Genomic DNA, 144,179 nt, shown 5'->3' with positions numbered 1-144,179 from the left:
ATGTTTGCTCAAGGTATGATTCATAAAGATTGATCATGCATAAAGTTTTACAGAAAATAAACCTTCAGACAATGTTTTTTCAGCTGCCTCCTACTTTAAGATACTCTGAAAAGAACAAAACAACAATCTAAATTTCTACCAGAATCTTTGGCAGACTCTTAAGATAGTTTCATATAAGATTTTGAAACATTCTGCCTCAGTTACATATCCATTTTTGAGGAAAATTTTTCTGCCTACACACAGCTCTGAAGTCAGTATTTGGTATGTATGTTATTTGTGCTCTGATGTTCAGAGTGTGTACAAAACTGAGTTATAAACTAGAATACATTTTAATTTGAGAAAATGCCAGTCACAAAGTTGTTGATTTTAAAATCATCAATGAGTTTAATCTGTTAAATGTGACTGAAAAATTCTTTTTCTTTTTGTTGTACAATTCCCAAAAAGCTTTGTATTTTCAAGTTTTAATATTTTTAACATTGATTTTTCATATTTAGAGATTTTTCTCTGAAGAATTCAAAGATCTTTGATTAGCATCTAATTCAACAATTTGTAAGGCAGGGAATTTCAAGAGAAAACATATGGAATAATCTCTAGGTCAGATTATTCTAGACAGAGAAAGACAAATATCATATGATATTGCTTACACGTGGAATCTAAAAAAAAGGGTACAAATGAACTTATCTACAAAACAGAAATAGAGTTACAGATGTAGAAGACAAACTTATGGTTACCAGGGGGTAAAGCGGGGTGGAGGGATAAATTGGGAGATTAGGATTGACATATACACACTACTATATATAAAATAGATAACTAATAAGGACCTACTGTATAGCACAGGGAACTCTACTCAGTACTCCGTAATGGCCTATATGAGAAAAGAATCTAAAAAAGAGTGGATATATATAGCTGATTCACTTTGCTGTACACCTGAAACTAACTCAACATTGTAAATAAACTATACTCCAATAAAAATAAAAATTAAAAAAATACAGGAGGATAAGCCAAGTGAATTCTCCTTTAAGAAAAACGGAATCTTTTTTTTTTAACATCTTTATTGGAGTATAATTGCTCTACAATGGTGTGTTAGTTTCCACTTTATAACAAAGTGAATCAGCTATACATATACGTATATCCCCATATCTCTTCCCTCTTGCATCTGCCTCCCTCCCACCCTCCCTATCCCACTCCTCTAGGTGGTCACAAAGCACCAAGCTGATCTCCCTGTGCTATGCGGCTGCTTCCCACTAGCTATCTATTTGACATTTCGTAGTGTATATATGTCCATGCCACTCTCTCACTTCATCCCAGCTTACCCTTCCCCCCTCCATGTCCTCAAGTCCATTCTCTAGTAAGTCTGCGTCTTTATTCCCGTCCTTCCCCTAGGTTCTTCAGAACCATTTTTTTTTTTTTAGATTCCATATATATGTGTTAGCATACGATATTTGTTAGAAAAATGGAATCTTTTAAAATCAACGCCTTACTCTCACTTTTCTTCTTTCCCAATATTAATAGTGATCATCTCTGTGCTTTCTGGAGATAAAAAAAAGTAGGAAAAGTGTTTTCTTTGATTAATAACTGTTCCACCTTGGGGCTTCCCTGGTGGTGCAGTGGTTGAGGGTCCGCTTGCCAATGCAGGGGACACAGGTTCGATCCCTGGTCTGGGAGGATCCCACATGCCGCAGAGCAACTAAGCCCATGTGCCACAACTATTGAGCCTGTGCTCTAGAGCCCGTGCACCACAACTACTGAGCCAGCAAGCTGCAACTACTGAAGCTCGTGCACCTAGAGCCTGTGCTCCGCAACAAGAGAAGCCACCGCAATGAGAAGTGGGCCCCCCGACCCCGCTCGCGGTAGCTAGAGGGAGCCCGCGCACAGCAACGAAGACCCAACACAACCAAAAATAAATAAATAAAATAAATTTTAAAAAAAGAAAAACTGTTCTACCTTGGCACTAAATTGAGATGGATTCTTTTACTTCCATTCAGTGACTCGGTGAGTACTTCCTGTGCCTTTGAGGGAGGCTAGGAGCATGAGGTGATTGACAGTTTAACTGGTTTGGATAATTTCATGATTCTTTCTATTTCCTTTCTACCTTTTTCACACAACTTTTACAGAACATCAATTACGGAAAAAGGATTAGGTGGTTCTATATCACTGTACCTACTCAGCAATCCTGAGGATGTCAGCACTTTTCTTCTTTATCCTCTTTGTGAAGGACATCAGTTGTATTTGCTTGTACAGAATCTAGCCACTTCCTTTTGGTAACACCTCTCACTTTCATTTGAGGGATCACCTTTCTCCCATCCTTAGTCCGTGTGGTTTAGGTGGGATTAGTTTCTTCACTTGGAGCCAAAGGTGGCTACATGACCCAGATTTGCTCATAAGAACATTCTATTCCTCTGACCACAATGATATCCAAATCAGGTTACCCATACTCAGTCCTGGGACTCCTGTGGGAGGCACTGATTTTTTTAAAAAAGTTCTTTCAGTCAGATTTGCTGAGCTGTTAGGAAGATGCTCTTGCAAAAGGAAAAATTACCAGACAATGAGGGCAACCCACAGGAAAGTAGAGCTACATGTAGAGGGACATTTGCTGATAATATCATTTGAATACTTGTATCCAACTCTGCCTGAAGATAACTAGTGCTGGACTTTTTAGTTGTAAGCAGTTCCCTTCAATCATTTTATTTATCTTAATTCACTTTGAATTGAGCTGCTGTCATTAGGAGCAAAATAATTCTTCTCCGCATTACATTCCAAAAGCACTAGTGTTTAGTGTCATATAAACAAAATACCAATATAATGCTTATCTGTGATGTAGTTCAAAACTTTCTAAAATCTGTAATGTGTGGGTGCTGGAGAGTGTCATCTTCATGATCAATCTTTCCATTTTGTTTTGAATTTAAAATATAGATTATTACAGAATCATAGAATTTTCAAGCTTGGGAAAACTTCAGAGTTGTTTCATCTAACCCTTTCATATTATATGGCAGCCTGCTGCTACTTAGAAAGTATTGGAGTGTAATGAGAGGCTATACAGCAGAACAGGAAGAGTATATATCCAATGCACACCCACTTTGTTACTTGTTAGCAGGGTAGTCTTGAACAAATTACTTAAACTCTTGTAAGTTTCTTTAACTATTGTTCTGAAGATGTCTGGCTCATAATTGATACTAAATGTGATATCATTGGTTTTGTTCCTTTAGAAATGTGAAATTTTAACATTTAATGTTAGTATTTAATGCTTACTATTACCACTACTATTTTAACAATACTACTAATGTTATTATTATTAATGTTTTTGATGAAAATATTACTATTATTGTCCAGGAGCATAGCTAGCTACTAACACCCTTGCTTTGAACACAAGGCATAAAACATGTCAACTTGGGCTTTCTCTATATTCTGCTACTTTAACTAGAAGAGGAGGAACATACATAAATCTGAATCTATTTATTTATTAAATGGCAAGATAAACTAAACCTAAAATAGTCACTATCTATAGATGTGGGAGAAAAGTGTGGAGGGAGAGAAATATAAGCTATACTTTTCTGAATACATCTTTTAAAAAATTTTTTATTTTATATTCGAGTATAGTTGATTTACAATGTTGTGTTAGTTTCAAGTGTACAGCAAAGTGACTTAGTTATACATATATATATATCTATTCTTTTTCAGATTCTTTTCCCATATAGGTTATACAGAATATGGAGTAGAGTTCCCTGTGCTATACAGTAGGTCCTTGTTGATTATCTGTTTTATATATAGTAATGTGTATGTGTTAATCCCAAACTCCTAATTTATCCCCCTGCAACATTTCCCCTTTGATAACCATAAGTTTGTTTTCGAAGTCTGTGAGTCTGTTTCTGTTTTGTAAATAAGTTCATTTCTATCATGTTTTTAGATTCCATATATAAGTGGTATCATATGATATTTGTTTTTCTCTGTCTGACTTACTTCACTTAGTACGATAATCTCTAGGTCCATCCGTGTTGCTGCATATGGCATTATTTCATTTTTTTTTTTTTACGGTTGAGTAATATTCTGTCGTATATATATGCCGCATCTTCTTTATCCATTTATCTGTTGATGGACATTTAGGTTGCTTCCATGTCTTGGCTATTCTAAATAGTGCTGCTATGAACTTTGGGGTGCATCTATCTTTTCTATTTATGTTTTTCTCCTGAATACATCATGTTTCATAGATTTCTTGGAACCATGTAAATATTACATTATTATCAAACAAAATTAAATGAAAATTAATTCTTGAAAATTGAAGGCATAATAAAATTAATGAATTTTACTCTGTATCAAGTTGGGCATAACTGCATAGAGTGGAACTTCTTCATGGGTCTTAAAAGCATATAATTTGATTGTACATATCTAGTATAATGTGAACAAAAAGAATTGCAAAATACTTTTTTCAGTAATCACATTGTGTTATTTGTAGAAATTATGCCTCACCACAAAATGTTTAGTAACAAATACAAACAAAGTAATATTTATTTATCTCACAAGTCTGCAGAGTTGAGCTTCTATGTTCTGGCCTTATGAATATGTAATCACTTTTCGGTTGGATAGATGGTTCTGCTATCCTTGGTGAGCTCAAGGTGAGGATTAGCTGGCTGTTGACTAATCTAGAATGGCTTGGCAGAGGCAGATAACAGAGTCGATGTGGGTCCATTGGCCCCTGGTAGCTCCTGCAGGCTAGCCCAGGCATGTTCTTGAGGCATCACAGAAGTGCAAGGAGGAAAGCAGACACACACAAGAATTTTTTCTAGCCTCTCTTTGTTTCATGGTTGCTGAAACTCTCTTGGCCCCTGAAAATCATTAGGTGGGTCCAGAGTAAGAATGAAAAAAGTTTAAACAGCAAAATGTGTAGATATAAGAGGTTGGTGACGAATTGGGGCTATCAGTGTCAGCCATCTACTGTAGTATTGTTCTGAGATTGTTGTGTATGTGATCTAGAATAAAATAAAGGAGTTATTATGTTGATGTTTATGGAATCTAGGGGTTTTAGCATGTGAGAAAGAAGAAATAGCTATAATAACAAAGAGGTTAATTAAAACTCTATTATCTTTTTTTTTTTTTTTTTTTGCGGTATGCGGGCCTCTCACTGTTGTGGCTTCTCCCGTTGCGGAGCACAGGCTCCGGATGCGCAGGCTCAGCGGCCATGGCTCACGGGCCCAGCTGCTCCGCGGCATGTGGGATCCTCCCGGACTGGGGCACAAACCCGCGTCCCCTGCATCGGCAGGCGTACTCTCAACCACTGCGCCACCAGGGAAGCCCTAAAACTCTATTATCTTGAGTTTGAATTAAAAGTATCACTATAAAGTTGTATTTTAGCTTGAAAACAAATATGAAACCTAGCTCCACCAACTGAAAAAAATCTAGAAAGAATGACCAACTCTGTAGCAATAAGCAATACTATCATCCATACTCTGGTCTCTAAATAACATTTCCCAGTAAAATAAAACAGGATTCCTTGGATAGATGGCTGATTTCCAGGAAATGTATAAGTTAAGCCTGGAGCATCTTGTTATATCAAACAGCAAGAAAGTTATCAAAGACTACTAAGCTCACATCAAAAGGAGACCATTTGAAGATGTGTCCTGGTCAAAGCTGGAAGTATTTGAGGCTGAATAATAATGATTCCAAACATCGAATATGCTTAAATCCATAAGCTCACATTAATATCGAAATATATTTCAGTCTTCAATTTAATATCATGCCAGGAAACCAATTCATTATTTTAAAAACTGGTAAATAAAATGAGGGAACTAACTAGTTAATGAGGAAAAGTTTCCAGAATATTTTGAAGCAATAAATGAAGAAAGGAACATCAAATTACAGTATCAACATTTTGTAACCTCTAATGAAATGATGTCTAGGGAATGAACATCGGTGGCTGCTAACGCAAAGAGTGACAAACAGAAATTATGTGCCACCTGATAGAAGTACAAAACAAAACCCATTAAGTATTCTTGACCCCCCCCCCCACAAATCAAACCTAAATGTGATCAAGAAGAGTCTAGAGAGACTTGAGACTTCCCTGGTGGCCCAGTGGTTAAGACTCCATGCTCCCAATGAAGGGGGCTGGGGTTCAATCCCTGGTGGGGGAACTAGATCCTGCATGCCACAGCTAAAGATCCCGCACGCGGCAGTGAAGATCCTGTGTGCTGCAACTAAGAGCCGGTGCAGCCAAATAAATAAATAAATATTAAAAAAAAAAAAAAGACTCTAGACTTAACTGCCAATTTATAGGAAATAAAAGGACAGAGAAGAATATGAGAAAGCACCACAGGAGTGCAATCAGTAAAATCTACCCTGGAGATACTACAGGACCAAGAAGGTGTTTTCTTCAACAAATACATTAGAAGGAAAACAGAAGCAAGAGAAAGAAAGAACATCTAAGTTAAAGAGATTTAAGAGACATATCCACCAGTTAAACTCTATGGACCTTATTGAGAACCAGATTTGAATAACCTATAAAAAATTATGAGAAAATCAGAAATTTGAACACCTATGAAATACTTGCTGATTTGAAGGGATTATTGTCAATTTTTTAAAGTGGGGTAATTGTATCATGGTTATTTTTTTTTAAGACCTTATGTTTTAGAGATGCATACTGTATAGAATGATATGTCAAAGAATTTCCTTCAAAATAATCCAGCATTGGGGGAATGATACAGGATGTGGTTTGAACATGATTGGCTGTGAGATGACAACTGTTGAATTTGTGCAATGGATATGTAGGGGTTCATTATACTATTTTTTGATTCTTGTTATACATTTAAATTTTTCCTTATGAAAATATTTTTTAAAACCTATTCCAGGGGCTTCCCTGGTGACGCAGTGGTTGAGAGTCCGCCTGCCGATGCAGGGGACACGGGTTCGTGCCCCGGTCCGGGAGGATCCCACATGCCGCGGAGCGGCTGGGCCCGTGAGCCATGGCCGCTGAGCCTGTGCGTCTGGAGCCTGTGCTCCGCAACGCGAGAGGCCGCAACGGGTGAGGCCACAACAGTGAGAGGCCTGCGTACCGCAAAAACAAAACAAAACAAAACAAAACTATTCCATTATAATATCTCCCAAATGTGTAGGAATCTGCAACAGTTAAAAATGGTCTGCTCATGATTGAGAGTTTGAGCTGTGCATCAGACTGCCTAGGCTTGAATTCTGTTTCCTTCACTTACCTGAGAGACCTTGCACAAGTTTTCTAAACTTTCAGTGCCTCAATTTACTTATCTGTAAAATGAGTGTTAGTGTGTACCTAATAGGGTTGTTATAGGAATTATGAATTAAAATATGTAAAATGATTAGCATAGTGTGAGGCACATATTAACCACTCAGCACTTTTTATTTTTAATTCATATATTATCATAAATATGTGCATGTGAATACACTGATAAAGGGCTGAAGGATTTACTCTAAACTTGGAGCACCAGTTACCTCGGAAGGAAGGAGTAGGAGTAGAGAGAGAAGAAAGAGAAGACTTATTCTTTTAATTCTATTTACTTAGTCACAATGATGAAAATTTTGTAGAACTACATGCAGTCATTTTAAGACTGCTAAGTATCCTCATTATAAAAATTTTCCTAAATAATTACAGTTAAACTTTTTAGTTGGGCACCTTGCCTGGTACCCAGAAACTTTTCAAAACTCAGCAATGAATAACACATTGTGCTCACCTTCAAGCCTAAAATTTAATAGAAGAATAAGATAAGTACAAAACATAACTTAAGCGCAGGCTAGAATGTGAAGTATATCCTAAAACAATTTACAAACACAGCAACATCAGGATTTAGAATGTGGTGGGGGACCAAACTCTACTTTAAATAAAAACCAATGCAGTTTATGCAGAAAGCTTATTGTTCTATAACAGTATTAAGGCAGAGAAACAACTGGGGTGTAAGAGAGCATGAGAAATAATAGGAATTCACTTCATGAGTGATAGGGTGGATTGGCATCACCTTATTTTCAATACACAAATCACCACTATCTTAGTATGAATTTATTTGAGTAAAAATTAACGTTGGCTTGTCTTGGATCTCACTAAGGGAAACTAGTACTATATAGGTTCTATGGAGAGGGTGCCCTGGCATGAGCCCCGATACCAATACTGCAGGGGATTTCACTACATTTATACTACTCACCACAGCTTACTGATGGGGAGTGAAGTTTTCTGAACTGACTGCAGTTGTTGGTATTATCACATTTAAATTAAAAACAACAAGGGTCTATTTCCACCAGCACAAATTCCAGCTTGTAGAACTGGGCAAATGTATAAATTTTTGCCTGCTGTATGCCCAGCAGGGAAATGACATAACCCTTGGTTCCTGGTCCTACCCAGTGCCTCTGGGGAGGCTCATTAATCCTTTGGAGACTGATTCAGCATCTTAAAACGTAGTCATAATAATAGTTCCTACCTCGTTGGGACTGATGTGCAGGTTACAGAATAAAATCTGTGTGAAGAGTTAAACCTAGTGGAAAGCATACATAAAGTGTTTAATAATTGTCAGCAATAGTGTTTAATGCCTGACTCTGCTCACTGGAATAGGAGTCCCTTGAGGACAGGGATAGTTTCACATATACTGCCATGTCTACCGTACCCAGCTCCATGAGGATTTGAATTGAGTACTTATTTCCATATACTGTTCTAAAGAGTACCGTTGCCCCAAGAACTCATACACTCACTTACGGAGGAATCTACATGCAGAAACTCCATTTACTCCAGGAAGAACTGGGCCCTGGGAATTATGTTGTTTCCTCTTCCTGCATTAAAACATTGTAGGATTCAGCTGAAAAAAACACATTCCTCTCTTCACTGGAGACTTTGCTGAAAGGGTTTCTGCTGCATTTATCTGGGAGATTGAAAGTAAGGGAAATCTAACATACATCAAGGAACTATTTTCCCGGAAGGGTAATAAGGTAAAGTAAAAGAATCATGTTAAATATATGCTTGTCTTTCTCATAAAAAGCTTTGTCTTGGAGGAATATTCTGAAGGGAACAGACCACTGTGAGCAGGTCAGCCTGGGGTTTATCCATTTCCTAAGCAACTATCTCATTTTAGATAAAAGGCAGGGGTTTTCCTTAGAAACATAAAGTGTCAGGCATTAACAGGGTTTTTATTATTTATTTTCTAAGCTTCATTATGGTTGACGATGTCTCACTTTTTCCATTATAAACCCCTTCTTCTTGAGGGGCTGTAACTCCTCCAATAAAAGGAATGGCTTCAGGCAAACACTGGAAGCATTTGCTCTCAGCTTAGGAGGACCTTTGTTTTTCCAGGTCTTGAATATAAAAATCCATTAAAATTTTTTTAAATTATAGGAGTGTTAAAGTGAAAAAAAGAACCCAGGGATTACTGCTTTCATATGTCTCTTTACTACCTGAGCTCAGAATTTTTGTTTTTTTAAACAGCAATTTTGCAGGCTCCTCTGATTATATTAACAGCCCCTCCTTTATTATCTGAGATAATTCAGTAATGCCCATCTGTTTCCTGTCCACTGGCTTCCTCAGAGATGCTTGCTGGAGACAGTTTGGTGATTAGTTTGTACTGTCATTTCTCTTTCCCTGATAGATGATCCAATGTTTCCCAGAAGAAAGCACTCCATTCAGTATGTGTTCTGCTTCCTTCAGTGAAACATCACAGTGAGCTGCCAACCTGAGGGCACTGAGCTGATAGCAGGCTATGTCCCCCTGAAGATGGCTGCACACTGAAACACCTTTAACATGTCTCTCTGGTGTTGCTTCCAGAAAAGTGCTGGTCTGGAGGTTGTCATGGACTGCTGGATTGTGGGCCAAAGATAAGTGCAGGGTAAAGATGAGGTCCTAGGGACGCATTTCAGAGAGTCACTAGAAACCCAAGGTCTACTCATGGCACAAGTGAGAGACTCTGGTTATGCCCCAGTATGGTGGTCCTAGGTCCTAGCATGTGGCTGGGGGTGACCTCTGTAGCTGAGTTATGCCTAAGGGACCCCAACATCTTTAATACTTTTTCTTCCCCCTTTGCTCTCCAGTCCAGTACTATCTCATCATGAATATTTTTAAAATAAGATTTCAGGTAGTTCATTGCCTCTGAAATATACACACAGGCAGTAATACATTAAATTCCTCTAGCTACTTCTGTTTAAAACGTAGCTGAAAAGAGAGGATATCTCCTTTAGAATGTGCTGCAGTTTTCTGGAAAGATCACTTTTAGGAGTAGATTAGAGGCAGAATATAAGCAGTGTCAATAAATACAGTGTTGTGAAAATTGTTTTTTCATATAGAAAAACAAAGTAGATTCCTATGTCACACCATATAAAGGAAGCTATAGGTAGATTAAAGATCTATTTTTTTTAACTTTTAATTAGAACCAAATACAGGAGAGGATTTCTTATAGAAGATACAAAACTCCCAAACCATAATGTAACAATAGTCAAATTTGACTATACCCAAAAGAACAAATTCTAAACAACCATAGACCTAATAAACCAAGTTATTTTAAATACATATAGCCAGCAAAATATTATTATTTATGATATATAACTACGTCCTACAAATCAACATAAAAAACAACTGAAAAATATGAAAAGGATATAATAGGCAATCTATAAAACAACCAATAAACTTAGAAACTAATGTACTACTACACAAATAATCAGAGAATGTATATAAAAATAAAAGAGAGATACCATTCTACAACTATTAGATTGTCGAAAATTGAAATTCTTATATTACCAAATGTCACTTAGGATGTGGAGAAATGAAAACTTTCATATGCTACTAATTGGCCAAAAACCACTTGGAGAGATTTTAACATATTTAGTAAGCTGAAAATGTGCATATCCTTTAAAATGCACAAATTTCCCTTCTGAACATATGCTCTTGAGAAACTCTTGCACCTGTGTATAGGAAATGTGCACGTGACTGTTTATTGAACAGTGCTTGTAGTGGTGAACAACTGGAATCATCCTAACTGTTCATTATATTTAAAAAATTTATTCAGGTTGATATTTAGTTTATTTCTTGTAACTATTGTAGAGTATTCCACAGTATGCCTATACCTCAGTTAATTAATTCTTTTTCCAGTTAATTTATCCAGTGGAGAAGGAGGAAGGGGAATAGAATCAAGATCCTAGGAACCACCATTGTTTCTTAAAAATAAAATATTTGAGAAAAGTATGCAATAATATTAAGATCTGATAGAACTGGATAATGGGGATGTGGGAGGAAAGACTTCATAAAGGCTTTCCATTCCTAAAATCGTAGTCATCCAGTATTATTCAAAATGTACCTTCTTCTCAGAAGTCTGTCTAACCCATTTAACTATGACTCTGGCTAGACTTTGTATCCCTTAAAACTTTCCATCTATATATCAATTTGCAAGTACTGTATCAATTGGGACTTGGTGATTTGTTTATTTCTAAGTCTTTTATTCAAAGAATAACAGAGCAAGAAAGACCTACTCTTTACTGTTGTTATAATAATGAGGAGACTGAGACCTAGAATATATTTATGCATGTGTGCTTGGTCACCAAACTAGATAACTTTTTTCAAAATAAGGAAATTGCTATTTTTAAATATATTGTAGGTTTACCATGCTTTTCACAAAGTGCTGTGCACATCAAGCAGCAAAGTGGTTGACTAGACAACTAGAGGACCAATTCTGAGAGACAAAGTCTTGGGTGGTGGGAGTGCAGAGTGCAGAAGGCTAGAATAGGAAAAGTCCTAGTCAGGAGCGATGTCATAGGATTGGGAAAGGGGGCTAGACATATGAAGAAAGAAGAGTCATGAAATGGAACTGTGAACTGAGGCTTAAGGTATTTTAGGAGAATCAGATGGGGGAACATGTAAAGGAGACTTTTTTAAACATTAGTCAGGTCTGCATTTTCTGCCATTCATTCAACCCTGGATTAACCATTCAGCAAAGTAAGGAGGTGTAGCAAGGAAAGGTGAGTACTACACGTTTCTCTCCACCCCAGCTATCTTTTCTTTAACTATTTCACTGCCTTCCTTGACTTTAGTCCAATTTTGGGGGGTTATTGCCATGTTTTGCTTTAATCTGTATTATTAAACATTTTCTTTGTCATGATGAGTGACTTAAATTTAAAAGTTTGGTTTGAAGCTGTTGTCAGATATCACAGTTTTTTCCATCTCATAGCTTGAGACTTTCACTTATATCCAATATAAACATAGCTGGTGAGTCTGGCTAGCATTCAACTCACCAGCTGATTTGTGTAAATGATCTTTAAGCTCTTTATTTTGAGCAGTGGAAGGACTGAGAGGGCACCATTGTTGGACTAGGCTGAGGGCATCAGTTGGTCTTAATCCAGCCTTTCATTCATTAATTCATCTCATTTGTCTTGAAAACTACCGTGTACCAGTCAACTGTTCTGGCATCGGAAATGCATGTTGAAAAAGACTCAGTCCTGCTGCCTTTCAAGTTTATAATAGCCTATGGGCCAGGCTGATAAGTAAAGAGGCAATCACAACACAATATATTCAATATTGCTATAGATTGCTTAGTCACTATTCTCAGTCGTAAATCAGACTGTGCGGTAGTGACACTGATCCAAATGTCTTCTTTCTACCAGACAGAGTTGATGTTACAGCAAACCAGAAAGTGAAACTTTTTTTTTTAATTTATTAAATTTATTTATTTTTGGCTGCATTGGGTCTTCGTTGCTATGTGCAGGCTTTCTCTAGTTGCAGCGAGCGGGGACTACTCTTGGTTGCAGTGCACGGGCTTCTTATTGAGGTGGCTTCTCTTGTTGCAGAGCATGGGCTCTAGGTGTGCGGGCTTCAATAGTTGTGGCATGTGGGCTCAGCAGTTGTGGCTCGTGGGCTCTAGAGCGCAGGCTCAGGAGTTGTGGCACATGGGCTTAGCTGCTCCGCGGCATATGGGATCTTCCCGGACAAGGGCTCAAACCCGTGTCCCCTGCATTGGCAGGCAGATTCTGAACCACTGCACCACCAGGGAAACCCCCAGAATGTGAAACTTAAGAAATTTTTTTTTTTTGAGGAAAAACAAAGCCTACAATACACACTAAGCCACAATTATTTACAAACATATACAATTCAACTCTTCTATTTGGAGCAGCAATTCTCAAACCATAATTGTCTAATTCTATCCTCTGTCATGTATGCATCCTCCTTGCAACCAAAGGTAATTATGTCTAAGTACATGAACCTAAAATTTGCATTAGGAATGCCTAAAAGCACTCTGGAAGTGCTGAAACCACAGTACAAGAAGGAATGAGCACAATACCAGTGTGGGTTTTTGGGCATAAACACTAAGATCAGAATAGTAACATGAATCAGTAGCTGTAGCCAAGATCTGTTATAATTTGCTACAGTTGATGGAAGTCCATTAATCCTTATTCAATCTTACTGTTTAAAAGAATAGTTCAGAATTTCCTTCAAAGCTAGGTTTAGGTTATGGGGGAGAAGACAAGGTATATTTTGGGGGTTCCTGGGAAATCAACACCATTTTTATATTTAAATATAAACCCTTCATCCAAATACACAAAGTCTAGGGATGTAATAAAAGGTCAGTCTCACATTTTAAATCATCCCCAAATATTTTTCATTTACTATAAAAAGTCAAGATAGTATGATCCTTACAGAGTGAGGAGTGGGGCTCAGAGATGTTCCATGGCTTGGCCAAGATTACACAGCTGTTTAGTGATAGAGTAAGGAATGAGCCTCACGGTGTTTTTCAGATGTGCCTGAAGAAGACCATGTCAGTTGCCTCCTTAGGTAAGTTTATTCCTAGTTATCTTATTTTATTTTATTTTTTGCAGTGGTAAATGGGCTTGTTTCCTTAATTTCTCTTTCTGATCTTTTGTTGTTAGTGTACAGGAATGCAAGAGATTTCTGTGTATTAATTTTGTATCCTGCAACTTTACTAAATTCATTTATTAGCTTTAGCAGTTTTCTGGTGGCATCTTTAGGATTTTCTATGTATAGTATCATGTCATCTGCAAACAGTGACAGTTTTACTTCTTTTTTGCCTGTTTGGATTCCTTTTATTTCTTTTTCTTCTCTGATTGCCATGGCTAGGACTTGCAAAACTATGTTGAATAATAGTGGCAAGACTGGGCATTCTTGTCTTCTTGATTTTAGAGGAAATGCTTTTGGTTTTTCACCATTGAGAATAATGTTTGCTGTGGGTTTGTCATATATAGCCTTTATTATGTTGAGGTAGGTTCCCTCTATGCCCACTTTCTGGAGAGTTTTTATCATAAATGGGTGTTGGATTTGGTCAGAAGTTTTTTCGGCATTTATTGAGATGATCATATGGTTTTTATTTTTCAGTTTGTTAATATGGTGTATCACATTGTTTGATTTGCATATATTGAAGAATCCTTGCCTCCCTGGGATAAATCCCAGTTGATCGTGGTGTTTGGTCCTTTTAAGGAAGCAAAAGACCTGTACGAAGAAAACTATAAGATACTGATGAAAGACATCAAAGATGACACAGACAGATGGAGAGATATACCATGTCCTTGGATTGGAAGAATCAATATTGTGAAAATGACTGTACTACCCAAAGCAATCTACAGATTCAATGCCAATCAAATTACGAATGGCATTTTCACAGGACTAGAACAAAAAATTTTACAATTTGTATGGAAACACAAAAGACCTCAAATAGCAAAAGCAGTCTTGAGAAAAAAAAAAAAAATGGAGCTGGAGGAATCAGGGTCCCTGACTTGAGACTATACTACAGGGTTACAGTAATTAAGACAGTATGGTACAGGCACAAAAACAGAAATATAGATCAATGGAACAGGATGGAAAGCCTGGAGATAAACCCACGCACGTATGGTCACCTAATCTATGACAAAGGAGGCCAGAATATATAATGGAGCAAAGACAGCCTCTTCAAGTGGTGCTGGGAAAACTGGACAGCTACATATAAAAGAATGAAATTAGAACACTCCCTAACGCCATACAAAAAATAAACTCAAAATGGATTAAAGACATAAATGTAAGGCCAGACACCATAAAACTCTTAGAGGAAAACATAGGCAGAACACTCTTTGATATAAATCACACCAAGATCTTTTTTAACCCACGTCCTAGAGTAATGAGAATAAAAACAAAAATAAACCAATGTGACCTAATGAAACTTAAAAGCTTCTGCACAGCAAAGGAAACCATAAACAAGACAAAAAGACAACCCTCAGAATGGGAGAAAATATTTGCAAACGAAGCAACTGACAAAGGATTAATCTCCAAGATACACAAACAGCACATGCAGCTCAAAATCAAAAAAAGCAAACAATCCAATCCAAAAATGGGCAGAAGAGCTAAATAGACATTTCTCCAAAGAAGATATACAGATGGTCAACAAACACATGAAAGGATGCTCAGCATCACTAATCATTAGAGAAATGCAAATCAAAACTGCAATGAGGTATCACCTGACACCGGTCAGAATGACCGTCATCAAAAAATCGACAAACAATAAATGCTGGAGAGGGTGTGGAGAAAAGGGACCCCTATTGCACTGTTGGTGGGAATGTAAATTGATACAGCCACTATAGAGAACAGTATGGAGGTTCCTTAAAAAGTAAGAACTACCATATGACCCAGCAATTCCACTATGGGCATATACCCAGAGAAAACCATAATTGAAAAAGAGTCATGTACCACAATGATCATTGCAGCACTATTTACAGTAGCCAGGACATGGAAACAACCTAAATGCCCATCGACAGATGAATGGATAAAGAAGATGTGGTATATATATACAATGGAATATTACTCAGCCATAAAAAGGAACAAAATTGGGTCATTTGTAGAGACATGGATGGACCTAGAGACTATCATACAGAGTGAAGTAAGTCAGAAAGAGGAAAACAAATATCATATATTAAAGCATACATGTGGAATCTAAAAATATTGGTATAGAGGATCTTATTTGCAAAGCAGAATTAGGGACACAGACGTAGAGAACAAACATATGGTTACCAATGGGTAAGGGAGTGTGGGATGAATTGGGAGATTGGGGTTGACACATATACACTATTGATACTATGTTTGAAATAGGTAGCTAATGAGAACCTACTGTATAGCACAGGGAACTATACTTAATGCTCTGTGTGATCTAATGGGAAGAAATCCAGAAAAGAGGGGATATATGTATATGTGTAGCTGATTCAGTTTGCTGTACAGTAGAAACTAACACAACATTGTAAAGCAACTATACTCCAATAAAATTAAAAAAAAAAGAAAAAGACCATGTCAGGAAATCTAAGGTCAAGAGGCACATCGTCTCTGGGCTGTTCATACCTTAGTATCAGCCAGAGACCAGTCATGAATATAAGACCAACAGCAAGAAATTTGATGTAGAAAATGTAATACAGAAAATTATCTACAAGCAAGAAGAGCAACTCAGGAAATTTGAGACAACTCCAAGGTAGGCAACTTCAGGAATCCACCATTACTCACAGGGCTGGAGGGGATTTGGAAGGAGAGCTGAGGCCATGTGATAGGAATGAGAACTTCGCAGGAGGGGCCCTTTCATGGGGCCCTGAAAACAGGACTACTGAAGATGCCCTGCGAGACAGAGTTGGGGGAATACCTTGGATTCTCCCTCCAGTAGCCTATAAGATGAGCTCAGTGGGAAGCCAATTTGCAGGAAGGTCTAGGAAACATAATGCGTGTCTATCCCCCTTGGAAAACAGAGCAGTGCATGAAGAGGATGAGGAATGGGTCTGAGGAAAATGATCAGCATGCCTTTTTCAATGGGATATCTATGTTTTTAAAATGTGTGTTTTGCATCTTAGGGATGTTTTATTTGAAGAAGGGATTCTATATTCAAGAAAGTAAGAGTTTAAAATTCACTACCTTTGACCAACTCACTTTTAAGAGAACACTCTACATCTTTAGCATTTCTACATACAAAGTACTTTTGGTTGTGTCCCCTCTTAGAACACTGAAAATTGTTTCTATTTTAACATGAAGAAACTGAAGCTTAGCTTACAGTAATTAAGAGACTTCACCCATAAGTCATGGCCAAAAGTCTCAACAGCTATGACTGGAAATATGAGTCTTGGACTTCAAATTTGGGTGCCATTATTCCCAAATTTTGTGCTAAGGCATTGCAGGGTGCTGTAGAAGATGTGTAGGGACATAACTAAATATTTTAAAATGTCAAGGGAAATACAGTAATCTATTTTGGACCCTACATGAATTAACAGTTTGAACATTAGATTGCTATGTTCCATTGGTTCATGTCATATTTTTGTGAAGCTAGGTTTTATGTGATAAAAAGCAAGGACCATGTAAAAATCATTTCAGAACACAAAATGAAGGTTGCAGTGTCCCACTGATTCTAAGGTTTGAGAAGTTGTGCTGTGCTCAGCAGTCACGGAATTGTTGGGATATAAGTACTTAAAAATTGTTTGGACCTAACTGCTTAATAAATAGAACTATTAATGTTTCTTTTGGTTAGGCTGTGCTGTGAAAAACTTACAGACATTAAGAATAGTGTAAACTGAGAACTGATTTCTGCTCTAGGGACATTATCTCATAAGGACCCAAAAGCAATAACATGAAGATATTGAGATTGTGGTTGGGGGGTTTTGGGGTGAGAAGAACCTTGGGCTGTTATTCTAGAATCCTACACCCTGTGGCCACCACCTTTGTTTGCTTTAATCTAAGGAGTAAACATGGGCTACAGTTGAGTTTAGCGATTTGAAAGCCAAGGTCATCCTTACAAAGAAAACTGCATCTTTAGACTGCTCTTAACCTGCCCCTCAGAGTGTAAAACCTGGAAGATCACTTGCTGGATTATCAAAGTTCCAAAGACCACATGCAAGACCAGCGTGGCACATCATCCCTCACGCCTTCTATCAGTTCCTGCTCTTATCTCAACCTGTCTTTGCCATGTGCTCACTTGGGAAGCTTAATTGTGGCAGTAAGGTTGCCAACTCTTTGTCATTCAGATGTTAGTTTTTTTTCCTCTTCCAAAATGTAATTCTTGAAACAATTTTTATTTCTTGAACACTTCCTCCTTATCTCTGTAAAGACCTCTAAAATGTGCCTTATAATGAAGATTACACCTGACAATAAATTCTCCAAGAAGCGTAGACATCTTAAAAGATCAAAGAAAATGGGGATTGAAATTTGTAAGTGATGTTATTTTAAACAAAAATGAGTGAAACTGACATCTTGTGACATTATAGAGTGCTATGATATTTTGTACTTTGGGAACTAGAGAAACAAAAGATCAAAAGATGGGAGGGAGAAATCAGAAAGAAATAAAGTTCAATATTCTATAAACATACTAAACAGTTCTCTTGCTTATTAAGATGGAACTAGAGTCAGTATAAAGCAACGAAAATACTCACTTTAAATTTTAAAAATGTACATTACAGGTGCTGTGACTTCTTAGTGTGCAAAAGTTCTAAGCCATGGTTATGAATCAAAGTCACATGTGGAACTTTACAAAAAATGCCGATGTCAGGGCTCTGTGTCAGACCTGCTAAATCCTCTGGGCTAGGGCTCTTGAATCCCTGACTGATTGATTGATTCAGTGATTGACAGCAGTTTATTAGTCACCTGTACTCACAGCCCAGAGGAAGACACCACATACCAGGCACTGCCAGTGAGGAGTTGCACTCGGGAACAGTGTACAAGCAGGAGCTGTGGGAGGCAGGCTGTGTCGGATCCAAAGGGTGGAAGGCTCATTTCCCACAGGAGGGTATTACTGGCTTGTTTGAATAATTCTGTGGGCTGGCAGGGAACTGAAGCCTGAGTGAATCCCTGTTTTAAAAAAAAACACAATTGATGTGCAGCCATTTAATTAAGAGATTATTGAATTAGATGCACTCTGGTGTAGAACTACAGACTAGCAGCATCGATATCACCTGGGAACTTATTAGAAGTGCACAGTATTAGGACCCACTCTGGACCTACTACATCAGAATCTAGAGTTCAAGATTCCCAGTGATTTGTAAATATTAAAGTTCCTAAAGCTCTGGTCTATGGGAGACAAATATCAGACTGGGATCAGGGGACTTGTATACCATGGCTCTGTCACATACCAGCTTATATAAATCATTTATCCTCTGTGAGTCTATTTCTCCAGCTAAAGGAACAGATATACCTACCCGACTTACACCAGGACTGTTGTAAGGCTATGAAATGGAATATGGAAAATATGTGGAAGTACTTCAAAAGATTAAAAGTGCACTGTTTATATCAACTGGTGCTCTCATGTGGTCAGTAGAACCACAGATTTATAGAGCTACTTGGCTCTTCAGTTTATTCCACCTCTATATTTTGAGCCACATCCTTGATTACTACATGGTTAAGCCCCACTCACATTTTTTTCAGCCGCCTACTAAAACTGCCCAAGGGTAGCGTTAACTTTTTTCTCTCTTTTTTTTTTTTTTTTTTTTTGCGGTACGCGGGCCTCTCACTGTTGTAGCCTCTCCCGTTGCGGAGCACAGGCTCCGGACGCGCAGGCTCAGCGGCCATGGCTCACGGGCCCAGCCGCTCCGCGGCATGTGGAATCTTCCCAGACCGGGGCACAAACCCGTATCCGCTGCATCGGCAGTCGGACTCCCAACCACTGCGCCACCAGGGAAGCCCTCTCATAATTTTTAAGTCATAGGAAAGTAAGAAATACAAGTAAAAAGCTCAGTAGAATCTGTAGAGTGCCTGGTAATATGCTATATTCATTCATGTAACTTCATATCTGGTGGGACTTTGCAAATTCAGGATCTCAGTAAAGCCACCTTGGCATTATGAATCCTATAGTCTCTCTTGTCATGGATAATTAACGTTTGATTCATGGTTTCTTGATTCATGGGTCATCTTGTGATAAGCTGCTCTGTGCCATTAGGTGAATTTGGTAATGGAGCTCTGTCGTTGCGTCTATGTGAATAAAAACTAGAAGAGTGTGATTTTTAAAACTTGCCTGGGCTCTCTTCTCCAACCTCTTTTATTCCATTTGTGATGCCTGATGCTCCTTGGGGGCCAAACTTTACCCCCAGCTCCTTCTCTACCTGCCAACTGCCTCCTACACCCCAACCTCCTCCTACCCATGCCCCCAACACATACCTGAAAGATGTCCTTCTAGATGAGGCTGAGCGCTACCTAAATACAAGTCAGGATTTATCTCTAACTCCAATCCTCAGTTCTGACTCTCTAGCCAGCTATAACCCCAAGACTTTCTTCTGCCTCAGCTCTGCCTGTGTGTGGATGCGAGTATCTCTCTTCATGTACTTGCTGTGCTGCAGTATATTTCTCAGTAGCTGCTGCGCTGGATGTAAACGCCAATGAAATTCTTTTTGCCTCTTTGCCTACACTCTTGTTGTTTTTTATTTTTTTCATTTTCCCCACCTGAAGTTTTATAGTATGTTCATGGTCCCATGTAACTTCAGCTTATCCAAGTTGCTGTTTCTCCTCACTTTCAGCTCATTCCCTTCTCAGTCTTTTTTCATTCTACTGGGCTCAATTACCATTTTTGCACTTAGATTCACTGTGCTTCCCTTCAGTTTGATGTCTATGCCTAATTTAAGGCTATGTGCTGCCTTCTGGCCTTTGTCGCAAAGGGAAGACCATAGGCTAATAAAGTATTTGACCTCACCATTCATATGTTTCTCACTCTCATTTCTTGGGCGCTGGGAGTCACTATTTAATTTCATCAAGGGACACAGTCATTCTGGCAGTAAACATCCTTCAGTGTAACCAGAAAGTCAGTCCTGGGAGAATAAAACCAATCATGATATTTTCTTTGAAGATTTCTTGTCAAAAAAGAAGTAGGACCAATGAGTCAGTTATCTAAGAGGACTGAGAAACTGCAAAAATGCTTTTTGTTTATACCTCCTTATGGTCTCTATTACATGTAGGGTACACATATGGCATTTCTAGCAGAGGTTTCGTTTATATATGTACAAACTCAGATTGTGGTTTACAAATCTTACTTTTAGTTGTCTAGCCACAGCACTGTCAGCTTACAATTCAAATGGTAACAACTGATTGTTTCTATCATTTGAATTTAATTTCTGTTTTGCAAAATGTCATGAGGTTCCTCTTATACATGCTATTCTGTGTCTTCTTAGTGTTCAGAGGGGGATTAGAGTGTTTAGAGGAATTAAGAAATCCAAGCAGCAATTATGATAAATTTCAATTATTGAAAGATTTAAGAGAAATGAAATTAAGATAAATGAATAAAAGGCAGGTACATGTCCTAGAATTCCACATGGTTTTGGTCACTTGCATTTGGGCTTTATTTAAAGAATGAGTAGTTTTTGTGTAGTATTCCCAGAAACATTTAAATACTAAAATGTGCCAACTAGTCATGATGTGAAATTTTTACTGTTTATGACCTTGCAGTCCAACTTTCATGTGTATGGAAATTCTTTCTTGTGTGTTTTTTTTTATTTCTTTGCTGGACTAGATTGTTGTAGCTCATCTCAATAATCTTTATCTCCTGTATTCACACTCTGGTATAGTCCCTTCCCATGTTAAATAGAGGTAATTTTTGTAAGCTATAGAATATTGTGGAAATGATGGAATGTAACTTCTGAAGCTAAGTGATAAAAGACATCGGGGCTTCCTTTTGCTTTCTTATATGACTTGCTTTGGGGAAAGCCAGCTGCCATGTCATAAGTACGCTCAAGAAGCCCTATGGAAAAACCCATGTGTCAAAAACCTGAGGCTTTCTGCCAGTAACCAGTGAGGAACTGAGACCTCTTGCCAGTAGGCAAAGGAGTGAGCCATCTTGGAACGCTAGCTCCAGCTGAGTGTTCAGGTGACCACAGCCCTGGCTGACTTATTACCTGTAGTCTCACGGGAGAACCTGAGCCAGAATCACTTAGTGAAGCCACCTCTAAATTTCTAACCCACAGAAGTGTAAGAAAATAAGTGTCTGTTGTTTTAAGCAGCCAAGTTTTAAAGTAATTTGATAGATTGCAATATATAACTAGTGTGTAAATATTCTGTCATCAATGGAAAGATCTCAGATCTGAATGATATTAAACAAATACAATGCCCAAATCAACCTGCTAAAGAAATTAGAATTACTCATGTCTAGTTTATTTATATTTTTATGTATCTCAAATAAAATAAATATTCCTTCATTTTATATTTGAAGTTACTGTAAGTTAAAAAATAGAGTGACAATGCTACAACATTGAATAGGGAAGAAATTTTCAAATCATAAATACAGAGACTTATTTGAAAACTTTAACAATAGAAATAGTTATTCTATCTCTAAATAACTAGAAATTAATAATCTCTTAAGGTTGGCAATTTTTGAGATCTATTAAAGAAACTATAGTAACATAATTAAGTGCCACTTGCCAATATTTTCCAGTTGTGTGTAAAGTTAACTGAACATATAAAGCATATTTTCTCCTGCTGTTGACTTTTTATTGTCTTGAGCCTGTAGTAAATGTAAGTCTGCTATGCTTAAGGGTATCATTTTGTGCAGGAAACCACAATAAGGTCTGGGAATAATTGCCACAAAAACTAAGATTAAAAGATAAAGTTAGCAAAAATCTTTTGACATTGCTATCAAAGTCTGTTCTCTAGAAGAAAAATTCTAATTATTTCTTAAATGATAAAATCAATGTTAGAGGAAATGCTATACATTTCATTTTGTTCTACTTCTGTATCTGTTCTTTAGGTAGAAAAAAATTAAAAAGAGTATTAAATCTTTTTTCAGCTAAACTATTTAATTTTAAAACTAAGTAGCCACAAATACCATATGCTAATGCATATATATATGGAATCTAAAAAAACGGTACTGATGAACCTAGTGGCAGGGCAGGAATAAAGACGCAGACGAAGAGAATGGACTTGAGGACACAGCGGGGGAAGAGGAAGCTGGGACGAAGTGAGAGAGTGGCATGGACATATATACACTACCAAATGTAAAATCGATAGCTAGTGGGAAGCAGCTGCATAGCACAGGGAGCTCAGCTTGGTGCTTTGTGACCACCTAGAGGGGTGGGATAGGGAGGGTGGGAGGGAGGCTTAAGAGGGAGGAGATATGGGGATATATGTATACATATAGCTAATTCACTTTGTTATACAGCAGAAACTAACACAACATTGTAAAGCAGTTATACTACAATTAAGATCTAAAAAAACCAAAAACAAACAAAACCCCCCCCAAAAACCAAAATACACACACACACACAAAATGAAGTAGCCATAACTATGACAGAAAACATTTAAAATGTTTGGTTTTCTTAAGTTTTAAATATTTCTACATGTCCTCCATCCCTCTCATGAAATCAGTCTCCCTGAATAACCTTATTTCATTCTTCTTGATGACATTATGGGAAGTAACAAAACTCTGGATCAAATTGTCTGTTGTTATTATGGGAAGATTCTGATAGTTCCTTGGAGTGCCACATAGTGGCTATAAAAGCAGTTTTGGAATGGTTTTCATGATCCTAGACCTCTCTAAATTGAGGTCCATGGGGGTCAAGAGATAGCATATAAAGTCCAAGAGTTTCTATATCCTTTTGCATTTTATTTTGGAGTGCTGAAGTTTTGAGGATTTTTGTAATGTACCTGAAAGGGGCCTGTAGTCATCAATTTTAACTCAGCTGTGCTGTAGATCTTTGAGGAATTATGCCATGCTCTTTGCTCCATCTGTATCTTGAGTCCAGTGTTACCCCCCAGTCAAAGCTGAGAAAGTACTCTTCCCACACTCTTGTGCAGAACTTGCACCACTCATCCTACAAGACCTATCTTGGAATAGTGCGCAAAAAGGTTGTCGACACTTTCATCTGGAGGGCTTACTAGAGAGATCCCAGAGAAGCAAGACCCAAGGACGAGCTTCTGTGGCTAGTTCCTTGTCAGAAAACCTATCCTGAATGTGGCAAAACATGTTAATGTGAGAGAAATAAGAATGAAGAGAGTCTTATTTCACAATAAAAACAAGGCATCATTTTTTCTCCCCAAATATTTATTGGCCATGTTACAGATGTGCAGCTCATGCCACATGCAGGGAAGAAACTTTAAGACTTACTTTAAGGAGATGTTTCAACTCTCTGAGCTAATACAGACAGTAATGGTAAATAAGAATGCAGAATATTAAGGCATTTTTTTGTTTGTTTTTTCCAGAGGAGCCCTCAGCCTTTACTGTGAAATTATTACTAGACAGATATTATGCTGTTCATATGCAAAGTCAATGACAAAGCTCCAAATCATTGGGAGGCTTTGATCCATGTAGTTTTAATTTCAACATATGAGTTCATAGTTATCGGAATAGGATTGAAATTAAATGATGTCTTTATCAACATCTTGAAAATTCACTTTTCTTTTTCTGACTTTGCACAGAACAACGTTAATGTTGAATAGAGAAACAGCAAACAGTAACTTCAGCTGCTTGAAATTCAAAGCTCTGTTTTCCACAGACACATAAAATTAGTTGAGAGTAGCCAACATTCTGGCCTGTACTGCAGTCTGGGTGTGCTCTGTTGGCTTCTGTTACTACATCCCATCTGCAAACCAGGTGCACAAAACATCACAAAGAAGTCTGGTTGCTGGTAGTTAATGGAAGTTATGTGGTGAATAAAATTCAAAGCAGTAGCAATATATTTTGCTAGAGAGGGTTAGAAAAGTTTTCGTGAAGCTAGCAAAATGACAGCAAATGACAGCTTCTAATCTCAGTGAATGAGGATATTCTGATACTAATTAAAATTCAATGTTTAATCATCAACTCTTGCTTAAAGAAGAGGGGAGGGAAAAAAGATTTTTATGTGGTGGATAATATGTTCCCTATAAAGCAAATAAGGCAAAGCTACTTATTTTGATGAACTGTGAAAAATAATGGCTCACTAAATATTGTACTGTGCTTAAGGGCTAAATTTAAGGCTATGTCACATTTCCCCTCTCAAAAATGTGTACCCCCTGGATAAGCTTAACTCATGATTGGTGCTGGAATCTAGACTTTATCTTCTCCCATATTTGACATTATTTTATATGGGTACAGTCATGATTTGAATGATGTTTAATGATGGAGTTGTAACTGCTTACTCGGAAAAAATGGAAAGAAGCATTGGGAGTAATAGATTATAGATAATCTTATGATTTATGCTGAATAACCATGAGTATATCATTTTTTCTTTCATAAAAAGGTAAATATGCTATAAATTAATGAGAATTTTGGAGGATTTATAAAGCATATGTTTATACAGGCTTTCTAAAGCCTTTTTTAATAATAGATGTGTCAAAGAAAATAGAGGGATAGTGATCCCATTGATGCAAGGAAGTTATCCTATTTGCATCCAAAGTCAAATTGCTAAACAGGAAATAAAAGCCAAAGCAAGGCAAAACAAAAGCAATAAGAAAACTTTCTTACCTATTAGAAAACTAATGTGGAGTCAAATTTATAACTGTTTAGAGAAGAATCATTTAATCAGTTAACAAGCTCTTATCAGTAACTACTAGGTCTTCAACACTGAACCAGACTAGGCTACTATACTTTGTAACAGAATCATCCGGGCAGTTTGTAATTGTGGATGGTGGTAGGTCACCATAATCTTGTTGCTAACCCAGTTTGAGGTTCATTGTTCTGGGGGAGTTATCCTAAAGCAGACACCTGAGTCTTTCTGCAGAGGGGAAGGAGATTACTATATAGTATAGGAGACTGGATATTTGTACAAAAAAAAAAAAGAAAAGAAAAACAACAAGTAATTGATGACAACTTGTAGTTTTCCTCTAACTATAAATGTTATCTCCAATTTTTTGCATTGGAGCAGTAAGTGGATGTTTAAATTTAGTCAATCAGTAAGAAATGTTATATCACTTACCTAGACCAGTGATGTTTACTTTTTTCTTGGTGGTAGGCCCCTTTTGAATCTGATGGATATTTAAAACTTTTGCAAAAGTAACATATTTTAACTTATTGTATTATATAATTAAAAAATTAATCAAACTATACACCTTCAAATTATGATACATATAACCAAAATAATAGAAATACCTACTTGTACACATGTCTTCTTAGTGAAAGTGGAGGAATAGTTCTTTGGTTTCATTGATGGATGATAATTGAAACCAGAAATATGGATGAAATCATCATTGGGAAGTATTTAGAACAAGAAGAGGGAGGAAGAAAAGGAACACTGAAAGGCACAATTAGGAGGGAGGAGGAATAGGAGCCCATGAAGGCAAGTAAGAAGCAATAGCCAAAGAGAAAGGAGAGATGCCAGAAGAGTATTATGAGAGTGATGGAAGGGTATATTGTTGAGGACAGAGTGAACAATATTGCTAAGTGCTGTTGAGGTCAGGTAAGATAAAGAAGGCAACCATGTAGTTTAAGAGGAACAGGAGTGAAGTCCTCAGGACTTAAGGTAATGGATCTATGAGACTACAGCTTGTGATTTTATATGGATTTTGAAGTTCTCTGGGATAATAACAGGGCTTAGTCTGGAATAGGTGACTGATCCAGGAGCTCTTTGTCCCATGTGAGTGAGATTCTGAGTGGTGGTAGATTGGTTCTGATATTCAGGTTCAAGGCCTGAGGTGCCACAACCATGGTCTCAGATTTAAGGACACTCATCATTTAAAAAATGCTGCTAAAAGAATATGTTATGGAAAATAAGAAATATTTAGAGTCATGTTATCTGTTATCAGGTGATCTTGAGTAGTGACATCATTTAGAAATGTTTTAAGATCTAAAAATCTAAGGAAGTGGCTGTTAATACTGGCTGCACATACAATCACTTGGGGTAGTAAAAACCAAATTCCTGGCAACAACTCAGCCCAGCTGAACTTTTAAAAGCCTCTTCTGGTTTCAGCCCTGACACATAAATAGTTTGGAATTCATATTCCTGAACTTACAATCAGAAAAAATCTGAATGAACTAAAAGTCAGTGACTTTTGTTGAAAGTATCAGAAGAATGAAGTCACAGAGAAAATCACCTTGCCCAAAGGTGGAGAGAGAGTTAGTCAAACAGAGTGAACTAAACAATATACATGTAGGCATATACTATTCAAAATGCAGAAAACCAAAAGAAAAGAGAACATCTTGAGAGAAGTCAGAGGGAATAAAGCACCTTAAATATAGATTGGCAGGATAAGAATTACAGCAGACTTTTTATCAGAAACCATGCCAGCAAGAAGAAAGTGGGATGAAATAAAGTGTTAAAAGAAAAAAACTCATCAACCTAGAATTCTACAACCAGCAAAATTATCCTTCAAAGAGACCTTCAAGATGGTGGAAGAGTAAGACATGGAGATCATCTTCCTCCCTACAAATACATCAGAAATACATCTACATGTGGAACAACTCCTACAGAACACCTTCTGAATGCTGGCAAAAGACATCGGACTTCCAAAAGGCAAGAAACTCCCCACGTATCTGGGTAGAGCAAAATTAAAAAAAGAAAAAACAGAGACAAAAGAATAGGGATAGGACCTGCACCACTGGGAGGGAGATGTGAAGAAGGAAAGTTTCCACACACTAGGAAGCCCCTTCACGTGGAGACAAGGGGTGGCAGGGGAGAAGCTTTGGAGTGATGGAGGAGAGTGCAGCGACAGGGGTGCAGAGGTCAAAGTGGAGAGATTCCCGCACAGGATCAGTGCCGACCAGCACTCACTAGCCTGAGAGGCTTCTCTGCTCTCCTGTTGGCGCGGGTTGGGGCTGGGAGCTGAGGCTCAGGCTTCGGAGGTCAGATCCCAGGGAGAAGACTGGGGTTGGCTGCGTGAACACAGCCTGAAGGGGGCTAGTGCAACATGGCTAGATGGGAGGCAGTCCAGGAAAAAGTATGGACCTGCCTAAGAGGCAAGAGACTATTGTTTTGGGATGCATGAGGAGAGGGGATTCAGGGCACCGCCTAAACAAGCTCCAGGGATGGGCGTGAGCTGCGGCTGTCAGCGTGGACACCAGAGACGGGCATGAGACGCTAAGGCTGCTGCTGCAGCCACCAAGAAGCCTGTGTGCAAGCACAGGTCACTACACATCCCCTCCCGAGAGCCTGTGCAGCCCGCCACTGCCAGGGTCCCATGAGCCAGGGACAACTTCCCTGGGAGAACACACAGTGTGCTTCAGACTGGTGCAATGTCATGCTGGCCGCTGCCACCATAGGCTTGCCCCGCATTCCGTATCCCTCCTTCCCCTGCCCTGAGTGAGCCAGAGCCCTAATTAGCTCCTCCTTTAACCCCGTCCTGTCTGAGCGAAGAACAGACGCCCTCAGGCGACCTACACACAGAGGCAGGGCCAAATCCAAAACTGAACCCCAGGAGCTGTGTGGACAAAGAAGAGAAAGGGAAATCTCTCCTAGCAGCCTCAGGAGAAGCAGATTAAATCTCCACAATCAACATGATGTACCCTGCATCTGTGGAATACCTGGATAGACAGTGAATCCTCCAAAAATTGAGATGTTGGACTTTGGGAGTAATGATATATATATTTTTTTCCTTTTTCTCTTTTTGTGAGTGTGTATGTGTATGCTTCTTTTTGTGATTTTTTTCTGTACAGGTTTGCTTTTACCATTTGTCCTAGGGTCTGTCTGTCCATTTTTTTGTTTTGTTTTTTTTTAGTATAGTTCTTAGAACTTGTTATCATTGGTGGATTTGTTTTTTGGCTTGGTTGCTCTCTTTCTTTCTTTTTCTTCTTTTCTATTTTTTATTACTTTTTACTTGTTTTTGTATTTTTAATATTTTTTTATTTCAATAACTTTATTTTATTTCATTTTTTTTCTCTTTCTTTCTTTTTTCTCACTTTTCTTCTGAGCCGTGTGGCTTGCAGGGTCTTGGTATGCCAGTCGGGTGTCAGGCCTGTGCCTCTGAGGTGGGAGAGCTGAGTTCAGGACACTGGTCCACCAGAGACCTCCCAGCTCCATGTAATATCAGATGGTGAAAGCTCTCCCAGAGATGTCCATCTCAATGCTAAGACCCAGCTCCATTCAATGACAGCAAGTGACAGTGCTGGACACCCTATGCCAAACAACTAGCAAGACAAGAAAACAACCACATTCATTAGCAGAGAGGCTGCCTAAAATCATAATAAGGTCACAGACACCCCAAAAACACCACCAGACACAGTCCTGCCACCAGAAAGACAAGAGCCAGCCTCATCCATCAGAACACAGGCACCAGTCCCCTCCACCAGGAAGCCTACGCAACCCACTGAACCAACCTTAGCCACTGGGGCAGACACCAAAAACAACGGGAGCTACGAACCTTCAGCCTGTGAAAAGGAGATCCCAAACACAGTAAGTTAAGCAAAATGAGGAGACAGAGAAACACACAGCAGATGAAGGAGCAAGGTGAAAACCCACCAGACCAGATAAATGAAGAAGAAATAAGCAGTATACCTGAAAAAGAATTCAGAGTAATAATAGTAAAGATGATCCAAAATCTTGGAAATAGAATGGAGAAAATACAAGAAGCATTTAACAAGGACCTAGAAGAACGAAAGAGCAAACAAACACTGATAAACAACACAATAAGTGAAATTAAAAATTCTCTAGAAGGAATGAATAGCAGAATAACTAAGGCAGAAGAATGGATAAGTGACCTGGAAGATAAAATAGTGGAAATAACTACTGCAGAGCAGAATAAAAAAAAAGAATGAAAAGAATTGAGGACAGTCTCAAGAGACCTGTGGGACAACATTAAGCACACCAACATTTAAATTATAGGGGTCCCAGAATAAGGAGAGAAAAAGAAAGGGTCTGAGAAAATATTTCAAGAGACTAAAGTTGAAAACTTCCCTAATATGGGAAAGGAAATAGTTACTCAAGTCCAGGAATCACAGAGAGTCCCATACAGGATAAATCCAAGGAGAAACCTGCCAAGACACATATTAATCAAACTATCAAAAATTAAATACAAAGAAAACAATACTAAAAGCAACAAGGGAAAAACAACAAATAACATACAAGGGAACTCCCATAAGGTTAACAGCTAATCTATCAGGAGAAACGCTGCAAGCCAGAAGGGAGAGGCAGGACATATTTAAAGTGATGAAAGGGAAGAAACTACAACCAAGATTACTCTACCCAGCAAGGGTCTCATTCATACTTGACGGAGAAATTAAATCCTATACAGACAAGCAAAAGCTAAGAGAATTCAGCACCACCAAGCCAGCTTTGCAACAAATGCTAAAGGAACTTCTCTAGGCAGGAAACACAAGAGAAGGAAAAGACCTTCAATAACAAACCCCAAACAATTAAGAAAATGGTAATAGGAACATACATATCAATAATTACCTTAAATGTAAATGGATTAAATGCTCCAACCAAAAGACATAGACTGTCTGAATCGATACAAAAGCAAGACCCATATATATGCTGTCTACAGGAGACCCACTTGAGACCTAGGGACACATACAGACTGAAAGGGAGGGGATGGAAAAAGATATTCCATGCAAATGGAAATCAAAGGAAAGCTGGAGTAGCAATTCTCATATCAGACAAAATAGACATTAAAATAAAGACTGTTACAAGAGGCAAAGAAGGACACTACAAAATGATCAAGGGATCAATCTAAGAAGAAGATATAACAATTGTAAATATTTATGCACCCAACATAGGAGCAGATCAATACATAAGGCAAGTGCTGACAGCCATAAAAGCAGAAATCAACAGTAACACAATCATAGTAGTGGACTTTAACACCCCACTTTGACCAATGGACAGATCATCCAAAATGAAAATAAATAAGGAAACACAAGCTTTAAATGATACATTAAACAAGATGGACTTCATTGATATTTATAGGACATTCCATCCAAAAGCAACAGAATACCCATTTTTTTCAAATGGTCATGGAACATTCTCCAGGATAGATCATATCTTGGGTCACAAATCAAGCCTTGGTAAATTTAAGAAAATTGAAATTGTATCAAGTATCTTTTCTGACCACAGTGCTATGAGACTAGATGTCAATTGCAGGAAAAGATCTGTAAAACATATAAGCACATGGAAGCTAAACAATACACTACTAAATAACCAAGAGATCACTGAAGAAATAAAAAAATACCTAGAAACAAATGACAATGAAAACACGACGATTCAAAACCTATGTGGTGCAGCAAAAGCAGTTCTAAGAGGGAAGTTTGTAGCAATACAATCCTACCTCAAGAAACAAGAAACATCTCAAATAAACAAACTGACCTTACACCTGAAGCAGTTAGAGAAAGAACAAAAAAACCCCCAAAGTTAGCAGAAGGAAAGAAATCATAAAGATCAGAACAGAAAGAATGAAATAGAAATAAAGAAATAAAGAAAACAATTGCAAAGATGAAATAAAGAAAACAATTGCAAAGATGAATAAAACTAAAAGCTGGTTCTTTGAGTAGATAAACGATATTGATAAACCATTAGCCAGATTCATGAAGGAAAAGCGGGAGAGGGCTCAAATCAATAAAATTAAAAATGAAAAAGGAGAAGTGACAACTGACAATGCAGAAATACAAAGGATCATGAGAGATAACTACAAGCAACTACATGCCATGAGAGATAACTACAAGCAACTACATGCCAATAACTACAAGCAACTACATGCCAACAAACTGGAGGAAATGGACAAATTCTTAGAAATGCACAAGCTTCCTAGACTGAACCAGGAAGAAATAGAAAATATAAAGACCGATCACAAGCACTGAAATTGAGACTGTGATTAAAAATCTTCCAACAAACAAAAGCCCAAGATCAGATGGATTCACAGGCAAATTCTATCAAACATTTAGAGAAGAGCTAACACCTGTCCTTCTCAAACTCTTCCAAAATATTGCAGAGGGAGGAACACTCTCAAACTCATTCTACGAGGCCACCATCACCCTGATGCCAAAACCAGACAAAGATGTCACAAAGAAAGAAAACTACAAGCCAGTATCACTGATTAACATAGATGCAAAAATCTTCAACAAAATACTAGCAAAGAGAATCTGACAGCACATTAAAAGGATCATACACCATGATCAAGTGGGTTTATCCCGGGAATGCAAGGATTCTTCAGTATACGCAAATCAATCAATGTGATACACCATATTAACAAATTGAAGGATAAAAACCATATGATCATCTCAATAGATGCAGAAAAACTTTCGACAAAGTTCAACACTCATTTATGAAAAAAGCCCTCCAGAAAGTAGGCATAGAGGGAACTTACCTCAACATAATAAAGGCCATATATGACAAACCCACAGCCAACAGCATCCTCAATGGTGAAAAACTGAAACCATGTCCACTAAGATCAGGAACAAGACAAGGTTGTCCACTCTCACCACTATTATTCAACATAGTTTTGGAAGTTTTGGAAGCAATCAGAGAAGAAAAAGAAATAAAAGGAATATAAACTGGAAAAGAAGAAGTAAAGCTGTCACTGTTTGCAGATGACATGAAACTATACCTAGAGAATCCTAAAGACTCTACCAGAAAATTACTAGAGCTAATTAATGAATTTGGTAAAGTAGCAGGATACAAAATTAATGAACAGAAATCTCTTGCATTCCTATGCATTAAAAATGAAAAATCTGAAAGAGAAATTAAGGAAATACTCCCATTTGCCATTGCAACAAAAAGAATAAAATACCTAGGAATAAACCTATCTAAGGAGACAAAAGACCTGTATAAAGAAAATTATAAGACACTGATAAAAGAAATTAAATATGATACAAACAGATGGAGAGATATACCATGTTCTTGGATTGGAAGAATCAACTTTGTGAAAATGACTCTACTACCCAAAGCAATCTACAAATTCAGTGCAATCCCTATCAAACTAGCAATGCAATTTTTCACAGAACCAGAACAAAAAATCTCACAATTTATATGGAAACACAAAAGACCCCGAACAGCCAAAGCAATCTGGAGAAAGAAAAACAGAGCTGGAGGAATCAGGCTCCCAGAATTCAGACTATACTACAAAGCTACACTAACCAAGACAATATGGTACTGTCACAAAAACAGAAGTATAGATCAGTGGAACAGGATAGAAAGCCCAGAGATAAACCCACGCACATATGGTCACCTTATTTTTGATAAAGGAGGCAAAATATACAATGGAGAAAAGACAGCCTCTTCAATAAGTGGTGTTGGGAAAACAGGACATCTACATGTGAAAAAATGAAATTAGAACACTCCCTAACACCGTACACAAAAATAAATTCAAAATGGATTAAAGACCTAAATGTAAGACCAGGCACTATCAAACTCTTAAAGGAAAACATAGGCAGAACACTCTATGACATAAATCACAGCCAGATCCTTTTGACCCACCTCTTAGAGAAATGGAAATAAACCCAAAAATAAACAAATGGGACCTAATGAAACTTAAAAGCTTTTAAACAGCAAAGGAGACCATAAACAAGACGAAAAGACAATCCTCAGAATGGGAGAAAATATTTGCAAATGAAGCAACTGACAAAGGATTAATCTCCAAAATTTACAAGCAGCTCATGCAGCTCAATATCAAAAAAAATCAAATAATCCAAAAATGGACAGAAGACCTAAATAGACATTTCTCCAAAGAAGATATACAGATTTGCAACAAACACATGAAAGAATGCTCAACATCACTAATCATTAGAGAAATGCAAATCAAAACCACAGTGAGGTATCACCTCATATCAGTCAGAATGGCCATCATCAAAAAATCTACAAACAATAAATGCTGGAGAGGGTGTGGTGGAAAGGGAACCCTCTTCCACTGTTGATGGGAATGTAAATTGGTACAGCCACTATGGAGAACAGTATGGAGGTTCTTTAAGAAACTAAAAATAGAACTGTCATATGACCCAGCAGTCCCACTATGGGCATATACCCTGAGAAAACCGTAATTCAAAAAGAGTCATGGGGGCTTTCCTGGTGGCGCAGTGGTTGAGATTCCGCCTGCCGATGCAGGGGACACGGGTTCGTGCCCCGGTCTGGGAAGATACCACATGCCATGGAGCAGGTAGGCCCGTGAGCCATGGCTGCAGAGCCTGCGTATCCGGAGCCTGTGCTCCGCAATGGGAGAGGCCACAACAGTGAGAAGGCCCGCGTACCGCAAAGAGAAAAAAAAAAAAAGAGTCATGTACCACAATGTTCATTGCAGCTCTGTTTACAATAGCCAGGACATGGAAGCATCCTAAGTGTCCATGGACAGATGAATGGATAAAGAAGATGTGGCACATATATACAGTAGAATATTACTCAGCCATAAAAATAAATGAAATTGAGTTATGTGTAGTGAGGTGGATGGACCTAGAGTGTGTCATATAGAGTGAAGTAAGTTAGAAAGAGAAAAATACTGTATGCTAACACATATATATGGAATTTAATAAGAAAACAAAGTGGTTCTGAAGAACCTAGGGGCAGGGCAGGAATAAAGACGCAGATGTAGAGAATGGACTTAAGGACATGGGGAATGGGCAGTGTAAGGTGGGGTGAAGTGAGAGAGTGGCATGGACTTATATGTACTACCAAATGTAAAAGAGATAGCTAGTGGGAAGCAGCCGCATAGCACAGGGAGATCAGCTCGGTGCTTTGTGACCACCTAGGTGGGTGGGATAGGGATGGTGGGAGGGAGACGCAAGAGCGAGGAGATATGGGGATATATGTATATGTATAGCTGATTCACTTTGTTATAAAGCAGAAACTAACACCATTGTAAAGCAATTATACTCCAATAAAGATGTTAAAAAATTTTTTTAATTTTATACTATTGTGTATAAAATAAATAAATAAAATAAGCTACAAGAATGTACTGTAGAACACATGGAATATAACCAATATTTTGTAATAATTATAAATGGAATATAACCTTTACAAATTGTGAATCACTATTTTATACACCTGTAACTTACATAATAGTGTGTATCAAATATACCTCAAAAAAACTAATGTGTGTGTATATTTGTGTGACTATATATTACGTTCTTAAATTAATATGAATATATAATATAAAAAATATTATCCTTCAGTAGTGAGGGAAAAATGAAAGCCCCTTCAGTGTCTCAAATTCACAGCCAAGTTTGAGAACAAGTGGTTTAGGTAAAATTTGCTTAGATGGCAAGAATATATGGAAGGATTCTTATAAAAAGCCTTAGTCAACAATGTTTAACTTAAATTTGTCCACAGTCCTCTTTACTGCTGACAACTAAAGAAGATTCTGGCCTTGTGAACTCAGTTTTTTCCCTTCCCCTCCCTTTTAGGAGCTACCTACATAGCAGAAAGAGAAAGAGAAGGTAGAAAAGAAGGCTGATCAAGACTTAGAGAATTTCTCTTTACTTTTTTCTTTCTCTCACATTTGCTTCCTTCCTTCCTTCCTTCCTTCCTCTTCCCCCCCTCCTTCCCTCTCTACCTCCTTCTTTCTTTCCTCCTTTTGTTCTTTCTTTCTTTCCTTCCTTCCTTCCTTCCTTCCTTCTTTCTTTCTTTCTTTCTTTTTCTTTCTTTCTTTCTTTTTCTTTCTTTCTTTCTTTTTCTTTCTCTCTTTCTCTCTCTCTCTCTCCCTCTCTCCCTCCCTCCCTCCCTCCCACCCTGCCTCCCTCCCTTCCTTCCTTCCTTCCTCCCTCCTTTTCTTCCTTCCTTCCTTCCTTCCTTCCTTCCTTCCTTCCTTCCTTCCTTCCTTCCTTCCTTTCTTTCTTAGAAGCTAGCATGAAAGTAGTAGCTGTATATGAGGAAAACTTATGGGCAAGAACAGGAGTTTTCAAATAAGTGTTGCTGTGAAGTACAGTAAGTCCCCTACATACGAACCTTCAAGTTGCAAACTTTCAAAGGTGTTAACATGTGTTCATGTGTCCAGTCACATAAGTTAGTTCTGTTTTAGGAGGCGCTGTTAGTTTTTGAGGCACAAGACCCGAATATAGAATGGTACACGAAGGTTGGAGCAGCACGTGTTCAGAATGCAATCCAGTGCTACCATGTCATCTACGATGAGAAAAAAAGAGCTACTACCCAGACATCACTGGATCATTTTTTCAAGAGGGTAGATAGAATTGAATACAATAAAGAACCAGAACCTGTGCCATCAACGTCAGGAAGGAGTGAAATTGCAGCTTGCCCTCTGTCTCCTATTGCTGATGATCCTTCAGCTCTACCATCTCCCACCTCCTCTCCCTCCTCCAGTCAGTAACTCTTCTTGCCTGTTCACTCGATGCCACCCCCTGTATGCCAGCTGTTGTACTGTACTACCGTACTTTTCACAGTAGTGTACTGTAAGATTAAAAACATTTTCTTTATTTTTGTGTTTGTTTTTTATGTATTATTTGTGTGAAAAGTATTATAAACCTATTACAGTGCAGTACTATATAGGTGATTGTGTTTGTTGGGTACGTAGGCTAACTTTGTTGGGCTTACGAACAAATTGGACTTATGAACATGCTCTTGGAATGGAACTCATTTATATGAAGGGGACTTACTGTGTATCCACTTAATGGTGTTCAAATGATTTAAGACATAAATTGAGTTACCTTTTACTTATTGCTCTGTGTTCTATCTCTGCTGTAACACTGGACCAGTGGGTTATGGCTCAGTAATTTTATAGTAAAGATATATCTCACAGTAATTCTCACGAGATTTTTCCTAGTTTGTTGAAACCACCACATGCTCATGAAGATTGCCATAATCATGCAGTTGATATGGATGAAAGTTTTGAGTGTGAATTGTGATAGATTCAGGGCTGTCTCTCCTTGGTTTGGCAAGGCCATGGCAAAAACATCTCTTGGAAGGGGCTGCTTCACACCACTTAACATATCATCTGCATCATATTTATTGCCATAATAATTTGACCACAGGAATGTCAATAGATTGCTCAAAGTACTTCTAGAAAATTGAACAGTTTTGAAAAAATATTTATCTCATAAGATGGATTATATTGTCATTTTATCTGCATCCAGTTGTTGTACAAGTTTATCTAAAAGCTAAAAATGTGCCTTGAACTTCAAAGGGTCAAAAATAGAAGAATTTCAGCAACTAGTCAAGCATTGTTTCTTTTCTTTCCCTCATTTGTTTGTTTTGATTTTACTTATTTAATGGATAACTTGTAGTATTGTGGAATGCATTGGCCTTGTTTACCCTCAGAGTTTTAAACTTATGTGGTTTTCTCTTTGCTTCTCTTTTGTGGGAGGGGTTGGAAAGACAAAAAGACTGAGCTCATTCCTGGTGATTAAGCTTCTTTTTTGACTTTTTCATTGCTTTAACCATAGAAACAGAAGCCCTAAACAGGAAGCCAAAGCTTTAAGCTAGAGCAGGCTGAGGAGTTGGGTCTCTTAGCAGGAGTGGTATACAGTGCTGGAGTGAATCATATTGTCGTCATTGAGCCCTTAATCCAGATGGAAATCCTTTTTCTCATCACTCAGTGTAAGGGGTTGGAGGAATCTGGGAAATTTGGTCATTTGCTCATTTCCTCTGCATAGGATTAAATCATGTTATTGAGATAACAAGTAAACCTTCTAAAAGTGCATAGACACACATACATACATAACCTTATTTAATCTTTAAAATTATATATTTGATATAAACCAAAGAATATATATGTTAAGTAGGTTAATTATGTAGCATAATAAAAAGTACTCAGGTATGAAATCAAAATCAATGAAGGCTCATGTATTCCTCTCCTATCACAATCCCTTACTCTTCCTACAACCACTATCCTGAATATTATCACTACCTTGCTATAAAAAGTAGTTTTTCTACCCTGGATGAATCCCTAAGCCAGTTGAGTTTTATAAAAAACAGTGTTATATATTGTCTTCTAGGGCTTGTTTATTCTATCAATATTGTATTTCTACAATTTATTTGTGGCTTTGTGTGTAGCTATAAAGTCATTCTATATTCTACCGAGTGAGTATAGCATAATTTATTCATTTACCTGTGGATGCTGAAGGGCATTTCAGTTTCTGTTGTTTTGCAATTATAAATAATATTGCTTCCCTGAAGATTCCTGTACATATTTTCTGGAATATATATATGTATTCTGGTGCTCATGTGCAAACATTTCTCTGGGAGTGAAATCACTGTTTTAAGACATAAAAAGTTCCACTTTACAAGGTAGTGCCTAATTATTTTCCCAAAATGCCATAACAAATTTGCTTTCCCATGGATAGTATGTATGAGTTCCTATTGATCCATCCTCATTGCACTCTAGTACTGGATGATATTCGACTTCTTAGGTCTCGCCAATGTAGTGGATATAAAATGGTGTCTCATAGTCTTATTTTAAATTTATGTGATTATTACTGAGAATGTACATTTTCTTTTTTTGTATATTTACATTTATATTCACTATTGTGGGGAATGTCTGTTTTATTTTTGATGATTTTCTTATTGGCCATTTTATCTTATCATTTTATAGTCTTTTATATATTATGGCTGTACTGTTTCTTTGTTAGTTTTGTGGTGCAAGTAACATGTCTCAATTTTACCTGTATCTTTTTTTTACTTTATGTCTTTTGACTAACAGAAATTCTTAATTTCAATGTTATCTTATTAATCGACCTACTTTCTTTGTTAGAATTTTTTTCTTTGTATCTAATTTAATGCATTCTTTCCTACTCAAGGTCATGGGTATTCTACTATGGTTTCTTTAAATTTTAAAGTTTTCCTTTCATATTAGTTTTTAACCCATTAGAAATTATTTTTTTTTTTTTTTTTTTTTTTTTTTTTTTTTTTTTTTTTTTTTTTGCTGTATGCGGGCCTCTCACTGCTGTGGCCTCTCCCGCTGCGGAGCACAGGCTCCGGACGCGCAGGCTCAGCGGCCATGGCTCACGGGCTCAGCCGCTCCGCGGCATGTGGGATCTTCCCGGACTGGGGCACGAACCCGTGTTCCCTGCATCGGCAGGCGGACTCTCAACCACTGCGCCACCAGGGAAGCCCAGAAATTAATTTTTATAAATAGCACAAGTAAGAAATAAATTTTGGTTTTCCCATATGGTCTTATCATCAGTGGTCGTAGAACTTATATTTTTAAGGGTTCAACATTTCCTCAGGGAGTTATAATCCATTTCTGTCATTTGTCTCATATTCCCATATCCTTATATTTAGGAGTTTGTTTCTCTCCTCTCTATTTATGCTAGTCAATTTGTCTATCCTATGCCAATACCACACTGACTTAATTATTACAGTTTTGCAATAAACATTGATATTTCATGGGGTACAACATATATTTTTATCCTTCTTTAGCAATGCTTTGATTATTCTTTTTTTGTGCACATAAACTTAGAATCAACTTGTCAAATTCCTTGTAAAGTCCTATTGCAATTTAGACAAACAACTCCAAAGGTCAGTTTAAGAAGTGACATCTTTAAAACATTGAGGATTCTTACCCCAAAAGCTGGTTGTCACATAGCATTTCTGATACAGATGGTATTGGTTTACATGAAATTGTTGACTTCAAATTATGTTTAGTGGAGTGGAATTGATTTAGATATTAAAAGCCTATACCAAGGCTTCCCTGGTGGCACAGTGGTTGAGAGTCCGCCTGCCGATGCAGGGGACATGGGTTTGTACCCCAGTCTGGGAAGATCCCACATGCCCCGGAGCGGCTAGGCCCGTGAGCCATGGCCGCTGAACCTGCGTGTCCGGAACCTGTGCTCCGCAACGGGAAAGGCCACAAAAGTGAGAGGCCCGCATACCGCAAAACAAACAAACAAACAAACAAAAAACCTATACCAAACATTCAAGGAAGAAATAATGTCAATTCTACACAAGCTCTTCCAGAACACAGAAGAGGAGTGTGAACACTTCTTGATTCATTTTTATGAAGTCAGAATTACCTTTTCAACAAAACCAAAGACCCTATAAGAAAAGAAGACCATAGACTGATATTTCTCATGAACATAGATGCAAAAATCCTCAACAACATATCAAATTAAATTCAACAACTTAAAAAAATATTATGACACCAAGATTGAGTGGGATTTATCCTGGGAATGCAAGGTTAGTTCAACATTCAAAATCATTGTTATCAATATATCAGTTTATTAAAGAAGAAAATCCATATAATTGTGTTTATACAGAAGAAGTATTTGACAAAATTTAACATGCATTTGTGTTAAAACCCTTGATAAAATAGGAATAATTTATTGTTTCCAACCCAGTAGAGAATCAACCAAGAAAATAGGGCTAACATAATACTAATTGCGAAGGACTGAATTCTTTCCCTTTAAGATTGGGAAAGAGGAAAGTATGCTTACTCTCACCATCACTCTAAGGTTGAAATTCACATTTTGTTCTCTGTTTCACATGTATAAATCTTGTTTCCATTCATTCTCTTCCCAATAAGACTAATAGTTCCATGAAACTAGAAAATTGTCATATACTTCTTCCATAGCATTAATACTTGCTAGGAACATGTGTAAAAGCAGAACAAAAATGAAAATTAGTAGCTGGGATAACACAGTAGGTTCTAAATTTGCTGTTCTCAGTCCCATCACTCTATCTTTGTGTCACCTGGATAGATCAAGTTCAGGAAATAGAAATGGGTTATTTAGGCATATTCTTAAATAGGAGTGGTTGGAGAAACTCTTAAGAGAGAAATGGTTAAAAATCAGACAAAATTAATTAGTGTCAAGTCCACAGTAGGTGTTCAATTGATAGTTCTCCCACAATAGTGGGTTGTCTTAATTATTGGTCATAGGTGGACTGTATTCACCTCATATCACAATGTGAGAGAGGTTACAAGAAAGATGGCATTTTAAAATTCTGACTAGTGAATGGAATTGATCCAGTGAAATTCCAAAACCTAAAGTGTCCTAATTATTCTACAAGCTACAAGCTATTGAATTTAGCTATATAGCTAAATTCTTTTTTCTCTGGGATCCATAGGTCCAAGTCATGATGGAGTGACTCACAGCTGAGAGATTTTCAAATTCATTTTACAGGCACTCATCTATGGTAAGAATGTTATCCAATACAAAAACAAAACCAAAAACACAAAATTATTTGCTAATCACCAAAGTTACTTGGTAACTTGAAATAATAAAATTCATGAAATTCTTGACAGAATTAAAACACGGAAGCATAATTTTAAAAATCTTAAAAATCCAAGAAATATTTAAAAGTAATTAAGTTACTTCAATGGAAATTATAATATTATATAACACACAGAAGATTAGGTTTTGTTCAACCAATAAGATTTGCTTCCTTATGTGTATATGTGTGTGTAAATTGTGTGTAAATTGCTATAATTTACACATACAAGGAATATCAAATGAAGTAATGAAACACTTTCTATAACAAGATGTATTGATATAATATGTAAAAGTACAAAGAATATTGTTCCTTCTTCAATGACTATCCCTATTTTCAGATATGAAATAAAATCAATAACTAATTCCATATCTAGCTTTAACTGGTAATGTTCAATAACTTTCGTTGAAATAAAAAATATTCAAAATTTTGAAAAAAAAGGCATTTCTTATAGGATGCTAGAATCAGACTAAAAAGATTGCTTCACTAGATTAAATATAATGAAGATATTAAATGGGTTAGTATTTTGAAAAGAGTATATAAGGATAGTCAGTTTGAAGAAACACATCAGCACCTCACATTAAGTACTCAGGGCAAGAGAGAGCTGTATCTTTTGTCTCTGTTTCCTTTCAATGCCCCTTTACTCATGGGATAATACACTGTTTCCAAAATAAGTTATTCACCATGGAAGAAACTCTAGAGGTTAAGGGTGAACCTTGGTGTTCCTGGAACAGGATTGAAACCCTAGTTTTGACTCTTGAATAGAATGGCTAGCGTCTGCAAGGCAACCCCAATAATTACTCGAAGTAACAGGAAACGTCCTCTCCAAGAGTAGGCAGGTGATGAAGTACCAAGAGGTTTCCCATCCCACCTCATGGTCTAGGGGAAGAATTTGAATTTGGGGAGTAGGAGGATGGAAGTGAAACACATTTCTGCCTCCGGTGTACAGAAACGATGCTTCCTTTATGTCTAGAAAAATGTTTAGAGAATAAGGTTGAAATAGTATATACAAACAACACTTTCAAATTGCATATTTCTAACATTAAATTCTATAGATGCAGATGTGTATTAGTGCCTAACTGTATTTTGAGGGGGAAGCAAATGAAAACCAAAACAAATGGCTCACCAAGTAAATTGCTTTGGTTTCATAAGGGCAGTCTTATTTGTATATAAGGAATGATATGGTCATATCTGGATAAGTAAAAATATTTAAACTGGTGCTAGCATTTCTACTGACTCAATTCTTTTATTTTTTTTTCTGGAAATTGCTATTTATTTTCACTACTTTCATTGAAATGGTGAATTAAACACATTTTCTTCTTTATTTAAACCATGTATATTAAATATGGTGAAAAAAACAAATGGGATTTATTCAAATAGTGAATATATATTTATGAAAACAGTCTTCTAGACTATATATATAAAATTTGTAGTGGTAAGAATATAACTGTTGCCAAATGTTAAAGTTGTAAAGAACAAACAAAAGATTCTGATGACTACACCATTAATTTTATTTTAAAATATGTCTTTAATAATAAAAATATCTACTGGCTTCTTGGACCCTGTGGATGTTAAAACATCTGAAGATTATTTTTAAAATATAAATTCAAAATAACAGCATCCTACATAATTTTTATGTGATCGAGGAGTAGTGAGGAAAGGTGATAAACTAGAATATGACTGCATGAAAAAGCGAAGGAAGTGATTGCAAGGATCTACCACAGTGGTTTAATGTCAATATTTTAAAAATATTTTTTTTGTTATGTAGAGTCTAAATGGACCCAGAACCTGAAAGATGGGTTGGGGTGGAGGAATTAATAACAGAAAGTACTGCGTATTTAAAGACCTGGAGGTGACAAAGTTCATGGCACCTTCAGAAACCTGAAATAAGTTCACTATGGCTAGAACCTATGTTGGATTTAACAGAACATCAGGGGTGATTCCATGTGGATATAGAGCGGGATATTATGACTGATCTATATTCATGATTTATAAACATGTTATCTGTAACTACATATTTCTTAAATAATTAGTAAATCTAATCTTACATTGCCTATCAAAGTTTAAGAAATTTAAGGGCAAGGTAATGTTGTCTGGGCATTTCTATAGTTAGAAGCAAATATTCTTATAGAGCCAGTATAAATGATAAGGAAAAATCAGAGTTAAATAAGAAACATACCGTTCTACTTTGTTTCTACTGAATCAGCTACAACCCTAAAAGATACACAGCAACATTCTCCAAACATTAGTTTGGTTTTCAAAATTCTTGGCTCCCTAGGAAAAATAGATCTTGCTATAACACTATTCACGATTTGATAGAATTCACATAACGCTGTTTGATTCTTCATTTATTCACTAATTTAAGAAATAGTTGTTGAGGACAGACCTTATGCCAAGTATGACCTACAGACATATAAAGTGCTCATCTTTATTAATAATCATGGAAATTATTTTCCATGATTATTAATAAATGGTAACAATGAGATACCATGTCACAGGACCAGGTTACTAAAAATATTTTTTAAAGTTCTCAAAGTTCAAAGTGTTGGTGAGAATGTGTTGTGATGGGAACACTGTGGGAGTATAACTATTACCATACTGTGAAAAACCACTTAAATAGTAAATGTTCATACCCCAGCAGTTCTGCTTTTAGGTGTGTGTATACTAGAAGATGTGTTTACAGGAGCAAAAGACAGAAACAAGCAAACAAGCAAAACCAAATCCTTTACTACTGGAATAAATAAATAGTGGTACCTTCATAAAACTATGCAACAATGGATATGAATTAACTGCAGCCAACTTATCAACATAGATGAGTTTCAAACCCCAGTTTGGGAAAAAAAGTAACAAAGTACATACAGTTTGGTTCCTTTCATAGAGAGTTCAAAAGTAAGCTTAACTAAACAATAAGTTGCTTGGGCATACATCCATATGTGGTAAAACTATTGTGAAAAATGAGGCCTTGATTATCCCAACATTCCCTTCCCTTAGTATCTTGCTCCTCCTTCCTTTGATGGCACTATTTATTCATTTTGCCTCTCCTCTTTCTTCTCCTCTAATATTCACCTGTTCAAATCTTACCTGTTTGTAATATTCTTTCACCACGATCCTCTTCCAGAATTTACCCAGTCTTTTCTGTAATATGTCTTTATTAAATTATTTGTCACATGATACCTTTTATAAGTTTATCTTCTTGTCTATGATTTCTTTTTTATATTGCTACCATCTCAAAGACAAAGGTCATAAGGCCTTAATTTTTACAGCCTCACAGCCTTTAGCAAAGAATTGAGAATAAATACAAATTCTCACACATGTTTTACTGAATTATATTTTGACTAAAAGTCACTTTATTATAAAACCCTTAAAGAAAGCCTCATAAAGAACTCTTTGATGTGTGTCTTCAAATTTTAAAATATAAAGAGGAGGATTGTTTTAGAGGCAAAGGTATGAAAATTAAAATAGTGAAAATGGAATTTAGGAAAAGGATTCACAGTGTGTGTGTGTCTATGCACACGGGCACAACTTGTTAGAGTTAAGCACAGAAATTTGAAATTTTATAAGTAATAAATATATATGTTTCAACATAAAATCATGTGACAATAGAAATATCTCCACGCCTCTATTTTCAAATTATTCTTACCACATAAGAAATATATTTACTTAAAAAGCTTTACTTTTCAAGCTCATTGATAAAACCTTACTTTGAAGAGATTTTTTTTTTAATTTTTTCAGAAACTACATGCTAGTTTACCATGTCAGATTGGATTGCACTGTCATTGTTTTTAACCTTGTAAGGAAACTAAAGCTTGTTCCAGAGAAGTGCAAGTTCTATTTTCTAGTTGTTTGTGATTCTATTAGTAAAGTTATCTTTATTCTGAAATTTTTATAGAAATCTTTTAAAACCATTTGTCCATCTTGTTAGAGTTAGTTTAATTAAAACTAGATAATATAACCTGTAAATCTAATTAATTGGCCACATGCAAATTCCACAGTATGCTAATATTTTAAAAGCAAATACATCACTGTCCACCTTCTTTCTCTGTTGCATATTTCATGCTCATTTAAAAAGAAATCTTACAAGATTTCCATGTATTGTGGAAAGATCGACATCTGTCCCCTATTTAATTAGGTCCATCCTGGTTATGTTAAATGTGTTCTAGCTCCCGTTAAGAAAATTCTCTAAACATACATGAAAAAGAACCTTGTTAAAAATGAATTGTCAGCAAGAAACAGGAGAGATTTAAACAAAGAAATTCCAAGGAAAGCTTAACAGAGAAACATCTCAAACCTGAATGCTTAGACTGAATAAAATTATAGCCCTTCCCCTTCACCTCTCATGACTAATCCACACCAAAATGCAAATGTAACTTGAAACCAATTGTTTTGGAGGCTTCAGAAGTTTGGTTAATTTTTCCTTCCTGTTACTTTTCACTTTGAAACACCTTTTGGCTTCTGGGATCTGACTGGAGCCAGGAGGGGAAATGCCAAAATTCTATGGGGAAGGCTTGTTCTTAGGGTAATTTAGACCTAACTTGAGGAAGTCAACTTTTGCTATAAATTTTATGTTAAAAAACTCTGAAATTTCCAGTGGGTTGAACAAATGCAAAAATTGCAGATAATAAAAGAAAATTTAGATAATAATGCAAAAGTAAGGAATTATCAGACACTTCATGGGGGTGAGGGGTGGAGTTTAAGCTTTAGATCTTGAAGCTTGGACTCTCCCCTTTGTTTTACCATTAATTCAGTTATTGTTTTCAAACTTTTCCTCTAAATGTCCCTACCTTAAATATATGCAGCAGTAAGATCCCTTCATGCCCAATCATTAGGGATATACAAGCCTTCTAAGGGTGTGCAAATACTTTTTTTTCATTCACTCAGCAAATATTTGCTTGCCATCTATGTGCCAGGAGCTAGTCTAAGTTCTGGGTATATAACAGTGGAAAAAAAAGAATCTGACCTGTGTACCTTAAATTCCAGTGGGGATTAAACAAATAAATATATGTTAGATTGTATTAAGTGCCATGCAGAAAAATGAATCTATGTACAAAAATATTTTATATACAGTGGTTGGGAAAGGCCTTTCTGAAAAGTGACCTTTAAGCAGAGACCTGATGGAAATGAGTGAGTGAGCCATGTAGATACCCTAGGGGAAGCGTCCCACAAAGTAGGACTAGAAAGTCTGAAAGTCCTATGTGTTTATGGGTTTGAGAAGCTGTGAAAACAATGTGCTGGGGAGGAGTGAACATGGAGGAGAATGGTAAATGACATGTTCAGGATATGAGCAGGAAAGAGATACTCAACTTTGAGTCTAGAGTACATGCTTATACAGAAAAGAAACAGTAACCAGCACAGTCACTGAAATTGATGCTGTTCTCCTGTGACTTAGATGCACAATTGAAAGCGCTCTGCTACTTGAGTTTAGAATTTCAGTCTTCCCTTCACCAAATTTGTCAGGACAATTGGCAGGAATGTAATTTAAAAAGAGGAAACCTAAATATACAAGAAGAGGTAGAAAGCTTGTTTAAACAAGAGGAGGAGACAATTGGAAAAAATTAATTCCCCCCTAATTAAGCTATGAATTTTCAACAATTGAATCAAAATCCCAAAATGATGCTTGCAATCCCTCTTTTTCTTCTCTTCCCTTCCCTAACCTCCCTCCCTTGCCCTTCCTCACTTTCTATTTCCTCCCCTTCCAAAAGGTTACATGCTGTATGATTACATTATATAGCATTCTTGAAATAACAGAATTATAGAAATAAAGAACAGATCAGTGGTTGCCAGTTGTTAAGGATGGGGTGTAAGTGAGAAAAAGTGGGCGTGGCTATAAAAAGGCAAGATGAGGGACGTATATGGCAATAAAAATGTTCTCTCATATTGACTCTTTTAATTCCAGTATCCTGGTTGTGATATTTGTCCTATAGTTTTACAAGATACTACTATTTGGGAAAATTAGGTAAAGGGACACAAGATCTGTGTGTATTATTTTTTTTACAACAGCATGTGAATCTACAAGTATCTGAAAATACAAGTTTACAAATTTAAAATAATGAGCATCGTGATGCTGGAGGACAACCGACACTCTTCCCCTAGCATCTTCTATGGCGTGTTTATCCCTTGGTGCAGTAAAGCAACAGTATCCATAATTTAAATTCACTGGTACTCTCTTAGGCAAGCAAGTTGTGATGTACCCAGCTCAGAGCAGGAAAATCACTCAGAAGAGCCAAAATAGTTTTCAGAGGAGCAAGATAATCTGAAAGTTCATATAGAATAGAAAAGGGCCACAAGGTACCTTGGAACATTTTTGATGAAGAAGAAGTTAAATAGATCTCTCTTTTCCCCTGTTTGCCAAGAGACCAGCAGAACATGAGATTTTTCCATTTCACCAACTCTACTTCGATACTTAGTGCTATCAGAATTTCAAATTTTTCCTGATTTGATGGGTGTGAAGTGGTCTCTTTTTGTTTTATTTTCTAGAAAATTTTAGGAGTTCTTGATATATTCTGCATACTAATCCTTCTCAATATTATGTGCTGCACATGTTTCTCAATCTGAAAAGTTGAGATTATGTGAAATAGTTTCTATACTATAGATTTTATCTTGTTTAAAATTTTGTTAAAACTTGCCTGAAACTATCTGGCATTATAAACCTTTAATTATTACAACTGTGTGTTGCAGCTGTAGGAATAGACAAAAATTTTAACAGAGAAAACTAATCAAGAAATATACCCACACATTGAGTTTGATTTATGATTAAAATGGCTGTATGTCCCAGTTTGCATGGGACTATTCCTGGGACTTATGCCTGTTGTCCAAGCATAATTATTAATAATGCACTTTTCAGTTTCAAACACCTTTTGGTTTAGATGGAAAATATATACAGTCATCCTATATATATGAGAGAGGTGGACCTAGAAGTAAATAGAGATATCATTGGCTATCCATACTGAAGAGAATAAAATTTTATCCCTATTCAACACTAACAAAAATACATTCCATATGAATTGAAAATATAAATATGAAAAATCTTCATAACTTTTAGAAATAATTATAAGAGAAAAGCTTTACAACATTAAGATGGGGAAGAATTTCTTTAAAATGACATGAAATTAAAAACCACATTAAAAAAAATTATCTTTTGGAGAAACTTTGGAGAGCAACTTGACAATGTGTGCAGAAATTCAAAGATGCTCAAACCCATCTCTAGATACACAATGAAGAGACCTTTTGACCTTGTACACCAAGGGATGTGTATGAGACATTTACTGCGTCAGTGGTCATAAAAATTTAGAAACAACATGTATGTGCAACAGTTTGAGGATGGATAAATAAATTGTGGTATTTTCATAAAATGGAATGCCATGTGGCAATTAAAACAAATGTACCAAGTAAAAATTTGCACAGAATTGTATAGGAGGAGTATCTTTTCCTTTCCTCTCCTAATTGATTCGGTCACTTGTTTTCTACATCTGCATCCCAAGGTTGCTGAAGACAAATGTGCACATCTCATCAAAGATTATTTTTGTGAAAGTGAGAAAAGAGGGACCTTGTATACTTTTATATTTTAAGATTTATTAGCAAACTCAGAATTTAAAATAAAGCCTGTGTATAGCATGTTGTATTTTAGCCACCCAATTATATCTTAGATATAACAAAGAACAAGATCTTCAAAAAAATTCAAGGGTGTATATTAGAACTTAAAACACTTCCAAAATTTTTAGCCTATCCTATGTTAAACTCATTAAGTAATATAAAAATATAGTAGTTCGTATAATATTTTAGAGCCTCCATAAAAGAAACATTGCACATATAAGGTGATTTAAATATGTACTAAGTTTTCTTGGATCAAACTGTTAGTTGTACCCCATGACTACGTGTAAGACTTGTTTTAATCTAAGTTTATTTTTACATCAAAAGTCTTGTAATCCCTGTATCTATTTCTGACTTTTGGTTATTGAAATATTTCCTCTAATCCATTAAATGAATAAATCCATTAAAATAATATTTACCCTTGTCTCATGGAGGGTTGAGTGTTTCCACTGGGCTTGAGGAGTGTTTCTATTTTTCACCTTTGGTTTCACTACTGGCCACTGTAACTTTACCTCTGTGTTAAAACTGGCTAAAGGAATCTGTCCTGAAGCAAATCATTTGCTTCCTGAAATTGGCAATTTGTTGTTGAGGAACCAATCCAAGGAACTCCAAGGTCTGGGTCATAAATAGTATCTAAGGTGAAGGGGAATGGTGGTCTTGTTCTTTGTCGGCTCTAATTTTGCTTCTTCATCTCTGAGCAGAAGATCTGTCTCATATGTCCCCTTATTCCTCCTTTTGCCTCTTTTCATGCCTCACAGATGATAGAGTACTTAATGGCAGGGCGTTGGGGCAGGTATGATGGCAATGAGGTTTTTAGTAGAATACTTAAGGACCTCTTCCCTTCTACTTCATATTTCAGTGAGAATTGGGTTATATTGCTGATACTATGAGTGGTCCTATTTGAGACCTATTTGAATAATTTATTTAAACATGTCTTTCATAGAAATACCATACTTTGCATTTTATTCTGTATTTCTTCAGAGGCATTCAGGGTGTGCTCATCAGAATATAAACTGACAAATACCAACATGCTAAATAACAGTGTGGAGTGCCCTTTGACTTGTGAGAAGCGCTGTACCTCATTTCTTTGACTGGCTTTTGCTGTGTGGTAATTGTCAGGGAAACATCTGGTTACTGTCACATATTTTAGTATCCGATCTCATTGCATGACATTTTGTTCTGTGACATTTAGTTCCCACTTGGGACTTGGAACTGGAAACCTAAAATTAAGTTTCATTTCCAACATAATAATAGGGAATTGTCCTGGTTAATGATGTTTGAGGTTCCCAGTAATGGAATTTCAACATAGCACATTGGAAAAAATAATAGTAAATTTTTATCCGTGATTTTCTTTACAAAAATACAAATACTTAGACAGGTCCCAGAAACTGTTTGGAGGGGCTACTCTGGAACTTTTCTTAGTCTTGCGAATATTATCCTTTGCTTTTTATACTCATGATAAATAGAAACAAACTCTCTTAATGTGAAGTTCATATACCTACGTATCTCTCATTTACCCTTTACATGGACATTTTTTATTCCTGTAAGGAAACATTTAGGAATATTCAATTTGAAATGTTTGAGTATACTTTTCTAACTTAGGTTTTCCACAACAGAATTGTGTCTATCAGGCATTCTCTCTGCTGGTTCTTTCATAAAATGGAAAGGAAAGATTTTAGACAAATTTCCATTTTGCCTCTGCTTGATTTTGGCCATTAGCTTAGTGCCCATGTGCCTCTAGTTCATATCCTGGACTAGATGGGAAACCCATTCTTTCCTATGCTGTTGGGTCAAGCTAGTCCTAACAACTGCTGCTTCCCTCATCAATTTTTTCCTAGGAAGTGTTGTGTGTCCTTAGGTTTCTCCGTTGGACTTATTAAACTCACATGTTATTTAAGTTAAAACTGATGCAGCCATCATTCAGAAGAAGGGATAGCTGGTTTGCTACAGTATTGTTGAATAGTCTCCACCTTAAAAACAAACAAGGTGCACTTATAGGATGTTTTAGATCTAGTTCCAGAGGAAACAGACTCTGTGGTGGAGATTTGCATATAGGAAGTTTATTGCAGAGTGCTCTTGGGACATCTTTGAGGGGTGAAGGAAGCAGGGTTAGGCAGAGTAAAAAAAGTTGATCTGGGATGAAGTCTCAACAAATGTTTCAGCTGGTCCCACAGGGCTGACCCCCATTGAATTATTGGTAATTGAGCAAGAGGACAAGGGTTTTATATGTGACAGTGAGCTGTCATTGGATGTGGCTGCCATAGAGGAGGGGCATGCAACTTACTTTCAGCATCTGGGGAATGAGTGTCCAGGTCCTGAGAAGGGTATATGGGCAGTGCACCACCTGATAACTAGGCAGGATTCTAAAAGCTGAATTGTTGTCTTGGAAACAAAGATGATAGGCATATTTCCCCTCATTTTCCAATTTATTTACAAACATATTAAGAATTTAGCAGGAGGTAGGTGGCTGCACAGTGCAGAATACACAAGATATTTTTATCTGATTTTTTTTGTGTGTGTGGGCGCTCCCTGTTCCCTGTGTGTTTAATAGCTATCACTTTCACTTTCTATGAAAATGAGGCTTTGTTGGGGGGAAGAAAGCTGAAATATTGCTAAACCATTGCTATATTAAGACATATATAACTTTTCTAGAAACTATCATGCTTATAGTGCGTACCCTTAGTTTCAAGTGAATATTTTAAAACATCAGTCCCTCTTGGTTCTTAAACCAAACTTCCCACAGACAGTGTCATCTCCATAACTGAAGTAAGAAAGCTATGTCCGTTTGTAAGTTATCTTGGCCTCCTTTGTTCTGATGCCTCAGAAAGCCCATCTCTCCAGGGGAGAAAATTGAGGTTCAAAAATCAAAGTACCTCCTCATGAGCTTGCCTAGGACCCAGTAATCCACAGTGCTGAGAGAAGCATGATTTTAACATACATTGATGGTGTAGTCAATGGTCAGAAAAATGTTTCCTGGGAAGAAAGAAATAATATACAAACTGAGCCTGAAACCTGTGTAATGAAGTAATCTCTTGAGTGAATGTGGAGATTTTCAAAGTGACTCAGACATGAGTTTAACACATTAGGAAATTTTTTATAAATATTTACCATCGACCAGCAAGAGGGCAGAAAACCAACATGTACTGAGTACTTACTGCTTGCCGGTCATTATACAAGACTGTTAGCTAATATAGTAACATTCAATCCTTACTACTGTCCCAAGTGTTATTATCCAAGCTTTTTGTTCATTCATTTTTATCTTAAAAGAGGTAACTTTTCTATGTTTACACTGCTAGAAAGTGCCAGAGCCAGGTTTAAAAAATAGTCTCTCTGATTGAAAAGTACATGCCATTCCTCCCAAAAGAGTATCTTATAAAGAGAAACGTGTCATTTAAAATAAAACACCTTCATTATCCTTAGAATTACATTTCTGAAAAGAATTGAAAAAAAATTGGGTTGTAAATGGTGTGGATCTGATTTTAAAAATTAATGTTTATTTTTTATTTTGGTAGAGTGCCCATATAATAGAGAGAAGAGTAATTTTGGAATCAGGAGATCTGCATTCATTTCCTGGCAGTGAGCTCTGGGAAAGAAAATGAACTTCAACTTTATCACTTACAAAATTAGGGTGTAAAAGTAGGATGTAAAAGTAGAATTTCAACTAATTTACTGCATTTCATACTGGAGACAAATCTGAACAAATCAGAACTATGTTGTGTCCCAGAACCAATCTGTGATATTTTGAATGTCAGGTACTCCTGTGGTTACATGAAACATTGGTTTAGCATTGGGTTATCCCAGAGTGATTTTATCTCTGTAGCAGACATCTATTTTGTTGAAGGCCTGTTAGCTTTTTGCTTGTTTATTGTACAAAAGAAGATGGAAGTTCAGATGGTAAAGAAAGGAGGATAAAACACTGAACACCGTAGAAATCCTGCATATTATTGGCTTCTCCAGTAAATGATCAGAGAAGGAGAAATAAATGAGGAAAGAAGGGTTGGCAAATGTGACTATAGTTACAAAATGTCCTTGTAGTTTTTTGGTACATAACACAAGCATTCCATTGTTTTATACAACATTGGTTCTGGATGGATTTACTAAAATTTTTGGAGAGGGCACCCGTTTTACCCACCCATCTTGTAGTTGCACACAGTAGGATGACAGGAACCTATTCAATCATGTATTTGGATTCAAAAGTTGACTGCGCAGTTCTCCTGGGAAGATTAAGATTTAAAAAATGGAAGCTAGGGTTATAAATTAGTGTGTGTCCAGGTAACTACCTCTGGTGTAAACAGCTATATATGGGATGAAATGGAAAGTCACTTGGATCAAAACATGCTTGGAAGGAGGTAGGATCTGGGTAAGAGAACAGCTGATTTCTAAGGTAAAGAATATTATTAATAAAAATATAGTCTCCTAATGTTCTACTCTGAAGTGAGCAATATTTATTTTTATATATAAATTTTGATATATTAGCCAATTCTATTTAATAGTCATGTCTCCTTTATAGTCTAATTCCAAATATTTTTGAAATAAATATAATTATTTAGATGTTAACTCATAAAATTGTTATAAATGACCAGGAATTAATGGAGGCTACCATAAATAGGTTTATATTTGTATGTACTAGTTTGATTTTGTTTTTTGTTGTTTCTCTAGTTAACAGAGAAGGTCCACATTTAAAATTATAAGAACTCCCAATAGAATATCTATTCATCACTAAATTTTCTGGCCTACATAGAACTCATCTAAATTGCATATTGAGACTTATGTCAGATGTATTTATTTGATTTCTGTCATATTTGGGGTCATTGAGAAAACTATAAATTTTTGTAGAAAAGTATGACATGATTCTGGGTATATTACAAAAATCTATGGGTTTATTAAGTAAAGATTTATTAAGCAAAACTGTATATTGGATTTTGTGGTGACATGGCTTAGGAGTTTGTTGAGATTGATTGATATGAAGGTTAGTGTCAAACAATTCTGTTGTATTGACAAGAAAGCCTTATGCTTCCAGATGTGCCAGAGCACCTCCTAAACTTGAGTTCTAAGGGTCTTAAGTTACAGACTCTGTATTAGTTTTCTCGGGCTACCGTAACAAAGTACCACCATCTGGTTGTATTAAGCAACAGAATTTCATTGTCTCACTGTGCTGAACGCTAGAAGTCTGAAATCAAGATACTGGCAGAGTTGATTCGTTCTGAGCACTATGAGGGAGAATAGCTTCTAGTGACTTGCTGGCAATCATTGGTGTTTCTTGGCTTGTGGACTCATCACCCCAATCTCTGCTTTCATGTTCATATGGTGTTCTCCCTGTGTGCATGACTGTGTTCAAGTTTCCTGTTTTTATTAGGACATTGGTCATATTGGGTTAGATGTTCACCCTAGTCTAGTTGGACCTCATCTCAACTAATCACATCTGCAAGGACCCTATTTCTTAATAAGGCCACATTCTAAGATACTGGGACGTCAAACCTTACTAGGGCCTATGTTTAAATTTTGTTTTAATTTTTTCCCAGTAGTAGGAATGAATAACTTAAATGATTTGGAACCATTAATTTTATCACTAGGGAATATTCGTAAGCATGGAGAAAATATAACTTAAAAAAACCCATAGGATTGTGCAACAATAATTTCAGGTACTCAATATTGTCTCCAACAATCTCTACTAATATTACTGGGGAGTCTATACTCATTTGATACAGCTGAAGTAGGTATTAGTTTAAATAAAGCCTATATTTTTCTTGTGACTCTAATAAGGAAATAGATTTGACATAGCTATTTAATGTCACCTGGAGTCAAAAATTAGAAAGAAAGATAAATTCTTGCAGTTGAAATATGGTGATTTGACTATTTCTTAGGAGATCTTGGAGGATGGAATGCAGAACTTTCCTAGGGTAAGATGAGGAGGAAGGATTGCAGATACTGACTTTAAAATACCAGTATTTTTTTTAAAATTTATTTAGTTTATTTATTATTTTTGGCTGCGTTGGGTCTTCGTTGCTTTCTCTGGTTGCGGCAAGCGAGGGCGACTCCTCGCTGCAGTGCGCGGGCCTCTCATTGCGGTAGCCTCTCTTGCTGCAGAACACGGGCTCCAGGCGCGTGGGCTTCAGTAGTTGTGGCTCACGGGCTCTGGAGCTCAGGCTCAGTAGCTGTGGCACACGGGCCTGGTTGCTCCGCGGCATGTGGGATCTTCCCGGACCAGGGCTCGAACCCATGTCCCCTGCACTGGCAGACGGATTCCTAACCACTGCGCCACCAGGGAAGTCCCCAAAATACTAGTATTTTAAAAAAAAATACTACTTAGTTTCATTTGTTTCCTACATGAGGGTAAGCTTGCATTGTAAAATGAATTTTACATCCAATTTTCAATTTATCAGGAAAACAAGTAAGATGTTGTTTGTATCTTTACTTATTTGCAATACCATGTCAGTGTTTCTCTTTCATTTTTCTCAGTTGGGAAAGCTCCCTAATAAACAGATATTTTCAATATCATTTTTGTAGATATTGGCTTAAATATTATTGTTTAGCATATTGATAGTGTCATGGAAAAAATGGCAATTGAAAAGTCTGGTGTTTAAATACCAGACGTTAAAATATTTTTAATGTTGAATTGATAACCCTTAACCCAAATGCCTCCTGTAACCATAAGAAGGAGTCTTTTTTTGATTTATAATACCTCACGAAACACTGATTTTAATTTACTGCTCCTTGAAAGACCTGAGAATATTTGTATTGTCAGCAGCTTAAATTGACCACAGAAATTATCACTAAATAATTTCAAAAATCATGAGATTATTTAGGCATTTAAGATGTGTATAAAGTAATTAAAACCAAACTTTAGGAGGGTTAAGGCCTTACCATAGTTGGTTATTCTGCAACTGGGGTCACTGCCTAAGTTGTACGAAGGCCTATGCTCAATTTACAGTTGTAATGAGGAACATGGGATGTCTTGATTCTTCATTTGCTGTTCTCATCTTTAGAGGATGCAATTGCCTATATTAAAACATGAACATAGGCTTTTTTGTGGAGGATAATAAAAACATGTAAGGTAATACATGCCACATGCATAGATGGTTGGCATATGGCTTTTCTCTTTGAGTATGGAATTGTTGCCCTTAGCTGCTATCATGGAACGGCCACATGGAAATGTTCATTATTAGTCACTTAGGAATGAGACCAGTTCCTTTGATCTCATTAGTTTGATCATGATTATTCCATTTTAACATGGTGTTTTGTAAAGGTGTTTTCAGTAGATTATTCACTTGCAAGGGTATTTTGTGTTTTATTATTTTCTAATCATCTGAAGAAAAGAGATATTGATGTTATAAAGCTTTTTTTCTCTCATATTGAATATATACAAGACATAGTGAGAGACATAGAGCACATTTTCACTTTTTTATTTTACGATTAAAAAAGAAACAAATGGCATTTGAGTTTCAGATTTTTCTCTCCACGTTGGTATATTTGAAACGACTAGTACATACTCTTGGGATAAATGTAAAGAAATACTTATAATGTCATGTTGTGATATAGACTGATATTTAGTATGAGAACCACCTTTTGATTCAGTGCAAACTTGCATTCATCTCAGTGACCAGTTTGCAGAATTATAGTGAGCGTGCCTATATTCAGGGCCCTATTCTTGGCTTTAATACAAAACAAAATGAATACAATCTCTCCCTTTTAAAAAATGCCTTTAAAAATCTTGATCTCCCTAATCTGAAGAAAAAGATGACGCTTAATTAGAATTAGCAAAAAATGCAAGATTGTCGGTAGTCTCATTTATATAGATGTAGCTAAGAACTGTTGTTGTTTTTACACCTGCCCCGCACCGCCCTTTCCTTGGTACACTGTTATTCACCAGTTCCAGTGGTGTGGGCTGCCAAAATCCCCACGGTGTAGCTCTGGATCATGTAACTGAAGCTTGGCCAACCATAGTGCCCATATGCCTTGTCCTGCTGTTTCCTCTGAAAGTTGGTATCTTATCCAAACTTGGCCAATAAGAGGCATACCTTGGATATTTCCGTTTTGGAATCTTGAGAAAAGGAGGTATGGGGTTTTGGGCTTTGGAGTTGGAAGAAATGAATTGGAGGCAAGCGGTAGCCAAGCAGATAAAGCCAATCAGCGGTAAGAGTACCGGAGAGGAAGAGGATTTTAGTAGCTTCATGTCTCAGTTCTGGTGGAATTCAGAATTGCCCTTTTCCTTCCAAGATCTTTCCAAAATATGCCTCTTTTTTTCTTACAGCTTAATTTAAGTTTAAAAAGTCCTGTCTGGTGAAATAGACAAGAATCCTTAATCAGCAGGATACTTGTTTGCAGGTGAATGTGTTACTTCTAATGCTCTAGATATCTTCTCTTAAATATTTCATGGCTTCCTACAAATATCTTTATTTAAAGAAAGTTTGGAACAGCTAAAACATTCCCTGATAAGGCAAAGGTAATTTTTATTTTTGCTGAATAATCATAAAACCTGAATTAAGAAATATCCAAATTATTAGAACTGTGCATATTAATAATGATCTATTTAAATAGTGTCCACAACCTTGCTTGGACCCTGGACCCAACTTGCATTATTATGTATTTTTTTCTCTCTACTTTTCAAATCAAACTCATTGGCTTACTCTATCCCCTTGAAATCAGATTTTGCAGCCTCCTGGCTTTCCTCCAAAAGTCTTTCATTGTTTCACAAGCCATCCTTGTTTTTAATTCATCCTTCTTTATCCACTGTGCAAACTAGGTGGACCTGAATACTTAGGAAAAATTGAAAGCATTTGGTTGTTATTAGAGTAGGGATAGCTGACTCACACATGTAAAACATTAAAGAAACCTTACAAATGTTTGAGTGATTTTTTTTTCTGTTGTTGTTGTTTGGGCCTGTGGGGCATTTAACCACATCCTGCCAAGCACACAACACATGAGCTTCTCTCTTTATTACCAGGTATAGTTTTAGGTTAATAAAACAAACAAGGCCAATATTTTCATTTTCTTTTCCCAGCATTTTTATTGATTCATTTAAATGTAACATACTATACACTGTTCAGCCTTTTGGGAGGTAGGAGGAGGGAGGGAATCTATATCTTTATGAGGAGTCTCCTCGAAATCAACACTCAGATGGACAAACATTTGTGGCTGACGCACCTTGACATTGTAGCCAGGGGTCACACTTCCTACAGAGACAGAACTCCCAAAATCATGATTTTCTTTTTAAACATATGACATTTAGGACTGGAGCTGCTTTTCCTTCAGTAGCACAATCCAGCTGCAAAGAGGACCAGAATTCTATCCCAATACCAAGCAAAGATGCCATTTTTGAAAGTGGAGAATCTCATTACTCCTTACCAAATGGTTTCTGTCTTTCTCTCTGTCAATGTGTGTGTTTTGGGGGTGAGTCAGGGGAGAGGTGAAGGAAATGTTTTCTATTTTTGGCTTCTGCAAGCTTTGATACATTTTGCTAGAAGCTGTTTTACTGTTGTGAGTACTATAATGATGACTGTTTACACATAGTCTCTTGGTAATCTAAATGGCTATGTGAAATACGAATCCAGTTTGTGCCCTATTTGCTGTTACCATGGTCATCTAATACTGTATTTGTCTCACCAAACATTTAATTTTGGTTGTGGGTGGTCAATGTTCATGTGTCAGGTGCAATTATTATTTTAAAATAAAACATTAAAGATAATCTAGTTCTCATAGGAATGCATTACATTATAGCTCTCAGACTCAGTTACCAATTAAATTTTAACAGATTCCAACCACAAAATTAAACATTTTTAGAATCCCATTTGTCAAAAAGCAAGTTGAAAGCCAAGTACCATAAAATGCAACTTTAGCCATAAGGCAAAACACTCTGCCTCAAATGCATTTCCTTGGAAATCCCAACTTTTTAAGGAATGAGAAAAATATGACCTTTTATGGGATTACTTTATGGGAAAGTTTCTTAATAAAGCTAATTCTTAAATAACAGATTAACTGGAAGTGCTGGTTAAGCATTGACACAATTAAGTTATTAGAGAGGATCACAAAACACCAGCCTTTCTAGAGGTTAAACTTTAGTAAAAAGACACATTTAGTGAGTCTTTCCTTTGTACCAAAATACTGTGTCCAAACAATAAAAATAAACAGACCTTTTCAAAACAAGAAATATGAAGGTAAAACTGCAGCATCAATATAATCTTATAGTTATCACTTAAAGTATTTAGAGCAAATAGTATTTTTCTACACTTTTAAAAATCACTACAGACACTGCAAATAAGGCTTATGTATTTATTTAGTGGAATACTATGTGATGATGACTGGTACGCTCTTATGTACTGTTTTCTATACCTGCTCTAACAAAATGAATTTCAATAAGGTTACGTTATGGAACCTTCCAAAGCTCTTTAAATTTACAGAAAATAAGTTTTATTGGGTTTTGTAAAGACTAGATCATACAGCTTGAACAGCCTGAACAGGTTGCAGTATATGGTTACACATATACCAGAATATATTTGCTCAGTTTAAGCCCCTTGGAGGGTTGCACTTCATACCAAATTCTTTGATAGTTCCTTTGGGGGAGATTCACTATGTGAGACTTATAGAGTGTTCTTATATATGCAGACAGCCTCTTCATCACTTACCACTGTGATATATGGCCCAAAAATCATTAGTAAATAATGAGGCTAGGCTACTAAAATGTATGTAACAATTAATTTTCCTTCTTTTAATATCTTGGAGACACACTGATGTATTGAAATAGAAGAATTTGGCCTTCTGGTCTATTTCTTAGGAAAGGAAGCTTTAGGAGTGATGTATGGTTTTAAATGATGGCAAACATCTCTCACTCGAGCCATGCCATAGCACTGTCATATTTATTGTTGATGGTTCTGATGGCAGAAGTGCAGATTAAGTCAACTGATAGCACGTGGGGCACTCACACTCTTTCCCCGATTTTATCTCCTACTCTTGAAGTGTTTGCCAAGTTTTAAAAACACTTTGTCATGAACACGCATGTGGTGTGCTAAAGAAAAAGAACAGGTAAATCAGAGGGCAGCTGATGAGGATACTCTTTAAAACCCCAAAAGATATTTAACATCCTATTAAATAAATAACTTAGAAAGAAATAGAAAGGGGTGAAGGCAGAATGCACAAGCATACCATACTATTTGTTTTGTTAGAACAGTTTTACACTACTGTGTTTATATTTTTTAATCCTATCCAATTCTTCCATGATGCCACGCCCAAAGCTCCTTTGGTTGTGCATATGATATGACCCAAGTGCTTTCCAGTAAATGCTTGCGTGTCTTACTGCTCATTGAATCATTAGGCTTGAATGAGCAATGAAAGTCTTTGATATGAGTTCGTATTCCATAAATAACTTTCCCGAAGATCATTCAACAGACTGTTCCTTGTCCTTTAAGTTCTATCTCAGAGGTTAAAAACAAAAACATAAACAAAAACTTAACCCCAAAACTCAGCCACAATATTGTTCACTTAGGAATAACTTCCATCCCATCTGAATCTGCTTATATCTCAATTACAAAGCAGGACACAGAACTAATTAAGAGAACATCATATGTCAGCAGAGAGTACAAAAACCTTCAAAGGCTTCCTTTCTTTCAACCAAGCAGATACTTGCAATGTGTCTTTTCCTTTTGAGCTACTATCTTCACGAAGAACACCAACTTTTACCAACTGGTAAAAGAGCCTTTGGTTATCCTGCATCCACAAACATTGCCTTCCTCTATGAGTGTACCACCATTGGAAGAAAATGAGCTGAGGTGTTTTTCCTTCGTGTTTTCTGTCCTCTCCTGGGAGCTCCTTTTCCATTCAATGCCACATACATTTGCCTCCCATTGTGCTGCCAGTTAAAGGATGCATAGGTATTGTATCCGTTTTCCTCAATCCTCTCCTTCAGCTTACAGTCATTGTTAAATTCTTTCTGCAAGGGAAAAACAAAATCTTTTATTCCTACGGTGATGATACTTGATTCAATTTCACACAAACCATCCAGAGAACTCCAGTTCCTGGGTTTTATTCACTGTTGCCATTTGTACATAAGTTGTGCACTTAATACAAAACATCAACAACAGAAGAGTAAAACTCATAGAGACAAAACAGATTCTACATTAGAAGGCATGTGATTTATTTTAATCTATCATCATAACCACATATTGGGCCCCTTTTAAAAAGCTGATGTGCTTTGAACATGACATGTTTAAGTGCCTAGAATGATTGTTAAGAAGCAAGCATTCCAGTAACAATATTCGTGATGAGCCAATGATAAAGAATGTTGTTATAACCCTATTTTTCAGAGTAATAACTGGGGTTCCACGGGAAAAACAGAATTACAGGAAAAAAGTGGGCTTATCAAGTTTGCAAATGTTATCTACCTATAAATCCACAATAAATACACACACAATGATAAGAAAGCAGATTTTAAAGCAAAACCATAATAGTTCTAGATAACCAAGAGGCCCTGGGAGTGAGGGATGTCCCTCTCTTCCAAATACCAGATTTCTCAATTTTGTAAATTATTTACAATTTTCCGTAACTTGGAATTTTGACCAGTTTTACTCTGAGGTTTAGGAATAGTTGAACAGTAGGACATGAGACAACCTTGCTTTGTGAATTTCCATGTCAAAGAAACTATAAATCTGGTGACTAGCACTGCTTATATTGTATAAGCCTGAAGACTTGGGTCCTGGGAAATTCCACTTTACAGACACAGTCCTTTGGCTTTGTTTCAAGTGGCCAAGTTTTTTAAGGGGATCTTTTGTGACAAAGATTGATCACTCATTCATCTTAGAAATCCAGATTCTCACTCTGGCGTTAATAACAAAGAGGAGATACCTCACTAATCTCAAAACTCTGACTTCAGAAATATCCCTTTCCCCTTATACCCAAACTAAAGCAGTTAAAAAGCTAAGGAATTGGGGCTTTTGCTCTTCTGGTTCTTCTCTATGCAAATCAAGGGCATTGTAGGCATCTTTCAGCTGAAACTTCTACTAGGCAGTTCAGTTTTTCTCACCTCTGCACTTTTGGAAATTTTGACTAAATTCCCAATTCCTGAATGTGTGTATATTTAAATATCCAGGTTTCTGCAGGCTAGATCCTAATTTTGAACATTATCACAACTGTAATGAGCAGGTATATTTTATGTTAATGTTACCAGTTTAAGCTTTGTTTTCTGGAATTTATTTATCCTCTGTGCTTCTCTTCTATAAAGAATATTTAAATGTAGTGTTCAAGTAACGACTTATTTGGTTGAAAGTAAGAAGAAAAGGTAAATTATTTAAGGTAATGATTTTAAAATAAAAATTATGCATTAGAGAAGATTTGAATCCTTAATTTGAGTTTTTTTTTTCTATTTATTCATCCTAGTCTGTCTAAAACTATGGTTTTAAAGGAGAGAGTGTTTTTTTACATGAATAATTGTATTTTTTCAATAAAGAAGGCATATTTTAGAGACTACAGAAGGATTGAGGTTATTTTAGCTGATTTTATATTTGAAATGGAGCTATGTATAAAAAAGTAGGAATGGATGCTAAATTATTTTTCCTCCCAAAAATTAATTTATAGAACAATGTCTCTGAAAGTGAATTACACCTGTATCAGACTCCTCATCTCAGGTATTTTGAATACTTAGACCATTGGTCAAATTTTTGTATCAGAATCTCTGGAGGAGACCTAGGAATCTGTTGTTTACAGCATTTAGGTGAATCATAAATATTAAAGTCTAAAAAAAATCTAGACTAGAGCAAGATCTCAAAAGTAGGGTTTTGGTAGTTTAGAAAAAGGTTTTGGATTTCCTCAGAATACCAGGGAAATTTCTTTGGTTTTTAAACCATGCCCTACAAGGGCTTGTCCTCTATACTTCAGTTTTATAATCTATTTACTTAATTCCATCTGTCAGGAGAAAACTCAGTATACAATAGTATACAATAGACACATTGCTCAGAGGGTGAATAATGAAAATCTAAGAGAGATAAGTTTCCCAAAAGGGAATCGAGGAAAATATTCAAGAGACTAGAATATATAGTGTTAGTTTAATCAACCCCTCTGGGTTTTTGCCTAATTGCTATTTTCAAGAAGGCTATGGAATCAATGGAAATTGTCTGAAAAAAAAAAAAAGATAGGAATTACAAGAGTATGTCACCTGATATACAGAATATATAGGATGTGTACTCATGAATTTTTTTGTTTTTGGTATACCCTTTAAATGCAAAGTTCCTAGTCCTATTCTGCCCTGAATAGGGCACTGAATTTGAGTAGATTTTTAATTTAATTTTGAACAAGCCATGCTTCTTTACTCTTCCTGGTGGTAATGCAAAATTACAATAACAGTACACTATGGTTAGAGAATGAGCTTCTTTCTGAGACAGGCTGAAAGTGGAATGCATCGGCTATGATGGGCTGAGCTAATTGGAAAGGTAGTTAGGTTAATGCATTGCGCTATTCCATGCTGAAGAAATCATGTGGGACAAGGCAAACCCTGTCCTCTTGAAGTCCACAATCTACTGGGAGAAGACAGTCAACAACAGACACATTATTGAGAGAAATATCTGATAAATGCCATTGTAGATCATTAAAATGGTATGATGTGATAGAAAGCAAATGAGCATCTACATAAGAAATAGAGAATGAAATAATTCATAGGCCTTAGAGCTCAAGAAGAAGCATAGGCACAGTGTGTGAGCTGTGTTGGGATAGAAGAAAAAAGTGGGGGAATGGAAGGAAAAGTATTAAATATTTTTATGACAGCTCATTTGAGAGCTATCCATTTTTCCTTGATGTCACCTTTTTAAAGAAATATACTTTATCAATTAAAAATTATTTCAATCTTTTATTACAATTAAAACTTTTATATTTTCTCTCTCAATCTAAATTTTTATTAGGTTTTACTTTAAAGCATTGGTTTTGACTATGCATCAGTATCTCTTCAAAGAATATGTGCCTGGACCTCTTACTCAGTAATTCTTATATAAGAATTAGGGAGGGAAGGGACCTCGGCATGTTGATTGAAAAGAAAAACAAAAAATGTCTCCAGAGTGGTTATGCTGTGAACTCCCAAATGGAACCACTTTTTAAAATGGTCCATTACTCTTCTAGGCTCATTAGTAGACCTACCTATAATGGAAAAATTTAACTAAAAATTTTCTGACCCCTTCACCCAAAAAGCATTTATCCTAGTCAAAGAGGCTCACCCAAGGTATGCCTGACTCCCCAGTTATAGGTGGATCTGATATGAATGAAATACAAGGCTATTGTATGTCCAGACCAATGATGGAATCAATTTCCAGTGACTCTCACATTGTGGGTACCATACCAGGAGCATTAGGGAAACCTGGGACCTTGTTAGAAATGCAAAGTCTTACAGATTTAACTGAATCAGAAAATCTGGGAGTGTGTTTTAACAAATCCACTGAGTGATTCTGACACTTACTTAAGTTTGAAAGCTGCTGGCCCGAGGCAGGCACTGCAATCATCCTTATACTAATCAACACAATAAGTTTATTTACACATTTTTAAAGTGATATTCCCTGATACTTGCTATGGAACACAGGGATGTATGTACTCAAAGCGCTGGCTGGGTACCAGCTCCGTAACTGAATTAATCATTATTGTTTAGGTAAATAAAATTCTGGAGTTGATTGAACAGCACAGAAAATGTTGAATTTCCTGATGTGTCTCCCCATTTCAGATTTTAACGGAATACAAAACACCCATGCCCTCGTTTTATCTTCAGCTATAACACATACACACAGAGTATGTGGTTTTCTACTCAATCCAAGATCTTTGTTTTCAATGATTCTTCCCCAGGTTGTCTGCAGTAACCATGACAATCTGACCAGATGCTTCCGTGAGAGTCTGACTGGTTAGCTCAGAGCATTCAGAATATTAGCATTCAGAGCACTGACTGATGAATGCCAGCAACAGTCTGCACGGTAGACTAATGGGTGAACAACAGAGGAGATTACAGAGTTGGAAGAGCTGCCTTGCCAGCCCTTGAAACGCTGGTGACCAGCCCTTTGTGGTTCTATTTACTAGCAATAGAATGATAACAAAACTATTTAATGTCTGGGGGAAACATTGCAAAACTGTGGTAATAATTTACTGAAGTGGATTTTTCAAATAAAAGTAGAATACTTACTGAGCCATAGAGTTTTCCCTTCTTGTTCATGGCTAAATAATAGTTGCTGTTAATGGCTTTGACGGCAACAACTCCAATTTCCACTGAAGTTATCTCCAAGATACCTAAAATATACAATTCAAAAAGGCTAAACTTAAAGAGTCACATAAATTTAGTTGAAAGAAAGAAAAATCAGAAGAAATTATGGTTTATTTTTTGATGCCTCCAAAATCAAAAATTAAAATAATTGGGGGAAAAAAACCCCAACCTTTTCCACTGTGCCTAAAAACATAGCAACAATATGGAAAAAAATAGTAAGTCTTTAAATGAATTCCCTTGCATTTTACTCTGCGCATATAGGGGAAAATATTGTTTTAATTAAAATGCTTCCTTTGCTAACTCTGCATTTTCAACCCCATAAATATTGAAACAGCTCTGCTCATCTTAGCCTAGGTTTCACAAAAACTTATCAGAGCACACATCTGTACTATGGTATTAAATTAAACCTATAGCATATGTCAATAATATGTCAGATTTACTTCAACCTGTAAAAACAGTGGTAAACTGTTTCTTCTTTGTAGGACTTTTAGATAAACTAAATCTCTTGGCTACATTTAACTGATAAATTTATTTTTGGCAAATGTGTTGACATTCTGAAATACTGAGAGACTAATCCCAATATACACATTGTCTTTAAAATAGCAGAATCACTACTCTAGGTTGGGAGAAAATCCATTAGTATTTTTTGAAGTTTTAGTTTCTTGTTTCCTAGAAAGAATGAAAAACTAAGGGAATTAGGAACTGATAGACAAGAGATCTTTTCCCCTAATAGACAAGTTTTGGTTGGTGCATCTGAAGATAATTTTCTCTGAAAAGTTGGTAGGTGAACTATCTACTTAAAATGCCCACCTAGTTTAGGTTAAGGAGACCTCAGGTCCTAAACCTACTTCTTAGTTTTAAACCCTTGGGAAAGCTTTCTCAGGGCAGAGAAGCAGCACTGTGATTAGCAAAGTTCTGAATCCAGACTGAATTTGAATACTGGCTTTGCATTTAGTAGTGAATGAACACAGGAGAAGTCACTGAACTGCTTATGTCTCAATTTTATTTGCAAAATGAGCAGCATATTAGTATCTCCCTTCTAGTTTTGTGATGATTAAATGAGATAGTACATATAAAATAATTAGAAATTGCCTAGAGCTTACTGCCTCCTTAATTATTATGAGAGGAATGTTTTCCTCCAACAGTTATAGAGTTTGAAGCTTCTTCTTCAACAAGCTGTGTAAATCCTGAACAGAACATACAAATTCCCACTGGCTTAGCCTATAAAATCTGAAAGCCAATATATGTTATCATTTATCCTGTACTTACTATCATAAAAAACACCATCCTAAATGTGGTCCACAAATTATGTTTATACTCTTCCTAGAGGGAAAGAGTGTCTTGTTCTTAAGACATAGACACCTTCTTTCCTTTCTTCACAGGTTAACAAGTCGTGTCATGGTCAATAGAAATGCTTTCATGCCCCCAAAGCAAAGCTGACATCACTAGAGAGACTTGTGCCAGAACTACATGCCATAGAACATTCTGTTCTTATATTCTACAGGAAGCCTGTGACCTAACACAGCCTACCTCCTCATTAATAGATTGAAAGAGATTTCATTTAGCAAGCTTAAACAAGGAAAGATTGTGAAGAGTGAGGGAGACAGTAGCTGTATTTTTTTGTTTCATTGGAGTATAGTTGGTTTACAATGTTGTGTTAGTTTCAGGTATACAGCAAAGTGATTCAGTTATGTGTATGTCTGTGTGTCTGTGTCTGTGTATATGTTCTTTTTCAGATTCTTTTCAGTTATAGGTTATTACAAGATATTGAATCAGTATCTGTATTTTAAACATCCCTTTTCCTTATACTGGTAGTTGCCCTCAAGGTACAAACACATACACACATTTATTTGCGCATTTTAAAAAGTACTTTCTTGTACTTTATTTCTTTAATTCTCCTAACAGTCATCTAAGGAGGTATGATTATTCTCAATTACAGATGACAAAATGGATGATACTGAGGTTTTGTAACTCACAAGGTGATAAAGTGACATAGGTCTATAATGAGGGACCCAACACCTAAGCCTCTCACTTTCAGACTATTTTGCTGTCCATCTCTGACTATTTTGCCTCTCCATCAAATCTCCCGCTTCTGTCCCATTTACACAAGGGAATTCTGCTAGAAAACCAACTGACGTAATGACTCATCGAGATAATAGTCTTTAACGAACTAATATGCTTTTCCTCCAAGGATCTGGCAGGCCACAGAGGATGATGCCTGAGTCTCAAAGAAGGAAATCTAATATACTTTATTTATGTCACAAGCAGAAGATATAGAACAAGGCAGTGATAAGAATCTGGGGCAAAATATTTAGACTGCTATTTGCTTTGCCTGCCAAAAAGGCAAGTAAGTACTATCAGTAAATTATAAGGTGTTCCCTATGTATGCTTTTGTAACTGGAAATTGTTAGAATGAAAAAGGTTGATTTCAGCAAAGAATTAAAGATTTTTGAATGTGAACAAGAAGTAGTGGGATTAAGCTATAGTAACAGACTGAGTTGGCAGAAGCAAAAATGTTCTGGTGTAATAAATATTACCGAATCTTTGATTATTTCTGAGAGTGCACTGCACATGGTAGATCATATTTATGCTCAGAAGCCCTTGGGTTTCTTTCTGCTTTGCACAAAATAGGAACACAATATTCAAAGAATTCATCAATCAATTAACCATTTTTCTTACTCTGCAGTCAGTTAAAGCTAGCTTGAAAAGGTTCAGTATGCTTCAAAATAGAAAGAGGAAGACCTGGATGATTTAAGTCCTTTTGAGTCCTGAAGATGAACTTTTGGATACACCATATGTCATTAAGTCATAATTGATAATCTCGTGGGTAATGGACAATGACATGTCTTTATTGTAAATATCTGTGAATGTGTGACTTTCTAAGGAACTCAAGTCTAAAGGACTTGCCTATTTTTTCATGAAGAATCTCTCCCATATTCTCTGTTCCTTGGTGAGGATGATCAAGTTTGCCTATAAAAGCATTTTTGGAAAGTATGTTTGTTGTTGGATTAATAACTTATAGTTCTATGGGTGTATAATTTGATGCAAAATTGAATGCCAACTGAAGGAAAGCCTGCCAGGGGAAAGTGAGGAACAAGGCAGGAAGTTGTTAGAAGGCTGGGGAGTTGTCAGTCTCAAGTTATCAGCCATCTTCTACAGACTCTAAGGATTTTGGCAAATATGAAATATTTTATCTAAAAATATATAACTTTTAAAAGAACATATTAGAAAAAGCCAATTTTTAAAGCAAATTCCTTTAATAATAGCAATATATTAACTTTATTTTGAACTGTATTTGAAATCTTAAATAATAAAGTTTGATAATCAATAAAACAAAAGTGACTGTGACAAAAATCAGCTCCTGTTAATTGGCAAATTCTACCGAATGAGGCAGCATCACCATAGTAATGGGGAGGATTTTGCAAACTGATGAACTCCAAATGGAAATAACGTAGACATCACAATTTTCATGTAAATCAGTTATTCTTTTAACTTTAGGGCAAGAGTTATGTTTTGATGAACCACTGAGTTGTCAGTCTGAGGACGTAGCCATTCAAAAACATTTTTCTCGGTTTATGCCTCTCATCCTTCTTCAGAAGAGAAGCATCTGAACTGTTTTCTCTCCAGCAATTACATTTGACCAAGACTACTCTTTTTGGGCTATGATAATAAACAAGCTATTGGCCTAGATAGTAACTTGCTCCTTAAATACCTTTTCATGGATATAACAGGAGAAAGAAAGTAAAAGTCATTTAAGAAAATGGATATATACAGGGGGGAAGTTAGATGTAAAAAATAAATGCAAAATCCCATTCTGCTCTCCTAGATAAGCAGAACATGAATATATAAATAAATCCTGGAGATTATTTGAGTAAATTAATTCTGCTAGCATGTACCTAGCACCAATGTGCAGGGCTTGTGTTAGCTCTCACGATGGAGGATGAAAAAACAAACGAGACACCATCTTTACCTTCAAGGAGTTTTAAAACTGGGTAGGATAAAGACAGGAATAATTTAAGTAATTACAGCACAGAAAAATATATTAAGTGCTCTATTAGAAATAAAATATGTTGCCATGGTTTTAAGTAGTGAAGAAGTCATCTTGAAGAAGGTGGTTGGTATTTGAGGTGAACCTTTCAGGGGGTAGGATTTTAATAGGTGGGAATTGAAAAGTCGAGGGGAACATTTTAGGTAGAGAAAAGTGAAAGAGTAATGAAAGCCATGGAGGAGGGGAAAGAGCTCAGTGTCTGCCTGAGCCACCGTTGGCTCTCCCCACCGATTGCACTTTGTGGGGGACACTCAGTAAAAGTAAGGGTTCTGCTTCATTGAGTAGCAGTGATGCTCTCCCGGGTGAGGGATGAACTTTTTTTTTTTTTTTAATTTTTTTAATTTTATTTATTTGGCTGCATTGGGTCTTAGTTGCCGTGCACGGGCTTTCTCTAGTTGCGGTGAGCGGGGGCTACTCTTCGTTGCGGTGCGCGGGCTTCTCGTTGCGGTGGCTTCTCTTGTTGCGGAGCGTGGGGTCCAGGCATACGGGCTTCAGTAGTTGTGGCTCGTGGGCTCTAGAGCTCAGGCTCAATAGTTGTGGCGCACGGGCTTAGTTGATCCGTGGCATGTGGGATCTTCCTGGAGCAGGGCTGGAACCCGTGTCCCCTGCATTGGCAGGCAGATCCTTAACCACTGTGCCACGAGGAAAGTCCTGAGGAATATACTTTTCAAAAAATTTATTGTGAAACTTGGAAGCAGCTCAATAAATGTCAGAGCCTTATGAATTCAGAATCAGTCACATCTTACTTTTGTCTAAACATTTTAACTCAAAATAGATATTAATGCTATATATAGTTTGTTAGTTTTAGTCAATGTGCTGAAACATATCATGACTAGTATAAGATGATACACAAATCCTATCCTCTCTAAGTCTCTTTCTTCCCCATGAATTGTTCAGTGGCCCGAATAGTTCTATTATATACTAATATAGAAAGACCTATGGAGTGCCTTGGCTTGTTATATTTACACTGTATACCTCCGAGATTATGTGACCATACCCAATAGTGAGGGGCTAAATGGCTCCAAATACGGTATTCAGTTTAGAATCACTGTGGGTCTATCTCATTAATTGTGTATCTTTCTCAAAGAACTGTAGTAATCATAGTGGTCTTTTTAAGAAAATTATTAGAACAGTGCATAGTTCATAATATGTGCTCAATATGTATTTATTGAATGAACAAATGCATCATAAGTGGTCAGTCCAATGACTGGCTGAGGAAAGAAAAACTGGGTGTTCATTAAATAATTTTTTTTTTCTTTTGACAGTAATCATCTTTGTAAAATCTTGAGATTAATTAGTAATTCCACATCCAAATTAAAGTTAGAGGAAATGCCAAAATGTGTGCTTCAAACGAAAGTTGATGAATTATAAAATATAAATGCTTATTATTCCTTTTAGGTAAATTATAACAAAGGCAATGATAAGGATTGTTTTACCTATTTAAATACTTTTCTCCAAAGTACTATTCTATTCTCAAAGTACTATACTATTCTAGCAAACACTTGATTTTAAGATTTCAAAAGTATTTTAGAGAAGCATACTTTTTAGTCCACACAAAGGGATTCACTTCCATATAGACTAATTTTCTAGGTAGCTAAAGTTTTTCAGCTCTCAGACTTTATTTATTAAAAAAAATAATAACTTGGCTCCTAAATCTTCAAGTTCACTCATTTCCTTGTTCATATATGGAGATTACTAGTTACAAGTTTGTTTTTCTTGATGACATTAGCACTGATGGCTTTCTCTGCTGTGAAAGTACATTGCTCTCATGAGCTTCTACATTAAACTGCCAAATTAATATGTGATCTTGTTAAAATTGAGTGAAAAATATGAGCAAGGTTTGGAGATTTTCTTTTCTGAGTACAGGACATGAGGCTTTATGCAGAAACCTTAGTATTTCTTTTTGATAGGCTCTCAGTTATATTCTGGAGAGTGGATATCTACACAAGTGTAATGTTAAAATTCTGGGGTAAACATAAAATATATAGTTTTAAGTCTAGAACAAACTGCATTTGTTTCATTATAGACATAAAATTAGATATTTTTATGTCTATGATGAAACACATGTAATTTTTCTTATGTAGTAAAAATTATAACAGCAAATTCGCAAATAACTTAATGGGGCATAATTTTGCTTTATAAACACTAGTGTTGAAAGAATTATACAGAAATTATTTCAGCTGGTAGTTCATTTACACCCTTGAATTTGTTGACAACTTGATTCCATTCATGGTTCTTGAGCATAAAATGCTACTTTACACCTAGAAAGTGCGACAGATTCTAGGTCTGCATGATCATGTCCAGAAAAAATACACAGAGGTTTTCAATAGCTAAATAATTGTCATCATATTAACTAGAAATATTTCAAATAATGTTTTCACCTCTCTTTAATGTGAAACAGAGCTAAATTCAGTGAGGCCTCAACACATTATGTGAACTGTTGAACTCCCGCACAGCACAAAGGACTTTCCTGAACACTGTGCTAAGAGACTCAGTCAAACTTTACCCTGACTTCCAGCCTCACTAGGCTGTGTCCCTAAAGGTGACTCTAGCCACCATGCTTAAGAAAACACAACGCTGCCAAACTGAATTGTTCCAGCCCCCCTTGCCAAACTATTTTCAGTAATTCTCCATTCCACTCCCTTCTGTAATGTTCCATTTCCACTAGCCTCTTTTTTGTCCCCCCTTTATCACTTCCCCATAATCCCTTTTTATTCCCTCTCTGTTCTCCCTTAAAAACTTCAGTCACCTTTGTCTTAGTTGGAGTTGAGCTCAATTAATACTCTAGTCTCTCTCCCTTACTGCAGTAGTCTAAATAAAATCTGTCTTGTAACCTTTAACAAGCATCTGGTGCTGGATTTTTTTGTTTGTTGGTTGGTTTGACAGTTACGTGAGATTAAAAAAAATCTCACAAGGATTATAGAGTAGAAAACTGTCACCAAAGTCAGGGGTATCATGTGCAAGCAAAATAGTTCACAACTGGTAAGTGAAGAAAAGTATGGCTTTTTGAAAACTGGGAGAGGAAAGCACCTAGCTGAAAGGTAACAGAACTATGTTAGTATCTCTTAGCTTAAGGGTCCACATGCTTCACACTTGTTTGGGATTGCATATTTGCTTGGAGACCCTAGCTTAACTGTATTGAAAGAATGTCAAAATGTACCTGAGTAATTGCTGTGTATTGAGAGTAACTGGAATAACAGCAACATTTGTGATATTAATTTTAATTTTGTATCAGCTACTTATTTTCCCATCTCATTTCTCTCCATCTACACCCCCTTCTCCCTCTCCATCCTATCCTATCTCTGTCTCTGTCTCTCTTACACACACACACACACACACAAACACGATAGGCAGCTAATAACCACACACACAAACACACACACATTTTTTAAAGGAAGTAGCAAAGTCACATTTCATGTGATGAAATTAATAGAGGAGGCACTTAGGTGTAAATGACAGGGAAATTAGTGGAAGCTCTAAAAAGCAGAAGAACTTGGCTTAATAGCTCTCTTTCTTAACTAGCTGTGTGACCTTGGATAAGTCAAGACTCAGAGTCTTGGTTTGCTCATTTGCAAGTTGGGGCTAACTGCCTACAGCTCATAGGATTGTGTAGAGTCTCAGACAGTGGATATTGAATAGATATTTACTGTCTGCTGAGTCAGAATGGTGTCAAGTTAACCAGTCTTCTACACCAGTGGTTCTAAAACTTGATCATGCACCAGAATCATTTGGAAGGCTTGTTTAAACAGATTGCTTGGATTTTTGATTTGGTAGACCTGGGGTAGGGCCAGAGAATTTAAATTTCTAGCAATTTCCTAGGCAGTGCTGATTCTGCTGGTCCAAGGACCACACAGTGTTTTATACACTACATTCAGAGACAGAGCAGGCCTTTGATATAAAAAAGCATTGACAGAAACATGTGCAGAGAAGCAAAACCACAAACGGGAATAGATGCAAATAATGGTAGCAACTTAACATCAAAGTAAAATTGTTAAAGAAGGTGGAAAGAAGTACTGGGTTTTTCTTTTGCTTGTTTTTGATAGGCGTGGGATTCAACATCTGCATAACTGAGATAATGTGGATTTGGAATTCGTGTACAAGTGTAGTACATTGTTGTCTATAGTCAGTTTTTTGAAGACTTGCAATAAGATTATTATCAGAATCCTTATTTTCTTCTCCTCAGTAAGAGTGCGGACATGCTGGTGGAAACGTTAAGTGCCTTCATCTACCCCTAAAGAAGTATTTTATAGGCATTCTCATAGGGCTAATTGTGTTGACACTCTAAGAATTAAATGACTGTATGGCTCCCTTAAAATTACGCCAATGGCCAAGAAATTGCTACAGATCTATAGGGATTCACTTGATCTCCCACCCTCTAGAATAATCTCACTACCTTTAAAGGGAAGATGCCAGAGTGGGCTAATCATTGATCTACATCTGGTCCACCTTGTACTACTATTATAGACTCTGGCTGCCTTTTCAGCATAATGCAACAGAGCTATTTAGTTTTTCTATCAGCCACAGTTCTTTCAGATATCCTTGTCATTCATTTATAATTGTAGACAGAAACAGGACCTACATTAGCAGATAATCTTTACCATCCCTATATAAGGAGATATATCTTTGCCAATTTGCTACAGTACAGAATGACCTTTTAAATTCTCACCTGGTACTTCAAGTCATAGTATAAGCTCAGTGACTAGCCTGGTCTTATTGATGAATATGGTGGCAAATTCTAAAGCATTTCTCAATTTAAGGCTATATTTTAATTGACCAGTACTGTAATTTAACCATTGTCATTGACCTAACATTAAAAGTGTCAGAAGCAACACAATCTAGAGACTTTATTCCCTAGTTATAAATAAATTTTAAAGTGTGTTAGAGATTCATCTCATTATTGTATTTTTTTTTTTTTTTTTTTGTGGTACGCGGGCCTCTCACTGTTGTGGCCTCTCCCGTTGTGGAGCACAGTCTCCGGACGCGCAGGCTCAGCGGCCATGGCTCACGGGCCCAGCCGCTCCACGGCATGTGGGATCTTCCCGGACAGGGACACGAACCCGTGTCCCCTGCATCGGCAGGCGGACTCTCAACCACTGCACCACCAGGGAAGCCCTCACTATTGTATTTTTATTACAAATGAAATGTGACTCTGAGGTCTTCCACGATGATCATTAGTCAATAAATATTTGCAGATGGCCATCTAAGGTGGCTCTTCATGACACTGTACTAGATCAATAGATTTCGTAAACGTAATATTTTCTAAGTTTTTTTCCTCACTAGCAGAGTTTTTTTGGTTGTTCATTTAACTTTATTGCACTGTGTCAGGACATAGACAATTACTAATATTGTAACAGTGCTGTGTTTTCAGACATTACTTTTGTGTTCTCAGGGTAGATTCACAATGAGACATAAATTACATGTTTCTAAGAATAAGAATTTATTTGAAATTCTTGAGAATCTTCCATAGTAAGTACTGATGTAACTTTAATTTGAAAAATGAGAAAAAATTGTAAGCCTAATTTTGCATGAAATAAAGACCTAGAAAAGCTTGTGTGCCTCTGGAGATAGGAACCCTCGCCCTACTTCCAACTAACAGTAATCCTGGGAAAAGAACACTGGAAATACTTACATGTTTGAATCGTTTGCTGTGACCCAAGATAATTGACATTGGATCCCATTGTACAGTGGAATAAATGGTGGGAACTAGCATAAAACAAAAGGAGAGGCTGAAGATATACTCAGAAATCCCCAGCACAATGCATTTGAATGGTAGGTAATAAGGCCATAATAAGGCAGAAGGTAAATATGGAAAGTATTTCTTCTTGAAAGGTAAAGTTATTTTTGTGTCAGAAAATATATTTATATATAAAGTTATAAAGCTATTTTTCCCCCCATTTCCTTTAGTAAGCAAATTCTTCAAAAAATTCTAAAATGTTAGAATTCCTGATTTCTTGCCTGGGCATCCAGCCACACCCCGCTTCGGCCCTACTCTTATTATGTCTCCAGTATTTAACATTTGGGGAAAAGGCCTGAGGGAATCCTTATGCGGTTTATGTCTCCTCACTGAGCATTGGAGGAAAGGAAATTTTCTTTTTTTCTTTCTTTCTGCTATTCTGTGTAGAAAGGTTGGTCTAAATATCAACCATGTGAAAATAAGGGACAATCACTGCAATCTTATTGCTGCTGGAAAAATCTACAGGCAATGCAAAATAATACTAGAGATGAGTTATGTACTAGAAAAAGCCAAACAACTCTCTAAATTAGATCTATCAAGATAAGGAGGCTTTGGTAAGCATATCAATTGTGATATTCCTGTTCCCCACCCCCCAAAATGAGTCATCATAGATTATTTTGAGAAATATTCTTGGTTCAAACAAAACTTCTGATCAGTCTAATTTAAAGCACAGATTTTAAAGCCTCAAAATCAACTAAAATTGCAAAATAAGAAAACTTCGTGTCATTTATTTTAGTGAGAAAAGTTCAGGTCATTTAAGGCTTAAGAAAAAGCTAGGTCTTACAAATTGTAGAGTCAGAGAAGAGCTTGATGAAATCTAGAGATTGTCTGGTTTATCTCTTTCCCTTCTGTAATAGATGACACCAGGGGACCTAGGGATATCCAGGGACTTATCCAAGCACCTCTAAAAGATTACTTAGAGCCTGAAATAAATAGTTAGTACATGTTCTTTCTACTACAACATGAGCCTCCTATAAACATTTAAAAACTGTTGGCAGCCAGGCAAAAGTTTTCTATCTACTTAATGTTTTATAGCCTAATTTATCTTGCTCATTACACAGAAACAATTCATTCTAGTTGAGCTTGACCACTGTATATTTTATTTATAAAGGAAGAAAAAATTTAAAAGCCAACATAAAGGGTTAGAGGAATTATTTCATGACATATTTTGCTAAATGATCACCAAGTCAATATATTTACTCTAAAGTTATTCTTATAAAATGTCTATCACATTTACTAAAGTTTTAATGAATTTCTTGAATACAACTAAATGTAATATAGAATATCTTTTCTCCTCAGTTTAACAAAAAGCATAAGATGGGTCAGTAGAGCACATCTTTTTTTTTTTTTTTGGAATTTTTGAATTTTATTTTATTTTTTATACAGCAGGTTCTTATTAGTTATCTATTTTATACATATTAGTGTATATATGTCAGTCGTCCCAATCTCCCAATTCATCCCACAGTAGAGCACGTCTTGATGTCGGACTTCTAGTAAGAAAAAGTCTTACTTGATGCATTGAAGTGTTCACAATGTTAGCTAAGCATGAACAGCCCTGAGTAGTTTAAAATACTTAATGTAGAACATATATTAGAGTTCAAACTCAAGGCTCACTTTGAACATGTATTTTGTAAATTTATAAAGCTTTTAGCACAATGTGGAATGGTATACAATTAGTTTCTTTACTCTTTCAAAGATTCTTCCCATAGTTACTTGGGTAGTGGATAATTATAGTACTAAGATATATAAACACGACTATTTAGTAAGTGTATTTTTATTTGATTATGCAAAAAGATAACTTACTTATTTATATATACTTCTCAAATTGAAACATTTATTCATTTGCCATATATAGAATTATATATTGCAGTAAGGAATTCTGACTTCTGCTGAAAAGGGGAAGTTTAATCAAGATACTCAGGGAACGTCATAGCTCTCTGGACGTTGACCAAAAGGATGTCCTTTTTTGGTCAAACACCAAGGTAGAAGTGATTTTGTCTCCAAAGTTCATGAAAATGCCCTGTCATTTGCCACACAACTGGCAAAGAAAACAGATCTCTTAGGTTGGAGATAGAAGACAGCATCACACATTCATTTCTAGTCACTAGTAAAGCACAAAGTCAGTATTTTGCAGAGTACACTGGAGGGAATACTTTCTTAGAAATTAATATAAGGGATTTTCCTGGTACTTAAAAAGAGTATTTTGAGACAGCATAAAATTAAAACTTAGTGTAGGGCTTTCCTGGTGGTGCAGTGGTTGAGAGTCCGCCTGCCGATGCAGGGGACGTGGGTTCGTGACCCGGTCCGGGAAGGTCCCACATGCCGCGGAGTGGCTGGGCTCGTGGGCCATGGCTGCTGAGCCTGCACGTCTGGAGACTGTGCTCCGCGACGGGAGAGGCCACACCAGTGAGAGGCCCGCGTACCGAAAAAAAAAAAAATCAATGCTTAAATTGGTTTAAAATAGTATACTTTTGAGAAAGAACACACACCCTTTAAGAAAAAACACAATCTATTTGACCCAAGTTTGAAAGGGAAAACTGATGGGTCAGAGAACATTATATGTAGGTGCTGGTTCCAAATAATCAACAGGACCATATAGGAGAGCTTTAAAAACTGCCGAGAGGCAAATAAGTAGAGTAATATATAATGTGTGTGTGTATAATATATATGTATTTCAGACAAGTGTTATTTCATACTCATCTTGATGCAAGTCTTAGTAAACTGTTATGAATAAAACATGCTGAACATTCAGCATTTGAGAGTAGAAAATAGATTATAACTACTATGTACTTGAGTTCTTATGCATATAAGACATGCTTTCTGGTATCCAGATTACAGGGGAAAAAACAGAGAGAGGAAACCAAAACCTAAAAGTTAACAGAGAAGAACCACAGAATTAAAATTATTCTACCGACTTGATTTTGTATATCTTGCATTAAAATACATATCCAAACCATGCTAATTGCAAATGGCTCCCTGCATTCAATTAAATTTTATTCAAAATTGTTAAAATCTTAAAAAATTTGGAAAAAGTATTCAAAGAACAGTTATCTTAAACTTCTTTGTAGTATACTTCAGTTCAGCTGGATAAAACTCCATATATTATATTTTGAAGAACTGTTTCCACTTACGTTTATTTGTCAAAATCTGAAAGCATTTCCCCCTAAAAGAAAAACTCTCAATATTATTTAATTCATATACTCAATTGCAAGAAAGTATTTGAATTGATTTGCTCAATTCTGACTTGCTTGTTTTGTCAAATAATTATTAAATTCAACTGAAATAAAATAACTAATTTATAAAATTTATGGTGAGTAAAATTTCAGTGCATGGATATAAGGTAGAGAAAAACAGAAGCCGTAAAGGACAATACAAATTTGAAAATAATTTGTCAAATTGTCATCAGATTGGCAAAACACATTTAAGTAAAGTGGTTGGTTGGTTTTTTAGCAAGTCAGGTTAATAAATTACTGGAAACATCTATAAAGAAGAATGAGCAACATTCAACAGTTTCATACCATTCAATTTCTATTGTAAATGTTTCTTCTCCCACTAATTCTAGTAGGTCAGAAAAAAATTGTGATTGTAATACAATTGGATTTAGTACAAACGTTGAAATATTTCAGTGTATCAGTGTATATTATTCTTGGGTAAAATTCAAAGTAAACCTTTTTTATTTGTTTTCATGTAAGAATCTTTACAAATAGATGTCAAATATAGTGTCATAATTTAAGAAGGGTATATATTTGATGCCTCCATATTTTACCAAAACAGACTCAGAAATTCAAGACCCATGAGACGACATACATTTCATAGTTACTGTTATTAAATAGATAGATGAATAGAAACACGTACATCTATCTTACATAAGCAAACTGGTGAGAAAAACAATTTTTTAAATTTCAAAAAACTAAAATAAAAATAGACATGCTCTTAAAAAGCTTGAAAAGTTTGATTAAGCTATGGCAGAACATGGAAATGGAACTCAGGGTTAGAACTCTCTTAAGAAATTTTTACTTATGGATTAGTTACAGCTGTCATGTAGCTGAACTTATTTCTTTATGCATTTTGATACAAGGACTAGGCATATTTTTATGTCAAGGAGAAGTTCAGTATGCAGATGAGAACTATAGTGAAGAAAGAGGAGAGTGCCTTTGGCTGGAGGTAGGAAGAGCCTTAAGTTGCCATTAGTTTATTGAAAGCATGACTCTTCTATTTCTCCAAATGGGCCACATCTGTGCTGTCAGCACCTAGCCCATAGCAGGAACCAAACATATAATCATGGAACAAATTAGTAATTTATCTGAAGGAACTCATGTGCAAAGTACCAGTTTCAACTTATTTTCCTCTGGAAAGAGGAAAGGAAAGCTCTTCTCCATTGGCAGGTATTTGAGTGTGCCAACTCTACCCAGAGTACTCAGTGGGGTAAAATCAAAAGCCAGTTCATCTTCACCTTCCATGGCAGGAATATAGAGGAACATACCACCCTCTGCACCCCCCATCCTGTCCCAGTTTGTCTTCTAACCTCAGCATGGGCTGTATCCTGAGACTGATTCCTCACATTATTTTATGGATGTACATTCAACTCAGAGTAAAGCACAGGTACCTTAAAGCACTGATTATCAAATGCAACCCTATGAAAATCACATTGACAAATATTTGGTGCTTTCTGTGTATGAAAGCCAGCTACTGAGCATAGAAAGAACCACTGTGACATGTGTGTAATAGGAAGAGAAAGAATAAAATGGAGTCCCAAGCCTAAATTTTTCTGCTCAGTCTTTTCCTACTAAATTCTGCTCGCTTCAACCTCAGCAAAAGCCAAGAACCACTCTGTTCCCTTTCCTTTCATAGGTGTACAATCATGGCAACCTGTTTAATAAAAGGTTAAAAAAAGAAGTCTCCTAGCCACAAGGTCCAGTATCTCAGTCCACAACCTGGATGGTTTTTTGCCTCAGAAACTTAGTCAAGGATGTTAAGGTAATGAGGTCTGCTGCAAATGTCCAAATATAAACAATTGCTTGCTGACTCTAAAACCCTGAGTGTTTTCATTTTGAGTGCTTAACAGCTTTCTGACGTGGTGGGAGATCCTATCTTTATTCTTCTAGCCAACAAAAAGCCTTCTCATCCCTCTTTGCCTTCTCAGTCAACACTTTAAGTCTGGAGAGTTTGACAAAGTCTTTATGTTGAAAGTTAAAAGCTACTGAGGAGAGTACAACCATTTCACGCCCTTCCTCTTTCATCATCATCAGCTCCTCTTTTTATTGTTTCTCTAACATGCCAGTTGACAAAAACAGCCGCTAATAATTATGTTTGCAGTACTAGGCTATGTGATCTAATTGCACAGACTTGTGCCACATGTCTTGTCCAGTTACACAAACTTGATTTCCAGAAAGACAGCTTCAGAGACACTTTCTTAGCTGTCTTCCCACTCACAAACTTCAAGGGATGTGCACACTATACTGTTAAATGGCTGTACTTGAAAACTGTTTTCATGTTTTTTTTTCTTTCACCTTCATTCAACCCCTCCAAAAATACTGACATTTCTGTAGAGTGAGCAGCGTACTACTCTTTGGAATCTGACAGTTTTCTTTTTTAATTGCCCTTGCTAGCTAACTACTTTGTAAGGTAATCACGTGAAAAGTCAGATATTTTTGACCTTTAAATTGAAGCAAAATATCAACACACTGACTTTTTTGGTAGACAAGATTTTCTGGCAAATTTATTACAGGCAGAAAAAATATATAATCAATTACTTGCTTTGCAAGCTACTTTTTCAGATTCTTTACATTTCCCTTATTCCTTACTATAACCTGAAAATCTCACTATGTTAATACATAATTTTAAAAATCTAAGGAAAAAGCCATATAAGGAAAATTATTTCAAGTAGATTTCTACCCAGAATAACTTGGCTTATTTGAAGAACTAATATTATTGATGAAGATTTTGCTCTTACTGTTGGCAAATAAGTGCACCAGATTGATTTCTTATGACTTGGACCAAGTCTAGTTTTCATTGTTTGTTGAAGCAGATCTTTTCCTAATTGGCTGACATATTTTGATCCTAGGCTTTTAGCTTGACATCACTGTCTTCTACTTCGACACCACTGATCTAAGCCAGCACCCATTCCACATGATAATCCAAATGAAAAATATCACAAAATGAGCATGTACCCAATATCAGAAACATTTGCTTTGACATTTATGGCTCAGACCTTCTAAGTAGTTCTGGCATGGTCTAAACTAGACCATCTAGTTTCCAACACAAAACAGCTGGTTTAGGTGGCAAAATCTTGTCAAGTTAAAGCCCAACCCTTAATAATGAATAATTGGCAAGATGTTGTTTCAATTCATCTTTCGTCTCTACTGAATCTGGACAAATGACTGTAAATTTGCGCCAAATTCCTCTTCCTAAAATGGGCAGCCTGGCTTCCCACGGAGACATAGCGTTTCAGAGCATTAGTGTCCCCAGGGTATCTGTCAGTACAAAGCTGGTCTAGGATAAGCCACATTAATAGCAGTTTCCTCTTGTCATTCTTAAGCTGTCTTTTTATATTTATGAGCCCATCCATATGAGTTAAATGTTTCACATTTTTTTTGCTACTTCAATATTTATCTGATACTTTTTCAAAAACTAAGTTTTTTCATCCTTTAGTAAATAGCATTTCAACATTTCCCAAAGTATTGGATTTTCAAAAGAAAGTTGGCTAAAAGAGCATTATAAACAAGGTGCAAGGAGACACTGGTAGTTGATACTTCTCTTTCTCAACATATGGCTTATGTTACAACTGAGCAGGTTCCCAGCTTTTATCTCTGGGAGCTGTGAAGTTGACTGCTTATAAGGTCTCATTGTCTAATTAATCCTTACTTAAAATTCACCTAAGTAAGTCTAACATGGATAGGAAGTTGGTTTCTGTTACTTGTTCCACCTTTCACCTTACCACACATCTGGGAAATATTCAGTTTAAGATCAGGTCCAAGCCTTTTGGCATTAACTACCTCAAAACATTAAGATATCACCAGCAATTTGCCTCTGCATCAGAAAATTAAAAGCATATTTGAGATATAAACATGAGTATGCCACTAATATTACTGGCAATAATTGAGAGCTGTTCTTTTATTATAATGGGAAAAAAGAATGTTCTCAGATAAAATAGGTAAATTAAGTCCAAATGGTAATATTAACCTCCTAAAATAACTGCATATACACTTTTATATGAATGCTAAAAAATAGTTTTTTAAATGCTACTGTTTTTCTTTATTGTTGTTGTACTGTTAATGGTAGAGAAAACACATATTCTATACAAATAGTATATAATTGGTGTATCCCTTAGGAAAATCAAAATTACAATTTAAGTTGTTTAAATTATAGATTATGGATTACTAGCTCAGTTGATCAGACATCATCATTCTTTTGCTAAGATTATTTCCTTTTTAGTTTAAAATGGGAAAATCAAAACCTACTTAGACCTTTTACTTTAGACTCTGCTCCAATCTTAGCAGCTGTGTTTTGCATTTATATTCTTGATAATTAAAGTGAGCTTGTGGGTAACTCATTATAAACAATTTTGATGTAAAATTATGACAGTTGATTAGGACATCATTTATACACTGCAGCTAAAGGTAAGAGGAGAGATGGGTAAATCAGGACTCTGAAAAATTTATTCAGGAGCTAGATTTAAATTTCTTTGTGAAGCTAGAAATTGAGCAAGATTAGATATTCCTTCAGGGAGATCAGCTCCATGCTTTGTGACCACCTAGAGGGGTGGGATAGGGAGGGTAGGAGGGAGATGCCAGAGGGAGGAGATATGGAGATATATGTATAGGTATAGCTGATTCACTTTGTTATAAAGCAGAAATTAACACACCATTGTGAAGCAATTATACTCCAATAAAGATGTTAAAAAAAAAAAAAAGATACTCCTTAAAAATGTATGCTCTTATTGTTGGAGCATTTTTGTTGCCGGGGTCACTCCACCAAAACTTTGCTTCACAATTTTTATCCTGGAACTTTGCTCAAAAACTGGAGCTCTGTCTAAGAAACTGCTTGTATTACATCCATCAACATTCAAATGCTTATGCCTAACTAATTTTATGTGATTTTAGTTTTTATTAAATAATTGCATTGACAAGTTAGAGAAAGAGAAAAGGAAGAGGAAATTGAAAATGTGGCTCTTTGTGCCTTTAATTGGAGATTCAGAAATTCTTCTCATGCGATTTCCGTGTTTGGCTCAATGTTTTCTAAAAATGCATTGATATTTAAAGCATTCTTTAAAAGGTCATTTTGAAGACATGTGAGCAAGTTGTACTGAGGGTGTTGTATGTGCAATTAGGGTTCCTTTTTCTGTAAAGCCTTTCCAGATTCTTAGATGAATAAGGATCCACCAGCTCAGTTTTCATTGCCTTCTGTATCTTTTGGTCTGACATAATGTTGATTCCATTTTGCATGCAAAAAACATACGGGGATTGAGAATTAAAAGCAGTTACCAGCCAAGCTATTATAACAGACATAACTAAAGACCACCAAGAGCAGAAATCATGCTAGCATCATGCTGAAAGGAATATGAAACAGTACCATGAATATTATGATTACTTAATACTTAGTGATTGGTTGATATTTACCTGTGGAGACTTATGGGACTGGAGCTAGAGACATCTATGCTGTGTTTTGTTTGTTTGTTTGATGTGGGCCATTTTTAAAGTTTTTATTGAATATGTTACAATATTGCTTCTGTTTTACGTTTTGACCCTTTTGGCCCTGAGGCATGTGGGAGCCTAGCTCCCCGACCAGGGATCGAACCCACACCCCCTGCATTGGAAGGTGAAATCTTAACCACTGGACTGCCAGGGATGTCCCTATGCTGTGTTCTGACAGTAATACAACTGAGTATAAATAAGTGAAGGAAAAAAAAGACAAACGCCTCCGTTGCTATCTCCTCCCTCTAAGGAAACAGCTAACAATATTAAACCCATCATCTGTGTAAAGCACAAGTATGAACTCCATTTTACCATGAATACTACAGAGATTTGTTTAGCATCTTGTTAAAATCTTTTTACTCTTGGTAGGGAGTCTGTTGGTAGTAGTTCCAGCTTTGGCTTGGCAAACTGTGAGCTGTATGAATTTGAAAGGGGCAGTTAACCTCTCAGAGTCTCCTTCCTCATCTGTAAAATAAGGAGGTTGCCCCAGAGGTGATTATCAAAGCCTTTTCCAGCTTTACAATTCTATGATCTATGAACAAGAGCCAACATTACAATTTAGGATTTGGCACCTGATTTTATACTATGCTAGTGCCATGGAACTGCTTATTTCATGAATCTCACATGTTGAATTTCTCTATGTAACCTGGTTTGACTTTGTTGTTTTTCCTTTAAAGGAACTAAGCGTACTATCCCTTTGGCAACTGTGGGTAGTTATAAGAATTTTTAATCATACTTGGGAAATACATGCAGTGCCTAGTGGCGCACATGTCCTACTGCCCTCTAGTGGGTGAAACCATATCTTCCCTAGATTACCTACAAGACTGGCTAAGACAGAGCTGCTCAAGCTTTATTCAAATCACCTGAGGTGGGGTCCCAGTTTCTGCAACTCCCAAGTAATTTCAGTGCTGCGGGTCCTAGGACTACACTTTGAGTAGCAAGAATTTAAGTGATTAGTGTTCTTTGGCACATACTTGGTTGAAGTAAGGAAGGAAGCATATTCAGCATGGGCTAAGAAGTATGTTTCTAGCTAGTAGAAGAGGAAGGAGGAGGAGAAAAAGGAGGAGGAAAGAGAAGGACAGGAGGAGAAGAAGAAAAGAGGAGGAGGAAATCAATCCACCAGACTGAAAGGGCTCTTGTGGCAAAGCCACGTTCCTCTTGATCACTAGCCATCTCTAGGAAGTTTCTAAGTCTTAACACGACAGTATATGTGTTTGGACTTACATAGTCTCCTTCTAATATTTTATTATATTTTAGTTAATTAACAGATAGGCCTGCAAAAAAATTAGAACTAGTTGAACCTGTCAGGATTTTACAACTCTATAATTATGTAAAAACACACATTAAAGCCAGTCTAGATAGAAAATATTCACCATATTTGTGTAACTTATTACATAAGTAGGCTGTATTGATGGAACAAAGAGTACATATGGCCAGATGCACTGAACTCTTGCATAGTGGGATTTCTTTCCAGAAAGCGGTGGTCTAAGTTAAGCAGCAAAAAACTATCTATTTTCAAAGCACGATCCTAGGTACTCAGGGTATAGAGCTGAACAAGGAGGACAATAGTGGTCATGAGTTCATTTCACAGAACGGAAGAGAGAAAATGAACATATAACTGTGATAAAAGTTAAAACTTGGGCTTCCCTGGTGGCGCAGTGGTTGAGAGTCCGCCTGCCGATGCAGTGGACACGGGTTTGTGCTCCGGTCCGGGAAGATCCCACATGCCGTAGAGCGGCTGGGCCCGTGAGCCATGGCCGCTGAGCCTGCGCGTCCGGAGCCTGTGCTCCGCAACGGGAGAGGCCACAACAGTGAGAGGCCCGCGTACCACACACACACACACACACACACACAAAAAGTTAAAACTTATAGCTCCAGTTTATAGGTATCCCTATGTACTTGACCCTATGCTTAGAACACTGTGGTCATTAACATTGATGGCTGCATTATACGTCCCATTATATACATATGGAAGCTAAAATTGAAAGAGCTCAGCGTTAAGGTCCAAACTCTTATATGACATCAAACGTGCAGGCTCTTAAGCACTAAATGATGTTGCATTTCATTGGTTTTCAAAATGTTAACTAACAAACTCCCTCTGTGTGATTTGATTTCCATATTCTCAACAGCTGCCTCCTTGGTCTGTTAGCAATGCAAGGAGATAATGCTGAGGCTGCCAGTTTGAATAATAAAGGACGTGTGTTGGATCCCACTATCTCTGTGTTTGTATTCTATGTGTTGGGCATGTTATTGTAGGAAGAGGGAGGAGCTGGCAGGAGGAGGGAAGGCAGAGCCTGACACTCTCATCTGTATTTTAGATCTGGTCTCCCACTCCATCAGAGCTTTCCTTCTCTTACACCAAGTCTTCTGGGCCTCGCTTTTTTTTTTTTTCCAGAAACAAATGGTCACCTGGTGCAAAGGTGATTCTCATCTCTCTTGCTCCTACAACTAGGAAGGGCAACACTTCCGTTCAATAATAGTAAATGTTACTTCTAATTTTTCTTACCAGTATTCCGCTTTCAGTAAACCTCAGTTGCTTGAAACTTTGTGATGCCCTAAATCATTTTTCTGAATGAGGATATAAATGCCTTATCACTTTAGTCTTTGCATCTTCTCCCATTTTACCTTATTATCCCTGCATTCTAGAGGGAGAATCTAATTGAAAAATACTACTTCCACTGGCCCTTTCCTCAAGTGTGTTTGGAATATTTCTAGGCCACCTCTACAAAAGTTTCTTGAAACCCAGAAAGAACATAAGTTTTCTCCCAATTCACTAAAAAGAAATGCCTGTCACTGCCTCACCCCAACTACGAAGGGGAATATGGCCACTTCATACAAGAAGAACTGAAGTCAGAAATGGTTTAGAAGCTAATCAATACACATGTTATTAGAGGTCATATTAAAGAATGTCAATAATTTGGATTAGGCAGAATGACAGAATGGTTAAATGAATTACTTGGCTTTATACCACTGGTGGTTAGCCCAGCTGAAATTCCAATGCAAGTTTTTTCAATCCCAGCCAAATGTTCTTTCCCCTAGCTCTAGAAAAAAGGTACTCTGCAAGGTAGTTACCATCTGAGGTGGTAATGCCTGGCAAACAGGAGTGCTGATGCCTGGTATTGCTTAGTTGGTTGGAAAATAAATATACTGGTCATAAACAAACCCAGGGAAAGCTCAGTGGAAATTGATCATAAACGCTGGGGAGTAAATCATAAGTGACCATGAGAAAAATCCCCATAACAAGACCTATTCTTTCTCTCTTCTAATCATTCTCACTTGCACATTCCCCCTGTTAATGCTGTAAGATTTTTAATAATATAATATTGTATTTGGTTTAATTTAATCCCTTCTACATAGTGCCAGACTCAGAATTTAACTTCAACGTAAAGAATGGTGAATAATAGCATGGGGATAAGTTAAAAATCTAAATAGCTTGTATTTTTCTAACCATAAGTTACAAGAACTTATGCCTACAGGTGGGAATATGTAGATCACAACATGACAAGGATATTCATAACAATGGTCACTCACCAGGAGACACTCATGCATCTTAATGATGAGAGGAAATGGCCTACTCCACTTTCTCTTAAGTAAGTGCTATTTGATTGGAAAAGTCTCCAGGTTTCTTTTTTGTATCAAGAAATTTTGATAGTTTTGATAATTGAAAAGCTTCCATTTTGGCTGTATCTCCAATCCTGTTCATATCTAGTGTTCTACTTGGTACCTATCTTAGCATATAATAAAAACTCTCTTTTTATATTAAGGACACTTCATCAAAATAAAAGAAAATTTAAACAAAAGTCTTCTTGGGAATTCTACTGGGAAGAAAAATTTAGATTTTATGATCCCAAAGCTACAGGCCACATACAACTAAATTTATTCAGTGATTTACATCTTGAACATCCTTAATGGAGATCAGTGAAGTTCTATTTAGGTCACTATGTTAATTCATTTTGTTATACAAGCTAATCATAGAAAACAAGTCCTCTATACAAATTCACACAGTAGCTAAGTTATATGCTTAGACTTTTCTTGTATGTTTAGCTTTAATTTACTCTTTTCTTCCCTACTGACTATACATATCAGAAGAGTACAAGTTGTGAAAATGGAAAAAAAAAATTCTGTAAACAAACTCTAGAGAATATTCTATATTACATATGCATACCCATTTTAAGAACTCATATAACTATTCATATTCTTGAATATTAAAAGCATCAGAATATAATTAATAAGTGTTAATAATGATAATGACTTCAACACCAAAGGTGACCCTCAAACATCCTTAGAACCTGTATTCTTCATTACCTGATTCAAACTGAGAAAAGGGTCTACTTTTAATGAGATTAAATACCACCATTACTACCACTACTATTGTAAAACAATTTCTCCAATCCTAAAAATGGCTCTAGGAACCAGTGGTTATACTTGTGAAAGTTATTAAATATTCTAAAACAGGTAAACCCATGCTGTATTAATAATTCCAATTTATTTTCCCAAAAAGCATACCTCTGACACTGAAATATGCTAAAGATAGTACAAAGAAAGCTACCATTGAATCCTAAATTAACTACTAATTAGTTGATTTCAATAGCACAATATAGGAAGATGCCTTTATGATCAAGTGAGATTTATCCAGCAATTCAAATATAGTTTGATATTAGGTAAACTACACCCATTGACAGAACTAGTATTTAACATTAACCAGGAAGTTCAGGTCAATGCAATACAGCAAAATTAGACAAAGATTAGAAGAATATGTATCGAAAAGAGTAAGCAACACTGTTATTACCTTTGAGTGATAGGATTAGCTAACTTAAATGGCAAAATAATCTACTGGAAACCTTAATAGTTCTTTACTTTGGATCATTATAGGATATTTAAAATTAATAGCTTTTTTAAAAAACGCCAACCAGTATTAGAAAAGAAAATGAAAATAATCCCCTTGTAAAATCATGAGAAAAAAAGCAATAAATAATCATAAGAGAAATATGCAGCACTTATAAGAAGAAACATAAAATTTTGAGAGATATAGAAGAAAGATGAGTATAAAGAGAGAAAATATTGTAAACATTTCAGTTTTTCATTTATTATGTGCTTAATACAATTTCAATCACAATTTCAACATTTTAATTTGGCAAAGTGGTCTTATACTTCATTGGGAAAAATAAATAGTTAAAAATAGTCAAATTTTCCTTTAAAATGTGTAATTTTGAGAACATTTTACTCTCAGGTAATAAAATATATTTTATAGATACAATAATTTAATCAATGTGAGAAAAGTACAGTGAGATTGATGGATGGAATAAATGGCTCAGACACTAATTGTCCTATGTATAAAAATTTCCTCCAAAAAGAGGATGAGTGGACTTCCATTCAGAAACTTGACATGACCTTTTGACACTCTTCTATTTGCTCAAGAAGATGTCAGTTCTATCCTAACTCTTCAAATTGTTAATCCTTGTTCTGCCCTCAGCTGGCTGCATTCATTAGTGGCCCCCCTGAGGTTGAATATTCTTGAATTTATGCCTACTCAATATCTTTCAAAAGCTTGTATAAGAGTGTCAGTAATTATGAGGGATATGCAATACATTCTTAGGAATATTTTTAAAACTATACTTGAATTAAATTCATCAGAAAACTAAAGCCATGGGCTGGAAAATAGCAGGTTAATACAATGGAATTTTTAGTGTTGTTCTGTTTGTTATAAAGATATAGTAAAAAATATATTTCACCATAGTACATAGTGTTCTTCTTTATGGTTTCACTGGGCAGAAAATTCGTGATTTTTAAGAGCATTAGTTTTTTATATCTGTGAATTCTGAATCCCATAACACACTAAACTTGCCTTTTCTCCCTAACTTTCTGAAAACCTAAGGGGCACTATTTATGGCCTATTCTTTGCATAGGTATAACATCTGAAGGCAGAAAATTTGTGTTAACTCATTCTTGACTCTATCTACAATTTCAATTATTATTTTTTCTTTGCTTCATTTTACTTATTTTACCTTTGTTTTATCCTTTATACATTTTCTTAAGTAATTTGGAACTAGACACAGTGTAAATAAATGATAAATAATAACAGTATGTCAAATATAGTTTACAATTAACATAGCATAAAAATTAGAAATAGAGTCATTATAGAGTGCTGGATAATTACCTATTTGGGCAAAAAGGGGAGTTATTGGATCCTTTTCTCAAATCAATAATAAACTCCTAGTTAATGAAAACATTACCTATGAAAAACAATACCATAATATGATCAGAAGTAAAAATATAGGGAAGTAGTCTAATCTCAGGGTATGAAAAACATAAAACACATTGACAAACTCTCAAAGTGAAAATTATGGATTTGAATATTTAAAAAGTTAATGATTCTGTACATCAAAATACATAATAAAAAGAAAAGATTTAAAAAAAGAGAATATTCTCTACCACAAATTTGACAAGGGAACTAACCTAAGTCTTTAAGAGCTCACAAAAATTGATAAAAAAAAGATAAACTAAAACTCAAGAGAAAATTGAGCAAATAACATAAATATATAACTCAAAAGAAGAAAAATACAGGTTTTAAGCATATAAAATATTTAGTCCTCTAGTTAGTAAAATAAATCCAGATTAAAACAAGGTAAAATATTTTGCTTATCAAATTAGCTAAGATGAAAAAAATATAACAGCCAGTGTTGGTATTGGTTTGGTGAATTGCCGATAGGCCTGTAAACTGGAACTTTTTTTTTTTTTTTTTTTGCGGTACGCGGGCCTCTCACTGTTGTGGCCTCTCCCGTTGTGGAGCACAGGCTCCGGACACGCAGGCTCAGCGGCCATGGCTCACGGGCCCAGCCGCTCCGCGGCATGTGGGATCTTCCTGGACCGGGGCACGAACCCATGACCGCTGCATCGGCAGGCGGACTCTCAACCACTGCGCCACCAGGGAAGCCCTGGAACATTTTTAAAGCAATTAAGCACTTGCTAGAATAGCCTTCAAACTGTTATGCCCTTAACCAAATAATTTCAGTTTTAGAAATCTATGCCGAAGAAATGGTTACAATTGCCAAAACCAAATTTATGTATTAAATGTACATTGAAATTATTACATAATACTGGCAAACAGAGAACAATCTAAATGTCCAACTAAAAGTGTTAGATAAATCATTCTTCTAACTTATGATTACATATTTTATTTCCACTAGCAATCATAGAAAATGTTAGAAATAACATTATTTAATGATTTGAGGAATTGCTAATAATGTAAGCTTTAAACATGGCACTGTATGATCACAATTCCATAAAAACGACAATTCGACATATATAGTTATATATCAGAAAGGAGGAAGATAATCTAAAATAACAGTGATTATTTCTGAGTGTTGGCTTTATTGGTGATTTTTATTTTTCTTTATAATCTTCTGTATTTTCCTCAACCAGTGTTTAGAACCTTTTTCCCAAGCATAGAATTGACTTTCGGAAAGGATGACTTAACAAAGTTGAGCGATACTAAAAGGAACAGAAATTATGAAGTTCCATGTAGACCTCACAGAGTCCCTGCAGTGACAGGAGCTCCTGTCTGCCATTTAGAGGAGATAAATGCTATATCTCCATAGGAAGATGGGGCACAGATAATTCAGATTGACAAAAGCATCTGTCCAGCATACTTAGCTTCCTAAGGCTTTGATGTGTTTAAAAGATCAGCAAAGCTTTCCCTTTGCCTTCCCTCACTACAGCACAAGTTCAAAGAAACATTTATTATGAAGAGGCTGAATTGTAACAGAAGCTTCTCTCTAGCTTTGAATTACAATGTAAAGTTTATCTATAACTTTATATCAGAAATGCCCCAACAGCTGAGTTAAAGTACTCTATTAATTTTCATTAGTGGTTTCTGATTTATATGTTCTGTTTCAAGTATCAAAGACAAATAATAGAGACATTTTATTGTTCTTCAGTGAGGAATGCAAGAAGATAACATAGAGAATTAATGTAGAAAAGCAAGCTATATTTAGGTTGAGATTGTCTAACCATCTACTTAATAATAAATTTAAAGCATGTTAAGAATGTCAATTAGAATTTGGATAGCTGTTCACATAAAGCCAAATCAATGAATCTAATTTTCTGTTCTTTTAGGGCCAAGTATATTTAATTTTAAAAAGCCCCTTTCTGTTTACTATTTTCTTTTCTAAAAGTGACCAAAGAAAACAATGAATATGATTTAAATATGGTATTTTTGAAAATTCCCCAAATATCTAAAGTCTCAAAACAGAGATTAAAATCCAAGCACAAAGAACATTTAAAAAATCTGATTATTTTTATTTGAAGCCTGTATATCTAAGGTTCTAAATGTCATAAAGTGATGGTCAGAATAGATAAATCATTTTAGAATTCAGTAATCCAAGTAAATGTAGGTTAACCCACCCCTCAAATATGTTACACATAATTTAAGTAGGGTTTAACTTTTAAATGTACAAATGATTCTGCCCTTAAAATATATTAAAGAAATGTGAGGTTGGGGAAAATAGAAAAACAAAACACAGAATAAAAATTTAGTATAAAGCCTTCTATTATGGAAATTATCTTTTTTTTATACAAATGGCTTGTGCTGTGCTCTAGCAAGAGAATTTTCCATGTCGTGTATTTGCAAATTATCTAAAATGCAGTGATAACCTCCTATCAACACTCTATATGTGAAACTGTAACCTATTTGGCCCATGCTGAGAAATTCCACTTATTTCTTCCTTTTTCACTTTTGAAATTCTTTGAAAGGTGTCCTCTTATCTGAAAGGTCTCCTCTGGCCATTTGACCCCTATCTTTAATATCTTGCTTTCTGCTCTTTGTTCTTCAGCGCCTCACTTTCTCACTTTTGACTGCATTCTCCCCCTCTTACAGACTCCTTATTATTTTGAACAAAGGACACCACTTCAGGCCATCTGCCCCCATTCTTTTTACTCTCCTATCAACACCCACATTTTGCCTCTGAAGACTCAGGTCTCCACTCTTACACACCTCTTTAAAATAAGGTACAACCTTGCTCATTTCCCTTAACTTTACAGGTCTTTCTCTACTATTTGGTTAAGAGGACAGAAAATGGTAAGAAACCAGAATTCATGGGAGACTGGGAGTGAGAGATTTTAGAATGCAGTCATATCTTTGCCCCACTCACCAACTGCTGGTCTTGCCAAAGTGACCATGAAATTTTCCACTTCACACACATCTACCACTTTGGACAGTTAAGGAGGAGTGGCAGTAAAGATGAGAAGGATATATTAAAAATGACATGAGCAGTTGAGACCAAAAGAGTAGGTTCAGGGAGAAAGCAGAACTATGCACCAACACAGAACTGGAAGGTGAAATGAGAGTGGCCCAAAGAACAGGAATGACATGCCTTAGATTTGCCTCTTTTCCAATTTCCTCAAGGATTGCCTGAGAGTTATCAACTTGAGTGAGAGTCATTAACCTTTGAAATCTACCCTCTACCCATACAGTTCTCATCTTTTAGGTTTTTGGTAATCCCCTTTAACTCTTTAAAAAACACACCCCACTGACATAATATTAAAATATTATGAAACAGTAAAATATTGAAAGTTTAAGAACATGGCATATACAGGCATTAAGACAAGGATCGTTAACCCCAGGACACAGTTAAATGTTTGTTTCTTTATCATGATGGCTATAGGTATTATCTTTTGTCAAAGAGATAGTTTTTCTTTTCGTTATTCCAACAATAGTAATATATAGGTTGCTAGCCTGTAGTGTTCACTTTATGACTGGAGAGTGTTACCAAACATGAAATTCATTTGGGCTCCAATGGAATAGCTGTCCTATTTCTAGGATTTTGGATCTACCACCTTGAATAAATTCAGAAATACAGAAAAGAAAATAGAAGTAGGATTTTATGTATTCTCCCTTACCCAAAAAGGAAAAAAAAAGACATGGAAGTCAAAGGTAGAATCAGCCCAGGAAGAAGAAAATGCACTTCTCTATATATATCCTAGAAGTTAACATGAGAACCATCCAAATGGGTTTATACGATGATCTGAAATATATCGTCTATGTAATACGAGAAAAATTTATTCTAATCAGTTCTTCCTTTGTTCTTATCTTTCAGCATCTCTGGGGTCTGTCTGATATATAAGGTTCCAGAGTAAAAGTTTGCACATGAGGTCTAGGTGAAATAAATGGCAGTAAATGTTTGTTAATACAATAACTATTATAATATAATGTTTTATAATGGAATTTACTTTTTTCCTATTTATATTATACAGATTCATTGAACATGTGTTCTTGGAAATTTAATATATGTAATAAATACTGGGCTAGATAAAAATTGGTTGGATTTAGCTTTTAAGGAATTTTTAGAAAGAAGAATTAAAAAAATAGAACTACATCACTCAATTCTACTTCATTAGGTTATAGATCTGATTTACTGAATAAGTGAAAGACCAACAACATAGTCCATTATTTTACATATCCAGGTAGGTATATGAGTTATAGATAGATAGTCTCAGCTACTCATCATTAGAAAACAATGACACAACATTTATCAGAGTTTACAAGTAAGTGAGTTATTTTAAAACTCAAGACATTGGACGAAACAATGAAAGTCCTATAATGTCCACATTATAGACCACCCCCACTATAAGGGAGTCATTTTGGAAGGGATTTTACACCATTATTTGAAGACCTAAATCAACTAGGGAACCGTTAGTGTTGCTCAGTACAGTCAGCATCATGGTAGATCGGTTCCAGGAACTGTTGTAGATACTGGAATCTGTGGATGATCAAGTCCCATAGTTGGCCCTGACAGTTGGCTGGAACTGACTGTCCTGCTATTATAGGACCCAAATGTAAGAACAGAAACATATGTGAATATGAGCTGTAGTGACTGGGGTGAAATCATGAGACAGTGGATTGAGCACAGAATTTAAAACCAGATAGACCTGTCTGCCTTCTATTATTATTTTGGGTGATATTAAACAACCCTATTTCATAAGGTTTATATAAGAGAATAAATTTTTTAATGCATGGAAAATGTTCAACAAATAATGGATATTCTCATTTCTATATTCTAACTGATCCAAAAGGCTTTGCAAAAATACCTTTGGTGATGACGAAGGCAGAGCTGGGAAGGCAGCATTGTCTAACATAAGCTTTAAAAACTAGGCATGTTGGGCTTCCCTGATGGCGCAGTGGTTGAGAGTCCGCCTGCCGATGCAGGGGACACGGGTTCGTGCCCCGGTCCGGGAAGATTCCACATGCCGCAGATCGGCTGGGCCCGTGAGCCATGGCCGCTGAGCCTGCGCGTCCGGAGCCTGTGCTCCGCAACGGGAGAGGCCACAACAGTGAGAGGCCCGCGTTCCGAAAAAAAAAAAACAAAAAACTAGGCATGTATTCCTTAATAACCCCATTATACCTTTAATATTTGTGAATTTAATCCCATTTGGAAGTTAGTGAACTTATACTTTCAGTGGATACCACCTCTTGTTAGCTATTCCTTAGTTAACTGTCTCCTCTATAAAGTTATATTATTTTAGTCTTAAATTTGATATTCATAAGCATCACAGACAAATCAATGACCACTTGTGAAGTACCACATATATATTATTTACTACAGGATACAAGGAAGTGGAAGTCACACTCTAGTATCTAGATCTTACTTTTAAGCCACTCAAATTCACTGGACCCTGTATTAGGCACATTCTATCAAGGGGCAAAAGAATGTTTGAAAAGTTAATAAATATTAGATACAGATGTCCATATGTAATATATATGATGCCAAGTAAATTGCATAAAGAAGAACTTCAACAGGAGTTCAAGAGAACAAGGATTTTGGATTAGGAAGGTTATGGAAGGTTTTATGGGAAAAACAGAATCCATTATTCAGAGTATTTACTGACTGCCAGCTTTAGGTCAAGCACTCTAGTAAAACACAGGCAGAAGGAGGGAGGCAAGGGACCCTTACGGTAAAGGAAATGAAAATATGATGAAATTCTTTATAACCTCGCCCATGTTAAAGTTCATCTACATTTTAAACAAATCAATTACATACTTTGAGATATTTCACGAATTTTAGGTTGGGGAATGTTTCTCCTTAGAGGAGTTCAGTGATGTCTGCAGACTGAATGACATCACTTTTTACTCTCCAAGAGTAAAAATGCTGCTGCGTGCAGACAGATCAAGGCAAGGCTATGACCAAGGAATCATAGAGGTGGAAAGATATAAATCCAGACATAGGACCAAGAGGACAAGCTAAGTTGGATGGTCAGAAATCTGGACAGAGAGCAAAGGGACATCTAAAGAGAACAATGAGAGAGGTGAGCATGACAACACAGAACAGGTATCACGTCTGAGGATGAGGCAAGAAGCTTTCTCAGCCTAAGTACTTCAATGCATTCCATTGCCATAGTCCAGTTTTGAGGCGTAACCAAACTTCATCCCTGCATGGTGATAAATTCAGGTAGATAATGACACCATGTCCAATTAAAGACTAACCATTAGCAGAATAGCATTTGGAAAAATTGTACTTCACACTAGGTTTGCTATAAAACCAAAGGATATATGATTTGAAAATTTTTAAAATATTAAATGAATGGTTTTTGTTTCCTAAATTTAAAACACCGTAAAAATGACAGATTTAAGCTGAGTGATATCTTGGGTAAAAGTTCATTTTTTCTTTTTAACAAAATTAGGGTTTTATAGTTTTGTCTTGTTTTTTAAGCAACTCCCTGACTGATTTCTTCCTGGAACAAATATTTTGTATTTTCAATACTTAGGATTGAGAGATTACAAATTTTCTTTTAAGATGACTTTCTTTGAAACATTTGCTAATAATAACAGTAAGTTTCAGCATTGTTCTAATTGTATGGTATGTGCTGGGTCAGTGGTTTTTAGGGGTCAGTAGAGGAAAGGAAGTGTTTGGACTTTCAAAGGATTTCATCTGAAAAGTAACTTTTTGAATTTGGATAAAAGCACTCATATATTCCCAGTAACTTTCCGGATTCAGGCTACAGTAGTATATACAATTATTTGTTGGCTTCTTTTCATATTGTATATAGACCTCCCTCCAATCTGCATGCCTAAAGGATCTCAGTTATTATGATCAATGGTCCCTTTGCTCATTGTCTGTAACCTGAATAAGCATCGTATCTAATGAGTATACACTATTTCTCAATAATTGTGGAAATTTTGTAGTGATACAATTGATTTTAAAGCATTTTGTAGTGATGAAATTTATTTTAAAGCACACCTACTAGCCTTCCATCATTAGGTAGTTATAAGATTTCATATGGGAGTCTAAAAATATATTAACCTTAAACAGAGTCTGCAAATGTTAAAAGGTTGTGAATTACAGTATATTATTTGATTGTAGAAAAATATTAAATGATAGAATGAGAAAATTTGATTTGAGAATACTCTGGGGAAAAATAAGCAAAGTTAAACTGAACTAAGATTATAGTGCCTGAGAATATCAGATTTCAACCAGATTTTTTTTAGTCTTCTGTTTATAAGAATATTAATACATTAAAATTTTGCATTATCAAAAATTTTGCATTATCTTTGAACATCTGTTCATCTTAGCTCAAGCAAATGACCATTACCATCATCAATGTCTGCCCCAGTACAGGGTCATTCTCTACAGTTTGTCTGGGTATTGCTAATCTTCAGACATTCCTTTGACCTCAAGCTTTTCTCCAATTTTTCTCCATTTTTTTCTCCCCTTCTCAGCAAAGCATAAGTTGTCTATATATACCCATTTTTCACTTTTCATTCTCTTTCTCAGCTCAGTGAAACTGGGCTTCATCTTGGCACCCTTTCATCAGGCACCAACAAATTCCAGGCTGCTAAGTTCCGGTGGTCTCTTCTAGTCTTACCCCAACTCCCGTGGCATTTGAGATCACTGTTCTTCCACACTTCTAGAAACAATTTTCACACTTGCCTTCTGAGAATTCGCTCTTTGGATTTTTCTCCCATCTCTTTGGTACTCTTTCTAAGTCATTCTTCTATCTTCTCCCTTTACTCTACTGAATATGGAGATAATTGGGTTGACTTTGGACTCAGACCCAGCCAGGTATTCTATGCTGTCTCCACAAGTATCTCTCAGTTTCATGACTTTAAATTCCGTACATATGATGATGATGCCCAAACATACATCTCCAGCCCTGACTTCTTTCCTAAGCTCATAAACCTCTAACTACTTGCCAGCTGCTCTTAAATTTTAATAGTGATCTTAATATCTCCAAAATTAAACAACTGATTTTTCCTCCCAAAGCTGTTCGTTGCCCCCGCAGATTTCTTCATCTCAGTACAAAGCAGTATCATTCACTCTTTCTCTCATCTCTTCACCTCCCACCCTCATTTACTGTCAAACACAAAGATTTGTTTGTTCTGCCTCCAAATTGTGTCTGGACCCTACAACTTCTCTACAGTGCTGTTGTTAGTGCAATCCAAAGCACTAACATTTTTTTCTACCACCATAATGTTTTCATTTTCCCTCCAACTATCTCTTGTCCACAAATAAAGTGATTATAAAAAAGAACAAAACATAAATCCCATGATGTCATTCATATATATTAATTCATTCATTGGCTTCCTATTAAGTTAGAATAATTGTCAGACTCCCTAGTATGGGCCTCAGGAACCACAATCTACTTTTTAAACTTCACCCACCATTTTCTCCTTCACACACCATTCTCCAGCCCCTCTGGCTTTCTCTCTCTTTCTTGAAAATATTGATTTCATTCTTCAGGACTCTTGCACTTGTGTCCTCTGCCTGAGCTTTATTTCCCCTGATTTTGACATGGCTGACTCTATCCCATCATTCGGGTTTCAGTACAAGTATCATTTCCTCATAGATAAATACGTTTATATAAAGAATCTATCTTAAAGTAGCTCTATCCTGAATTTCTGCAGTGAAAGAAATGTTTGATAATCTGTGTTGTCCAATATGTAATTATTGAGCACTTAACATGGGGCTAGTGATAATCAGAAACTGAATAATTTAATTTTCATTAATTAAATTAATCTAAATTAAAATAGCTACTTGTGGTTAGCAGCCACCATATTGATTAGTGCAGTTCTAACACAGCACTTCATTCTATTTTTAAAAAATATAATTTAAAATCATAGTATTATTTTAAAATTTGTTGATATACTTTTGAAAAAACATTTTTCTTCTCTACAGTATAAGCTTCATAGAACAGGAACATTTTTGTCTGTTTGTTTCTATGTGCTCAGAACCCAGAAGAGGGCCCTGCACATAGTAGGTACTCAATAAATATTTGCAGAAAAAATAGATAAATGAAAGAATGGATGAACCCATCCCCTCTGTTTCTGGCTGAAGTCAGGCCTGTGTTGTAGTATCTTTAGTTCAGACTATTGATAATAGTTTCCTCCCTGGATGACCTCATCCTACTTCTGCCTCACTCAAATCTCTCCTTCATGTCACTAAGTGATGATTTTGAGTTACTTCTGTGATCAAGTGACACACTCCTGCTTAAAACACTTTGGTGTAGGTCACTATCATGAGCATCCCTTAATGATATGGTGACTTCTGCATAGATGGCTCTCCCCACCTCTCATCTTACACTCAAGCAATACTGAGGTACTAGCAGTTTTCACACATCTTAGGCTGGTGGGAACAACCCTTCTTCTTCATGTTTGGCAAATCCTCACGTATCCTTCAAAAACCCAAAGAAATGTTTTGTATGATGATTCACCCACGGCAAATCTTCCTTCTCTTGCTGAGAATAGCCCCTTTGTGTGTATGTGTACATTTAATACCTTATTCATACTTTGATGGCTACATGGATATATTGTACTTGGTTTCAGGGACTTTGGTTTACTTTTATAACCTTAGCACAGAGCAAAATTCTAGCTGTAGCACTTAGTAAGTGCTCCATTGATAGTTGTTAATTAAATTCAGCTCATGTCCTTATAGCAGGGTTCCATTGTACTGATGGATGGGACTCAGTGGGTCTGGCTCAAGGCTTTTATTTTTCCTGCAGAAAAGTAATTATTTTCTTCCATTTTTACTACATAGAACAATTGTTTTTAGTGTCTGAGTAATATGATTTTTATTTATGTTGGGGCCATATTATATTTTTATTGAATTTAGAAGGTAAATATAGGAGTCTTCCATACAACCATTCTACAATATGTCATTTTTCTTAAGACTGTCAGATTTTGGTGTAAAATGTGTATAGATCCTGTCAAAGTGAAAATATTTTACAACTATGAGGATAGTTAGAAGATCTCAAGGATTCTACTTGCCTTCTAGCTGTACCATGGATGAGGTGGTTAGTAAGGCATAGCTAGTCTTGCAACATTTCTTTAAGGAAATGTGTGAACTATTCCAAAGAGTTGTGCATTTAAAGGTGGGCCAGAAGTGAGCTATTAATTTTCTTATATGAAACCACTGATGATAGTAGGATGAAATATTCTATAAGTATTAAACAAAGCTAATGCTAATAAAATGTACTAATGGAATAATCCTACCACAACAGGAGCAGAACTAGAGACAGAAAAAAGGACACTGTTTTATCCTAGCCGGGCAGCTAACAAAACACTACAGACCAGATGGCATATAAACAGCAGAAATTTGTTGCTCACAGTTCTGGAAGCTGGATATCTGAGATCAGGGTGCTAGTGTGGTCGGATGAGGGCCCTCTTTCCAGGTCACAAACTTCTCATGTCCTAACAGCGCACAAGGAGCTAGGGAGTTTCTTAGGATCTCTTCTATAAGAGCACTAATCACGTTTATGAGGGTGCCACCCTCATGACCCAATCACCTCCCAAAGACCCCACCTACTAATACCATCACCTTAGGGGCTTAGGATTTCAACATATGTATTTTGAGGAGATACATTCAGACCATAGCAAGCACTTAACATGGGATCTGTACTTCATAATAATTCTGACACTAACTATGCATATTTGTTTTTGCCCTATCCTCTAAATTGTAAAGAAAATTCAGCACAAATTTCTCTCACTCCTGTCCCAGATAAGGCGGAACCTGTCATCCTTCCTGTTATCTCTGGAGGTTATTAGGAGTAGGTTGCAGATTTAGTAAATAAAAATACAGAATGCTTAATTAAATTTGAATTTCAGATAAACAATGAATGACGTTTTTTAGTGTAAACATATCCCATGCAATATTTAAGACACATTACCTATGGCTCTAAATTCTTGTCTGCACTAAACTCTCAATCTTATGTGCCCACTAAAAGTTCAACCACACTTTCCATGAATCTTCTCTTCTTTATGCTCACACTGCCTGTGTGAGCTGTTTCACACTGTGAAACAGGGCTTCTTTTCTGTAATGTTCCTCTAACTCATTCAAGGCATTTGTGTATATAGTGGGCTTCACCTAACATTTACATTTGAAACTAGGGAGAGGATACAGGTCATAGCGATTTAAATAATTTAAGATTAAATAAAAGATGTGTTTATTTTCTAGCATACTTTAATCACACTCCCTACCCCCTTCCTACTTTTCACTATGACCAGTTGCTCACTACCCACTTGTCTCCACAGTCCTTTGTCTCCTATTTTGTTTCGCCTCCTCTTTAATTTCTTCAACCTTCTCTCCTGTCTTGCTACTCAGCCCAGTAGCGATTTCTAAGTTCACATGCAATGCAATTTTGCCATCTTATCTTCTTCACCATCACTTTATAGATCACGTCTTCATGGCCTTACTTTTTTAACAAATAGCAGTTCTTCCCTAAGAGATATCATACACACACACACACACACACACGCACTCACGCAACTTTGGCAAAAATCACTTTATTTCCCTTGCTGGAATGTAGTCTCTTTAGTTTGAAATCAAATTAGACTTGGCCTAGGTATATATGTCATACCAGTTTGACTCATACTAGGTTTTGAAAATAGTTTAATATTCTAATTTTACTCTGGTTAAACATCTTGAGAAAAAACTGAAAAGCTGTTTGGGAATATGTGTTGGTAACTTTAAAAATTTGAATACTCTTTGACCTAAAAAGTTGGCTTCTACGAAATCATTTGAAGACAGTGAAGCTGTGGCTAAGAGCATCGTGTTTTGAATTATACGGACAATCCTTGTTTTGTCATCTACTAGCTATGGAAAATCTAAGTCATGTTTAGAGAGATTGGGATAACAAGAATATTAAACTAATAAGATTATTTTGAATATTTTAACTATTGACATATATATTTCCTAAATATATATCTAATAAATATATATTATATGTAAATGGGTAAACTATGATATAGATATGTCAGGATCTTATAGGAGTCTTAAACTAATATTTATGAATATTTTTAATAATATGAAAAAGTGTCCAAGAAGAAACAAAGTTATAACCAGGATAAAATATAGTATGTACAGTATGATATCCACTAGGAATAGCTGCATAATATAGAATTATATAATCATAGACACAGAGAAAGGAATGAAAGGAAATTGACCAAAATAAAACAGCAGTCACCTCTGGGTAGTGAAATTATGAGGAATTATTATTTTAATACCTCCTTATCTTATATATTTCTAACAATGGACATGCAATAATAATAGCAATAAGAAAATCATATATGTGTATATATAAACACAAGCATAACACATACATATGTAACATGAGTATATATAATATATATGCTCTTAAATTTTATATAAGAAATATATTCAGTTTAAAATCATCAATAATAATTTTTGAAAGATTATTTTTATTCTATCCATGGTTCATTACTTGAAAAAAAATCAGTATCTATGTTTAGCAAATAGCTTATTAAATAACTATAGTAATTCTTGGTTTTGATTCATGTTTTAGATGGCAGTGCAGTTATATATATTTTTTTTTTAGGAGAATGTTTTTAGTAGCTTACATGTTGAGAAAACTTGTTTATATTTGCATCATTAGGTAGCTTAGAAAATAATGCTAAATGAACACTGTTATATGAATTACATTGCCCCTAAGAATTTCAAAAGTACTCAAGTAAATATTGAAATTAATATTGAAAATTAATCTTCTCAGGTCAGATTGCTTACTCTGGTTGTTAAATTAATAAAAAATAAGCTAATTCAATTTAGCCCATGTTGAAATTTGAATTCTCTTGGATTTTAAGTACTCCTATTCTCTCTATCTTGAGAGAAGATAATCCATGATATGAGTTTCTTATTTACTGACTCCAAATACACTAATCAGCTGCACAAGGCATGCTTTAAAGACATGACAGTGTCTATGAATATCCTTACATAAAAGACTGGCTTAAATTATCATCCAATGATGATAGAGACAGAGACATGGATAACAGATAAAATGAGAGACAGAGAGATGGATCACAGATAAAATGAGTTAGGGATTTGTTCTTATATTTGTAATGCTTAGAGGCTATGCTCAATGAAAGATAGTCTCTGATTTATTCCATTTGATATGATCTAACTTGTTTTTAAAGTTAAGTGGTTTTCCAAATGTTTAAAAACAAAAATCTTTGAAGAATTGAGAACTATAATTAAAATTTGAATTAGAGAATCACAAATACTGTGTGCACTTAATTAAACAGATATACGTGCTACAATGTGTGCTTCCCTTGTGAAAACCAGAAGTATGTAATTTACAGGCCAGCTCATCACTGGAATCTCATCTTCTCGAGGAAAGACGGCTTCCAGGTTACCACTGGCTAAATTTCTATACCATTTCTATTGATATTTTGCTACTACCAATAGTTTGGCATTTTGCAGATACTAGACTGACTCGTGTAAATTTCCATTTTTATACATGAGATTTGGAGGAATGTAGTCAATAATACATGATTCAACCTAACAATCTGTGCCAAAAGATGCACAATGGGTGTATTCCTTCAAATTAAAACACACACACCATTCACACATATACATAATCTAGAGTTAAATATTTATTGATTTATGTCTTTTTTTTCTTTAAGGTGTGAATTTTCCAACAAGTAGGATACTGTGTTTTAATATTAATTCAGTGGTAAAAATTTAGAAGCTAGTGGGTATTTGTAGAATCAATCATTTTATTACTGATTCCATCTTAGGCTAAGGAGGGCCAAAACTTATAGTCCATGTAAGAAGAGCACATTTGGGGTACACTGACATGTGGGACGGTAACTGTCATTCAGCCCTGGCCACAACATTGGGCTTGATGAACAAAAAGAACACCATGCTACTGACCCACTTAGCAGGTGAGGGCTTTGGCTTTTAGGAGCTTTTCTGAAGTTTCTGATGCACAAGTGCAGGATGTGTTGGAATCTACTGTCAGAACTCAAGCGTTCAGTAAAAGAACTACTTGTATATAGTGCAGAACCTGCCACAGAGGAAACTCATGCCTGACACTCCATGCCCCCATGCAGCAACAATGCAGAGGTGGCATGGCCCTTACCTGGGCCAGGGTACAAGCCAGGCTCTTCGGTTTTGGAAACAAAGTATCAACTGTAGGAACTCTACCTGACTCCTACCAAGCTCCTATCAGAACTTTGATTGAGATAACTGAGTTTTGAAATCGGTAGTCTGAAATCCAAGAGTATCTGTCAAGGTATTCTAAGACCCATCCCTGCATTAATTCAGATCACCAGGAGCATATGATTTGGACATTACCCAGGAAAGCTCTAAGTTCTGTAATTATGGGAACCTAGGCCAGTTGATCCCTCTGTGACTACTTTTCCTCATCCGTAAAATAGGGATGTTAATAGTATCTAACACAAGAATTTTTCTCAGGTTCAAATGAGTTAATGTATAGTATGTGCTCAATAAATGCTTGCATAAGTTGTTTCGTTACTATTAAAAATAAATTCTCAGACTTCTTACAAGAATGGATATGAGAAACTTTCTTAGCAAAAATGTTTTGGAGTTAAAAAAAATTTCCCTTAATATGACGTAGTGCCATGTGTAGGTAGAATGAAACCACATAACCTCAGTGTTTTCATTTTTCTCATGGAGATAATACTAACTCACCTCATAGAGATCTTGTGACGATTATAAATTAGATTATGTGGATAAAGTATCTAGAACAGTGTCTGGTCAATAGTCTTTTCTCGGTTAACATTAGTTTCCATATCTGTAATCCATCCTCCCTCTTCAGTATCCACAAAAGAATCCAATGCCAAGAAATATTTTTATTGTCCAGATAACCTCTCTGTTATTGTTGTTGTGGTAGTGGTTGTTTGTTTTTGCTCTGTTCGTTTTACTTTGGCTTTTTGTTGAGAACTATAGGCTTTGTTCTGTGTTTTCTTTTTTCTTTACATTTTAATAAGTTTAGAGCTAAATGTTATGCTCAGTAGCAAGCCCAAACATAGTTTCTATTAAAACTATTGCAACTAAAGCCCTTATTATATATTCTTATTTCCTTATTTTAATGGTTTTGTGTACATTTGTATTTTATTTTAAATTGCCTCAAATCCTTTGGTAATTAGGTAGAAATAATAAAAGAAATCCTGAGGGTACTTTTCAAATATCATAATGAGAGCTTCTCAGATACCTTCTAAATTGGAAGACTCTGTTCGTAAAATTGGATGTATCTGGAAAATTTTTCTTTGGCAGAAGAAGCTGTGGGGTAAGGAATTTGTGGAGGCTCTACAATCTCATCCTATTAGCTTTAGGATTAAGTGAACTGTCTTCTAAGTCATCATTGGGGGAGGAAACTCAGTAATTTATCATGAAGGAAAAGGCTCTTATTTTCCTTGCTAGAATGCAGCTGAGCTTGAAAGGGTGCTTGTAGTTTATCCAGCTAACTCATACGTTGCCATTTCTAAAATGAAATGAAATTGTAACAAATGCACTTATTCCATAAATAATTTGAGGATTTTTCCCTCTATCTTTGACTCTCATACTAGAGCAGTACAGCTAAGTAATAAAATAAAGAATAAAATAAGATGGTGAATAACAAGCTATAACTCTCTGGGATTCTTAGTTTAGGTGGATTAGAGTATGTTAGATCTACATTATTTATTAAATGTTAGAAAGTTCCCTTTTCTTAGGGGAACACAAAAAAAAAGAAAGAAAGAAACAGACTGCTTAACAAAGAACATACAAGATTCTTAAATTGCATCTCTAGCAACATTTAAATCTTTTCAAGTAAAACTCGTAATGGGTGACATGTTAAAATGTCTGTGTTCTCAGTTCTTACATGTTTTTGTCTAGCATGCATATTACCTTAATATTGTAATGAATGGCATTTCTCAGAATGGCTGAGGAAGGTACACTTTTAATTAGAACTGCTTATTAAATATAAATTTAATATAATCTGTACTATATTATATTTAATATATCTTCCTTGACCCCAACTACCTCATGCTAAAGGGCAATTACATTGACTTTTATAAGTCAAATAATTCATTTGCTCTTAAGTCTAATTGTATCTGAAGACCTTAAGAGCCCTCAAATTTTGTTCATTGTCCTTGCAGAGCGGTAAACATCACCTAATGGGTGGATGTATCTAAACTTTTCATTCCTTTCAGAAGGTATCCAAGTAGACCCCAGTCTTCATATAATATTAAAATCTCTAACAGTGGTAGTGTGTTTGGTTATAGCACCAGGTTGTGTATGGGAATCTGTTGCATTAGAAAAGTTATATGCAGCTGGTGTTTTAATACTAAATCTGTGATGGATAAAACCCAGGGCTACTGGTTTGGCTACTGCCTGCCCTGAGTCACACTATCTCCTCTCCAAAACACATGTAACACATTAACAATCTGATAATTAGTGCACATTCCTGCCTGCTCCTTAAAACCTCACTCCCAGATGCAGCTTTGGTCGGATCTTGTTTTTATTAGCTTTCATGATTCACTACTGTTGTAATGCTAGTTCCCTTTTCCATTCATTAGGCTTTCTATCTGGCTAGGCAGTGTTGATGTAAACTCAGGTCTTAAAAAGGCAATGACTTCATCTTCTTTGCACGTACCCAGTCTCCAAATTATGTGTCCATATAGTGTGGAACTATGGTCTCAATGGCATGAAAAGGAAAATAGGACTTACAAGAACATTTATTTCACTTGTATTTAGAGTTGGAAAAATGGTGTAGGGAAGGAGACAGTTGATTCAAGAAGAACAGCCATTGTCTCCTGGACTCTTCAGCATGTGTAAAGCCTCATCCTACCAAAACACTCTCATGTATGTGGCCCCAACCTAATATTACAAATGATCTCCTATGGGGACATTTATAGAAAGTCAAAGTATATTCACTTTCTACATGGGATAATAATGTATTTGTTGTAGACATAATAAAAGATTGAACAGAAAGAGAAAACAACTTACAAGGATCTGACATGAACAGAATCAAGTAGAACAGGAAACTTGCTGAGGACTCAAAAGTGTGGGATATTCTGGTATATATTTACAATCTACATTAAAATGGTACCATTTACTAAGACAGAAAGAACTAACAAGCATCTCAGATTCCTGAGCTCAAAACAAAGAATGACTTATTAGGTATTAGTGCACAAAGGTATCATAAAAACAAGGGGAGTGCAATGGCCCATATGTTTCTGCAATACTTTAGCAACACTAAAATGATAACAGTAAGTACAACATAGCATAGAAGAGAAAACTTCTTATATATGACTCCGTGTGGCTATTTTGAGATTAGGGTGTGTTTATATTTAAGGCATCATGATTCTGTTTTCCTAATCTGAATTTTATAAGTAGGATAAATTGAGATAAATTATCTTAATGGTACTTTGGGCCAAATATGGAAAGCACATCACTGCTTTTCCCAAGAGGCTTGAACCACTAATGCTTTAACAAGGAAATGCTGATCATACAACTCTCAGTGTCAGAAAGGGTGGGAGGTGAAGCTGTTACAATATCCCTGAGGAAATCAATGATTGGAATCTAAGGATTTAATTTCATCTCCATTCCCTAACTTTTACCAACTCCTTTCTGACTCAGAGTCCATAGGTCAGCCAACAGGGACAATAAAGAATATTTTTTGCCAACTTCATTTTAACAAATTTGAGAATCAAAATCAATTAGATAGATGAGCATCAGCAATTCAGTTGAGATTGGCTAATTTCTCCCACTGAAAAGGAGTGCTTCTCATGGGCAACATCTAGGTAAGAGATCTCACCGTCTATTATCAATAAAAAGTTGAGTATGTTTCAGTTTATTGAAAAATCAACTCTCTTTGTCCCCTTTGGGGGAGAGAATTAGACCCAAATTCAACTCAGATTTAAGTCTAAAGTAATTTTATTAGCTGATCTACCAAACACTTTATTACACTATGCATTCAGTGTTGTAAACATGATTTTTGGCAATCTCTTACTTTAGCTCAAGAACTGAGTTGGAAAACACTGGACAACATTTGGATAATGACAATCTCATCTTGTCTTCTTTGGAGAGTAATAATGTAAACAAAATGAGATCTTCACTGGCAGCCAAATGCAGTGGAGCTTGTGTCTGTTCCTTTTCTAATATCAATGTCTCAGGGATATTTTCGGACCATGTTTCTGGAGACAGAAATGTTCCATGTCTTTATTCAGTAAGGGGATCTTATATGGCATTATCAACTGTTTCTCGGTCAGACTCTTCTAGTGAAAAGAATTTCTCAAGAAAATCATTAATATATCTGCTATTTTTAAAAGCAGTTCTAAAGTTCTCTGATACTTTAATGGAGGGAGTGTCCATGAAAAGGTGTCCAGGATGGTTTTAGTTGTTAGGAAGGGCAAGAGAGCCTTATCAAACTGATGCAATATTACTCAACTGCTACTCTGAAGAAGCAAGAATGAGGTGAGAGAGAAAAGAATTACACACTTCAGACTAACCGGGTGACCTTATAACCCTTTCCCTGCAATATACTTTGCTTTCAAAAATCTAATGTTTCACTTCTTCCTGCTCCAACTGCCAAAACTTTTAGAAAAAGGATTGTTACAAAGAAAAAAATGTATGTGCGTGTAGGTGGGGGATGGCATTTAGATCACTAACACTTATCTGTAATTTCCTAAGATTTTATGAAAAAACAAACATTCTGATGCAATTTGGAAACATGATGAGTTATTTTGGCTGGACAACAACAAATCTCTTGAGTTGGAGTAATTGGATGTTAGACCTGAAAGGGGCCATAGACGTAATCTACTTCAACCTCCTCATTTTACAGCTGAGGAAACCTGAACCTCAAAAGACCAAGTAATTGCATAGTCACACAGCTCGCCAGTGCTGGGATAGGGCAAAAACTTCTACATCTTGTCATCTGTGTGTGTTTCTTTTCTCACTAGTTTACAGATGTAAAAATTGATCTATATGTGAATTCTAAAAGTGAACTTGATATCAGAGAAGTGGATGAAATTAAAAATTTCCAGTTACAATTTTGTTTAAAGCGTACCAGGTAACACAGATCAAGTCATTTAACCGTCTAACAGCCCTATGAGAGAGATACTATTAGTATCCTATTTTACTGAAAGATAACATGCACCTGAGGTTCAGTAACGTGCCTGAGGTCACATACCTCATTAAGGTGAAGCCAGGATTCGAACTCAACATCAAATCCAGTGTCCTTGCTCTTAGTCTTATGGTATTTCACCTCTCTTTATACGGTGCTTAAGTAGCTTAATGACAAAGATGCCAATTGGGGGCAAAATTCTCCTGCTTTCTCAACGTCTTGGGGAATATAGGTTTCTGTTTATAGCTAAGTACAGTCTCTTTTTCCTCACAAGCTACCCAATTTTTTTTTTTTTTTCTGCCATGGAGGTTCCTAGGAAGACCTGTAGGAATTATATATTTCCCTCTATTGCCTTCAGAACTTATCATACCCACCAAATTATAAGATAATGAAACAGAAGCCATGTGAGGAAAAGTGGAACTGGTGTACCCCAGAGGCTGAGTGACTTCAAAAACAGGAGGCTTGATGGAAGACAGTTGTATTTCCAGGTCAAATTAGACTATTGGGTCCCCGGGTTTTTTTTGTTTTTTGTTTTTTTGTTTTTTTACCCTTCCTTTGTTTAAGAACTGAAAGAGTGTTACAGATAAGAGGATTGTGACTCATTGAGAATTAGGAGGCTTCTACATGCAGAAATTCCGATAGATAAGGCAGAACATACTCAAGGGAGAAGATCTTTAACTTATGCTTGTTGGCTAACTTCTTTATAAAACTCCTGCAGGTAAGGAAGGCTCTTAGCATTACGCTATGTACTTTCAAGTTTTGGGTCAATACTGGAATTCTTTCCCTGTGGTGCATTGAACTGCTGTCCTGGGGCACATAATCTTAAATTAACAACTGTTCCTTGAGATAGAGAATTTATATTCAAGGTTTTGATCCTCTTGGCTCTTCATTATTTGGCTTAATAAAGCATACATTAAGCAAACAGAAAGGCTACTTGAGTCAGAAGCTCTGAAAAACAAAAGGACATTATAGAACACAGACAGCTAGCTGCTTTCTTGCTCTGCTAATAAAGGACTCCCTCCAGATTGTTTATTTAGTGAGCACAGAGTGTCAACTGATGTGAATTGTCCTGGAAACTTTCAGATGTAATTAACCTCAGTAGCCTCATAATGCAGTTTCACCTATAATCCACAGCCCAGTCTGTACCCCAGAAGAATCTCACAGCTAACTCACCCCAGGATTGCAACATTTCATGAAGAATTTGTGATTAAAGCCAGACATATAGACAGTAAGAAACCATGTGGTGCATATTATCTCCACACATCAATTTTAATGGTACATGCTCTGCCCATGACAACACTAAAAGTTAGTACATTGTATCTTAAATTGATGTATCTATTTTTAAAGCCATGAAAAATGGAAATTATATAATGAATAGATTTAGCTCCCCAAAATAGAAAATTTCAGAATGATATTCTCTAAGAACAACTCTGTTTTTGCATACATTTGTTTTTCGTGTGAGGCAATACACACAACCCCAAACGTCCAAACCTCAGTGCGCACAAAGGCTCAAGCCTTTCACCAGTTGATTATATGCAGTCTTATTAAACCCCAATGAGAGCCTCCTACTAAGATTTGAAATCTTGTAAAGGTCGGGGGTTGGGGGCAGGGTACCATCTTACACTGCTTTTGAACCATCCACAGTACCTTGCAGAGTGCTTATATCTAGTTTATGTGCTAGTAGTCTTGAGATTTTTCTCCCTGCTATTAGGTATGCTCTGAACCTGCCCATTTTTACATAAAGGATCTTGCAAGGAAAAATTATATTGAAATGCATTGGCAAGATAGTATTAAAAATCAGATGCATATTCAATGACATATGATATTCTGGATCTCCTAGGGAAAATAATCCTTCATTATTCTACGTGGCATTGTGCAGCCTTCCAAGGAAATCACAAAACCTTCCACATTACCTGGGAGAGGGGAATTCCATAGTAGATAAGCCTCTTTTGGGGCAGTCCTGCAGACTGAATCAAAGCGAGGGTGTTGTTCATTGGACTTTTCGGTAGAGACCTATCCAACAGCACATGGAATCATTTGCATATGGCAGACACTCTTTAATGGTGGGTTACTTTGCCCCTTGGTTCCCAAGGTAGCTTGTGCTGGCTAAGTAATGGTGGTCTAATTTGACTAGACTGGAAAACCTAACTCCATCTTGAAAATTTGGGATCTATGTTTAAACCTGTGGTTGTTTAGAAAGTGCCACATTCCTGGACTGAACCCCCTTCTTGGGATACCTGTACCCTTTTAGGAACCCTAAGAGTTTCCCCTTTCAAATCATCCCAATCCTCACAGTCCAGAAAACCACAAAAAGGCTTTGCACTGACAAGTGTTCATTTGATGCTTTGGCTCATAGTGACAGGTGAAACTTCACGGGATGATGTTTGTCAACACACATTTGGAGAATTTTGAAGTCCAAATGTTACAATTCATTGTTCCAGTATAAAATGACATTATCTTAATCACATAAGGATCATCTTTAAAACAGATTCCACTTAATTGTTTAAAATACTCCATCAAGAAGTTTTGAAGGGTAAACATTTAGTGTGTTGACTGAACTTTCCTACTTAACCTTACATTTGAGTTTCTCTAATGGCTCTTGATATGCCCGTTTAGCTTTGCCTGCCAATCTCCCACACTCTCTTCCCTGTGGCAACCATTCATTCTCCTACAAGCGTCTGTCCTTGAACCCTGAGCATACTGGCCACATTTCTCATTTAGGCCACGGCCACCACCTTGTGTTCCTTGCCATCTCAGACACTTGCCTAGATTGCATATTTCCTTCAAAGAGCATCTCTCAAGTGTCTGCCTCTATGGCTTCTTCATGCCTGCCTCTCTATTGATTTTATATACTATTCCTTTTGTACTCAGTAATTAGGAATTTTTATAGGTACTTATTACATGACCAACTTCAATCTTATAAACTAGATTGAAGACTCAAGCTTGGGGGCTGGAATATTATGCCTGTTTATGTTATGCCTGCAACCATTATTATCACTGCCATTAAAAGTAGCAAGACACCTCTAGCAACCCTATCACCAATTGACTGATTGTCAAAGAATATTAAGGGTATGACTTTCTCTAGAAAATATACTGTCTTAATGATATTTCAAGATTTGGGTCTTCTAAGGAGGCCTGGTGCTGATGAAAACATAGGTGAATTCCTAATTTTTGCCTAGTTTAAACTTCCAACTTTTTCTGAATAAACGTCCTCCTAGTTATCTCAGTGGCCTAATATAGAACACAAACCCAAGTGCCCCGAAATATCTATATTAAAAGGTATTCTATGGGCTTACAAGCAATAATAAAAATTTTAAATGGAAAGCCTTGCCTTGCAGAGGCAACTCTGTGTCAAGATTATTCTTCAGTGTTGAAATCTTGACTGGAATGATGACAATCAGAGTTTGCTAGTTCAGCTAAAAACAGCTTCTGCTGTCCCACAGAAGCTCTATGGGCCTTCTTAGCTCGTAGTTTATTGCTTTCTGAGTTCAAAATTTTTTTTTAATTTGGAGAAATAACAGCTGAGATTTTTCAGACACTCACAAGAGACTTCTATTTTAATACTGTGGCATTTGAAGGCCACTCAAGGGGTCCACCCAACCCTATCCTCCCCAGAGGCAGTGTCATAGATTTGAGAATCTGACAGTCTCCAAGAACTACTGGGTGCATGGAGATGACCCATAGTGTTAATGAGGAGAGTGAAGCCTGGTGCATCACTCTGAAAACCCAATGAAGAGTAGAGTTCCACTCCAGATGACTGTTCATCAAATAAGAATTTGGAAGGGGTCAAAGCATCTGGAATTATCTCTCCAGATAATAGCTCTGTTTAGGAGCTGAGCCAGGGAGGAGAGAGAAGTCTGTCTTGCACAGTCTGGCAAGACTTAGAAATGTTGGGCTTCTACAGATTCTTTGTGCCTTACAAACTCATTATTATGTAGCACTTAATAAATCTGCATTTGATATTTTCTGTAAGTTTACTTGAAAATTTTCACCGATTTTGGTTTGTCTGCTCAGCAGTTTTGTAATTCCCATTTCCGAAGCACCTAGATACAATTTCTCATTCCCTTTCATCTGCATTTGCAAAAAGTGTCTCAAGTATACCTACACACAAAGCCACCTCCTAGCACTCTCTCAGTTGCTCCCTTTACCAGAAAGGTGATCTGTATTTATTTTGTCCAAACAAATCCTATGCTTTTATACCTTCTGCTTCCATTTCTTTTAGGTCCCTTGAGAACACTATAATCTCTAAAAAATCTTACTAAATCAGATAACACACACAGAAGAAGGACAGTATTCCATAGTGGTTGGGGTCATGCAGATGCGGCTTGACATCGTGGCCCTGCTCCTCACTGTCCTCATCAGCTTTCACAAGTGATCCTTTAATTCTTCTGCAAAATGGGAAAATATCAACTGTTCCATGTGTTTTTGTTTGGTTGGTTGGGTTTTTTTTGCGGTACGCAGGCCTCTCACTGTTGTGGCCTCTCCCGTTGCAGAGCACAGGCTCCAGACGTGCAGGCTCAGTGGCCATGGCTCACGGGCCCAGCCGCTCCGCGGCACGTGGGATCTTCCCGGACCGGGGCACGAACCCGTGTCCCCTGCATCGGCAGGCGGACTCTCAACCACTGCGCCACCAGGGAAGCCCTGTTCCATGTATTTTTGATAGAATTAACCTAGACATATGTAGAGTTCCTGTAACCCAGCATACAGCATAGCAGCTATTCTTATATTTCCTCATATTTGATAACACTAATATTATTCACAGTAACCGATCCTGTAAACGTTTTGTCATATCCTCTGTCCTACATAGAGATATCAGAGTATCAATGGATGCTATGTGCTAGAGGATAAATATTGATAATAAGTAAGGAATTTAAAATTTTCCTAAATATGACGAATTATTTCAATCCTATCTGCCCTTATATGTGCTATTCTCCCTCCATTTACAATGCCTCTAATATCTTGGAGATATTCTATATATGCTTTATCCTTTGCTGAAGAGATTCTCCCTGGAGAAACGTGAATTGACATTACTCATTTCTGAGTGTTCCCGCCCAAAACGCTCTGAGGCAAAGTTAACTCTTCCCTCTTTTTGTGCCTCCACTGCACTGTTCTTTTGCACTAACAGTATTATACGATTATGTGTTTATGTGTCTATTCCTGGTTCTAGACTGAGTTCCATGTGGGAGACAGCAGTGACTAATTTTGCTGTCCCCAAAATATTTCACAGGACTTGGAATTTAATAGGTAGTCAATAAATGTTTGTTGAATGATGAATGTACTCCTGAATAAGTGTGCTCTGTGACTTTTCCAGTTGTTCATGACAATATCAATTTTCCTGGACTTCATTTTGGGGAAAAACAACAGATGAGTGTAATTTACCTAAAAATTACATGTTATAAAAAAACATGTAATTTTGTTTCACTTGCCTCAGATCTCTAAATGCCCATCATTTAATGCACTATTAATACAGTTTTAACTTGCAATACAAAAGATAATGGCTCTTCAAGTGAAAACTTGCATTAAAATAACTGGTGTATCTCAGTTAAACATAATTCTCATTTAATAGCTAATTGTGAATGTCATCAGGACACTTAGATAAGTAGAAGTAATGAAATGGGTATTTAAACTTTCATAAGGATGTAAATTATTACTTACAGTGAACCAGCAAGACTTAGCCGTTAGGCATTTTTTTTTTTTTTTTAAATGTACAAAGTATTTTTATTTCTTTCCCCCAAAAAAGTTTACTTCTGAAGATGGAACACATTCTATACACCAGTAAAAATAATAATTACTTGAAATAAATAAACTTTTTAATTAAAATTATCATCAAAATCCTGAAAATATTTTTTTCCCAAAACGAACTTACACCAGAGTTGAAACCAAATATTTGTAAGAACACATGGAGCATTCATATTACAAATAACTTATATGGCTGACTTGTAAGTTTTAAAGCCTTTTAATAATAGAGCCTTTGACTCTAGCACTATTTAGTTGGGGCTTTATCAAAACATTTAATTACAAAATAAGGTCTATGATGCTCAAATGAAACAATAGACAATATAATCAAATCCTTGGCATGAAGCCATTCAGTGTGTCATTCCAAGGTCTGTTTTCTGGGTCCACTCCAGTTTAAAATAGCTTCTCCAATAACATCACACTGCCCTTTCTCCCCTTTGCGATAGCAAGTTAAAAAATATAGATTGGAAGCTTTTAAAGACATCTCAAATAAAGCTTGACCACTCTAAATTTTCTGTGAGAACGTTGGACCAAGCACATTTCACAGAGCTTGGACTTTCACACCAATGATCTTATACACCCAAGGAGCACCAAAAAAAGATGTTTGTTGAAAAGTGAAAAATGAACATAAAGGGTTTGTGACTTTCCAATGAGGTTATTGACAATATCTTTCCAATGAGGTTATTGACAGTATCTTTCTTCATTGATTAATGAGACCCTCTTTACAATATAAAGGAAGTAATTTTTGGCAACCTGGTATTCGTTCTTTGTAATTAGAAAACTTATTATTAACTTAGAAGGTAGAGTGTCACTGACTACATATTCACTTGAAATCACTCATAATTTATATACACGTGTGGTCTATGGGAAATCTTAATTATTCTTTTTGCTTTCATTAGCTATTTTCTAGGTCACCCTGGATAAATTTTTCCTTCATAGTTTGTCTCTTCAGCTCTTTCATATGCCCCCACTTACACAAGCAAGATAGCCCTGGATCACATAGTAATGAGGCAACAAATTATCAACTGGTAATAAACACAACTTCTTTATATTTCAATTGAGTTGTAGAATTCACTCTACATGTCAGAAACTGATAGCTTCAGAGGGTACTGCAAAAAGGAAAGAACACTTCAGGGCTCAAATCTTGGCTACACACTGAGACCTTGGCTTTGGAGCCTAAGAGACTTCCAAACTCATCTGAGTTACATCTTCTTCTTTTGTAGTTTAAGAAAACAAAAAAAAAAACTTTTAGAAAAAAAAAAATTTACTGTGACTCTTTCTAAAGTACAGATGGAAAGTTAGGATGGGAGGCTAAAAGCTTTAGAAGTATTAAGGGAAGATACTAGATTATATCCTCTGTGAGTGGACAGGCACTCATTATTAAAAGATGACAACGCAACAATCCTATAAATATTAATAGAAAGATACACATCTTATATTGGGGGAATTTCATGATATCTAACAGTAATTGAATACAGTTATTCTCCAAATAGGATCAGATTGTCAGTCTCCTATCCCACGGACTATGACGATGACAATTTCTGGTTGTCACAAGTGGGAAAGGACTATAACTAGCATCCAACGGGAAGAGGTAGTGGATATATTGCTAAACATCCTACAACTCATCGGGCAGCCTTGCACAGCAAAGAATTATCCAACCCAAAATGTCAGAAGTGCTGTGGCTAGGAAACCCTATTCCAGGAGAAATATAATAGTACAGTGGAAAGATTATTAATTAGTAACCAAAGGAAGAGAATTCTAGATTAAGTGCAATATGATTAGTTTTTTCACATATATAATGAAGATATTACCACCTACCCTGCCTAATTCAAAGAGCTATTGTGAAAACCAAATAAGATCATATATATGAAAGAGTCCTGTAAAACAAGTAAAGTATCTGAGTGAATTCAGCCACAATATAACTCCTTTTGATTCAAGGAAATCAAGATAGAAATGTGGCAAAATAATCTTTGTGGATGGTTTTCTATGGATGGTTTTTACATTGAAAATGTAAAGTTGCAGGATACAAGACCAACATACAAAAATAAGTTGCATTTCTATACACTATCAACCAACTATCTGAAAAAGAAATAAAATGATCCCATTAACAATAGTATCAAAAACAATAAAATGCTTAAGAATAAATTTAACCAAGGAGATGATAGACCTGTACACCGACAATGATAAAACATTAATGAAAGAATTGAAGACACAAATAAATGGAAAATGTAAAGATTTTAAGTAGGTCATTATAAAGATATTAAGTAGGTTACTCAGTTATCTCTCATGCTCACTGAGAAACCAAGACATAATGAGCTAAAATTAGAGAATCAGAGCTTTAAGATAAAATTTTAATATACATCCAGATATTATAGCCAAACACTAGAATTGGCTATTAATGAGTGTTGTAGATTCTCCAATTATGATGATTATTGTCAAATACCAGTAGGGGCGTGATATGTCTAAAATGACATAGAGTGGGTTCTGTGGAGGGAGAGTGGAGGTGATGTAAATGGCCTCTGAAAGCTCCTTCCATACCTCCAACCTCCACTCAGACTTTATACCCCAAGATTAGCTGTCAGCAGGCTCGAGAAGATTGTCCTGTAGGATTCCAGACATTGCCACATTAAGGAGCTCTTCAATCAATTGCCTCCTTTTCGCCTCTTCCTGGTGGTCAATCCAGTTCTCAAATAATTGGCCAAAAGAAAAAGCTCTCTTCTCATTATTGTCTTCCTTTCTTCATAAATCATGATTCTGTAATGTTATTTTAAAAATACATTTGGAAGGAAATTCAAAACCTTCTTTTTGCACCTCCCCCTTCTTGCTCCATGAAATTCCCACTCCTCTGAGCCATGACTAACATGTACAGCATGCTTGCAATGAAAATTGTTTTTTCCCCCTAAATGTCCTAACTCCAGATTTTTATTCTTATGACTCTAAGCCTTGATTAAGACATATGTTAAAAGTAAAACTCTGTTTCATCCTAGGAAGTTTTCATCCCATTCCTAGGTTCCTTCCTTTGTCACTAGGTACTTGATAGGAAGGTCTAAACTTACTAAACATTGCAGATAATTTCAGCATGGAGAACCACAAACAGATAATGCTATTAAAGCGGAAAAATACACAAGGTTAGAAGGGGGAAATTAACTACAGATATAATTAGCCAAAAATGTGTGGGTTGTGTGTATCTGGGCAATAAGAGAGAACATTTGACTGTCCCTCCAAAGTACAGAAATAAATGAGAAATGTTAAAAATAATATAGCTTGGGCATAATTGCCCACAGTTGGACAATTTCTGGATGCACAGAATCAATATAAAGTCTTTCCCTCCCTCCTATTACTATTATAGCAATCATCTTTGATTTGATCCTTTTGAAAACTGCTCTTCTATCACTCCGACCATAATATTTCTAGATTTTAGCCAATCTACCGTAAAAGTTCACTCTCACACCTCTGTAACAATTGTTTCCTATTTTGTACTACTTTATTTTTTTCCTCCCTCCCCCTAATGGAAGCCAATTAGGATAATGAGGGCAAAAGGTTATATATACATCTGGTTCCCCCATTTAACATCTTGGTTTATCTTTTATGCTTTGTTGAGAACAATAGAGAGAAGTGGGCAGAAACACCTCCTTGTACATATTTTCAATGCCCCGCCCCAAGAAAAGGATTCTACATTTTGTACATATGTGACATCTGAAATAACTCAGACGTGGCAACATTAAGGAAATCATTGCTTCTTAGTTTCATGTTTAATTGTCAGAGCCAGGAAAGAAGGAGGTGAAGAAAGAAGGCAGGACTTGCATGGGCTGACACTCTTTGAGGGACCGAGCTGGAGCAGGCATGGCTTTCGTTATATTTAAGTGAATTAGTCTGTTTCCTTTAAACAGGAGAGATTAACAAGCCACCAAGGGCCTGCTGTGGGATTTTGACACTTTTAGTGGCTTGTGACATATGATTTGTGAATATCAATTCACCTTCAAAAGCAGAAAGCAAATCTACCATTAGCATGAGGTATGTCAGAAGCTGATTTTTGGTTAGTTTGGTTGAAATTCATTAGGATAAGATGAGAAAATAAATATTTTATTTGATTCAATATTTGGATCGTTTTTAAGTTCTCCTCTGAGCTTAAAAAATGGCTACATGTAGATGTAGGAGTTTAATATGGATGACTTTCTTTGATAAGGAGAATACTTCAAGTCTTGAACTTGGAAACTATTGAGACCTTAAGTAAAAGGGAAAAGATCAGCAATTCCAAGTAAACTTGTCTTAATATTTTGCTTTCTTAGTGAAAGAGTATGTCTTTGGGCAGTTTGGCATCCAGACAACTATTTCCCTAACTGCAAGAAAACAGAATAAATATTTTCTTTTCATATGTGATTAGATTAAAAGTATCATCTTTGATATTAAATGAATGATATAAAGAATTTTAAGCTGAAAGAATTGATAGAAAAATGAACTCATACTATAAAATTTATTTTTGAAACATTTCCAGTTTGTCATTCTTTAAAAAGGCTACTACTGGAAAGGTTCATATATTTTTTGATCTGTTTCTTATTTTAGTCATTGTGAAGACAAAAGTGATCGGGGCCAGATTTTTTCAGCTGCAGGTACAAATCTGTAGATGGCAAGAAGAGATATTCTTTGGTCTTTGTGTAGACAAAGTTGAGTCAAGAAGCATAGAATACTATATAAGGCTCCTCCAGCTATAAAACTTAATTTGCTGATGTACCACAATGCCGTTTGCCTCTGCTTGACTAAAGGATTTCAGATTGGACTAGTTACAGGTTGTGTCTTATTGAAGGGTGCAGTATTATGGTGTTTAAGTATATGTGCACTAGAGCAGCTCTACTATGGTTCAAGTCCTAGTTCCACCACTTATTAAGTACAATACTTCAGTGAAGTTACTCAGTCTCTTAGTGGCTTCAGATTTTCCCATCTGTAAATTGGGATGACACTAGTATCCATACCCTAGGGTTGCTTGAAGATTAAATGAGTACACGTGTGAAGTATTTAAGACTGGCTATTCAGTATCATTAGCTGTTATTATTATTTTATCTCATTCTAAAAACAGCTGAAACAATGTCTAAAACCATGGAACTTGATATCAGTAGTTGAGAATATTCACCCAGTTTGCATCAATCATTCAATGCTGACTAATAAAATCCCTGTTACCTTAAAAACAAAACAAAACAAAAACCCCTGTACCTGTTTATTCAATGGATTCTGCTGATGTCCAAAATGATTTTTTAAAAAAAGCACAATGTCGGATGAAGAACCCATATGTTAATTAAAACTGAACTACCTCACAACATTTTCCATGATCAACATAGAAAAACAAAAAATGTTTATGTAGTCAGTCCAAGAGATTTTAGAATATTACTGAATGCTTCATTTATTTTTAATGTAAAATAAGAATAAAATTAATAATAAACTTATTCCAAGTTCTAATTTTTCTTTCTAGTATCTGGCTCTGCTCCATCAAACAATTTCACTGTTACTAGTTGAAAACATTGTTAGTTCCATTAAAGTGTTAGTCACTGAATAAGGACATGGGACAGTAAGAAGGTCTAGAACAAGGAGCTTTTATTCTATAATCATTGTCACCAGAAAAGAAAATAATATGGCAATTGATGGTGAATAAAATCAGCAGTGTTCAGTTTCAGATTCTTTAATAGTTGAAATAATTTGATGCCTTCTTTGGAGCACAAAACATTAGGGCAAAAACGCCTTGGGCCAATTGCTTCATATAGCACAACAGGATATAACAAATAATTTCAAACCCCAGGAAGTCTTTTTGGATTGTGAAAAGCCCAACCACACTAGTTTAGGTTGCTCAGTACAATAATCATCTCAGACTAATAAATTATGGCCGGTGTCAGTGGTTACACACTGCTAAGCTCAGCTGAACATATGCTGATTAATCTTATTAAATGATTTTGAAGGCTTCAGTACAAAGAAAAAATATATAAAAAGAAAAAAAAATACACAGAGGAAAAAAAAGATGCCTCCAAGGGTGTGCTAAGTGTTTTCAATTTTATTAACATTTCCAGATCCATATTCCCTGTGAGTTAGCAGTAGACATTCCATTTACATTCCATATGGACTGTAAATCTGGTCCAAGGTGTCTTTTGTAAGTATAAAGAAATGTCACTGACACCTGGAGGAAACCTATAGTTTGCATCCTCTGGAACATCCAAAGTGGACATAGTCACAGCTTTTACTGTAGTGCCAGTCTCAGTCATATGAAGAGAAGGTCATACACAGGAACTGAAAGAAAGGTACTTTCCACAGCTGAAAGAAAAAATTCCTCACGATAAGGAGAAATTCCTCCCAAGAACGCATAAGACATTAAGGAGCTGTGTAAGTTTGAAAGATCATTCCCGAGGAAACTATAGAATCTCACCAGTATTCCTTTTTCACTTTTTCAGCTTTGGAAGCTGTACTACAAACTCAAGTGATTACTTTGAAGGCTAGGTTTCTGCCAACACGCTTAGGATTAGAGGCGCTTATGAACAAATTCCTGTGGCTTAAGAAAAAAAACAAGCGAGAAGGATCCCTGAATCTCTAAAAGTTTTTTTACGTAATTGTCATTTGGTGTAGCACCCCCAGCTCTTCCTCATATATAGTAGTGGCAGAGTATACTGACATGGTGAGAACACAGCCAGTGTTAGACAGGTACCGTCTCTTCTTGCCCATCACCCCAGATGTAGCATACACACAACTCATACACCTACTGTAGTGAGCTGAAAACTGACTAATCTCAGATTTATCAGAAAATCTTCCACCAACAAAGGGGTATTTAACTTTAGCATATGTCTTAACTTTAAAAATTACTTTCTCTTTACAGAATATACTGTCGCTTTCTTCTTTCGCAGAATATGTGCAAAAATGGAATCTGTCCATGAAATTCATTCTGCCAAATTTTTCAGATTATCCCAAACTCAAAACACCTTTGGCCTTTCATTCCTCACCACTACACTTAACTTAGTGTCACCCTTAATTTTATTGTTTCTTAGAGGTTCATTGGCATTAAGAATTGCTTGGGGTGTTTAATAAAGTTCAGATTCCTCTTATCCGTCTCCTCTTCCCTTGTGCAGTACTTCTGGAATAGGACTCCTAATGTGCTTTTTTTTTTTTTTTTTTTTTTTTTTTTTGCGGTACGCGGGCCTCTCGCCGCTGTGGCCTCTCCCGTTGCGGAGCACAGGCTCCGGACGCACAGGCTCAGTGGCCGTGGCTCACGGGCCCAGCCGCTCCGTGGCATGTGGGATCTTCCCGAACCGGGGCACGAACCCGTGTCCCTTGCATCGGCAGGCGGACTCTCAACCAGTGCGCCACCAGGGAAGCCCCTAATGTGCATTTTGAGCAAGCACCTGGTTCGTTCTCATCATGTGGTCCATAGGCCCAACTTTGAAAACTACCTAGCATTACCTATTATTATTAGCTGTTTCAAATCTGGCCTCTCCTTTTGCCTCAGATCTCTTTTCTAATGACTTATTAAAATGAATCTTATTTTAATTAAGAGAAATGGGTAGGGGACTTCCCTGGTGGTCCAGTGGTAAAGAATCTGCCTTACAATGCAGGGGCTGTGGGTTCGATCCCTGGTCAGGGAACTAAGATCCCACATGCAGCGGGGCAACTAAGCCCGTGTGCCACACCTACTGAGCCCAAGTGCCTCAACAAGAGAGCCTGCGTGCCGCGAACTACAGAGCCCATGCCCCCTGGAGCCTGCACGCCACAACTAGAGAGGGAAAACCCACACGCCATAACTAGAGAGAAGCCCGTGCGCCACAACGAAACATCCCGCGTGCCGCAGTGAAAGATCCCACGTGCCTCAATGAAGATCCCATGTGCCGCAACTAAGACTCGACGCAGCCAAAAAATTAAATAAATAAATAAATAGATCTTTAAAGAAAAAAAAAAGAAATGGGTAGGGGCTGGATCTCAAACCGTAACTCGCAACTGTCTCTCTGTCCATTCTACTGCTAAGAAAATTTCAGAAGCCTGCTGTAGATCTGTATGTACCTATATTATTTGCCAGGTTTCAGAGACTATAAGTACCACCAGGGGTGGTAGGATTGATCCTCCCCGTTAGCATGCTCACTGTGCTCGAGAAAGTCCTGGATCAGATCTTATACCCAGTTTTCATGTACCAGAGCCCTATTCCTAATTGCACTCACCTTTCCCATTTCACCACCATTACTTCTCTTCTCAAAATTACTATAACCCCAGCACTCAGTTAACAATGAGTGTTAAGGATAAAAAGGAGTACGCTCCGTAACACTCTAAATTAGGAGGTGCCACTGTCAGCCTCAGCTTAGAAAAAGCCCCATTACCCTAAGACATGACAGTAAAACATTTATCTATTGTCTACCACTTCATAGCTTCTATTACTGTGAGAGAAATTAATTTTCTGGAAGAGGAAATGCCAGTTTTAGAATCCTGCTTTTCCAGGCCTTACCTTAAAATTTCAAGATACAGAAACAGTCATGATAATAAACTTTAGGAGGGTTATACTAGTATGGAAACATTTTGAGATGTGAGAGGCTTAAACATGGGAGGTTGCATGAATTCTACCCGTAGTGAAAGAGGATAGGTGATGCAGGGTATTGTTTCAATGAGAGCACAAGTATAGTAACTTCAACATATTTAAACATGAAATATTTCAGAAAGTACCACTTGCTTACATTTTAATTATACTAATTATCCATTTATAAAATAGATCTTTTATCATCCTTAACTGTAAGTTGGAAACGTTCCCATGGTTTAGCATGCATCTTCAGGACAGTGGCTCTTGGACAAGTGAAGAGGAAGAGAACAAATATTCTTTAACCCAGATTGAATTTACAACCCAATGGAAAAACAGACCACCTTTATAGCTAGGTTCTATGTCAAACAATCAGAGCTCTTCCTTTGGTCCTGTAGTGCCCAGCAGTCAAAGTACTAGGTGCAAATAAACTATATTTTTAGAACAATGTTTTACAGATATATAGTCATTTAAACTTGTCATCAATTTAGATTCAACTAAAATATGGGGTTCCATTATGAGCCTAGTACTTTTCTAGATATTTTTAGATAAATTATTTTAATCTTCATTGGTCAGATGAAGAATCAGAAGCTCTGAGACCTATCTCAGTCACACGAGTAGTAAGTGGTGGATAAAGTGTTAGAACTTAAGTCTATTTGATTTAAGAAATCAAGAAAGCACTAAGAAAGCTTAGTGCTTTCTATTATAAGATACTGTTTTTGTCAAATCACCATTAATTTGGGCCACATAAATCTGTCATAGGTTACTGTATTATTTTCCTAGGGCTGCTGTAACAAATTAACACAAAGTTGGTGGCTTAAAACAACAGAAAGGTATCCTCTCACAGTTCTGGGAGCCAGAAATCCATTATCAGTTTCATCGGGCTGAAATCAAGATGTTGGTGGAGTCATATTCCCTCTGAAGGCTCGCTCAGAGAGAAACTCTTCCTTGCCTCTTCAAGGAAGGCACATTTCTTGAGGCACATTTCTTGGCTCATGGCCTTTCCTCTATGTTCACAGGCAACGGTACAGTATCTTCAGATCTCTCTCTGCTTCCATCATCAAATCACCCTCTACCTTCTGTATGTCAAATCTCCCTTTGCTTCTATCTTATGAAGACATTTGTGATGGTATTTAGGGTTCACTTGGATAATCCAGGATAATCTCAATCTCTTCATCTCAAGATTTTTAATCTAATCATATCTGCAAAACTTTACTACATAAGATAACATTCACACATTTCAGTGATTAGGACCTGATATCTTTGTTTTTGTTTGTTTTTAAAATTTTTATTTTATATTAGAGTATAGTTGATTAACAATGTGTTAGTTTCAGGTGTACAACAAAGTGATTCAGTTATACATTTTCATGTATCTATTCTTTTTCAGATTCTTTTTCCAATTAGGTAGTTACACACTACTGAGCAGAGTTCCCTGTGCTATACAGTAGATCCTTGTTGGTTATCCATTTTAAATATAGCAGTGTGTACATGTCAATCCCAAACTCCCTAACTATCCCTCCCCCCCCCACACCCTTCCCCCTGGTAACCATAAATTTGTTCTCTAAGTCTGTGAGTCTGTTTCTGTTTTATAAATAAGTTCATTTGTATCATTTTTTTGTTTTTTAGATTCTGCATATAAGTGATATCATACGATATTTCTCTTTCTCTGTCTGACTTACTTCACTCAATATGACAGTCTCTAGAGGACCTGATATCTTTGAATGGTCATTATTCAGCATACTACAGTCCACCTTCTGGACCGCCAAAATTTATATCCGTTCCATACATAAAGTATGTTCACTCCACCCCAACATCCCCCCAAATTTCCACACATCATAGTATGAATTTCAGTCCAAAATCTCATTTAAATATCATGAGCTCAAAAATCCCAAGTCTCATCACCTAACCTAAATTAAGTATGGGTGAAACTCTAGGTATGCTCCATATTGGGGCAAAAGTCCTCTATATCTCTGGATCTGTAAAACTTGAAAATAAAGTATCTATTCCCAAAATACAACAGTGGGAAAGGCATAGTACTAGTGCTACAGACATTCCCATTACAAAAAAGGGAAAGGGAAAAATGAAGGAAGAAAAGGGTCACCAGTCCCAACTAATTTCAAAAGCCAGCAGGACAAATTCCATTAGGTTTCAAGACTTGGGATTAGTCCTTTGTGGCTGGAGGGTCCTGCTTCTGCATCTGTGGTTCTGCCTTCTCTGCCCAAGGATCTGCCCTCACCATGACCCTTCCTTTACTTGAAAGCTAGTATGTGTTTGCAGCTGAATGGTTTTGTCAGCCTGTTTCCTGCTTGTAGAATTTGGGGAGTCTGACAGTTTTCCTTCATTTTGTCCTATCTCCGTTTCCTTCAGTCCAAGCAGGCAGTGTTTCTGCTGATATAACGTTCTCAAAAACTTTGTGGGTCTCCTGTGTATATCACACGCATTCATATCAGTAGACAAGATGGTGCTCCCCAGATCTTTGATAATTTCTATTTCTTGCTTCTGTTGAGATGGCTGAGGGAACCCGTCAGTCACATGCACTAGCATAAGCTGTTCAGTCACACCATTGGCCTTTTCTTTAGAGCATACTTTCCGAATAATGAATCTTTTAATTTAGCATCTTTTGCAGTCTGGATAAGTTGAGAAGTTCCCAGTCAAGTGTTGGTTCCATTTTACTTAACAGTTCTTTCTTCACTTTATCTCTTTCCTCTCACGTTTTACTGTAAGCAGCAAGAAGAAACCAGACTGCACCTTCAACACTTTCCTTAGAAACTTCCTCATTTAAATTTCCAAGTTCACCACTTACTGCTTTCCACACAATTATAAGACACAGTTCACCTAAGTATCTGCCACTGTATAACATGAATTTCCTTTCCTCCAGTTTCCAATAACGTGCTCCCTATCTCTCACCAGCAGCATTTTTAATATTTCTATTTCTACCAACATTCTCTCTATGAAGATACAGGTATTCTCTAAGATGACACAGGCTTTCTCTACTGTGCTCTTCACTTCCTTCTGAGCCTCACCAAAGGGCCTTTAATATCTATATTTCTCCCAAAAGTACATTTAAGGCAATCTAGGCTTTTTCTATCATGTGCTTCAAAATACTTCCCGCCCATACTCATTACCTAGTTCCAAAGTCATTTCCACAGTTTTAGGTATATGCTATAGCAGCACCCCACTCTGAGGTATCAAAACCTGTGCTGGTTTCCTGTGTCTGCTGTAACAAATTATCACAAATTTGGTGTCTTAAAACAATAGAAATTTATTCCTTCACAGTTCTGGAGGCTGGAAGCCTAATATTAGTTTCACTGGGCCCAATTCAAGGTATCAGTAGGGCCAAGCTCCCTCCATGGGCTCTAGGGAGAAAATCTGGTTTCCTCCTCTGCCAGCTTCTATAGCCACATTCCTTGGCTCTTGGCTCCGTTGTCTTCACAGCCAGAGCTTTGCATCTTTATGTCTCTCTTTGTCTGCTTCCATCATCAAAGTGCCTTCTGCTATCTAATCACCCTGTGGGTCTAATCTCCCTGTCTCTCTTTTATAATATGAACAAGTGATAGCATTTAGGACTGACCTTGATAATGCAGGATGATTTCCTCATCTCAAGATCCTTAACTTTATTACATCTGCAAAAAATTTATCATATAAATGTCACATTCACATACTCTGGGGATTAGGACCTGATATCTTTGGGTGACTGTTTTTCAGCTATAGTTATTATCTCCTAAAATAGGTATGGTCCTAGAAACCAGTCCTTAACCTTGGAAACGATTGAACAAAAATATTTTAATAATTGTATTTGGTTTAATATACTCATTTCATAGATTAAGTTTCTGAGGCCAAGATAAAGTAAATGATGTGCCTGATTGCACAGCAAATGTTTTGACACAACCAAGACATGAACCATATCTCTTTACTCCCACTCTTTTGCAGTATGTTCTTCTCTAAATGAATCACCAAGAATTGCTCATTTCTTAATTGTCACCAAATTACCCCAGAACCCAAATACAACTCTGAAGCTATAAATAACTATCCCACAGTCAGCATCAATTTTAAAAGAGAGTAAATTCATCATGTATCTCTACTGAACAGTCAGTAGTAACCTGAGGCAAATAGGAGAAATATGGGAAACAACCCATTTCAAGGATTACACAAACTTTCATTCGGAAGTTTGTATGAATGCAAGTATTTAGCATTTAGTTAAGTAATGAGGCCTGATTTATCTTCTAAGTTCTCAGAATTGTAGAACTTAGAACTCAATGGAATTTTAAAAGATAATTTACTTCAACTGCATTTTTCAGGTGGGTAATATGTTAATCACACTTTCCAGACCAGGTGACGAGACCAAAGAAAGTCTTAAGTGTCTTGGCTCCAGGACACGTGGTTAAAAAGAGAAATTTATCTAATAAACATATAGAGAGGACCCACTATATTCCAGACAGTATATTAAGGGCTGGCAGGCAAAGGTCGGTGTGATGCATACAGTGTTCACCCTCAACAAGCTTTCTGTGTATGAGGAAACTAGGTGGGTAAATTAATCAAGTGTGAGATTGTGTTAAAATACTAGATACTGAGTGTTGGGTTCGGTGGAGACAGTAGAGTGGTCAGGAAGGTTTCCTAGAGATGACATCTAACTGAGACCTGAAAGAAAGGGGACAAGGGGCAGGAACATCACTCCAGCCAGACCTAGGAGTGTGTGCAAAGGCTGCATGTGAAGGAACGAGGTATGTTCGGGAGCTAAAATCAACTCAGTATGTCTGTGATGGGGAGTATAGTAAGAAAGGAGGTGGGGGTGAGGGCTTTACATGACATGCAAAGAGATGAAGTTATTATTTTGAGGGTACTGGGAAGAAACTGAAGTATTTCATAGAGAACTGGCTTGTGTAGATTTGTGCCTTACACAAATCAGAATGGCTAAGACTAGGGTGATTTTGTAGTGCGGTACTTTAAGAGTGAATAGGCTGCTACTGATAACATGCCAGAACAAGAGGCACATCTGAGACTGCTCCAGGCAAACCGGGATGGAAGGTCACCCTAGCCAAGGCTGTCCTAGGTTTGAATTCTGCCTCATGTATGGTAACTATATAACTTCAGTCTGGCACCATAACTTTTAGACTCAGTCTTCTCATCTAAAGATAGTATGGGGGTAACAGTGACTCTTTTACCCATTTCAGAGAATTTTTCTACAATCCAACTGATGAAAACATTAGAATTCTTTATAAACTATAAAATAAAGTAAGGTGGTATATGATATCACTTTTCTGTTTAATTTTTTATTATCTTATGACTTAGGGGTCTTTTCAGAAAATGGGATTATTAAAAACAACACAGTAGTCACAGCATAAAACAGTAATAAGAGCTAACATTTTTGAACTCTTAAAATGTGACAGGCCCTATATTGAGAAATTTACATTTATAGTCTCATTTGTAAATTTACAAACTCATCCTTCTAACAGTGATCAGGTAGGTGATATTATTATCCTCACTTAACAGTTGCACAGATCAAGTCCCTGGGAGTCCTTTGTCCAAGGCCACACAACTATGCAGTTTTAGAACCCAGATTCTACATCAAGAAGTTTGTCTGCAAAGCTCACGGTCTTAATAGTGGATGCAGTTGCATATATGCTGTCAGCAGCCTGCTCCCTTAAAAGACTTAAGTATACTCTTTCACAAGAAAAAGAGCCGTAGTCGATTTTTTTTTCCCTAATCACCTAAACGAAGTAAATCTGAGACAATTTAGAATGGCAATGACAAGAAAAAATATACAGGTGGAGCAAGTAATATTGATGCCTCAGTAGTTCCCTTTGGGAATCTGCTGTGAAGTTGTAAAACCCCTTCCCAGGGATATGTGTAAGTTAAGAACTTCTGCAGGAGGAGCTATTTTAAAATTTTAAGTAGTGATCATTTAGCAAATCAGGAATGCTAAAGATGAAGCCATTTGGTATAGATCACAGGAACTACTTTTTCATGTCCCTAGTATGAAAGTAGTTCTGGGTTTTTTGTCAGATCAAGCTACAGTTTTAATATTTTTAGGTTATGTCAATTATATTGTAATTTATACCCTTTTCAAATATCTCTCTGCCTTCTCTTTTTTCTTTACTTCAAAAAGTAAAGCAAATATAAAATAGAGAAGGCCGATTTTAAATGCAAACTATATAAGTGTAATATTTTAGCAGAGAACTTAAGTCCTCAAATCTAAGTATATTTACATACTTCCCTCTCACGTGATGACACATTCTAGTGTATTTTGCTTTGTATTTCATAAGATACCCACCAATTTGTAAATTCTGCTCCACCCCAGTGGCCTGCCTGTTGTTTCCTGAAAACTTCATGTAAGGTTCTGTGCCTTCTTTTAGAATATTCTTACTCCTTTCTTCTTATCTAATTCTATCTGGAGTCCCTTATCCTCAGTGTGATACTCCCCTTGTCATTCATCCCTCCCTCAGTTACAGGTTGCTGTTTACTTAAATTCCACCCTGCTTCTTTGGAATTTAGTATAAACTGCCTTATATTACCTTCCAGCCGCCTCAGAAGATCTGTCTCTATCTCTAGATTGCAAACCCTTTGAGGGTATGGGCCAAAAAGCTCACAGTCATGGGATGAGAAACAAGTTTAACTACAGAATATCCTGAAAGCTGAGCATCTGTGATAATCCTGGTTCAAAACCATATCATAACTTGAAATATAAGATTTATTTTGAAATATTTAAAAATTGAGTCACTTTTATTTTTTCCTTTCATGCAGTAATCTTCTTCTAGTCTTCATGGTTACCTGTTTTGTCCTTATTTTGTTGTTGTTTTTCTTTCTTTTGTTCTTTTTTATTGTTCTGTCCTTGAACACATTTGTTACCTTCTATTCTTTATTTTTAGTTCTTCACTCTCTCCTCATCTTCAATTTTCAAATGTCTGCTACTAGTCTCTTAATGAAACTCTATGCTTCCCCCAAACTTCAGAACATTATGGATACTACAATTCCAAACCTTAAATTATTTCAGGTGTTCTAATATTTCTGTTTTTTAAAAAATGCCAAGTGCATTCCTCATTCCTTCTTTTTTCTAATAGTTTTAGTTTCCACTTCATCAAGTAATCTGCTGGTTGCTTTCCTGATACTTTCCCTTGAAATAAGAGAAGCATCACATTTACTTTTCCCTTATATAATACCCATCTGATGAGAGCACCGTTAAGCTACTACAAACACTAACTTCAACTTCTCCAAACTTCTCACCAAACCCCAGGCTCAGTGTGCCTTTTCTGTACTTCTTGGAGGACGTACCAAACTCTCCCCATGCTGTTCCCTTCCTCCTACCTCCCATCTTCAGAAGGCTTCTCTAGCCTAGAATACTTCCCAACTGTTTTCTGTTAGAGTGCCCTGCTTGTTTTCCATACAGTTACCCCAATTTTTCATCACATATCTCTTTATTTGTTTGTTTTTTTTGATATTGTCTGTAGAGTGAAGCTCTGAGAGAGCAAAACCAGCATCTTTGTTCAGCATGTATTTAAGTGTCAGACAGTATCTGACACAAAGCAGGCACTTAGTATATTTCTGTTGAATGAATAAATGATCTCATTTAATCTCTACCATGTAGAAAAGAGAGATAGGTATTGTTAATATCCTTGTTTTACTGATGACAACTTGCCCAAGTGATACACTATTGTCTGGCAGTTTGGAGCCTCAAATGCACCCACTTCTGTGTCTACAAAGCTTACTTTTGATCCAGGCCCATAATTGTAATCACTTTTAATCAAAGCCCACACTTTTAACCCCTCTACCCTTCTGCCTCTTTAGCAGGAACTCAGATTTAGCCTTCCTTGCTCTGATACCGTGGCTGCGATTACTTCTGTGGGATTCCTTTTAGATCACAGGTTCTCATTTCAGTTAATTTAACATCCAGTTGAATGCCAGGGATTGGGTTATATTTCCCTCACACCTTTCTTGTCATGTCAGCCCTTTTGCAGCGCTACTCATTAGCTTGATCTCCTTCCTGAGAGTTCAAAACCCTTGTCTTCATCACTCCAGCAAAGCATCTCCTCCTCCTTTCACAGTCTATGTCTAAATGCTCTATGGCCTTTTCTGCTTTTCCTCTGGCTTCTAACATTCTAATTATATGTTCTTTACCATCTCTCTTGCTTCAGCTTTAAAGCATTTATGTAGTTTCATTCGCCAACTTTTTATACCATAATCTGATTAATATCCCTAGCACTTTTTCTCTTCATCTTTGTGGAATCACATCCTTCTATAGAGGACATTCCAAAAAATGCCCTAGAAATCTGGCTTACTACATTGCTAATTACTGTTATTAATAACATTGTAAATATATCTCACTTCAGATCATAAATAGTATAAAAATTAGTGTCATGTTTCCTCATGTTGCAGAATATTAATTTTTCTTTTAATAATTCTATCAATAAATCAAAGCTATCCCTATAGATAGATGGAAATCCATCTGTCTATATCTGTATCGATCTATCTATATAATTTGAAACAAACTGTAAAAAGAAGCTTGGCTTTTAACTATTATTACAGTAACAAACCAATCTAACATACGTAAATAGTCAGATTCTGCATATAATAAAAATAAATCTAATTCAGCAATCAGTGCCAAAAGGTTCTTTCTTGAGAGAAGTATGTGAATACACATATGCTATGAATTTAACTTTTAACTCCTGTCAGTGTCTCAGTGTTTTCTAATAAAGCTATGTGCATTTCTATATTCGGTCAACCTGAAATACACATGCATGTACGTTTTACATTTTTCCCCTTTGATAACCAGTATTAAAATGAGAACATTCGTTTCATTTTAAAGAGCTACAGTTGGCAGGGGTGTACAGAGAAGCTTTATAATCTAAGTGAGGTTCTGGAAGTTGGAAATATTAAAGACCTCCAAATTAGTGTTCATCTTTTTGAAGTAAACGATGACTTCAAAAAGAAGCAAAATAATTATTTGATTTCCTAAATCATCTTCACTTTCTTTCTCTTATAGGAGTCTAGACAAATGCCAAAAGGTCAGAAAATTGACAAAGTAATTAGTAAGTGTTGCATATACTGAAACAACTTTTAGAAGAAAGGTGAAATGAATGTGTAGGGAGAGTTACTGGGAACAGAATATTTAACCTGAAGGGAAAATGCAGATTGATGGTTTAGTAACTAGACAATCAGCGTCCATTCTCAGAAGGTGCTTATTCGTGGTTTGCCCAGTTCACGAAAGGCAAAGCTTTAAGAAGTTGGCCTGAGTGCTGGGATAATGGGACTTCACTGGAGATTCAAAATGAGAAGAGGCACCTGGTGGAGTATGTTGAATTTGCATTGCTGAAGACTTTTTTGCATAGAATATAAACTACATGTTTTGGTTGTTGATGTGCCCAAGTGATACATCCAAAAACAGCTAGGCTGCTGGTTCTAAATGTAACATGGGATGCTAAGGAATGATAATGGATGAATTTCTCTTGCTTAAGTGGTATGTAAGGGGTTTAGACATGAGGGAAAAGGAAAAAAAAAAAAAAAAGAAAAGAAAAGGAGGAGAAAATAATGAAGTGGTGAAGGGGTGATAAAATATCAGGGATTCACAATGCCTCAGATGGCTGCTATTTCAGACGTATAACTGCCTCAAGATAGAACTATTAGAAAGCAGCTGATGGGTCTTGAATTGTAGATTCTATGAATATGTCAAGTTATCCTCAAACAGGGGCAGTGCCTCAAAAAAGGTTAAGGATGAGCTAACACATATGTTTATCAGTAAAACATGTTAACATAAGGTCCTTGAAAGAAAAGAATAATGATGATAGGAAATAATAATTATTATGGAAAAATGCCTGTTTAAAAGAATTCTTAATTTGCAATTAGGATTAATTAATTAGAATTATTAAAGTTAATAATATTTTTAAAGTTCTTAATTTTGCTCTTTAGAATTAAGTTCCAGTTAACCCCTGCTATTCATAATTAAGTTATCACTGTAGTGAAATTATTAGGTTATATTTAGTTGACAGTTACGTGAAGTTGGGGATATATTGACTTAATATTTTACCTCATCTGTTATGGTTAATTAAATGATTCATTAATATCTTAATGTCATTGCTCATTGTAGGAAGCATGCCAAACATTTGAAACTTCCTCATTAATGATAACACACATACTGACAGATTAGATATAGGTAAAGGTAGACAGGTTTAGGCTGAAGAATTATTAGGTGAAGTATAAAATGAGGCAATACTTTACTGCCAGCACCATGAATCTATCAAATGGTAATTGGATGCACGTGTTAGCAGCAGTAAAAAGTCACTGTCCAGTTGTCCACCTTACATGGGAATCTACTCTGAGTGTCACCTTTGATTTATTGTTCCAATTAGGACATAGCGTTCAAAGAAAGAATACAACTGACCTGATTTAAAAGCAAGGAAATCTTTAAGGTCATTATTTTGTGGGTGACCCAGCTCCCTTTTAGATATCTTGAAATTTTCTATTTGTGCAAAATCTGTACTAAATAAATACTTGGTTTTAAACTAATTCTGTAAAACATTGACACATTTTATTCATTAATTCGGTACCAGAGTGTCACTGGTGGCTTCTCAAGGTGCAGGTATATTTTCTTACACTAATTTTATAAGGCACATTTCTAGGTTATCACTTGTTATACCGACTGACCAGCACAGGTAGAGGTAATAGGCACTGAAAGAACAAGTCCCAATTATGAAAAGTAAATATTTTTAATCTGCAAAGCCAAGTAACAAACACCATTTGTCAAATGGCAAAGGTAAATGATCTTAAAACATTGCAATATATCAATACATGAAAAATTAAGATACTTCTGCATAAAAAGCTTGAGACAACATGAGTTTCATTACTCTGCTAGATTGTAATAAAACTGTATTAAAATTATCATAAATCTTATGCCCAATTTTACTGGAAAATTAAAGGAGAACTTTAATTTCTGGGAGGGAAATGCTAATGTTTTACTTACACTAAGCAACCATCAACTATTAATGCTGACAAATGTTGGAACAGTAATACTAAAAACGTCATCTGAATTACTCTTCATTGCAAAGTTCACAGAATTAATGTTAAGATAGATTAAAATCACTTTGAACTAATACGCATGTATTATTCTTCCTTCTGAAGCATAATAAAGAAATATCATTTGTACTGCAATTTTGGATAAGTGTACAGACATTTAAGGCTTAGGAAAGATGGAGATATTCATAGGCAGCTCATAAATGTGAGGAACATTAGCTCCATTTCAAATGAGCCGTCAACTTTTTTCCAACATTTTGGCTTGTGGAAAGTCAGACGTTTGGATAATAAATGGGGTTTGCCTCTGAACATTAAGGTAATTGTGTAGGAATTTAAAGTGCTCATTCAGGTTCTACCATAAGTTCATTAAAAAATGAAGAAATGAACTGGAGTAAGGCTTTTCGCTCTAAACTGGGTAGTAAAATTGTAGAGGAAAAGTGCATGCAGTGGAGTTTCCTTCATTGTATAAGGCACAATTCTTCTTCTTTTAAGCTCTGTGCTTAAACATCATTTTGAAAACACCTGTTTTTAAAGAATGGTGCATGCCTTTCGGTAATAGATTACTAAAATACTCAAGACCTAGAGATTGGTGTCTCTGAATTCTCATACTCCAGTATTGGCATGTGATTTCTGCCAACTGTTTTCTTGAGTTTCTTGTAGTAGACGGTTATAAATCAGGTTTATAAAGAGGAAACTCTCTGTAATTGTGCATTTTTAATGGATTTATGATAAATCCATCAAAGTGGAGGGTCCATATGGTAGGAATGCAGTAAAGGTAACAGGACAGTGTCATGTAAACATTAAATAGTGACTTCCACCTTCATAAATCCTCGATCCTCATGATTTAATGCTGCCAGTTATAAATTATGCAACCAAACTCTAGAAACAACCACAACTTAAATAAGACACCAGTGGAAGCCATAAGTTTTATATAGGTTTTTCTTCCCAGAAAACTGTTGTATATTTATTAGGAGATAATATTCAAGTCCTTATTTTCCTCAAAAATTATTTTCTTATTTAACTTCCTAAAATAAGCTCTAGTCCTGATTAAAAAGTAATAATGTAAACCTTATTTACAAGACAATAATCAGTCATTTCTATGTGGTGGAATACCTTTTTGATTTGCAGAGTCATTTTAAAGCTTCAGGTCTCTAAGATTTGCTCCTTTTAGAGTCATACATCAGAAGTTTCTTCAGCAGCCCAATTTCACACTTGTACTTACAATCAAATTGTTTTATTACATGTGGGAACAATTAAACATTTGGCCCTCCGCTGTAAACAATTACTATATACAATCATATTCATGGATTTTTCTTAGTCATGTATTCCTAATGCCTTCTGTGAGATGGATGTATGTGTACATTGTGTGTCCATGAGCAGTTATATTCTCAAATGTAATATCAAAAGAGAGATTTCACCCAGAGAATGCACTAACATTGTCTGATAACATGCAGACACCTGCAATAATAACTTTAACATACTCACTCTTTTCCACTGTCATTTTACTGCTCTTCCAATTTCCTTCTGATGAACAGTTGGTGTGCATAGCAAAAAGGCAATTAAGGATCTGGATAATTTGGTTTTTAGAGTTTTGTGGTGTCTACTTCTGATACATCGACAGCAATGTTGTCAGTAGTAGCGAGGTAGAAGAAATAAGTAATGGTAAAACCAAATCGACTTGGGCTTTAATCTGGCAGTCAATTTCTAGTTGAATGACCTTGGGTAATTTACTTTTTTTCAGGGTTAGTTTTCATATTTGAAAAATGTGGATAGTCCTATCTAAATCACAGAACTATTATGAGTGTTAAATGAGATATATATTTAAAGAAATAGGGCTCATACTGCATACTCAGTGCACACTGATTTCTCTAATGTCTCACATACTCCTTTCCTGAAAAGACTCATAAGCACTGTGGCTTTCCATTTTGAGAGTATCTATCCTTGACTCTCTCAAGTTTAGGGATACATTTTCTTTTCACTAGACTCCCCTTTTCTATAAGTGACAATCAGGGGAGTAGCCCACAGCTGTTTTACTCACATCCAGAAATAAGTCCACTGGTTCCAGTTGCACGGGTACCTAACAGCTGTATCCAGCCTTTCTAGTAGGCCAGAACTGGAGACGAGTGGTAATGTTTCAAGGGCAAAGCTCTAGATGTAAAGAATGATATAACAAACCTAAATGAGCCCGAGCATATCTAGTGACAGATACACCACAGCTATTCTAAATTATTCAAGCTTTCTCAGACTTCTAGCAGGAGAAACATAATTCATCACTGCTCCCTTTATTCTACTCTCATATAATGGCAAAGGAGCAAACAAAAAATACCCCACCCCTAAAAATTTATAATAATCACTCAAAATGGAGAAGAGTTTCTCTAGCACATGTAATATTTTTAGAACCATCCAATTTCTGGGAACCAACTTTGGAGGTAGAAGTTAAAAATGATTTTTCAGTGCTCAAGGGTGATTTCCTTACTTCTCTTTTGTTAGCATTTTGCTGGCAAAAAGCCAGTAAAACAGTTGTTTAATTACCCAGGACCATCACAAACATGTAACCTCTTAGATAAGCTGTTACTGTATTTTAGCAGCAGTAATACTAGGGTCAAAAGTAACAAAGAAAATTAAGCTTCAAATAAGCAAACCTTAAAAGAACAGCTTTGTGTATTGAGAATAATTAATAACTTGTTTAGGAAAATGTCACTGAAATGTGGTTTTTGGACAAGGAACTGACACTCTTCAGAGGTTAGATACCCTAATATTTAACAGGCTACCATTTGGTGGGCTGGCTGGCTGGTTACCCTGTAGGCATAGCAAAAGTTTGTTCTCATGTAATTATGCAACATTTAGACAATATCTTAATGATACCATGTAGTTCAGCTGAATCAGTCCAGCTGGAAACTGTAGCAGCATTCTGATTACCCAGCCACATGTGAAATGAAAGCTGTTTCAACCTCTACTATTCACTTGCTATGTCTTGATACAGATGTTCTTGGAAAACCTAAATTATTTATGGTTTGACATTATTTAACATAGCAAGCTCCACCCCCTTTCATTTTCAACCATTGATTAGGATTGCATTACTATATGATATTATAATTTTAACAGGGACTATTAGTTATCATTTATCACATGGAAGACGTATTAGTATATTTTAAACAGGATGAAAATTTTCCACACTTGTTTTTACACGATAAAAATCATATACTTTTCTCTTTGCAGATAATTCTTACTGTAAAAAGATATTTTAATGTGTACACTGGAAACCATTTGCTAAATGGTTAATCACACAGTGATCATTATTTTAGAAAATGGTAATTTAAGTTGCATAAATAAACTACTATAGATTGCTCCTTACATCACATCATAAAGACACTTAAAATACAGCAATAGCAAAGTCAAGTTAGTGTAAAAAAAAATTTGCTCAAGGTTAACACTCTGAAATTTTATTATATTTCCTTGAGTTATTTCCATGAACTAAAAATACAAAGAATTTCAGTCCCTGTGAATTTTTTTTTTTTTTTATCTCCCAGCTCACTCTTCAGTAAGTGTTTGGGCCACTTCTTCCCCATCGTCCTACCTGGATGATATCACAACTCTTGTGTTTTAGAAGTGAATAAAAGTATTAAAATTTTAAATTAATAACCATAACATCTATACATCATATCTAATAAATTCAGGTAACAAGTTACTTTGGAGCAAAAAAAAAAATGACATTACTTCAGCCACTTCTTATGAATAAGAATGGAAAAAATATAGGTAATGGACTATAGGTACATCTCTGGTAGTAAACATCAAATGGAATACTTTAAAACACTTACACAAATCTTTTTTATTACTTGTAAACATATTGTTAATTTTAGTAAATGGAAATAGCAGCTGAGGAGGAACAGAAGTTAATGTTGAAGGTATGTGAGTCCCCAAGTAAGAAATATGTCTTATTTCTTGTAAATCTTTATTTTAAAAAGATAATGCTAAGTTCTTCTTAACTGTCTTTCCCATTAATACCAGATACTTTCTGGGCTAAGGAATCATGAAGTATATGGCTCATGTATTTAAGTTAGCTAGCAAATATATGCTTGGAATTCCCAAACAACTGACACAAAAAAATCCTTTGAAAAGGTGACTTGGAACCACCTTTGAGATAATGCTAAATGGTCATTAAAGATGTTTAAATGTTATTGTCTTCAGTGTGCCATTACATAGCCTCAGGGATCCTTTCAAATTGCAATCAATAGAGGATGAATAAGTCTCACCACTTGAAAGTAAGCAGGAAAGGAAGCCAACAGAGTAATCTGGCTTTGCTGGACTGATTCAGGAAGAGACACAATGTTCACTCCTCCTCTTCTGGTTCTCCCTCCCCCTACCCAACCCACATCCCTGCAAGAAAGAAAGAAGAGAAAGAGCTAAAGAAGGAAAGAGGGAGGGAGAAAGGAAAAAGGCAAGAAATCCAAGGATGGAGCATAATTTGTACTGAGGTGAAAACCTCGTCCTATGGGATAAACCAACACCATGGAAACAGACTTATGACTTTTACTTTGAAAATAAAAGAATGACAATGAAATTTGTGTGAGGTCTGTGTGACTCCAGTCCCAGATGTTTACAGTGCTGTAGTACTATGGCTCTGCAATATGAGAGGTTTGAGAAGAAACGAGTACAACAGGACACCACAAAGCAGCGCATATGCTATTGACAATGCAGACATGAGCATCATGTTACCAAGAGAGAAGGCAGGCAGAAGACAAATAGCAGCGGTGGTGCCTGAAAAGCTAACTTCATGGACTGCAATCACTCAAACCAACATAAGGGACCAAAAAAAAAATCAAAACCAGAAAAATGCTTTTGCTCCTATCTAGAGGGGTGGTAGGGTAAAGGGATGGGGGTGGGGGAGAGTGAAATTGACTTTTCTTTCTTAAATAAAGTTCCCATAAAGTCCCTATAATTGACAGCGGATAATTATTTTCAGCTTGAGGAAACTGTCCTGAAACTCTTAATAAGATTGCCAGCCAAAAGAACAAAATGTGTTTACTTGAGCCATTTCCAGAAGGGAGGGAAAGGAGACCTTGGGGTGAGGTGGGGAAAGGCGATGGAGACAGAGAGGGGCATCTATGCACTGCAACAACTCTTGGGCGCCCTGCGTGGTCCCGCGAGTGACAAGCCAGAGAGACGGGGCGGGCAGGGTGGCAAAGAGCCTGGGTGGGGGGTGGGAGGGAGCGCGCTACGGGGAGGGGGTTAGGCGGCGCAATGTATACACCCGGGGGGGGGTGATTTAGTGTGAAAGTATTCCACTTAATCATTTTACAGGAGTTGGGGACGTAAATATTTAGCTGGCCACATCTGGAACAGATTCCCCCCCCCTCCGTGGGGTGGGGTGGATAATTGGAAGGAGGGGAGCGCGCATTTGTTACTTACTGTACGGGCAGTTCTCCTTCTTGGTACCGCTGACCTTCCCGTTCTCAATCTTGAGAAAGTACTTGGTGAAAGAGAAGAGCTTTCTCCAGCGGACATCTCCTTGGAGGTGATTGTAGCTCCGCACATGCCTCCCCGCACTGGAAGGAGAGGAGAAGGACGAGGAAGAAGAGGAGTTGGTGGCCTCTGGTGACACCATGCCCTGACCAAGGGCTTGGCAGGTGACAGGGACGGAAGACACTAAGAACAGCAACAAGAAGCAGCAGCAGCAGCCGGGCAGGTGGGGAAAGGCTGAGGCACAATGTGTCAGTATCCATTTCCACATTGTACTGAAACTCTCGGCACTGGAAATTGTCTCATCAGAAGGAACATACTGGAACGGTAAGACCTGGTGCGAGGCAAGGAGACAGCTGGAGGTGGCGGCCGCTGGTTAGCTCCCTCTGGGCTCGGATCTGGCCAGAAGTGAAAGCACCAACATCCATAACTCCTCGGAAGGGCCGGCTGCCTCTTCTCGCTCCTTTCTCGGATCCGCTGCCGCGCGCCCCTCGGTCTCCCGGTGAATGTGGACGTGGGTGGCCGCAGTAGCAGGAGCTGGTGGTGGCCGTCGTGGTGTGGGTAACCCTCGATCTTCGCTCCCCCGGGAGTTACTTTGTTCTCTTCTTCACTCCTTTCTTCACCATGTTAGATGCAGAAAAAGGTCTGAAAAACAGATGACAGCACGGTGAACAAAACCCAAAGGGGCTGGGGTGGGAGGCTGGGGGAGGTATCTGCGCCCTTCTGCGGTTGGCACCTTCTGGTCCCTCTCCGCACAGCCCCAGCTTGCTGGCCAGTTCTAAAAGTGAGTCCCTTTGAGTTGTCAGAACTGGAGTCAGCTGCCCGGTCGCCGTTGTTCTCTTCCCCCTCTTGCTTTCTCTTTTTGGTGGTGCCTGTTGATTTGAAGCCTCCAGAAAGTCACTTCTTGTTTGGAGGGGATGGCGGTTGGTGTTTTGTTTGGCCCTATTTCCCTCCCCCCGCCGCCCCCCTTCCTTTGGAAAGTCCGCTTGTAAACAGGTTGAAGCCTGGAGTCTAAATGTCAGTGATTCTAAGCCAGAGGTGGGCTCTGCCTCTGCTGGCCAAACCTCATTTGCAGGGGTGGAGAAGCGGGGGGCGGGCGGGGGGAAAGGGGGTCAAACGGCGGTGGGACATCTGAAACCCTCGGCTGCTGGGAACGCCGAGGAGAGGGAGGGGGAGGGGGCAGGGGGCAGGGAGTGGGGAGAGCAGGGGAGCCAGGAGAAGGGAGCGCGATGCCTCTGCCTGGAGCTCGGGGGCTGCGGGTCCTTTCCTCGCCACCCGGGCCGCCGCAGCCTGCAGCCTCCGCCAGCGCCTCCAGCTTGGGCTAATTGCTGCGAAAGCGTCCTTGTGCTCGCAGCGCTGGTCACCGGAGCGAGCAGTATCCTCACGCTTTCCGAGTTTTGCTGTCTTCCAGTCTGAACCAATCCCCTCTGGGGAGCCCCTTTCTCACTTGTTTTCCAGTATAGGATTTTTTATTTATTTTTTCCTTTTGGCAGTGAAGTACTTGAGAGCCACCTGGAGCCTGGGGTTTGGCTGACTTTTTTTTCCCCCCTCGCTCGCAGAAGCAGGGGAGGGCTGAGGGAGAAAACAGAAGATGCTGAGGATAAACCCTCCAAGGCAGTAGATTATAAACTGGTGGGAGCGAGCAAAGAAAAGGAAGACATAATTAGCTTCCTTTCCTCCTCTTCTGCCAGCTTCCAAGGAGGTCTCTGCTTTAATGAATCACTGATTTCTCGCTTCCTTTGCTGAAGTAAAAAGTTCACACTTTGGCCCTCTCTGACTTTTAAGCTCAGGGAGATTTATCACCACCCCTAAAAGTCGCCTCTCTCGGCGCAAATGAAATCAGGGACCGAAATGACCGATTTCTGATAGCTAACAAGGGTCGTTTACAGAATAACGCGTGCACTTCAAAGCGAACTCACTTTATTGAGATTGTGAAGATTTAACCATACGATTTTGCCGAATATTCTGCTGGTTCCTAGGCAATTTCCTTTGCACTTTGCCATCAAGAGGTATTTTCTTTCTTCTGTCTTCAAATTTTAATGTTTAAAGGGCTCTATTTTATAAAATAACTGTACCACCAGTCTCCCTCTCTTTTTCACATTCACCACCCTGAAACTCCTTCATTGCTAATAAACTTGCTCATGTCTCAGGTACAGACAGAATCAAGTCCCTGGCTAGGCAGCCTTTGCCAAGGATTAAGAGGCACAAAGAAGGAGATACTGTGATAATCCGTTCCCATCTGAGTAAGAATTCCTAGAGAGTCTCTTTAAGAATTACTCTAAACTAGGGACAGCCTGACTGGAAGAAGTGACTGAAGATGTATTGGTATAAAGTATTTATGTTCTGTAAGGCAGTTGGACCTTTGTGTTATGTTGAAGCATGTGAAATTGCCAGTATTTTATGGTTTTTGACCTTCAAAAGTGGCAGTTTCATATGGTTCAACCTAATTTTTAGGCAGCTATCCTAAGAGGGTGAATCACTTCAAGGTGAACTTGGGAGTTTGACCTCTGCAACTGTAATTCGGAGGGAACTAATCAGGCGAGCTTGTGTATATGCTACAAACCAGAGTCCCTGCAATGTGCGTTTGGTCTCAGTCTTCATTGAACAGGAGAAAAGACAAAGAAATTAAAAAATCTACCTTTGGAAATGGGCTTTAGGAATATTGCCTAATTATGTTGTTTGGTGACTTGAAAAATGACTTTACACCGTGCTCTTATAGTTTCCTGTGCATTCAGAGCCTTTGAAACAGAACATTTTAATACTAGAATCAGGATTTTAACTGCATTATTTATAAACCATTGCAATGCTTATTCAGAAGACTTTGACAATGTGGTACACACAGTAGATTTTTATATTCAATGTAATTAGCTCTGATTTCTGTAGCTATTAATTGGAGAGTTAAGCAAATAAAGAGCATATGTCAAACAAGTCTGGTTCTTTCATTAAAGCATGGATATTTAAAAATAAACTCACAGTGCTAATTTTAATTTTCTAGTTCACTGTTTTATACCTGAGCTGAAAAATGCCTTAAAAAGAGTGTAGTGTTTCTAAGGAAATAGTTTCAGCCCAGTTGTTCAGCTGAATCCAAATGTTTGAATTGACAAGTAATTAAACCTACATATTTTTTTGAAAATAAAAATATGTTTGATGAAACCGTACAATAAAAATTCTGCCATGAAAAGTTACAAAACACATGAAGTTATTATTTTGAGGTTTCTCTGCACTGGGCACCAACAGTATTGGTGCCAGCTTGAGATCCTTTCAATTCTTTTAACTCACGATAGACAACCCCCCACCCCAAACCTCGAAAGTAGTCTCTCTGTCTCTCTCTGTCTCTGTCTCTCTCTCTCACACATACACACTCTCTCGTCTCTCTTTCACACACACACACATCTACCAACTTTCTTCTCCAGTAGAAGAAGCTGTTCAGACATTTAAGTGAGAGGTTTTGTGTTTTTATTCTGTCCTAAATGGGAAAAATACATCTTTAAAACTTCCATATTAAAATCTGCTTGCGGCAGGTGCAGTGTTTAAAAGTTCTAGAGCCCTTTCGCCTCTCTTCTGTACAGCGTGATGACAGGAAGGGCATTTACAAAACAGCCCAAAGGAAAAGCTGACATAGCTTTTTAGATTATATCTCATTCTTCTTTCTCTTTTCTGTACAGCCTTTCTTTTATAGCACAGTTGAATCCCTAAATACTCCACTGCTTTGCATTGTTAGGTCACCTCTTAGGTTAGCCCGAGAAAGCCTGAGAAAAGTTCCACAGGAAAGATGCACTATTTAACGGAATTCAATCTCTCCCAATAGATTTGAATCAGTAACATAAATGTATGAATGTAGATTATATCTCTGTAATGAGGCCTGAATCATTCTCAGTTACTTCAAAGGACTGAAATTCTACCTTCCTTTTTTAGCAGCAATAATCAGGTCTTAATGGATTCCTTTATTAATTGTTTCTCTGCAACGATTGAAAAGGACAGTACAAGCTTCAGATTAGAATGGTACCTACTAATTCTAAAAGGCAGTTTTTCTCTTCTTTCCAACCTCTGGAAGGCATGCTTTATTTCTATGCCCTAAACATATCCAGTAATGTTAGGCTAAATCTTTACTGGGGGAAATAGATGTGGCCTTTTGTTAAACACGATGTCTTGAGAAATTATTGAGGCTTTTAAAAGCAAGACTGTGGCAGCAGCCATCGAAGAATCCTAAAACGTGGTTATTTGACCTCAGAGAAGCAGTTTGTGTATTTGCTTCCAGATCTTTCAGTAGCTATTCTGTTGAAGCAGTTGGATTCTTTATGTTGCCTGGCACTATCTGTGGTTCACTTACAAGATGTGTGTTCTATTATGTGCGATGTTATTGGCAGTGTCAGTAAGCTGCTTTAAATAATACCAAGTCAGGTCAAAAGTCAGCCAGCCTGTTCTACAAAGTAGACATGTGCAGGCCTCATTTTTGAAGTGTGCAGTGCAGCCTTTATGAGTATGTACTCCAGCTCGTTTTTTCTTTGGGATACGGAAGATGCCAGTTTTAAGGCTTTGTTGGGACTTGTGATCTTACTAGGATGCAGCTAGAGATGATAATAGTCATAATATCTGGGGGAAAATAAAATAGTGATATCTTATTGGTTTTTAACTAGGGGTTTCAAATGAAAGGAAAAGAGGTCTTACCCCATGGAGAGTAGTGTAATACTGCAGAGCCAATGGGACTCTTAGCAATAATTGAATCTAACTCATTCATTTCATAGGTGAATGAACAACTGATGCCCAAGTCACTCAGTGGTAGAACAGAGTTTGGAACTCGGGTACTAGGTTATGGGCTATTGTCCTAATTTTTTGGTAACACCTGTCTTGTCTATTTTCTCTTTTCCCCTTTCTGCTCCTCTTCTCCTTATCATTGACCACTCATCACTCTAATGTCGGAGATGCCAGCGGGGAAATGATAAAAAGGGTTAGGAGGCTTT

General features: G+C 36.6%; 1 protein-coding gene across 1 annotated transcript; it reads right to left on the bottom strand.

The window, feature by feature from the left end:
- Positions 1–59,376: 59,376 nt before the first annotated feature.
- On the bottom strand, positions 59,377–141,002 carry FGF10 (fibroblast growth factor 10). Its single transcript, XM_027101145.1, has 3 exons — positions 139,168–141,002; positions 64,592–64,695; positions 59,377–60,379 (listed from the first exon to the last, which is right to left on the bottom strand). Exons 1-3 carry the CDS (start codon positions 139,487–139,489, stop codon positions 60,182–60,184), a joined length of 624 nt encoding a protein of 207 aa, XP_026956946.1. The 5' UTR covers positions 139,490–141,002; the 3' UTR covers positions 59,377–60,181.
- Positions 141,003–144,179: the final 3,177 nt, after the last annotated feature.

Source organism: Aethalodelphis obliquidens, unplaced genomic scaffold (genome assembly GCF_003676395.1).
Source record: "Aethalodelphis obliquidens isolate GAN/ISIS:26980383/991018 unplaced genomic scaffold, ASM367639v1 scaffold4, whole genome shotgun sequence".
Lineage (NCBI taxonomy): Eukaryota > Metazoa > Chordata > Mammalia > Artiodactyla > Delphinidae > Aethalodelphis > Aethalodelphis obliquidens.
The sequence above is the reverse complement of the archived record's forward strand: the minus strand, read 5'-3'. Positions and strand labels throughout refer to the sequence as shown.

Bases quoted from the DNA above. Each gene is read 5' to 3' on its own strand.
- FGF10 (XM_027101145.1), bottom strand. From the start codon at position 139,489: ATGTGGAAATGGATACTGACACATTGTGCCTCAGCCTTTCCCCACCTG. The intron at 64,696-139,167 runs GTAAGTAACAAA...TGTATATTTTAG, and splicing joins GAAGGAGAACTGCCCGTACA to GTATCTTGGAGATAACTTCA. The intron at 60,380-64,591 runs GTAAGTATTCTA...TTTCCCTTGCAG, and splicing joins AGGGAAAACTCTATGGCTCA to AAAGAATTTAACAATGACTG.